The sequence below is a fragment of the Calliphora vicina genome, chromosome 1 (genome assembly GCF_958450345.1).
Source record: "Calliphora vicina chromosome 1, idCalVici1.1, whole genome shotgun sequence".
Classification (NCBI taxonomy): domain Eukaryota; kingdom Metazoa; phylum Arthropoda; class Insecta; order Diptera; family Calliphoridae; genus Calliphora; species Calliphora vicina.
In genome coordinates, this window is record NC_088780.1 from 61,468,174 (window position 1) to 61,612,352 (window position 144,179).

General features: G+C 31.1%; 2 protein-coding genes across 2 annotated transcripts; both read right to left on the minus strand.

Annotated features, from left to right (window-relative positions):
- Positions 1-44,247: 44,247 nt before the first annotated feature.
- Positions 44,248-103,311, minus strand: LOC135948947 (uncharacterized). The gene is made up of 2 exons (XM_065498401.1): positions 102,653-103,311; positions 44,248-44,374 (listed from the first exon to the last, which is right to left on the minus strand). The coding sequence occupies exons 1-2, from the start codon at positions 103,309-103,311 to the stop codon at positions 44,248-44,250; spliced, it is 786 nt and encodes a 261-aa protein (XP_065354473.1).
- A 304-nt stretch (positions 103,312-103,615) lies between these two features.
- On the minus strand, positions 103,616-105,546 carry LOC135949180 (uncharacterized). The gene is made up of 2 exons (XM_065498650.1): positions 103,887-105,546; positions 103,616-103,822 (listed from the first exon to the last, which is right to left on the minus strand). Exon 1 carries the CDS (start codon positions 105,542-105,544, stop codon positions 104,042-104,044), a length of 1,503 nt encoding a protein of 500 aa, XP_065354722.1. The 5' UTR covers positions 105,545-105,546; the 3' UTR covers positions 103,616-103,822; positions 103,887-104,041.
- Positions 105,547-144,179: the final 38,633 nt, after the last annotated feature.

A 144,179-nucleotide genomic window follows, 5' to 3' on the forward strand; every position in this document is an offset into this window, starting at 1 on the left:
CACTTTGTGATATTTGGGCATGTAGAATGTCCCGGGATTTAAATTTTCGGGAACGGGATTCCCCGTTTGGCATCTCTAATTCCCAATGAGTATCATTCTCTAACAATCTCAAGCGTTGACACGCTTCGCAATACGTTTCACACAATTCACCATTTATAGTTCGCAAATCTTGGAATGATGTTGGGGCAAAAACGTTGACCAATAGCAAACGCAAGTAGAAACACTCATCGTTACTTGGATGGACTGTGTAAATGCGACCTATAAATGCATCGCTGGAAAAAAGGGGGAAACCTGGAACTGGATTCTCTTGTTTCCGCCTTTGAAATTTCTTTAACGATTGATTCCGGCAAATTCATAATTTCGGCACATTTCAAACAATTTTGGTCAATGCTGTAGTTGGCGGTCGATCAACAGGTTGTAATACAACTCCTCAGTAAAGTATACTTTTTGACCATTTTCCAGATGTACGGCTGAATTAACAACACTTGGATGCCTTTCATGAATGACAAATAAAAAAATGCGCCAAATTGAATATTGACACTAGGTCTAAAAGTTAAGTGCTGAAAATTTTAGCCAAATCGGACAACGATTTCTGGACGCGCATCGAGGGCAAAGTTCAGATATATGCTAAATTTTACTATTTATATGAAATAATTAGGAGAAACTCGTTAACTTTCTGCATTGTTTTCTAGAAATATGTAGATTTATTTATATTAATGAACATTACATTAAAATTTTTTTTTTGGAAATTGACCCTGTATCTCCTTTGGGTCAAAAAAAACCCAAAAACTGTATTATCGCCAAAATTCGGGAAAAATGCAAATTTTTCAGTTTTTGTAAAAATTTTGCTACTAAATAAATACTTGAATGCAAAAGAATTGAAATGTGTACGTAATTATCGTTGTAATGAGATATAATTGACAAAATTTGGTTAAAAAATGGTAAAGTTATTACAAATTCGCCAGACTATTAACGTGTCTCAAGCCACTTGAACAAGAAATTTAGGAAAAAAATTAAAATAAAAGCTAATTTTTATTTAATATATATCCGTATTTACTTGTGTATGAGTTTTTGTCTTTGTAGGATACCGTTAACCTATTCGCAGGTATAACCAAAAAAAATATTTTTTTTTAACGGCTGTTTCTAATCTCCATTTTCAAATTTTTAAAAATTTTGTTAAAGCAATTTCAGAATTTTTCGATCATCACATTGGGATTTATCGAGATCATAATAGGGAATAAAAATATGAAAAAATTATGTCAATACCTGTTACAGTTTTTCCGTACCTGCGATTTTCAAGAAAAACTATTTTTTTGTCCATATTTTGGCGAATGAGTCCAATTTTGTTACTGTAATACATTTTAAGTAAAATCTATTCATAATATTATAGTCCATGTAATTCTAAATATAGTCTTAAAGTTTTACTAAAATCAGATAACGTTAACTTTTAAATCGTGAAGGTCAAGAGTCAAATTTTTCAATATTTGGAATTTCTAATGAAAAGATAGCGAAATGTTATATATTTGGGCCAATTTTAATGAAACTTGAGGAAAATATAACATAAGGTCCAGAATTTAAAATAACAGCACCAAAATTGAAATTAACCCTTAGCCGCACTTGGGCTCCAAATGACCCTCAACTTTTAAAATCTCGAAAAACACAGCCATTTTGACCCCAAGTGCTCTTAAATGTTTTAACATCCATTTTTGCACTGTTGTTGTAAATGCTAGACCCCAATGTATAGTTTCCTCTATTTTCATTAAAATCGGCCCAAATATATAACATTTCGCTATCTTTTCATTAGAAATTCCAAATATTGAAAAATTTTACCTTTGAATTTCACGATTTAAAGGTTAACGATATCCGATTTTAGTAAAACTTTCAGACTATATTTAAAATTACCTGGACTATAATATTCTGAATAGCTTTTACTTAAAAATCATAACAGTAAGGAAATTCGGTTCATTCGCCAAAATATGGACAAAAAAAATAGTTTTTCTTGAAAATCGCAAAATTTAAATCGCAGGTACGGAAAAACTGTAAGAGGTATTGATATAATTTTTTCATATTTTTATTTCCTATTATGATCTCAATAAATCCCAATGTGATGATCGAAAAATTCTGAAATTTGTTTAACAAAATTTTTAAAAATTTAAAATTGGAGATTCGACACAGCCGTTAAAAGAAATTATTTTTTGGCTATACCTGCGAATTGGTTAACGGTATCCGACGAAGTCAAAAACTCATACACAAGTGAATACGGATATATTTTAAATAAAAATTAGCATTTATTTTAATTTTTCTCGAAATATTTTAATTTTTTTTTCCTAAATTTCTTGTTCAAGTGGTCTGAGACACGTTAATAGTCTGGCGAATTTGTAATAACTTTACCATTTTTTAACCAAATTTTGTCATTTATATCTCATTACAACGATAATTACGTACACATTTCGATTATTTTGCATTCAGTTGCAAAAGTATTTATTTAGTAGCAACATTTTTACAAAAACTGAAAAATTAGCAATTCCCGAATTTTGGCGATAATACAGTTTTTGGTCAGTCATTTTGACCCAAAGGAGATACAGGGTCAATTTTTAATTTTTTTTTTTAATTTAATATTCATTAATATAAATAAATCTACATATTTCTAGAAAACAATGCAGAAAGTTAACGAGTTTCACCTATTTATTCCATATAAATAGTAAAATTTACCATATATCTGAACTTTGACCTAGATGCGCGTCCAGAAATCGTTGTCCGATTTGGCCCAAATTTTCAGCACTTAATTTTTAGGCCTAGTGTCACAATATTCCACAACAATTTTTTTCAATACAACTGATTATCACTCTAATGCCATGGTAGGCGTTCATATTGTTCAGGTTACGATTATTTTCGTCAAACAACCCGAATGTGAACAAAAGAGCGTAAAAATACACACAATTCATTCAGTATCTTGATGTTGTTGTGGATATTTTATTTTTTACCCAAAAGAGCACACAAATTAAATGCCTCTTTTTGCCTACCAATGCTCTAATGTATATACACATTCGTTAAAACTGATGTTAACAAAAGTGGTATATCAACTTTTCTTCATTTAACCCCATCGAAGAAGAAATGTCAATAGAAGAAATGAAATCTTCTATTGACATTTAACATTAGCTTATCATTGAAAATCCACCTGTAGACTGTATCACTATTGACTTGTTAGTTATTTTATATACCTATTGACTACACAGCATAATAAAAAAACCAAACTATAGACGAGATCGTCGACAATGTCACCAAAAATACAATAGAACTGTTGTCTCTAACGTATCTCTACTGACGCTTAAAGGAAAGTTTTTCGACATTTTAACTAGTGCAATTGTCTGTAAAAAAATAGCATTGACAGAGAGACATATGGTCCTAGGCTGGCTACAGGGTCCTTTCATGTTAATATATTTATATGTATACGTACGTATTCGCCTTGTGTGAAAACCTTTGACAGATAATAACAATGAGAACAATTTAATATTTCTAGTCTCTTAAATTGTAGATGTCAAAGCAATTAACTTGTTACTGCATCACATGGTAGAAACAATTATTCATTTTAGGAGTGTGTCCAAATTGTTACATGATCTTTATGTATTTCAAACATACATATAAATATTTATACGAATAAATAGCAAATTCATATTAAAAGTTTTTTCTCACAAACCATGCGAACTTACGAACAAACAATCAGATGACAAGTTAATGACATTAGTTTTTCCATTAGTTACCAAAGGGAAATAATTTAACTTTTCTTTTATCTCTACTCTCTGCCATTTGATCTATTTTGTGATTTAGGATGTCCAATGATTCAAAATAAATAGGTTGCTCTACTCTCATCATCCACATTTATTTAATCATAATATAAATTATTTATTGTAACAATTTATAAGGATATTACTTAGTCACAATTTCAACTGTAATACAAGTGTTAACTCGAACTACTTTCTTCATACATATGTATGTACATTAGGGATATAACTATTGACAATTTTTGCAAATTGGCATAGCATAGTCGAATAGAGCATTAAAAAATATAAAAAACCACGGTATTATTTTTTCTTGGTTGTTAAAAAAGTTCACGCACCAAACGCAATAATGTTTTTCAAGAAATATTTTCAATTATTTTGAAACACAATATATTTTATTTTAATAGTAACTGCGGACATACTTTAAAAGATAATTATTTTGAAATAAGGGAAGTCTCCCTTACACTTGCAAACAAAATATGAACTAATTTATATAATTTTTCGTGATGTTTTTGATTCCAAATGATCTAAAAAAAATGATTTTCATTACTTATGGTGGTATGCCAAAAGTTTCCCCCAAATTAGTTATATGCCTAATGTACATATGTATGGTCACTCAAGAGGGAAGGGAAGGAACTAGTATAAAACTAGTGACATGATTTGTTAAGGTACTAAACTTTACCCCATGTATATAGATCACAAAAATATTTTTTATAAAAATTAGTGACAATTGTTGTCAGGTCAATCTAGTTTGCTAATCTAGCTGGACAAAAGTCGTTTTTTGAGTTTCAATTTGAGTAAATATTTTTATCAAATATGAAAGAGCACTTGTTATAAAATAAGAAAATGCAAAAACTTTGCCTAATTTGTCAACAATAACAATATAACGGTACTTTAAACTTTTATTTTGGAGTGAATTGAAATCAACAAAAACACTAACATGAAATTGCTCATTTTTAAAAACGCACAGAAAAAAGTTTCAACATAAATATTATGATTCGAATTCATTGATTTCAGTTCATAACATTTATAAATAATTTCTTAAATAGTATGATTTTTTTAATATTTTATGTTTTGAAATAAAATCTAGAAGGCTTGAAAAATATAATTTCAATTTCATTTTTATTTTTATGTTGTTCAAAAATGTTTGAAATTTTTCATGGAAAATTTTTAGTTTTTTTATGATTTTCAGCTACAAAATGATATAAAAAGCGCGAAAATTATTAAATTGATTTAAGAGGATGAAATGCTTTTATATTTATGAATGTTTTATTATGTTTAATGATAATTTTTAAGTTTCAGATATTCTCCTTTTTATCTTAAAATATTGGCCAATATATGTCTATCATGCAAATATTCTTGCACTAATTCATTATATAATACAATTATAATGCAATTTATTAAAAAAATTAAGTAAAAAAAGCAAAAATTTCCGTCATATAAAATTTTATAATATTTATGAACATGTTCTTATTTTGAATGAAATAAGTTTGGGAAAAAAGTCAAGTTCGATTAATAATATTTATTACAAAATTCATTCCAATTATGAATTTTTTTTTTCTGTGCGTGTAACTTTTTATTGGAATGAAATTATTTAACGATTCTTTTTTTGTTTTGAAGCTCAACTTATTCGCCATTAATATCATCAGAATTTATTTTTAGAACATAGAAAATTTGACTTTTGACCTTCACGATTTAAGGTTACCGCTTTCCGATTTTAGTAAAAGTTTCAGAGTATATTTAGAATTATCTGGACTATAATATTCTCAATAGGTTTTACTTAAAGTTCATAAGGGTAAGGAAATAGAGCTCATTGGCCTAAAAATTGCCAAATAATTGGTTTTTCTCGAAAATTTCAAAATTTAAATCGCAGGTACGGAAAAACTATAAGAGATATTTTCATAATTTTTTCATATTTTTATTCCCTATTATATTTTTAATAAATCCCAATGTGATGATCAAAAAATTCTGAAATTTGTTTAACAAAATTTTTAAAAATTTGAAAATGGAGTTTTGAAACAGCCGTTAAAAATTTTTTATTTTTTTGTTAATACCTAAGAATAGGTTAACGGTATCCCACGTAGACAAAAACTCATATACAAGTAAATATGGACATATTTTAAGTAAAAATGAGCTTTTATTTTAATATTTCTCAAAATATGTTAATTTTGTTCCTACATTTCTTGTTCTAGTGGCCTGAGACACGTTAATGGCCTGGCGAATTTTTAATAACTTCAACATTTTTTGACCAATTTCTGTTTTTTATGTCTCAATTACGTACACATTTCGATTCTTTTAAATTAAATTACAAAAGTAATTTTTTAAAGGCAAATTTTTACAAAAACTGAAAAAAATTCATTTTTTCCCCTTGTAAATGCATCTCAAAACTTCAGAGGGCTTGCGGCACGTCTTAACCCCAACCGATTTACCTAACATTTTTTCAGGATGATTTTTTTACTAATGTTCACCAAACTGGGGGGTGAGAATGGCCAAAATCCAACTTTCGTTTATTAAGGGCCACCCTAAGGTACATATATGTATCATTGATTTGTATATTACCGGAGTTTTATCAGAGTTATTATGTTCGTCCATTTTAATATTTTAAATTAAATTCTTTGCAATATTATCTGGGAATGCATTATTCTTAAGTATTTTTAGTATTTTGTGTTTATTGTCCTTATGAAAAATTGGGTCGCTTATCGTCAGAACTCTTTTAATAAAATTGTTGGCGGTATTATTATTTATATAATTTTTCAGAGAAAAATAGGTGGGTTTGTTTTAGAAATTGGTGTTTGTGCGTGATGTTTTTGATTCCAAATGACGTAAAAAAATGATTTTCATTACTTATACAACATTGGCCATCACGTGGTGGTATGCCAAAAATTTCGACAAAATTATATGCCTAATGTACATACTGGTGGAAAACAGTACCTTAATAAAAAATCATAGTCAGAAATAAAGAATACTTTAAGAGAATTAAACTCGACTTTACTCAAGAGTGGACTTTAGGTCTATCATAGACAAGTTAAAGTATACTTCTGACGTTGAAGTCGACTTTAAATATAAAACTAGCTGAAGCTGTTATTAACTCGTTTAACAACAGCATCAACTGTTCTTCACCAAGTAAAAAAAGTTCGGCAGAAAGTAAAAAATGTTTAAGTTACAAGATATTGGTAGAGATTTTGCAATTATTGAACAGTTGTCAATAAAATTAGTACCAAAATATTCTAATTATGATATTCATCTTATATATTTGATTTTTCCACAACAAACAACTTTTTTTCTTTAGTTGTCCCGGTTACTATTATTGTTTACCTTTTTTGTTTTTTTTTTTAATTTTGTATGTCAGCTGTTCAGCGTTGCCACTTGTCTGTATTTTGTTGTATATTGTATGAAAACATGTTCTACAATTGCTGTGGCACCCAGTTAAAGTCGGTTCAATTTAAAACATACTTTAATTTTGACTATAGTTGCAAAATAATTAAAAGCAGGTTTTTATTTTAAAGTTGTTTCTAAAAAGAACCGACTTTAGTATTTGACTATGATTATGGGCCATAGTGTTTATTTTAAGTAGCCTTAAATGCAAACGGACGTAACTAAATTTTTATTGTTTTTGCAGGATACGTTATAAAATCAATAATAATAGAGTATTCTTGGCAATTGTTCAATCAATCAAAAAGTCGATTTTGAGTTTTTGTGTTGTTGTTGTTGTAGCAGCAGTGTTTGCTTAGTTGACAGCCCTTGGCCGAGTGAACTCGGGTCATTCCGGTGCATAGAACCGGCTGTCGTGGGAATGTTTTTTTGTGTAGTTATGTCCGCTTTCATTTAAGGTGACGATATGTATGTACATTAGAGTGACAATCAGTTGTATGGAAAAAATTTTTTGTTAAAATTTTGAAGAGTGCCGGGTGGAATATTGTGACACTAGGCCTAAAAGTTAAGTGCTGAAAATTTGAGCCAAATCGGTCAAGGATTTCTGGACGCGCATTGAGGTCAAAGTTCAGATATATGCAAAATTTTACTATTTATATGGAATAAATAGGTGAAACTCGTTAAATTTCTGCATTGTTTTCTAGAAATGTATAGATTTATTTATATTAATGAATATTACATTAAAAAATTTTTTTTGGAAGTTAACCCTGCATCTCCTTTGGGTCAAAATGACCCAAAAACTGTATTATTGCCAAAATTCGGAAAAAATGCTAATTTTTCAGATATTTTAAAAATTTTGCTACTAAATAAATACTTTTGCAATTGAATGCAAAAGAATCGAAATGTGTACGTAATTATCGTTGTAATGAGATATAAATGACAAAATTTGTTAAAAAAATGTTAAAGTTATTACAAATTCGCCAGACCATTAACGTGTTTCAGGACACTTCAACAAAAAATTTAGGAAAAAAAATTAACATATTTCGATAAAAATTAAAATAAAAGCTAATTTTTATTTAAAATATATCCGTATTTACTTGTGTATGAGTTTTTGTCTTCGTAGGATACAGTTAACCTATTCGCAGGTATGGCCAAAAAAAAATATTTTTTTTAACGGCTGTTTCAAATCTCCATTTTCAAATTTTTAAAAATTTTGTTAAACAAATTTCAGAATTTTTCGATCATCACATTGGGATTTATTGAGATCAAAATAGGGAATAAAAATATGAAAAAATTATGTCAATACCTCTTACAGTTTTTCCGTACCTGCGACTTAAATTTTGCGATTTTCAAGAAAAACTAATTTTTTGACCATATTTAGGCGAATGAGCCAAATTTCCTTAATGTTATAAATTTTAAGTAAAACTTATTCATAATATTATAATCCTGGTAATTTTAATTCTGGTCTGAAAGTTTTACTAAAATCGGAAAACGATAACCTTAAAATCGTGAAGGTCAAAGGTCAAATTTTTCAATATGTGGAATTTCTAATGAAAAGATAGCAAAATGTTATATATTTTTGGGCCGATTTTAATGAAACTTGAGGAAAGTATAACATAAGGTCCAGAATTTAAAATAACAGCACAAAAATGGAAATTAACCCTTAGCAGCACTTGGGGTCCAAATTACCCTCAACTTTTAAAATCACGAAAAACACAGCCATTTTGACCCCAAGTGCTCTTAAAGTATTAAATCCATTTTTGCACTGTTATTGTAAATAATATACCCCAATGTATATTTTGCTCAATTTTCATTAAAATCGGCACAAAAATATATAATATAAATATAAATATATAAATATATATATATTGAAAAATTTGACCTTTGACCTTCACGGTTTAAGGTTATCATTTTCCGATGTTAGTAAAACTTTCAGACCATATTTAAAATTATAAGGACTATAATATTATGAATAGGTTTTACTTAAAATTTATAACATTTAGGAAATTGCGCTCATTCGCCTTAATATGGACAAAAAATATTTTTTTCTTGAAAATCTCAAAATTTAAATCGCAGGTACAGAAAAACTGTAAGAGGTATTAACATAATTTTTTCATATTTTTATTCCCTATTTTGATCTCAATAAATCCCAATATGATGATCAAAAAATTCTGAAATTTATTTAACAAAATTTTTCAAAATTTGAAAATGGAGATTTGAAACAGCCGTTAAAAAAATAATTTTTTTTGGCCATACCTGCGAATAGGTTAACGGTATCCTACGAAGACAAAAACTCATACACAAGTAAATACGGATATATTTTAAATAAAAATTTGCTTTTATTTTAATTTTTCTCGAAATATGTTAATTTTTTTCCTAAATTTTTTGTTCAAGTGGCCTGAAACACGTTAATGGTCTGGCGAATTTTTAATAACTTTAAAATTTTTTAACCAAATTTTGTCATTTATATCTCATTACAACGATAATTACGTACACATTTCGATTCTTTTGCATTCAATTGCAAAAGTATTTATTTAGTAGCAAAATTTTTAAAATATCTGAAAAATTTGCATTTTTTCCGAATTTTGGCAATAATACAGTTTTTGGGTCATTTTGACCCAAAGGAGATGCAGGGTTAACTTCCAAAAAATTTTTTTTAATGTAATATTCATTAATATAAATAAATCTATACATTTCTAGAAAACAATGCAGAAATTTAACGAGTTTCACCTATTTATTCCATATAAATAGTAAAATTTTGCATATATCTGAACTTTGACCTCGATGCGCGTCCAGAAATCGTTGCCCGATTTGGCTCAAATTTTCAGCACTTAACATTTAGGCCTAGTGTCACAATATTCCATTTTTGAAATCTAAAAAAAAAAAATCGGCTGTCACTCTAATGTACATATGTGCTTTCTATTGAACGCGATTTTTAGGTCCCACAAAAGCATTTCGTTCTAAATTATAACCTCGTTTTACCCGAATTTGATTTACACGCTACTTTTTTGGGCCCAACAAACCGCGTAAATGGAGGCCTACCTGTATATTAGAGTTAATTTCAAAAATTTGATTTGCGGGTATCGTCATTTTTCTGAAGGTTTTTGCGTAAATAAAAATAATGGCGTCCATTTTTTGGAAAATTTTCACTCCTTGTGGTAGTTCAACGCACCTAAAGACGCGGATTTTGAACACATTTTTCTGTAGAGCAAAAACGGTTGAATATATTGCAAATCTGATTTCACCAATGGATTGTGCATAGAGATGATAATCGGGACTGATTTTTAAAAATCCCGGGGTTAGGGATTTGGTAAAATCTAAAATCCCGAAAATTATAAGAAAGAAAAGTACATAATTATGTCTTTACAATTGAATGTAAATTTTTTATTTAGCAATTAATTTTTATTAGACACTAAAAAGCATAAAATACTTGCATGAGTACATTATATAAGAAGAAATAACAATAAAGTATGTAAATTAGGCCAAAAAAAATATATATACTGAAATATCATTGGATAAAAGACGAAATGCGATAGGATTTGTTTTTAGACCTCTGGTTTCTTCTTAGAATTTTCCGTAGAATGCGTTTCTGCATACGATTTTTCGTGAAAAAATCGACATACTGGTGAAAAACCGTACTTTAGTATAAAAAGTGTTTATTTTAAATAGCTTCTTAAGAATACTATTGCATCTATGGTTTCATCTGCCATTCTGGAACGAATTTTGTTTCCGACATATGCTGCTGCCGAAAAACATATTTCACATTGGCAAACCCATTTGCAAATACTTATAACAAATCTGCAAGTATTTTCCTCTTGTTCCTTCATAAATAAAATTATCTATTTATTTTACAAGTTGCAAATTTACATTATAATTTGGTTTCTTTATTGTTATTTGGGTTTTTTACATTTATTAATAATATCTATTAGCCTTTTAGCAATCGAAATATTTTCATTTTGTTCGAGATCCTCATCTGAGATAAAAACAATTTCATTTGAAGAGGATTTAAATTGAGTTTTGTTAGATAACTTACAAAAAAAGGTGAAGAATTGATATTCGGGCATGTAGAATTCAAAATGCATGAAAAAGGCACACAAAAATGTCAATTTCACCTATTTATTTATTTATTTATTAAAAACGGGATTTTGTAAATCCCGAAAACCCCGGGATTTAAAATTAAAAAAACACCGACTTCGGGATTTAGGAAATCCCGAAAACCCCGGGATTTTCGGGAACGGGATTCCCCGCTTGGCATCTCTATTTTAATCTTATAAGAATTATACGGCTGAGCATTTCACGAGTTGTAAGATAATCCCTACATGAGTCTCATACGATTCTTGGCATGCTTTATTAAATACTCTTTAGATAATCTCTACACAAATCTCAAACGATTTTCTATACGATTAATGTTAGCGACTTTCGCTGTGTTGTGGAAGAATCTCAATGAAGAATCAGCTGCTGAAACAGTTATTCCCGTGCAAGAATCTTCTGTGATTACAAAATGCGCTCGCCGACGATCAAAAACGCACTCCATGAGATTCCCAGTGGACTCTGAATCAACGATTGAAAATGCTAGCTGGGAAGAATGCTATAATATTCGAATTCTAGAGCTTTTAGCAACTTTAATGTTAATGATACCTACAATCAATGCTAATAACAGCATGATATCGATATTGTTGATAAGTACTACTGATGGACATGTTAATAAACATGACGCAGTTAAATTCAAATCGCTAATGCATATTCGTAACAACACTAATAAATGTTAAGGTATCATGCTAATAACAGCGTGATATCGATATTGTTGATAAGTAATACTGATGGACATGTTAATAAACATGACGCAGTTAAATTCAAATCGCTAATGCATATTCGTAACAACAATAATAAATGTAGACTATACCTGATACATTTTTTTCTCTTGACAGTTATTTTAAAGTTTATTATAGACAAAATTTATCAGGTATAGATGCATTTAGAATTAAGAAATTGCTAACAATATTATATTAATAGGCTATACAACTACATTACATATCCCACGTTTACTCGTTTACCTCTATAATAGGGTTTAATTTTTCTAAAAGGCGGTAAATTTTGAAATAGTTGAAAAATGGTTAGATATAAAAATAAAAAAGTTGAGGTTGTAATTTCTCAAATATTTTGTGCATTATTTAATTGTGTGAATCATTTAGATGAAATTTATCCAAAAAGCTTTTTAAGATTAAAAGTACTAAATTATTTATAAGCATACTTCGCATATAAGAGTTAAACGAAAAATAAATAAAATTAAGTCGTTAAAAGCCCAGAAAAAGAAAAATGTAATATTGTTATCTCAGATTTGTATAAAGATCATTAAGGGAAATACAAACTGTCAAATAACTATAGCACTTTTATTTTATACTTTAAGGTTCTAAATTGATTGTCTGGTCACGTTATTTTCAACGGGTAAATTTCTGAAGTTTCAAATTTAAAAGAATAATATTTCATTTATTAAACTTGTACATTTTCAGAATGGTAATACTCGATTATTCCTTTTTCCATTCGACTTAAAATAGTGCAACTGTAAACAGGCATCTGTCAGTTGACACCTGTCAAAATTGGAACAAGCTGCGTCACTTAATTTGTATTCGAGCTCATTAAGCATTATTTGTTGTGAAAAAAATCCATCACTAAAATAAAGGCTCAGCTTGATAAATACTAGGGAACTCTGCACCATCAATTTCAATGGTAAAAGAGTGGTTTACTGAATTTCGTTGCGGCCGTGCAAGTCCGGAAAATGTCGAACTTTCTGTAGGCCCAGTTGAGGTCTCTACATCCCAAACGGTTGCACACATAGAATTTTTCAGTTCTAACAACAGAAAGTCAGTTGATATAGAAGAATTTCAGTTGAGGCAACCAATCTTTAGTTGCCCCTTCCAAAATATTGTAGCCACAACTGTAAAATTCGGTCACTAAGACAGAATCATTCGATTGGCAACAAATTCGGTTGCTATCACGAATCTGTTTTCTCTGTGCGGTATAACGAATCTCACTTTAACGAAAATCCGATTTAACGCACGGTCAAAATCGTAACCTTATAACGAACGTTTCAAAAATGAGAAAAAACAAACAAAATCAAACAAACGACCTAATTTTTAACATTGGCAACCTTATATAGCGAACATTTCGAAAATTGTACGCTCAATATAATGAACAGAAAGTATAAAAAACAAAAGTAGTAAAGAATGTAAAAATAAGAAAATAAGTCGTTACAGTACCGTTTTCAATGGTTACTCTCTTTAATAATTAGAATGCGAACGAAATCTTTCATTCGATATTGTGAAACAGGCTAAAATTGTGCAAGTGTTCATGTGAATTAAGTAGGGAAACTGTAGTAGAATTTCATTGAAAGAAAAAGTAAAAAATTTAGATGAATGATTGAAATATGGAATAACAACATGTATTTTGAAGAAAATAAAAACAAACATTTAATCGTGACTAAGTGTTTGCTGTAAATTATATTCACATGAATTAAGTGGAATCTTCAAAATCTATTTTTTTTAAAATGTTTGTCCCTGAGTTTAATTTTATACAGGTTGAATCATTTTCATAATCGAAATCCTTTACAATGAAAGATTTATTAATCGTGGATAATTCACCAAGCCATCCTCCAGAATACTTGGATGATTTTCATTCCTCCTAATGTCGCACAGCTCATCCAAACTAGGTATCAAAAAGCCATGCGTTTAGTTAAATTCCAATACAGAAAAAGTTGTCCAAAATTAAAAAAAAAACATCTCAATATAACGAATTTTTTCAATTTAACGAATGGGCCTGACAACATATCGTTCGTTTTACCGGGATTTGCCTGTATTTGCAAATATTGTACATCAACAGTTTTTACAGCAATGGCTGTAAACTCTAGAGAAGGGTATTTTTCAAATTGCACTGCCAGAAGAAGTATTATCGGTAATAGGCGTTTTCAAATACATATCTTCGTGGATTGGTGTAATAGACGCCATATCGTCTTTCAAGTAAAATGCAGACCTTATTCACCAGACTGGCGCATATAAATATGTTGTATGGTCTTCCTGAGTATAAGAGACCGAGTTCGCCGTGATGCAGAACTGTGTTTTCTGGGGGCCAAATCAATCACTCCTACTGACGAAGGAAAAGAACTCCCGAACTTTAAACGCTGTAGTTTTTGCCGACCTACGGGACATTCTATGGAAATGTGCTTTAAGAAGAAAAAGCTTGATGAACAATAGAGTTGTGTAGCTCATGAATGACCTAGTTCAATTGAACTATTCACTCAACTGAGCGAAGTGAATCATTCATCATACTGAGCGTTTTCAGCTCAGCACTGAGCGTTTTCAACTGAGCGGTTTCGTTTTATGCTCATGTTTCTTTCAGTACTCATGAAAGAGCTGCACAATTCTGTAACATTCTTTCGCTCACTGAAATTGAAAAGTGAGTGAGTATTGTGTCCAGCGTTGCCACAAAGAAAATATTTTTCCTACCAACATACATTCTAAAACCTACCAAATTCTGTCCTATCCTACCAAAAATTTAATTTTAAATAAATATAAGCATTTGATTACACAGGGCAACAAAATCATTTTGTTGCTATTACATGTGGGTTTGTCATAATGCAATAAATCTGAACAAATAATTGGATATTTTTATATAAAAAATATATCTTTTTTTTCAAATTTCAGTCAATCGAAATAAGAACCATTACCTACTCAGTTCTATGTATATAAAAAAAAGGAAAATTTTGTGAAAATGAGCGAATTCACTTAATTGTGAATAAATTCGAAAATAATTAATCGATTTTTATGTCGTTAAGTTGCTATTATATTAGGGTTTGTCATAAATTATGTTTTCGTTCTGCAGCAGCAGAACTATTTGGAAGTGAAAGTATATTAAAAATAAAATTACATATGTCACTATAACAGAGTTCATTGAATCCATCTTTAAGTGTGCTTACATTTTCCCGAACAAATTTATGCGAGCATTAATATCTAAAGATATATCACTTAGCCGAAGCAAATTCCATTATTTATTCAAAAACAACTTCCATCTTTCTCCTGCAACTAATCAAAAAGTTGAATCCACTCACTCCTAAATTTCCGCTTTGTTTTGCAATTTTATTCACTAGAAAAAAGTAAAATTATAGGTATTTTATTCATATTTATTTTCTATCATTGCCGTTTGATGTTTGGTTTTCTCCATCAGCATCAATTGTCAGTCTTGGAGTTTTTGAAAGACATCTAAAAATACTACATATTTTAACTATTAAATAAAATTGTAAAAAAAATAACTTTTTTGCGGCCTTTTGTTTAAGAAATACAAGTGTTTGTTTACATTTAATTTGCACTGACACTATGATTTTGATGTTTTTCATATAAATGCAAAGATGTTATACATTTAACGGCGTTAAGTTCAATAATCAGGTTTTTCCAACTATTTTATTTCACACATGTTTTTTATTTGTTATCTTTAAATTTAAAAATTATAAATTTATTGTTTTTTTAAGTATGTAATCAGAAATTATCATGTTTCTAAAAATTAAACAAACAACCTCATTTTAATTCTTATTTTTATTTTAGATCTTCTAATAAGACTTTAAATAGGTCTTCCATGGTAGACGTTCTATAAAACTTGAAAATGAACAACTTTTCATAGGCAGTCCTTTGGTGCCTTATTCTAATGCTTTTTATCTCTTTTAGGCACTTTATTAGGCCTTCTCATGTAGCCCTTCCATAAGACTTTGCAGTAGTCCTACCATTCTAAGCATTCCATATGACATTCGTCTACAGGCCTTTCATTAGATCAGTAATAACAGGTTTTTGTACAGACATAAGACTTTCCAAAGTAGACCTTCTAATAGACCTTCCAAAGTAGACCTTCTAATAGCTCTTCCCAATTAGGCCTTCTAGAAGCCCTTGCAAAGTAGGCCTACTAGTAGCCCTTCCTCAGTAAGCCTTCTCTCAGCCCTCTAACAGCAGCGAGTGTGCAAGGCCTTGGCTCGCAATGACACGCCGTGTAAAATTGAAATGATTTTGCAATGCGGCTAGAAGTCCTTGTGTCTGCAAAAGAAGGCCTTTAGGAAGGCCTCTTTACTGCATATTTTTCCCGCTGGGATGCGTGTTTGTCCAATTTGTTGTTGTAAATAAATAAGAGAAACAATCAAACAGTATTGATTTCGCTCCGTTTTAAGTGAGAGTTGTTATAGAAAACAAAGAAGAAGACTTTAGTAATTCAAAGTCACTTAAAAAAACTATATTTTGAAGGTGTTTTTTTTGTTGTTTTCTAACTCCCATATGCATAAACAATTTTTAAATTTATCACAGGTTTATAAAACAAAATTTCCATTCAAAATTTGTTTTATAAACTTTTGACAAATTTAAAAACTGTTTATGGATATTGGGGTAAATACTTCATACGAATCAATTTCTTATCACGGCATGAAGTTTAATATAAAATGGGACGGGTCGGGACAAATGGTGATCACCTCCCATACAAATTAAATAGTTATTTCTAAATATTTTGTGAACTATAATTGCAAGATTCTTCAAACTTAGTCTAAATGGCTCATTTATAATTTTGCATAGTTTCGCTGAAATTGTTCGGGATTAGAATAGTGGGCGTGGCACACCCTATACAAAGTAAATAATGAATTTCGAATATCTGTAGAACTATAATTGTAAAATGTTTAAACTTTTTACGAATTAATTTCTTATTACTGTGCGGAGTTTAGCTGAATATAGACGGAATTAGATTAGAGGGCGTAGCACCTCCCATACAGAGTAAATATTGATTTCGAATATCTGGGGAACCAAAATGGGAGGAGTCGGAAAAGTAGGTAAGTCACCTTCCATACAAAGTAATAATTGCAAGGTTATTCATACTTTGTCCGCATAGCTCTCTTACCATTTTACAGAGATTGTCTGAAAATGGTCGGGATTGCAGTAGTGGTTGTGGCACAATGTAAATAATTAATTTTGAATATCTCGAGAACAATAATTCTAAAAATATTTAAACTCTGTATCAATCAATTTATTACCATTCTACGAAGGTTAGCTAAAAACGAATTTATTCCTGATCCCTGTACGAAGTTTAGCTAAGCGCGATAGGAATGAATGGCGTAGTAGGAATGACCCCTCCCTTATAAAGGAAAGTTAAAGTAAAGCTTGATATGAGTTATTTCTTTACACAAAAGATTTAAAAATGTGTGGGATCAGATCTGTGTAGTGGTATCTCCCATACCAAATTAGTTAGTTATATTTTACATGTGTTATTTTCGTACCATTGTACGTAGTTAGGTTGTATCAGAAATCATTCATATTTTTTAATTTTACTAGGGTAGGGGTAGCGAAGTGCACCGGGTTATGCTGGTAATTTTAATTGCCCTTATCTACAAATAAAAAAATTGGGTAACACTGTCAGTGCCCAGAATATCAACGCTTCATTTAAAATCGTACAGGCACTAAAAAATAGATATCCTACAAAGTATTAGGATTATTTAATATTAACATTTTTTTAATTTTTAAAGTTTTAATTATAATTTAATATAAGTGTACGAATTGAAGTGAAATATGAATTTTGTGATGTTCTTTAATTTTCATCAATATTGTTTTAAGGATTTGAGGATTTGTTAACTTTTTTTGTTGAAATACATATTTTTTGTTCCAATTAATAAAATGACTTTTAATTTTTTATATAATCACCTATTATTATTGCCTGTATAATTTCATAATATTTAAAAAAATATATGTTGTACGATTTTGAGTGACACTCACTGTATATTGTCAAAAAAGGATATTTTTTTATGAATACATTCAAAAGCACAAAATAGAGCATTCAATCCGTTCTCTGATGCTTGTCGAGCTTCAGAACGATAGAGCAGTTTTTTCCAAACAATTGCTTGACATTGGCAACTGATTGCCATTACGACCGGCTGCATCCAATTCAAAATCCGAACTCATCCGAAAGGTGTTTCCCAACATTCCACAAAATTACAAAAATCATGATTACAGTGAGCCTCAAAAGTGAGTATACACAAAAAATTATATGATTTTTTTTAAGATAATGAAAATCCTAAAATTTATCTATCGATTAAAATTTAAAAGTTTCGGTTTGTTGGAGAATGGATTGAATTATTGATTCTGTTGCAAAAAAAAAGATTTAAGTAGGACTATAATGATTTTCATGATTTTAAAAAAATCCAAAAATTCGCTGGTGTTTACTCACTTTTGGGGCTCACTGTAGTTAAGCGAACGTGATGGAGACGTATTGAATTTAAAGATTCAAAATAAAATGGCTCTTGATTTGATAATGTACAAATCGGTGGATTCCGATACTTCCCAAGATGATGACGTCAACTATCCAACCGAGTTTTTAAACTAGCTGGAATTACCCGGATTACAGCCTTACAATCTGCAACTGAAAATCTGATCAGTAATCATAATGTTACAAAACATAAACCACGCCTTTGTAATGACACCCGACTTGCGGTAAAATAACTGATGAATAACGTCATCGAAGCAACAATATTTAAAGGAAAGTACAAAGGAGAAGACGTTTTGATACCACGGATCCCAATGGCTCCGACCGACATGCTATTCGATTTTAAACGCAGTTTCCGGTACGGCTTGCATTCGCAATGACAATTAACTAAGGTGACCATACGTCCTCTGTTTTAGAGGACAATCATATATTTTAACTGGCTGTCATCTATGAAATTTGTGTCCTCTATCTGTCATCTTTTTCCATAATCTGCCATCTTAAGTTTTAAAAGCATGATCAATATTTATTTTTATAGATTAAAATTCAAATCGTATAGAAAATGCCGTGCCGTGCTTGTTCTGTTCATACTCTTACTAAACTTTGAAAATAAGTAAATATTAGGGTATTCAATTAATCGGGTTTCTGGTTTAATCGGTTAATCGAGAAATAATTAATCGAGGTTTAGATTTATTCGGTTAATAATCGGTTAATTTAAAATTATTCGATTAACCGAATAATTTATATTTTAATTTTAAATTGAAATTTTGTGTACAAAAACATAAAAAACAGCAAATAAGGTATTTGAGATAATTTTTGTAAATATATCGCCTATTTGCTGCAACAACGTATACCTCAAAATCCGTGTTTTTTGAACTGAGTAATACAAAACATGCGCCGTCTATAGTCTTTCATATAGTTTTATCAGTTTTCAAAAAAGGGAATTATTTAGTGAGTGTGTTCTATAATCTTTCATATAGTTTTAGCAGTTTTCAAAAAAAGGAATTATTTAGTGTGTGAGAGTGTTTTTTGTTGTAAACATTAAAATTAAAATTCATGTTTTCTCGTATATTTGATAAGTAAAAATTTGGGTTAAATACAGATTAGAAAGATATCAACATCTACTATTTATATTTCTGAAATCGCATGATTTCTTTAAAATTTATTTAAGAAATAGTAAAATGTCATAAAACATTCAAAGAGGTTTTTCTTGAAACGACTTTTTTAAATTATGCGTTGTTGCAGCAAATGAGTGATGCGTGAGTTTTTTAGGGTTTTAGTGAGATCTTCTGAAATAAAAAAGAATATAATTTAAACGATTTTTTCTTTAGATTTAATAAAACTTTTCTTGGAAAAAATTCTCTCGCTGATTGTATATGTTGGAGAAATCAAAAGCATGATAAAGAATATTCCTTTTTGGATTGTTTTAGATTTTGATTAATTTAATAGTTTCGTTTAGTTATGATAAAAGATTCATTTCGAAAAAAGTTTCGTCTATACATGTAAATTAAATATGACAATTGTTATACATACTCACTTATCATGTTTATTGAATGTTCAAAAAATATCTAATTTTAATTCGAAATTTGTATTTGAATTGAAAGGGAAAAATAAATACAAAACAATTTTTTAAAGTCCAACAAAAAGGAATTTCGGTTAATCGGTTAATCGACACAAATTAATCGGTTTATTTGTTATTTGCAAATCGGCAATTTTAAATTATTCGAACAGTTAACCGTCCAAAATTAATCGGTTAACCGATTGACGGTTAATCGATTGAATACCCTAATAAATATATATGGGGCATTTCACGTCAAGTGTCGAAGATCGATCAGTCGCCATCGCTCGCATTATGAACGACCTGATCGACTTCGACTAAAACTGACAATTCATGCTGTGTAAGAACGCCCCGTTCCAAAGCGCCAACGCAAAAGAAGAAAAGAAGACACTTGTCATCGACAAACCATAAAAACAACATCAACTACAACAGTGAACAAAACCAATAATTAAAAAATCACAACAAAACCATCAAAACAATTTACAATTGTTAAAAATAAAGAAACATTTAAAATACATAAGTGATAAAAACACTAACAACAATACAAACATTTAAAGTGCAACGCACAAACAAATACAAAAACATAAGTGAACAACTGCATTATAAAACAAAACGTTTATCATCAATAAACTAAAGAGAAACATTAAAATAAAACAAATTTTAAAGTTCTTTTAAAATTAAACAACAATTAATACAAACACAAATAAATTTTAAATCTCTTTTAAAATTAAAACTACAAACTCTCTTTCATTTCTGGAAAAAGGCTCCCTTCTCCACCAAATCAAGTAAGTATATTCAATTTCTTGAATTTTGCTCATCAATATTTGCTGATATACACCGTCGCTATTGTGCCCTACATTTGTTACATTTCGTGTAACAAATTATTAATAATCTACTTTGGTCTCGCCAAATAGATACAACAAATCCAACTTACAGTTCGGAATTTGTTTATCAAGTGAACCAACTTTTGAAATCGATGTCTTCCGATCGCGATGAAATTTGCACCAATGTTAGTTCTATTGGATAGTAATTCGGACACCATTTTTCAACAAGATCGGTCAAGAACTCTCTGAGTTAAAGGAGGTCAAAATTTGACATTTTGGCCAAACAGGTGTTTTTTTTATCCATATAACTTATTACCTATTGTTCTTAGCAAAATGTGTCCCAAATAGTTTAGATAGCTATTTATGCAATCTTTCGAAAAAAAAATTAAAAAAATTTAATAAAATATTTTTGAATTTTTTTTTAAATCAAAAATATTTTTGACTTTTTTTTCAAAATGGGCCCTTTTTATTTTTTTATGAATGCTTAGGTCTTTTCCTAAGCGACCTATATGATCGCTTAGTGGGATGCGAGTGGGGTATCTATCAAAAAAATATTTTGTAACTCAAGATTTAAAATTTTTGAATTTTTTTGCAAAATCAAAAACTTTGACTTTTTTTTTAAAAAATGGACCCATTTTTTAATTTTTTTTTTCTCAAAAGAAAGCTTAGGTCTTTTCCTTTAAAACCTTTTTGGTCGCTTAGTGGGATGCGAGTGGGATATCTATCAAAAAAAATATTTTGTAACTCAAGATTTAAAATTTTTGAATTTTTTTGCAAAATCAAAAACTTTGTTGACTTTTTTTAAAAAAATGGACCCATTTTTTAATTTTTTTTTTGCTCAGAAGAAAGCTTATGTGTTTTCCTTTAACACCCTTTTTGTCGCTTAGTGGGATGCGAGTGGGATATCTATAAAAAAAAATGTTTTGTAACTCACAACAACTGACCGATAATAGCCACTGGAGGGGTGCAATATGAGGCCGACAGCTATTAATTTTCCACCCCCAAAATTTGTCTGAGTTTTGTATCTTGCGGCTTTTTTAGTCAATCCTAGAGGTAGTTTTCAGCGCACGTGATTTTCATTGTTAAAATATCAGGTGCCCCAGAAACAAATTTTTGGAATCAAGTGGAAATATTTTATGGCCCTTCTCCGAAGTACCAGTTTATTTATTATTTTATGACATTTGACTTTAAGAAGTGGGTGGAGAGGTAGAAGTTGACAGGTAGGTTATTTATATGGTGGTTTATTTTTATTATTATTTGTAACATTTGGTTAAACTAGGTACTTTAGTATGTAAGCCCTTCTTGACCCTAATAAAAGATTTTAGACTCATTCATTAAAACGTACTACCTATATGATCTTAAAAAACTATTTATTGTCATTCTGAAGACATACGGAAATCAGTTTTTTAGAAACAGCGTTAAAGTTAAGACGTGTGTTATTTACATAAATACTTACAAAATTCAAAATGTCTACGACTTCTAAAAAGGCTAAGGTTGAAAATGAAATTTATACGTCTTTTTGTTTTAATCCCTTTAACAAAATGAAGCACAGATCATCAGATATGCGAAATATTTCCGACGGCTTATTAAAAAAATTCCCTACGCTGTCAAAACGAGGAAAGAGCTCGGAAAGTTGAACGAATTACCGAATTTGAATAGTAATGAGCCTTGCGTTGAAGTTATTCCAGATGAAGACAAAAGTAATTCCGAGAATGAAGACAGATCTGTTGATGATGATGGTTATTCTAACTTTTCAAATTCAACGAATGAGTGTCGAAACCAATACCATAAGGATGCAGTAGAAGTTCTTGAACAAATAAAAGAGAAATACAAAACGTCACAGAGTGAAGCTGAAAGAATTCAACTTCTCACGCGTGCTCCAAGAACATGGAGTTCTGCAAAAACAATGACTGAGTTTGGAACGTCTCAACGAAAAGCAAGAATTGCTAAACAATTTGTTGCTGAGCATGGGATTCTCACACTCCCAAACAAAAAGAAGGGAAAAACTTTGGAGTGCGATACTAAATCTCTAATAACTCAGTTTTATCAGCGAGATGATATGAGTCGCCTGATGCCAGGGATGAAAGACTGGATGTCTGTACGAATCGATGGCAAGAAAGTTCAAATGCAGAAGAGAATGGTTCTCTGTAACCTGAATGAATTATTCGCAACATTTCAATCTGAATACGAGGATGTCAAAATTGGATTCACAAAATTTACACAACTGAGGCCAAAACATTGCGTTTTGGCAGGAAGCAGCGGAACTCACACAGTATGTGTTTGTATTTACCATGAAAATGTTATATTGATGTTGAAGGAAATCAACTTAAATTACTTAAAAGATGATTCATCAGAAGATTTACACCATTACCGCGATTGCCTTAAATTGACTATGTGCCCTAATGCTACAACTTCTTGCCACTTAGGTGAATGTTCGAATTGCCCGGAAACCACATCCATCAAAGAAAATTTAATCAACTCTTTTGATCGAGAATGTATTGAGGAGTTAAAATTTGAATCTTGGCTTCAGACTGAAAGATGCACAATGAAAACCATAATTTTAAATGTGGATGATTTTGTGGAAGAACTGTGTAGAGGATTGCTAAATTTGAGAACCCATGACTTTTTAGTCAAAGAGCAGTGGTCATTCTTCAAGGACTTGAAAACACATTTGAAGTCTGGTGAATTCATTATTTCATTTGATTTCGCAGAGAACTATAAATATGTTCTTCAGGATTCCATACAAGCACCGTTGCAGTTTATGAGTACCAGAAGATAATACTAAATTATCTAAAATCAAAATTTACAGTAGAAAAGGTATACTACGTTTCGGACGGAGCTCGTCAACATTTTAAAAACAAAAGTAGCTTCGCAAATCTTACAGCTCATGAAAAAGATTTTGGAATGCCAGCTGAATGGCATTTTCATCCTACTGCTCATGGTAAAGGAGCATGTGATGGTATTGGAGCAAACCTCAAAAGAAATGCAGCGAAGTATAGCCTTCAGTAACAATCGATGGCACTCAAATTAAAAAAGTTTTCTGCATCTACTCAATGCGATTTCTTTCCAAAGCCAAAAAAGAAGCCAGCAGCGAAATCAGTAGCTGAATCTAATAACGTCAAGAAAGGATTGACAAAAAAAGCAGCTAATAAAGGTGACAAATAAGGAGGATAAAAGTATGGATATTTGAAAATTTAAAAACTTCATAAATTAAGTGTAAAAATAGTTATTATATAAATTGATCTATTGTGATTAAGATTAAATTTTACTAAATTATTCATCTTTTTATTATTATTATTATTATATATTAAATTAATTATTATTACAAATAAATAACAAAATTAAATTATTCAACATTTCCATAGAAAAAAAGTGATTTTTATTCCTGAGGTTAACATATTATGGGTATTACAGTATCGAGGCTATGAAATTTTAGTTGGGTATGTTACATACCATCGGAAAGGCTAATGTGTCTAGTTTCTCTGCGTAAGTTTAATTTTTAAGGTTTACACACAAATATGAAAAAAATTAAAATAGTGCAAATTTAAAAACCTTTGTCTTGAGTTACAAAACATTTATTTTGATAGATATCCCACTCGCATCCCACTAAGCGACCAAAAAGGTTTTAAAGGAAAAGACCTAAGCTTTCTTTTGAGAAAAAAATTAATAAAAAAAAGAGTCCATTTTGGAAAAAAAAAAGTCAAAAATGTTTTTGATTTTTCAAAAAAAATTGTATGTCTTGAGTTACAAAACATTTTTTTTATAGATATCCCACTCGCATCCCACTAAGCGACAAAAAGGGTGTTAAAGGAAAACACATAAGCTTTCTTCTGAGCAAAAAAAATAAATTAAACAAGTAAGAGTGCTATATTCGGCTATGCCGAATCTTATATACCTTTCACCTTTGTTGTGGATGCATTATTATTTTTTATAATTAGTATATATGTATGTATGTACATTGCCCACTTTCAGCGTACAGCATCCTAAATTTATCAAGAACACAAAAAACAACAACAACGCCAAACGAAACAAAACACCAAAAGAAAAAACAAAATACGCAAGGCAATGAAACCAACACACATCCAAACATACGTTTAATTGTATAAAAAACAACAACAACGCCAAAAGAAACAAAATACGCAAAGCATGCACATTCAAACATACGCTTTGTTGATTTTTTGTCAAAAAAACCAACACACAACCAAACAAACGTTTAGTTGTATAAAAAACAACAACAACGCCAAAAGAAACAAAACACAAAAAAAACAAAATACGCAAAGCATGCACATCCAAAAACATACGTTTTGTTGCTTTTTTGTCAAAAAAACCAACACACAACCAAACAAACGTTTAGTTGTATAAAAAACAACAACAACGCCAAAAGAAACAAAAAAAAAAACCAAATACACAAAGCTTGCACACCCAAGCATACGTTTTGTTGTTTTTTTGTCAAAGCATGCAATACATTGTGTTTTTTGATGAAATTTTCAGAGGTTGTCTCGGATTTTTGCTCATATCTCCGTTATTTATGGACGGATTTTGCTGATTTTAAATAGCAAAATTCTCGAAAGTATGTCTGACAGAATTGTTGAAGATTTGGATCCCGGAGATATCTGGGGCCTTCAGAAAATTGATTTCAACAGACAGACAGACGGACAGACAGACAGACGGACATGGCTTAATCGACTCCGCTATCTATAAGGATCCAGAATATATATACTTTATAGGGTCGGAAATGAAAAATGTAGAAATTACAAACGGAATGACAAACTTATATATACCCTTCTCACGAAGCTGAAGGGTATAAAAAAGGGTCCATTTTTTTAAAAAAAGTCAACAAAGTTTTTGATTTTGCAAAAAAATTCAAAATAAAACACAAAATAAATTTTTTTTTATACCCTTCACCTTCGTGAGAAGGGTATATATAAGTTTGTCATTCCGTTTGTAATTTCTACATTTTTCATTTCCGACCCTATAAAGTATATATATTCTGGATCCTTATAGATAGCGGAGTCGATTAAGCCATGTCCGTCTGTCTGTCTGTCCGTCTGTCTGTCTGTCTGTCTGTTGAAATCAGTTTTCTGAAGACCCCAGATATCTTCGGGATCCAAATCTTCAATAATTCTGTCAGACATGCTTTCGAGAATTTTGCTATTTAAAATCAGCAAAATCGGTCCACAAATGGCTGAGATATGAGGAAAAAACCAAGACAACCTCGATTTTTGACCTATTTTTTACCTATATCTGGATTACTAAGACATTAATATAGACAATATGGATATCTAATTATAGATATTTCAAAGACATTTGCAACGACGTATATAAGACCATAGTACGTTGGACCTACAATGGGTCAAAATCGGGAAAAAAAATTTTGAACCCGAATTTTTTAAAAAAAAATTTAAAAAACAAAAAAAAATTTTTTTAAATTTAAAAAAAAAAATTTTAAAATTTAAACAAAAAAAAATTTTTAAAATTTAAAAAAAAAAAATTTTAAAATAACAATCGAAAATTTTTTTTTCCAAAAAATTCAAAAAGCAACTGGAAAAAAATTCAATTTTGTTTACATAAAAATATTTAAAATTTTGAAGTATAATTTGGTGAAGGGTATATAAGATTCGGCACAGCCGAATATAGCACTCTTACTTGTTTTTTTCATCATTTATTTATTGTATCTTCATTATTTAATGAACTAACAATAAGTGGTTCAAATCTTATATCTAATATTATTATTTAATTAGTCCAGCCAGTGCCGGACAAAAAAATTTTGTGTTCATGGTTGTTTTGGTTAAATTGGCATTCTTCCTTCTAGATTAGGTCTGCTGTGTCCCTCCTTCTTAATCGAGTGTGGCCACGGTTATCTAATATGTTGCGGGCCAGCGGGTTTGGGTGAACTTCAAGTTTTTTTAAATATTTTTGTACGTTTTTCGAGATTTCAGTTTAATTTGAATTGATTTCAATTTCATTTGAGTCAACTTTGCATCTATATGACTTTTCCATGTAAGGCGACGATCGAGATGTATTCCGAGGTATTTCACTTCCGATTGTTGAATTATTGTTTGGTTATTGATATGAATAGGGGGGCATGATTATCTACGCAATGTAAATGTAATGTGTGTACATTTTTGCTCGTTGACTTTAATTTTCCATTGTTTTAACCATTTTTCTAATTCAAATATGTGGTTTTGTAAGTAACGAGACGGTAAATTTTGACTCAATTTGTATATTAATCCAGCATGCCATACCTTATCAAACGCTTGAGAGATGTCGATGAACAGTATTTCTTTTCTTCAAACGCTTTTCTCACCATATTTACAAGTCTATGGGTTTGTTCGATAGTACTGTGTTTTCTTCTAAATCCAAATTGATGATTCGGAATACAATTGTTTTCAGTTAACATTGGGTACAACTTGTTCATAAGTATCTTCTCAAATAGCTTTGATATATTAGACAATAGGCTGATGGCTCTGTATGATTCTACTTTTGTGTGATCTTTTCCCGGCTTGGGTATCATGGTAACCAGTGAAACCTTCCATTCTGGAGGATAATATTCAAGTCGTAATATAGCATTAAAAATAAAAAGAATTATTTTTATTGCTATCCGGGGTAGCTCCATAAGCATCTTGTTGCTGATCTTATCCATACCAGGCGCTTTCTTGGGATTTAAATGCATTTTCGATCTCTCGAATCTCAAAACGTAGGGGTACGGCTGCTCCAAAATAGGGTGCAACAGGTGGCAACTCAATTGCTTCGTTTGATGTGTTCGGTGTAAATACTTTTTTTAAATGATTAACAAACAGATTCCCTTTTTCAGTATCATTTCTTGCCCAACCACCACTTGAATTTCGCAAGGGGGACTTACATATAACGGGTCTTTTAAGATTTTTTGTTGCTCGCCATAATGAGTAATCCGATTGCGGGGTTGCGTCCAGCCTTTCTAAATATTTATTCAATGATTCAATTTTTCGAAATTCCAAGAGCTTTTTAAGTCTTTTTATACAATCTTTAATCTTCGATTTTAGTTGGGGGGCTCTGTGCAATTGCCACTCTCTTCGAAATCTTCTTTTTTCATTTAAGAGCCGTTCGACATCTGCAGAATTAATTCTATTATATCTGAATTGTCGGGGTGTTTGGGTAGCATGTTGAGCAGCCATTCTGAGATTTTTATCGAAATTGATAAGAGAGTGATCGATGTTTTCTGGTGTTCTTAGCGGTATGTTTTCCGAGCAATGTGTACTGAGGTATCTTTTATATTTGAGCCAATTTATTCTTGTGCGTGCCATCGCTAAATTACCAGTCGGGGATACAATTTCTAGGGGGCTCAATAAAGTAATAATAGTGGGTGAGTGATCTGAAGATAGTTCCAGCGAGGATTCAATTTGAATCATTTCGCTAGGGATATTTTTCATCACGCTAAAATCAATAACATCCGGTATTTTTCGTGGGTCAGTAGGCCAGTAAGTAGGTTGGCCGCTCGAAAGCACATGCAAACCCATTTTAGAAATTGAGTCGAACAAAACACGACCTTTAGGGGTAATCAGTCGTGATCCCCAGAATGTGTGCTTAGCATTATAATCGCCAGCAGCCAGGAAACGGGGGCCTAGTGATTTAAAAAATCTATTATATTGACTTTCTGTAATTGAGAATCTTGGGGGTGAGTATATCGATGAAATCACTAAGTTTCGATGAAAATCTTCAAGACAGATTGTAGTAGCTTGAAGATAATCTTCGCAAAAATCACACATTAAGTAGTGTTTTATTCGAGCTTTTATTAAAATTGCCGAGCCTCCGCATGCTCTACCTCTGGGATCTTTGGTGTCATATATTACATATCCATTTATTCGAAAGGAACTTCTGGACGTCAAATGAGTTTCAGAAACCAGCATTACATCAATTTGTTGGTTTCTTAAAAAATATTCGAGTTCGTTTTTGTGTTGGCGCATTCCAAAAACATATTCTTAGGCAGTTCATGGTCTGTTAAGCACAGCCTTCAATAACATTGATTGCATCTTAAGCATTTCTTGCATCATGTTACTCATTGAGTTTGTAAAGTTATTTACCGATTGCACAAGAGTTTCTATTGTAGATTCTAGTCGGGTAAAATTGAAAATTGGCGTTTGCTCTCTTACCTCTGGGTTCATATTTTCGTTTTGGAGTTGACGGACTTGCGGCTGAGTTTGGTTGTTTCTAAGTACATTTGCATATGTTACTTTGTTGTCATATGTCTGTTGCAACGGGGGGTAGTTCAAATTGATGTTATTTAATGGCTGAGCGGGGAAAATCTTTGGTTTCTGGCTTTGTGAGTTTTTAACAATTGAGTAGACAGGACAACCCCTGTAGTTTGCTGTGTGGTTACCTCCGCAATTGCTGCATTTTTTTATTTTAGGATCATCTTTAGATTTGTTACATTGGGATGTGTTATGTAACTCCCCGCAAATGACACATACTGGTGGCAATTTGCAATATGCCTTGGTGTGTCCATATTCTTGGCAATTCATACATTGAACGGGGCCAAATCGTTTGTGTGGTTCTATTACCGTAATTTTACGATGCAATAAGTACTTCAAGTTATATATGGGATGTGTTTCATTTTTTTCAGGTTTATGTCACCGGGTCAAGTTCAACACGGAAGAGTGGTTGGGGTCTTTTGTCTTATAGCCTTTATCTTCTAAGCTTTGCTTTATTTCGAGTGGTTCAACATTACAGTCAATACCCTTTATTACAACTTGTAGACCCTTGCTTCCTTTCAGCTGATAAGTGTAAAAACTTTTCTTTTGAGTTTCAAAATATGTTACAACCTTTCTATAATCGTTTTCACTATTGACCTGTATTTTAGTTTCATGAATCAAGAAAATGATTGGGATTACGTAAAAAGAGTTCTCTCCTATTAATGAGATCAGGCTCTGAACCAGTGGATTCGAATTATTTTCTCTCAAGTAAATGGGGGGTGGTTTTGTAGAATGGATTTTATTTACTGGTTCATTAGTTTCACATTCCAGAATAGAAAAACGATTTTCATTGTTTAGTCTATGAGGTTCACTATCCTTATATATTTTGGCCAAGGGTGCCGCATTCGAGGACTTGGGACTTCGTGCCCGTTTTAATACTGTAATATACCGGTCCATTCCAACCTGTATTTGGGATTTATTATCATTATTTAATGGTTGACTAATCTTGGGTACAGCGCCGCTTAATGGGTTAATTTTATTTGTAGTTAGTGTGGTGGATTTCGTATCTGAAGCTGATATAGCTAGCATACTTTCAGGCATAGATAAAATATTTTTATTTTAAAATAAAATGGCTAGATCTTCCGGCTAGATTAAATCTAGCCATTTATTATGGCTAAATGAAAATAAAATTAGAGTTGGGTTTATTAGCTCAGTGAAGTGACCGCTCTTTTCATCTCAGCTCACTGAAATGAACTAGGTCGCTCTTTTAGCTCAGTATGTTGTATAATGACCATTTCATTTTGAGAATTGCTTGTAGTGAATTAAATCAATTATTTATGTTGTTAGTTGTAAAAACACACAGTCTTTTGACAATTAGAGATTTATGCGTGAAATAATTGATTAAAATTTTAAAAAATCAAATTGTATTTTATTTAAACTAATATTTTTGCGGAAAAAAGAGTTAATTTTTTATTATTTCTAATTTCCGATGCTAACCAAATGTTTAGACAATATTTGTTAAGTAGAACATTCACTAACTATAAGATATTCTTTTACCACAAAATAATAAAATTACCAAAAAACTCAAGATATTAACTGGAATTTGAAAAAGGAAAAATATTTTGATGATCTGATAATTGTGATCCAAAATAAAAATGTGACAATAACTAAACCAAAATGAATATTGTTACAATTTTTTGGGGGTTTTCCCATTTACATAATGTTAGTTATTATTGGAAATAAACTTTATAGTTTTTATACTTTGTGAAAATATTTAATATATATCTAGTTGTTCATAGAAATTATTGTATTCAAATATTTTCAATACTTTTTAGTTTATAATATATATTCTTTTAATAAACACAATTACAATAGGTTATGGGCCCAGAACCCAAACCTTTGAGAAAATAATTTGTGAGTAATCTGGAACAATACAGAAAGAAGATGGCAATTGTATCAGGAAGAATACCTTTGCTGAATGGAAAAAATGTTTCCACGTGGTTGCCGCAAATGGAGGCAATTTTGCACAAGAATCGCTTATTGCGAATGGTAAAAGGTGAAGAACCCAAACCGGATGTTGTAATCATCAATGGTAATGCTACAGCAGATGAAAGAAGATTGTACGATGATTATTTAAGGAAGCAACGAAACTACGATGATGTTGATCAAGATGCTCGAGCGGAGATAATAATTGCTCTAGAACCGGAAATTGTACGAATGGTCAAGAATTTGAAATCATCTAATGAAATATGGCTATATCTGAAGAACACGTACGACCGTAAGTCTACAAGAAAGAAGGCGGAATTATATCGAAAATTGCTGAATTTGAAAATGCCGGAAAATCAGAATATATCGCAATATTTGGTGGAATTTGACGTTGCAGTATCTGAACTTCGTGAAATGGTAGCTGATATAGATGAAGACTTTTTAACAGTGATGCTCTTGGATGGTTTACCAATGAAATATAATGCAGTAAAAGCAGCATTTGACACTGCCAACGAGTTTCCAACTCTTAATATTTTGCGTTCAAGACTTTTAGAAATTGGCGACAAATCTAATGAAGATGGGTTTGAAGGAAATGCTCTCAAGGTGCACAAATTTCAAAACAATACCAAGAAGAACCATGGTAACTATAACAAAATGGAGGATAAAGGTATTGATAAGAATTTGGAAATAAAGGGAATCGGTACAGCTCAAATTAATGTTAGAGTTAATGGTCACGTTAATACATATAATCTCTTAGAAACTCTATATGTACCTGATTTGAGAAACAATCTATTTTCAATAGGAAAAGCAGCAGTTGATGGCTGTAATATAGAAATATTTCCAGAGAAGAATTTGATAACTTCTCAGAAAAAAGATGGTATATACTGTATTGAATCCATTAGAAATGATACCGCTGGACATGTAATTGAAAAACCGAATAAAGAATTAGAGACATGGCACAAACGATATGGCCATTTAAACTCAGTAGATTTAGGAAAGCTTCAATCTAATGAAATGGTTCATGGTTTACCCAAATTAAAAATTAAAGATATTCAATGTGTAAGTTGCATTCGTGGTAAACAAACCAGACAAGTTTTTTCAAAGAAGAACGAAATAACATCTACTGAAACATTGCAACTGATACACACGGACTTATGTGGTCCAATGCGTGTAGAGTCCATAAGTAAGAAACTTTACTTCGCCACGTTTATTGACGATTTTACCAGAAAGGTACACGTTCGTTTTTTGAGAAAAAAGAGTGAATACTTAGAAATTTTTAAAGATTTTAAGAAACAAGTTGAGTTGGAAACAGGCAGGAAGATCAAATCTGTTAGGTCTGACAATGCAGCAGAATTAACAAGTCGTGAATTTGAAAACTTTCTTAAAGATTGTGGTATTAAACATCAACTTAGTGTAGAATACACCCCACAACAAAACGGTATAGCAGAACGTATGAACAGAACATTAGTAGAAATGGCAAGAACAATGATGATAGAAGCCAAATTGCCAGAGTTCCTATGGGCTGAATTAGTAATGGCGTCATCTTATATTAGAAATAGGTGTCCAACGAAGCTTAACAAAGATAAAACTCCTGAAGAATTGTGGTCAGGAAGAAAGCCTTGTGTTAAGCATTTGCGTCAAATAGGAAGCAAAGCATTCGTTTTGGACAAAAAACCAGGAAAATCTAAATGGCAGCCAAGAAGCTCAGAATATGTATTAGTGGGTTATTCGACAGATGCAAAAGCTTATCGATTATGGAAACGAGGTACCCGAGATATTATTAAAAGCCGTGATGTTAGATTTATAGAAGAAGATTTTGATGTTAATATAAGTGAGATAGAAGACAAAAAATTAGGATTTTACGAATTCAATTGGAATAGTCTAGAACGAGACCAAATTGTTAACACCGAAGAAAATCATAATCAATCAACTGTAGAATTAAACCAAATTGAATTAAGTCCTATAGATTTAAATCAGGAAACTCAATCAGAACAAGTAGTCGAATCAAACCAAAATGAATCCGCAGATATAAATACTGAAAATCAATTGGAACAAGTCGATTCGACGGATGATGAAGATACATCTTCTAGTAGTAGTGACAGTGTAACTCCCGAACCTTCAATTAAGGAACGACTAAGATCGTGGTCAATTTTTAAAAGTAGAGAAGAAGCTAATATAACTATTTGTGATAAAAATAGCGATCCAAAATCTTATAAAGAAATGCTTAAGTCAAAAAATGTTGATGAATGGAAACGTGCAACTGAAGATGAATATAGGTCCCTAATAAAGAATCAAACTTGGGAATTGGTAGATTTGCCTGAAGGTAGAACACCAATAGGCTGTAAATGGGTGTTTAAAACAAAATACACACCTGATGGTAAGGTTGATAAACTAAAAGCCCGTTTAGTAGCGAAGGGATATTCTCAAGAATATGGTATTGACTACAATAGTACATTTGCACCCGTTGTAAGACAAAACTCATTACGTTTAGTATATGCACTTGCTGTTGAAAAGGATCTTAAATTGCGACAGTTAGACGTGTCTACAGCTTTTCTCAATGGGAATTTAGATGAAGAAATTTTTATGACACTACCTGAAGGCTTTATAAACGATATGAACAAGAACAAAGTATGTTTATTGAAAAAATCTATTTACGGTTTGAAACAAGCCAGTCGACAGTGGTACAAGAGAATAGATGCAGTATTAAGACAATTTAATCTAAATAAATCAAAGTATGATCAATGCATTTATTCGATGCACAAAGGCTCTGATACAATAATAGTAGCACTGTATGTAGATGATGTTATTATTGCAAGTAATAATGAAAATACTACTGAAGATTTAATAAAACTTTTATCGACTAATTTTGAAATTCGAGACATGAAAAATCCAAAACATTGCATAGGCTTAGAAATAGTTCAGAAGCCAGGATCTCTAACTATTTGTCAACCAGGTTACATTGAAAATTTAATAGAAAAACATGGTCTTAAAAATGCAAAAACATGTAAGATTCCAATGCAACCAAAACTAAATTTTGAAAAAGAACCAACAATTCCTGGAGAAGGGGAAAAGATAGATACAAAGAAGTTTCAAGAAATTATTGGTTCTTTGTTACATTTAGCCATATTCAGTCGACCAGATATTTCCTGCAGTGTGAACAAGCTTTCACAGTTTTCTCAAGATCCGAGGAAACAACATTGGAACGCAGCTTTGGCTATAATTAGATACTTAAAAGAAACAAAAGATTATGTACTTATGTATAAGAAAACCTCATTGCCTTTAGATGGTTTTGTAGATGCGAATTGGGCACAGGATACTAATGATCGAAAATCTCAATCAGGATTTTGTTTTATATTCGCAGGTGCAGCTATATCCTGGGAATCAACTAAGCAAAAAGTTGTTGCAACATCCAGTGCTGAAGCTGAATACATGGCATTAACAGAGTGTGCAAAAGAAGCTATGTATCTACGATACTTATTAGAAGAACTTGGATATGCAACCGGTACTCCTACTTCCATTAAGTGCGATTCACAAAGTGCCCAACATATGGCAAATTTCGGAAGTCACCACTCTAGGACGAAACACATTCATTACCGTTATCATTTCATACGAGATGCTGTGGAGAATGGTACCGTTAAAATTGAATACTTACCAACAGATAAAATGATTGCCGATATGCTGACGAAACCAGTCCCTAAAATTAAACATCAGCTCTGTATGAAAGGAATGGGCTTAATACATAAAAACGATTGCAGTTGAGGAGGCGTATTGGAAATAAACTTTATAGTTTTTATACTTTGTGAAAATATTTAATATATATCTAGTTGTTCATAGAAATTATTGTATTCAAATATTTTCAATACTTTTTAGTTTATAATATATATTCTTTTAATAAACACAATTACAATAGTTATCAATTGGCAAAATATATATTTTTTACCTGAGTTTTACAACATATATATGATAAAAAAAAATGTCTACTAAAAATACGAAAGAAAAATAGTTTTGTGATACAATTTGTATAAAAATATCAACATTAACTTAATTATTTTATGATATAACAATATATAAATTTAATTAAGAATATCAGTACTTAATTATGTTTTTGGTAGATATAATCCCACTAATGTATTTTTGAAATAGTATTTTCTTTACTAATTACCTACTTTCAATTACAATTATTATTTTAACAATAACAATTATGTATTTCCATTTTTCATTATTATTTTATGAAATATACTTACAAACTGTAGCAATACTCTTTCTTTAATTCTACATCACCATACCACAGAATATACAGAAGTGTCAAATTTGACGTTTAAAAAACGCCAAATCAGATGTTTGGGCAGTTCTCATAAAAAGAGATAGCAATATATTTTGTACTACAATATCAGTGATGTGTTAAAGCAAAACGCTATATACAACACGAATTTGGTAGACAAAGAAATGTGAACAAAACAAACAAATAAATTTGTAAGGCAATTTTATCGTAGTCTGTGGCACAAAATTTTTTAAAATGGAAAATTATAAAAATGTATGTATTGTTTACGTGTAAATTTTAATGAAACAAAATTCTTGGTTGTTTTTTACATTTGCAAAATAAAACTCCACATGTACAATGGCAATTAAAAGTGAAATATTACAAAAATAAATGATTGCATCAAACTAAATCGGAAAGAAATTGAATTATTGCGGCAGAAAATTAAGACTAAAACAAAATGAAAAGGGCAGTTACTAAAAATGAAACAAATACAGAACTATATTACTTTCTGTCTCGTGACGCCTCTGTATACTTTGTGACCATACAATAAATAAATTCACACTCATTCAATAGCACACATATAAAAATTCATGAAAACAAAATCAATTTGAATAACTCTAATAATTCTTGAAACAGTTCATACAAATGTAGTATCATATTAAAGTAAAAATATATACGCGGCAGCATACGATCATATACATACATAACAAACCTACATTCGAATGATCGTTTTATTTTTGTAGGACATAATACTCACTCACTTTTCAATGTCAGTGAGCGAAAGAATGTTACAGAATTGACGATTAAAGTGAAACATTGAAGATGACAAATTAATGTTCTTGTGCCGCTCTTTCATGAGTACTGAAAGAAACATGAGCATAAAATAAAACCGCTCAGTTGAAAACGCTCAGTACTGAGCTGAAAACGCTCAGTATGATTCACTTCGCTCAGTTGAGTGAATAGTTCAATTGAACTAGGTCATTCATGAGCTACACAACCCTAAATAAAATCGAAAGATCTAGCCGGAAAATGGCTAAATTGGCAACCTTGTTCATAACCGTATGGTACACTTCTTTTTGTTGAGGATTCAATAAAGGTACAATCGTTCGAACCAATTGGCTTAATGCATTTGTGTCATAAACTGCCGCACATAAGGTAATACATGTCTTCTATCAATACCAAAGCCTGGTTGTGCATCTCTTCATTCATACCAAGATGGCGATTATATGAATGGACACCATTAATAGTCGTAAAAGCATTCATCATTCTTTGGATGAACTGTGTATGTACATTAGACATGCCCTTAAAAAATAGATTTGCTTTTGATGGGTCTTATTTTATTCATTAGCAGCTAAAACTAACTACTGCAAAATTTAAGTGCAATCGGATAACTAGAACACGTGCCGGAAATTGATTGAAAGTTGTAAAATTGGGTAAATAATGGTACTTTTTCCGATATCTTAAAAAAATTCTCTATTTAAATACTGTTTTTTAAACATTTGCAATAAACCTAAGCTTCTAGAGAAAATTATCTTTCTAACAAGTAAGAGTGCTATATTTGGCTATGCCGAATCTTATATACCCTTCACCTTTGTTGTGGATGCATTACTATTTTTTATAATTAGTATATATGTATGTACATTGCCCACTTTCAGCGTACAGCATCCTAAATTTATCAAGAACACAAAAAACACCAACAACGCCAAACGAAACAAAGCACCAAAAGAAAAAACAAAATACGCAAGGCAATGAAACCAACACACATCCAAACATACGTTTAATTGTATAAAAAACAACAACAACGCCAAAAGAAACAAAACACAAAAGAAAAACAAAATACGCAAAGCATGCACATCCAAACATACGTTTTGTTGCTTTTTTGTCAAAGCATGCAATACATTGTGTTTTTTGATGAAATTTTCAGAGGTTGTCTCGGATTTTTGCTCATATCTCCGTTATTTATGGACGGATTTTGCTGATTTTAAATAGTAAAATTCTCGAAAGTATGTCTGACAGAATTGTTGAAGATTTGGATCCCGGAGATATCTGGCCTTCAGAAAATTGATTTCAACAGACAGACAGACGAACATGGCTTAATCGACTCCGCTATCTATAAGGATCCAGAATATATATACTTTATAGGGTCGGAAAATTATATTGTGGAAATTACAAACAGAATGACAAACTTATATATACCCTTCTCACGAAGGTGAAAGGTATAACAAGGTTATACAAAGTTATACGAGTTTTATCTGACCAAATATTGAGCAAAAAGTGCTAGTTTACTCAAATTTTACTCGCATTTCTATTGTTGACATAATTGTTTACATAACTTTTGTATGCAAAACAGTGAGCAAATACTACAAAAATTTCGTTTTTCTTGAATATATGACGTAGGGAAATGCTAATAACTTGGTTATTTTTAACTCGATGTTCATGTTTTATACCTTGTTAGAAAGATAATTTTCTCTAGAAGCTTAGGTTTATTGAAAATGTTTAAAAACCAGTATATAAATATGACATTTTTTTAAGATATCGAAAAAGGTACCATTATTTACCCAATTTTACAGCTTTCAATCGATTTCCGGCACGTGTTCTAGTTATTTGATTTCACTTAAATTTTGCAGTAGTTAGTTTTAGCTACTAACGAACAAAATAAGACCCATCCAAAGCAAATCTATTTTTTAAGGGAATATCTAGTGTACATACGGTCAATAGCTTCAGTAGAACGCACATCCGGATGACCAGGAATTTCTTCGATGAAGCATTTCAAGTGTAATCTCCTGAGTAAAGTAACGTGCGTGCAAGCGCATCACTTTGAAAAATCGAGAAGAAATTGGTCAATGATGTCGCTGGAAGGTTTTGAGCACGTTAATCAGCTTTTGCTGCAGTGAAATAATCTCTTTGACCGTTTGTGAATGCGAATTGAAACCAACTTGATAGCGCGTGATTTTATCATTTGAGTCAGTAGCTTGAAGACCAAAACCGCCATGTCACTGCCTTTGGTGACATATTTGCAGATTTACTTGATGGACTTCACTGAATTACAATACTCCACGTTACAATGCGGAAAGAAGTGGTGAATGCGGAACAACCCAAGAGTTGTCGACCACGAAATAAATTCCCTTCACTTTGACTGTAATTGTTCTACCGCCATCATCAGATGATCGACTATCATGAAGATGTCATGGTAAAATCATTATACACAAAATGTATGTGAAAAATAGTTTTCTTCATAATTTTTTGGGAATTTTCTTCTTGTCCAGGAGGCCAGTCCGAATTGAAATCGGTCCAGGCGTTCTTGAGTTATAAGCGTAGTAACTAACATCACTTTCTTTTATATATATGGGGCATTTCATGTGAACCAACTTTTGAAATCGATGTCTTCCGATCGGGATGAAATTTGTATGAATACGCCTTGGATCGAGCTTTGAATGTCGATGCAGTATATAAAAAACCAAAAGGGTGGTATTTTCATGTTCATGTCACTTTCAAAACACATTTTATATTTGTTATAGTTATTTTTATCTTTCAAGATTAAATTCCTCTACAAAAGCATAGTCTTAGTTAAACTTTTTGACTTCGCAGTTTTGGTATGAATGGTTAAAATGATTAAATATTTTCAAGTGAAGAAAAATAAAAGAGAATAATATACAGTCAAGATAGGCAAAGTAAGCAGGGAGATGGAAAAGTAACTCCACTGTTTGAACAGTTTTGTCAATACGAGTAGTTTGTTCAACTTAATATTATTTTACTTCAATTGACATCTACTCTATGTCCTGTGTTGTATGACTTTGTGTCCTTTTTTCCTTTTTCAACTGCTATGCATATCTAAACAAAGAATATCTGATTAAAAATAACTTTGTTCCAATACTGAAATGTAGGCAAAGAACGTGTGACGGTATGAATTGTACGCAGATCTTAATTTTTTTATTCGTTCTTGGCAAGTTTTCATTTTTAAATTTACTTTTTTTGCCAAGAAAATAACTTGTACATATAAAAAGAATGTATTAAAATGAATGGATACTTACTCACGCTTATATAGAGGTGAAACTGTTTTACTTTCTATCGCCTCTTGAAAATCACTGCAGGTGACGACGACTTGGTTGATTGGACGTTCAAAAGTAGTTTTCTTTTTATCAGTATTCAGATTGAAAAACTCTGTTGAGCATCTATTGAAAACGAAATTTAAATTGGCACTTTTCATCTGAGTGTTTACATTCAATTTGTTTCTTTGAAATAGATTTTTACTCAATCATTTTATGCATGCGAATGTTCGATGATGGATAAAAACTAAATATACATGCATATAAAAAATTATTTATGTTTCGTCATTTGAAGGACTGCACAAAAATTTAAATTTTATATTAGTCCACTCAAATAAATGTTTAATATCGGGATTAAAGACAATGAACTTTAATATGGTTTCGTCTTGTCCTAAAGATATAATGAAGATCCACCTAACATCAACTGTTAAACGAAAAGATTTGAATATTTTAATATTTGATTTTATATCGTATGTACCATTGACATGATTTATATAGTTAGTTCTAACAAAACTGCAGTAATTGCAATAGTTGCTGTATCAAAATATTTAAATTTGTTAGTTGGAAATTCATATTAGAGTGATTTCGGTTTATGCAATTAATTTTTTATGTTGAACTTCATAGGATAGCTTATCAATGCTTTAACAATTTTTGGGATAAATGAATACATTTAATTTAAATCAGTAGGTTATATTTTGGAAATGTTTATTTTTGGTCTGAACCATAATATTAGGTATTGAATTACAGTAAAATTATTGGCCTTTGGTACGGTTTTCCCCAATATATTATAACTGTATTTCTAAGTTTATCCACAATTAAGCTTAAAAAACTGAACCAATTTTATTGATATTTGGAACTTAGATAGATACTTACTAGAAAGCGTCAATAGGCTACACATGTAAAATTGGTATCTTAAGTTCATATACTATTAAGTGTAAATGGCTAAACCGATTTTATTGAAATTTTGAACATGGATAGATCCTTACTTGGAAGCGTTAAATTCACAACTTGGACCAAGAAGGGATAAAAAGGTCGAAACGGAAAAAATTATTACCTTTCGAAATCTTGTTTTTTATTTCCCTTTTTGATTACACAAGTCAACATAATGACAATAAGTAATTTAATTTACAATGGGGTGTTCATTATCTTAAATATGTACCTAACATAACTTAAATCGAATGTTAGAATGATAAATGATACATATGTATATACATTTTTTGATTTTACACAGCATTCGTCTCTCCTAGAAGCGCTCAGCTAGTTCTGAAGGAGCATACCGTTTAAGTCTTCTGGTTGCCAGGATTTCGTTTGCCGGCAACTGTCTGAGTTCCATGTTGGAATGCTGTGTTAAACGAGTTGTATGTTTAATGCTGCTAATTTCTTTGACTGTTTTGACGTTTAGATATCGATGTATGACCTCATCTCCAATATACCATTCCGCGTTGACAACATGTTATAGACATGTTATATATCAATGGATAGAGGATTTTGTCTACTTTTCAAAAATGTATATAACTTTTGACAATTAAAAAATTCATGGAATACTTTTTTGAAAAATATGACAATAAATGCTTTTTATTGAATTTTGCATAGATACAAATTTTTCAAATTGAAATAAAATTTTTATTTATGAATATTTTTTAATGAAATTTCACAGTTATGTAGATTTTTCTATTTAAAATGGAAAAATAAAAACAAATTTTGAAATTTGTAATCAAAAATCAGATTTTTTCGTTTTTTGGCTATAATATCCATAATAGGCGCGGGGTTATCGAAACCCTTTACAAAATAATTAAGAACTTATTGGGCCATCTAAAATAGGTTACTATATTTTGATATCGAGTATGCGATTGGAGAATTTTTGCCCTAAAGTTGATTTTTACATAAAAAAATAGGCATTTTTTGAATGGACCTGATCCCGTCGGTATCAAAAATTATAAATGTTTTTTTCATTTAAAATATTTGGCGTAAAGTTAGCTTTTCAAAAAGTATAAATTCATTATACATCCTCTTAGAAAATTTTTAGATAACTTAAAAAGAATAAAAGTACTTTTTTCCCAAAAAAATTGCGAAAAATCGCCTTTTTTAATTTTTTTATATTCAAATGCATGTAACTTTGGACTCAGTCATGATTTTTAAACACTTCTTTCTTTATTTGATATATAGATCTATTGTTAATCCTATAAAAGAAAAATGGATAAAATCGGAGAATATTTGGAACCGCGGTCACCAAAAAACTTGTGTAGGATGGGTAAAAATGTAAAAATTAAATTTTCAAATGCGAACATCTCCTAAGCTATTGTGACGACCAAAGTCTGCAGGCATCGCTTTGTTCTCAACAGTCCTTATTTTTAATATTTGTTAGTTGTGATTTTATTCTATATTATATTTTGATATTGTTTCTTATATTGTTTTATTATGACGTATCGTTGATTTAGTGCTAGACTGAAATGTTGAGCTTTGTTTTATTATTAGTTTAAGTCTTTGTATTCTACTATTTCATATTTTCTTTTATATTATTGTATGGTTTGAATATAACGCATATTTTGTGAATAGTAACGTCACCTATTGCTAACTGGACAAGTATGATTTACATCAAAACCATCTAGTGGTGCCCTGTGCAAAACAGATGTTTGTAACAACACATGGTTGTAAGCAATGGTGGTGACGTATACAAAACACATGCTTGTAACAAGTATAAACGTGTGTATATTAAATGCATGCATGATCATGATTATATGTAAAACACATGTGCGTATATGGTTGTACACTAGTGCTCCAAGATTGTATGGACGAAAAAAATTTTCTATTTACAGGCCGTCCCCCCCTCTAGAATGGTTCTATGTATTGTAGAAACTCGTTGTGTAAAATATTAGGATGATAGGATAACGCTAACTGGTGCCTCAACGAAGCTGAAGTTTTGAGGTGCATTTACAAGGGGAAAAAATTAAATTTTTTCAGTTTTGTTAAAAATTTGGCATTAAATAATTGCTTTTGCAATTTAATTTAAAATATACACGTAATTGTAGTTCTAATAAGATATAAAAGACAAAAATTGGTTGAAAAATTTTAAAGTTATTAAAAAATCGCCAAAAAATGTAGAAACAAAATTAACATATTTTGAGAAATATTAAAATAAAAGTACATTTTTGCTTAAAATATATTCATATTTACTTGTATATGAGTTTTTGTCTTCGTAGGATACCGTTAACCTATTCGCAGGTATGACCAAAAAAATTAAATTTTTTTAAAGGCAGTTTCAAAACTCCAATTTCAAATTTTTAAAAATTTTGTTAAACAAATTTCAAAATTTTTTGATCATCACATTGATTTATTGAGAACATAATAGGGAATAAAAATATGAAAAAAGTATGAAAATACCTCCTAAAGTTTTTCCGTACCTGCGATTTAAATTTTGAGATTTTCGTGCTGCCCCTACGCTCTCCAGTCGCGAGACTAGACAAGGAACGAGCGTTGTTGAGAGGACGGTGGCTTTATCGTTCTTTCAGGAGCATTTGCTTTGCGTCTAACCACACAGTAAGAAGCACAGTATCGAACCTGTATAGTACTATAGTGTATTACGTAATAAAGTTTGCAACGTTTAGTAAAAAACCACGTGTTTTCTTAATCGACCCTGGACACCGCTGAGCCTACAGCGAAAACGTGTCGTTACACTATAAGAGATAATTGATAGCTACGACGAGGTTTTATGTAGTGCTCGACGAAGAGATTCTGTATGTGTAATTTTTTTTAAATCGGAACACAAACGAAGAAATAGGATCATTTTATAAATTGAACATACCCGAGGTGTCCTACTTTGGGAACCCCTGGTCCCGCTCCTGGTGGGGTCATGAGGTCAAAATTCAAAACTTTAACTCGGCAACACATCTTCATACCACTGTGCGTCGCACAGTGGTTTAGAACAAAAATAGAGGGAAATAAATCTGTAACTTCTAAACCCTTAGGCCAATTTAAATGAAATTTGACATATGCAAAGAAGATGTGTTGCCGAGTTAAAGTTTTGAATTTTGACCGAATGGGGCCACGTAGTGATATTTTTTATCTTCATGACAAAAGCTATCGAAAAATCGATGGCACAATATCGATTGCTAAATCGACCCACCCTAATATACATAATTACAATCATATGTATGTATGTAAAAGAATTAAAAGTAATAAATTAAAATTAAATATTAAAAACATTGCCACTTTATTTCGTTTTTGAGCTTACGGATTTGCCAATTCCAAACCTTTAGAGATCTGTAAACTATTTTGAAAATATACAAGATTCCTCTAAATTTATTTGTATTAATTTTTTAGCTCTAATCAGGTCCAATGACAATCGGTTTTTTTTTTCTTTAGTATAGAGATTGTTTAAAATAGAAAAAATTGTTTCACATAAACATACAACTTTTCTAAAATTCTCGAATTTATTCCTTTCACCTTTGGTAAACAAAAAAAAAACCATATCCTTTGACAAATATAATCGATACAAAGTTTATCTTTATATATTTCTTCAGATATTTCAAGCTTTTGTAAATCTTCCCATGAAAATAGGACATTTTATAAGTTTAAATATGCAATTTTTTAAAAAATAGGAGCCATCACCAAAGTCGTATCGATTTTCTAAATAGCTAACCGCTGTTTTTAAAAAGTCTTATAATTTCGTCTTAAGAATTTTATGTTCATTAGGCGAAATTTTTTTTTTCAAAATAGTGTTAACTTTGGTGCCAAAAAATGTCTAATGTATTCTACATTTAAGGCTATTCATAACTACGGTCATTCTTGAGTCATTCTCAAGAGCTGTAAATTCCTGCATTATGTTTTGCATAAAATATAAATATTCTTCTGATAATCCTTCATGTTTACATTCTTCTTCATTGACATCATAATCATAAATTCCATATGACACGTTAAATTATAACTGTGTACTAATTAGAGTAAGTAAATTTTCATTTATGGATATTATTGTCGAAAATTTATATTTAACTGGACAAATTCAATTTAGCTTGAAACTGGACAGGCATCAAAAAAGCTGGACAATCCAACCAAGTCCAGCCCAGCTTGCAACCCCAGGCATCTGTCATCTCCCAGGCTTGAACATCGATTTGACTAGAAAATGTGAAACCAATATTAGAATTACATATTACACAAAATTTAAGAATATAACCATGATATTATGTACTCACCTCAAAAAATTATATTGGACCGCAATTGCACCAAGTTTTAAAATTTAAATAAAATAATGTGTTCCAAGCAATTAACACCAGCATCGATTTGACTAGAAAATGTGAAACGAATATTGGAATTACATGCTAGTAATATATCACATTGAGTATTATAACCAAAGTATAACAAGTAGTCCAACTCTTTGACAGCAGTACCTAACTCTATACATGTGTTAGTGAAAAAGTACCTAAGTATAAATATGTGTTAGTAACAAAAATGTACATGTGTTGGTTCTTTTTTAATTTTCACCAGACACACAGAGTTCTATAAAAACGTTTAAATTTTAATTTATTTAAATTTTGTTCTATTTTCAATACCAAAAATTTAAACTCTGTTCTATATTTTAAGCCATTTTGGTTCATTGTTTATCCGACAGGCTAAACTTAGTTGTTGTGGATTCGTGTTCACACATATGTATCATCAGCGCAAACATTCTTAGCATAGTAATGATTTAAAAAGCCTAAGCCAAGCTCTTCAAACTAAACAGTATAGTAATATAATATAATAAACAGCCTTTGCACAATTAGATGGAGTTGTAGATATACAAATTGTAAGTCAGTAATTAAAAGTGATCTTGAAGATTTCAACATTAGGTAAAAGCTAAAATCTGGATTTGCCGGATTCTATTCCTTCAGTTGATTATTGGAAGTTAAATATATATAATCCAGTAATAGATAGCATAATTTTTAATATCGAATACCGAACATTCCATTACCTAATGCTGTTAACAATTTCTTTAAATTAGATTTGGATGGCGCCGATGAATTCATTATTAATTACATGTTTTGCATGATAATTGATATGATAAAATCCAAAATTGACAAGAATATCTCTCCAAGCATTTACATACTTTTACAAGTGGCAATAAGCCTTACTATCAGTTCTGCTAGTTGCTAAAGAAATTTCTCAGCTATGCGTAGAATAAAACAATGGTTACGTAGTGTAATGCTTCAGGAACGATTTTCAAATTTAGCAGTTTTTTTTTCAACTCAATTCTTTATTTATAATAATATTTGTACAAAGGCGTATATATATATATGTATACAATATTACATTTTTAAATATAGAGAGTTTAGATATAAATCTTTTCAACTCAAAAATAGTATTTTGTCTAACTAATATAATAAGGAGCAAATAACAGTTTAGATCAAGAGGAAAACTAAAAAAAATCCCATTTAAATATAATAAAAAATTATAAAAATATTTTATAAAATAAATTAGCAGTTTTAAATATGGAAAATGAAGTAGTTATGTTAGCAAACTCAATTTTTGTGATATTTTAGTCATAGAGAATAGACATAGAGCGAAAACTCTCCTGTCAAAGACCTAACTCAGTTGTCAGAAACCTAAGTGGTGAGAATGTATTAGTAGAAAAAACTATGTGAAAACAAAAACAACACTCGTATGTGTGATTATTTTTAGTAATTTTTTTTGTTTGATTTTTTTTTTGGTTTTCGCTCTATGTTTCTCTATGATTTTAGTTTTATTTTTACTATTTGGGAAGTGCACTTGCCCACCCCAGAGTAATAGTCTAGCTACACTTATGCATATGATGATTATTTCACCCCATAAACATATTTTTGCCCTTTTTATACCCTTCAGCTTCGTGAGAAGGGTATATATAAGTTTGTCATTCCGTTTGTAATTTCTACATTTTTCATTTCCGACCCTATAAAGTATATATATTCTGGATCCTTATAGATAGCGGAGTCGATTAAGCCATGTCCGTCTGTCTGTCTGTCTGTCTGTCCGTCTGTCTGTCTGTCTGTCTGTCTGTCTGTCTGTCTGTCTGTCTGTCTGTCTGTCTGTCTGTCTGTCTGTTGAAATCAATTTTCTGAAGGCCCCAGATATCTCCGGGATCCAAATCTTCAACAATTCTGTCAGACATACTTTCGAGAATTTTGCTATTTAAAATCAGCAAAATCCGTCCATAAATAACGGAGATATGAGCAAAAATCCGAGACAACCTCTGAAAATTTCATCAAAAAACACAATGTATTGCATGCTTTGACAAAAAAACAACAAAACGTATGGTTGGATGTGCAAGCTATGCGTATTTTGTTTCTTTTTGTGTTTTGTTTCTTTTGGCGTTGTTGTTGTTTTTTATACAACTAACCGTTTGTTTGGTTGTGTGGATGTGCAAGCTTTGCGTATTTTGTTTTGTTTTGTGTTTTGTTTCTTTTGGCGTTGTTGTTGTTTTTTATACAATTAAACGTATGTTTGGTTGTGTGTTGGATTTTTTGACAAAAAATCAACAAATAGTATGTTTGAATGTGCATGCTTTGCGTATTTTGTTTTTCTTTTGTGTTTTGTTTCTTTTGGCGTTGTTGTTGTTTTTTATACAATTAAACGTATGTTTGGATGTGTGTTGGTTTCATTGCCTTGCGTATTTTGTTTTTGTTTTTTCTTTTGGTGTTCTGTTTCGTTTGGCGTTGTTGTTGTTTTTTGTGTTCTTGATAAATTTAGGATGCTGTACGCTGAAAGTGGGCAAAGTACATACATATATACTAATTATAAAAAATAATAATGCATCCACAACAAAGGTGAAGGGTATATAAGATTCGGCATAGCCGAATATAGCATTCTTACTTGTTTATTCCAAAATTGTTTTTGTCGAAATTTCAGCATTTATTTTATTTTGTATTTTTCAAAAACTGTCAAATTTTTATTTTGTTTATTTCTTCAACAAATATTTATGTATACATATTGTTACGAAATTGTACTTGAATTCAAATATAACGATTTTAAGGGCTGATTTAAAAGTAGCATAATGCTTTCAAATAACAGTGCTGTAATAGCAAACTGTAACATATCTGTGGACATTATTAAATAAAAGCTTTCAGTTGACCATTGATCGTAAGTTGGCAACGCTTTATTCGAATTCGAATATTCAGTTAAAGAACGTTGTAGAAATAGAGCTTTCTAGATGGTTATGCAGTGTTATAAATAGTGGCAAAGGTTGCAGTCGAGAGAGAGTTTATCAGAGACGCTTTTCGAGTAAACATCAACTGAGTGCCTTAATGTGTGTTGTGTTTTTCAAGTAAATTCGTGTACATTATAAATTGTATCTGTATTTCTGAGAATTTATAAACGTGTATAAAAACATTGAGTGGCTATTTAATTCTGTGGTTGTTGTACATTTTGAATAAATAAAGAGTTGTTACAATTTTTAAACTATTAAACGGCTTTTATTTGCAATCAAAAGTATCCGGTTTATTTAAAGGAAATAAACTAACGTTTTGAAAAGGTTAAAACGTAACAATATGTATATTTAATTACAAAAAGTATTGAACCAATTTTTATTCTATTAAAATTTGAAATTAATAAAATGTTTTATTAAATAAAAAGTATCAATAATTTTTTCTGTGTATAGAAGATTTGTTGTTCACTACAAAAAACATCTTCGTAGCAATCAATTAATTTTTATAACTTAAGAGATATTCGCATTTGAAAATTAAATTTTCAAAATTTTTACCCACTCTACTCCAGTTTTTTGATAAAAGCGGATCCAACTATTTCCCGATTTTCTATTTTGTTAGACTAACAACAAAAGCATATGTCAAACAAAAAAAGAACTGTTTAAAAAACGAGACTGATTCCAAAGTTATATGTATTTGAATTTTAAAATAGATAGTTTTTGGAAAAAAGTACTTTTTTTCTTTTTAAGTTATGTAACAAAATTCTAAGAAGATGTATTATGAATTTATACAGCCTAACTACGAAAGCCTTAAGGTCGATTTTAAGTCCATAAAGTTGACTATTATTTTAAATTTCGTACCATAAAACAAATTTGAAATATAAAAAAAATATAATAAAATAAAAAAAAAAGCTGTTTGTTTTGAACTTTTATGAATATTTTGTTTTTTTATTTTTTGAAATTTCTTTCTATTTTAAAATGAAGTCGACTTTAACAAAAATTAACTTTAAAATTTCTTTCATAGTTAGGGTGATACATTTTTAAAAGCTATCTTTACATTAAATATTTTAAATGAAAACAAATTTGAAAATTGTTGATACCGAGGAGGGCAAGTCTATCCAAAAAAAGCGTATTTTATATGCAAAATTCAAATTTAAGATAGCAAAAAAAATCATTGGGGGCTTCAGGATAAGCTTCCAGGACTAAAAATTTAATTTGGTAACGGATAAACCAGGACACGTAGGAGCTTAATATTAATATCAGTCAATATTGATACCAACCATATGATATACTTAACTCATCATTAAAACTTGTAGCGAAAGAGTTAAAGTAGCAAACAATCGAACAAAACATGTTATGTTTTTGTTATACAGGACGAAATTTTATTTAACTTAAATCTATTATAAGATTTAGACATTTATTGCATAAATTTACAATTTGGGAAAAATACAGTGTTAAGATAGATGAGGTATAATTTATTATCTATTGTTTAGCTAAAGTTTTAAAAATCCCGCCATTTTTCACTTATTTTTTAAGTTGTTCCGCTTTTTGGAAATATAAAACGTTTGTATGAAAGTTATTTCTGTTGAATTGTATGTGTTTACCAAAATTTTTAAGAGATTTATGCTCGTTAAAGTGATTTTCGAAAGCGGGCCTTATATGGGTGCTATGACTAATTATGGACCGACTATCATAAAATTAAGCGACATGAATATATATAAAACGTATTGTAAGCGAAATTTGTGTAGATACCTATATAAATAAAACATTTATGACCGATAAAGTCCAATTTCGGGAGCACATTTGTATGGGGGCTAGGTGAAATAATGAACCGATTTCCTTCCCACTTGTTGGTGTAGGGTATAATAAAACAAAACTAAAAAGTAAGAAAGTATGGTGAAGAAAGTATATTCGTGAGTGACCAATTATGGACCGACCACAATGAAATTAAGTCGTGTAATTTATGTCTATATGAAAGTTATTTATGTTGAATTTTATGTGTATAACAACATTTTCAAGAGATTTATGGACATTAAAGTGATTTTTGGAAGCGGCTCTTATATGGGAGCTATGACTAATTATAGACCGATCATAATAAAATTTGGTGACATGAATTCCCTATATATAAAACTTATTTGTGAAGATACCTATATAAATTAAACATTTATGACCGATAAAGCCCAATTTCGGGAGGACATTTGTATGGGGACTAAGTGAAATAACGGACGGATTTCTGCGAGTTTCAACAGGCTCCGTGCTTTGGCCGAAAAACTTTATGTACCAAATTTTATTCTAATTCATTTGAATTAATTCAAAATCAATTCAATTCAAATGAATTGTAATTGAATTGCTAATTATTTTTTTCTAATTCATTTAAATTAATTCAAAATCAATTCAAATGTATTGGAAATTAATTGCAATTCACTTTGACAAATTCATTTAAATTATAAACGAATTCTACAAATTCATTTGAATTGGAAACTCATTTTTACTAAATTCATTTGAATTGACTCAAATTTCATTCAATTATTTCTTTTGTGTGAATGATTTGCGAATTAATTAAAAAATTAATGATTCATTTACAGCTCTGATAATAATATAAGACTAATATTGGAAGAACTGGTAAAATATAACTGAGTGGAAATACAGAGACTCGTCAGCAAAAGCACTTTTATTAATAAATTCGTTAAGTATATTCTAAATGAAATGTGTATTGTATATGGTTTGTGACAGTCTTACATTAACAGAGCCTTTAAATGTAATTTTGCAAAACAGCAATTTGGACTTGTATAAAGCATCAAATATAATTAAATCACTTAAGTTAACATTGCAAAATAAAAGAGATGAAGCCGAGATGCATTTTAATATTGTAGTATTGTAATATTGTACACCCAAGCTTCTTCAAAAAAATATAATAAAACTTTCATATAATGAGATACAAAATGTCGCTGATCAAATTATTGAAGAATTTGGAAAATTTTACAAGCTAAATTTCTATATGAAATTTTTCATTGGCACCAAAAATGGAAAAATGCAGAAATATTCCACGTGAAAGTTAAAAGGCATTTTTAGAATGTGACAATGACATTTACTCCAACCTCCATAAAATATTAAAAATATTTATTTCAATGCCAGTAAGTAATGCTACAGTTGAAAGCTCATTCTTAACTCTACACCGAATGAAGACATATCTATGGTCAACAATGTCCGAGGATAATCTGAATGGTCTAGCGATGCTGCGTATTTAACACGAAAATGAAATATGTCTTTACAAAGTTCTGGAAAAATTTTATCCAAAGGAAGTCATAAAATCATTTTATAAAACACCTTACTTTACTTTCTATTTAAATATTGTGTAAGTTATTACACAAATACAGTACACAATGTAAATATACTTTATATATAAATTTAAAAATATAATTATAATTAGATGGCCTATTTTATGTAGAATATAGTTTTATTTCATAATTCTAAACATAAGTCGAAAAGGGTTCCTCCTAGAGATGAGTGATATTTCCATACCTGTGATTTAATCACTGTTAACAACAGTTACTCAATATTGAAAGTAACAGGTACATTTAAGTCGTTCTTTCACATTTTTCAACATACTGTTAAATGTCGTTCTTTTATATCTTTCAACATTCATTGGTAACGTTTTTAAAAAATCACTTGTAATGCATTAAACACATTGAAGACAGCAGGCTTCACGAACACACGAATTTAAATGTTGCTGGCTGAAGTTGCAGTCGTGCGGCAGCTGCTGAATTCTTTTAAAGACGACAGTTTCAAAGTAAACAGCTGATTTATTATTCAGTGGTGTCACTTTATTTTTTTACTATAATAAAAAATAACCGTACAAAATTCCAATGTAATTAAGATTTAAACAATTATTTTGAGTAAAAATATATATGTGGTAATAATTTATGTGCCTGTTATTAAATTATTTTGATATGGTTATCAGAAACTTCTTTTAATTAAGTAAACAAAATATATATTTTTTAAGCACTAATTTTATTTACATTTTTTATTATATCAGCAACACTATTTCTGTTTTGAAGTTGACAAAAATAGAAATTAGCCTAATTGGACAGCAGCAGCAAAAGAAGTCGTGCCGTGAAGTTGTGCTGTCGTGAAAAGAATCGTCTTCATATAAACGTGTGTATTTAATTTTTGACAGATTGAAGTCGGAAGCCTCCTGTCTTCAATGTGTTTAATGCATAACAAAACAAGAAAGTAACAGGTACTATTAATGTCGTTCTTTTACGTATTTCAACAAACTGTTAAATGTCGTTCTTTTATATTTTGCAACATTCACTGGTAACAACAGTTAGTTACTGCCTATTTATAGGCGCATAATTTTATTGATTTCCAACACAGTGTATAAAATAAAATGTTAAGTATCATGTCCCATGGTAGGCGTTCATATTGTTCAGGTTACGATGATTTTCGTCAAACAACCCGAATGTGAACAAAAGAGCGTAATAGAGCGTAAAAATACACACAATTCATTCAGTTTCTTGATGTTGTTGTGGATATTTTATTTTTTACCCAAAAGAGCACACAAATTAAATGCCTCTTTTTGCCTACCAATGATCATATCAGTTAATTCTCTCTTTTTTTTAAAGAGAAGTAACACTCAAGCAATTAATATGCCTATATATCAGGGATTGCCAAAACTAAAACTGTCATTGTATTGGTGAGAGAGCTACCCAGCAAACATAATGTCAAACACTTAAAATAAGAACAACATAAAGAATGTTTAGATTTAAAATTTTTGCCAGATATAACCAATTTATTAAATGAATGTAATTTAAATTTTAAGGAAATAAAAGAATATACATTATACGGCCGAAATTCTCTCAAATTTTATATTTATTTCTGACTTTTCTTAACTCTGTTATTTTCCTATTTTTTTATCAGCAAATATTAGTTTTTGGTTAACATACGAGCAGATTTAAGAATGCAAATAATACATAATATATTCTTCTTAACATAGTTATTATTTTGCTTAAAATAGACAAAACGTGATCACGGTCACTGTTTAATAAAACAGTGATTTATAAATCACGTTCACTGAGAACGACGTTCTTCAAAAATCACGGGATCGCTCATCTCTAGTTCCTCCTAATTTTATCACGCTTATCACAACTTTGCAAACATTTTACTAGGTTGCGTAAGTTTCCGAGATTTTTACACCTTTATGTTTTCACTAAAAGTCTTGATTTTTAACAGATTTACTTTAAGTAGTTTTTAAAATATTCAATTTTAATACCAAATACTTGTAAAAAGTTGTCTAGTTTCTGTACTTACAGCTTTTACTTAAACTCCACTCATTATATGTAAAACTGGTAAAAAAAACAAGTAAGACTACTATATTCGGCCGTGCCGAATCTTAAATACCCTCCACCTAAATATGATGGTATAACAACTGAAATAATATACTTACCAATTGTTAGAAAGACTAGTTTACGCAGAAAATATTTTATTTCAAAAGTACATAAAAATTGTATCTAATTCAGCAATTTATAATTGAAATTCATTTTGGAAGGTATGAAATTTAACAATTTATATATTTAAGAACACTATACAACAAAATCAAATTTTTTCAAAAATTACAATGTCTGACCAAGAAATTTTGATAGAGGAGACAAAAAAAAAGACACGTGTATCGGCGTTTTGAAAGTTTACATCTGAATTTCATTTGAGGGTGGGTTAAAGTTTTCCAACTCTGGCACATTCTTATTGTTAATCTTCATAAGAAACCATATGATCCTTACATTTTAGGTATAAATTGTGTTCAGCAAAGTTATGTAAAATGTTACGGACAATATTTTTGTACAATATGTTAACCCTCTAAATCCTCAAAGCATGGGTCTTTTTTGTCCTTCTTTTCAAAATGAGCAAAAAACACCATTACAACCGTGACTTAAGGGGTTAAAATGTTCCGCAAAAATATTATACGTGAAATTTTACTATAAGCCCCTGAATACACCAAAACGGAAAATTCAACCAGAAAGTCAGAATTAAGACACAAAAAACACGTGTATTTTTTTTTTCTCCTCTATCAAAATTTATTGGTCGGACCTCGTAATTTTTTTTGGTGTTGTACAGTGTAATTAGTTAATACAATCAAGTGAAGAAACAGAGTATAAAAAAGGGTATTCAAATATATTTAGACAAATTTAAAAATATTGGGTTGTGGGATTTATATGGGAGCTATGATTATATATTATGATTCGTTTGTCATAAAATATTTTAACGTGATTTTTATGTATTTATATGGGAGCTGTTGCCAATTATGGACCGATATTCACAAAATTCAGTAGTATGATTTGATCTGTGTACTATTTTGGTTCAATATATGGAAGCTATGGTCTATTATGGGCCTAAGTATTTGAGGGCTATTTTTGTAGAATTTCATATAAACAACGCTATTAACATGAGTGGACCTTCTATGGGAGCTATGCCGAATTATGGATCAATATTTAAAAAATCTTGTAGTACGATTCTTGGATACAAATTACTGATCGGTGTAAAATTTTGGTTCAGTACAGATTATTTTGGATATTTGTGCAGGTTAATGTGTTTTCCGGAAATGGTTCTTATATGGAGGCTCTGGCCAATTATGGACGTATCATCGTAAAATTTGGTACATCGATTTTTGTATATATTGAACAAATTTGTTTGGAATTTCAACCTAATAACTAAATTTGTAAGAAATTTTTGAGGATTTTAGTGATTTTCGGGAGTGGACCTTATATGGGAGCTATTAAATATGGACCGATATTCACAAATTTGTGTAAAATTTTGTATTGATATTGATATTTTTTAGATATTTATTTATGTTAATGTGTTTTTCGGAAGTGGTCCTTATATGGGAGCTATAACCAATTATTGACCGATCTTCATAGAATTATGTATAGCGGTTTTGGTATATATGGGGACTATTTATGACGAATTTAAACTTAATAGCGACATTTATAAGACATTTATGCTTATTTAACTGATTTTCGGAAGTGAACTTTATATGGGGGCTATGGTCAAATATGGACCGATCCACAAAAAATTTTGTGTTATGATTTTTTTAAGCACGGAACTTAGTTTTCCTGAATTTGGTGTGGATACTGGAATTTGGTAGGCATAGAACCAATAAATTTTCGGGAAGAAATTTGTATGGGGCTAAGTGAAATCATGGACCGATTCTTATTAGTTTTACCAGAGTTAGGCCTTTTAACATAAAAATAACGTGTGTAAAATTTTATGGTATTATCTGCAATATATTTGCACAAATAACAAAAACTGTTTTAAAATTATAAAGTTTTTTTATTAGGTTGTCTCACATTTTGGTTCGTAACTCTGGTTCCACTGAACCGATTTTGCTGATTTTCAATACCAAACTGCTTAGGAGAACAATAAACATTTTTCTTGCAGGTTTTCCAATTTTGTTAGTCTAATTTGGACGTGAACGTGTTTTACAGAGACAGACAGACGGACATAGCTCAATCGACTTAGAATTTCATAAGGATCAATAATATACTTTGTTGGGTCTTAGATGAATATCACCACTTATGGTGGTGGAGCGTATAAAAACATGGCTTCTAGTGAAAGTGCAAACAGTTATCTCGAAAACTGATTGTAATACTTTAAAATATTTGTTATCAGCGTGATATAATTGTATGATAAAAATGTTTTTTTTGAATGAAATACATGTAAACATAAAATATATGAATGAATAAATATGAAATAAAATCGAATACAAATTTAATTTCAATAAACTTTATTGTGATCTTATCATTAGTTTAATTAACTTGAAATATAAAATAATTATTTGGCTGGCCTGTGTTATGTCTGTGTTATAGTGGTTCTCGGAAGTGATAAGGTTAAGAGGCTGTGGTCAAAAATTTTGTTGGATATTTATGTATGTTGTGTTTTTCGGAAATTGTTCTTATATGGGAGCTATTTCCAAATGTAAACCGATCTTCATAAGATTCGGTACAGCAATTTTAATAAAAAACAGTATTAGTTATGTTGAATTTCAACCTGATATACATAGATATTTATAACCTGATATAAATATTTATAAGTGATTTTCGTAAGTGGATATTATATGAGGGCTATTGATCTGTGAACAATTTTTGTTTAATATCGATATATTTAAAATGTTTATAGAGCTTAATGTGTTTTTCTGAAGAGGAGATTTGTATATATCTGAAGGTTATTTATAGCGCCATATTTCGGTAAGAAATTTGTATGGGGGCTAGGAGAAATAATGGACCGATTCATAAACACAAAAAACTAAATTATCTGAGCGCAATGTTTAGAAATACTAAAACTGTATGCTACTAGGCGCATTTACTATGTCCCTTTAAAGTTGTTTTTAAATATCGAAGATCTGAACGCGTATTTTGTTGTTTACAACGCTACGTTCAGCTCGTTATAGACTAAGCAAACGTTTTTCTGAACACAACATGTTAAAAACCAATCCTTTTCACTAGCGATCTGAACGTTTTGTTCACATTTGTAGAATCAATTAACTAATTCATCGCTGAACACTCATTTAGCATAAATGATTGCAAAATTCACTAAATTTATTAGATCTTGAAGAAAACTATATATTCATTCAGGACAATGATCGGAAACATTCTGCGAAAATATTAAAAGAATGGGAGCTCCACAATGTTAAACGTAAGCTTGTGCATCTCCGGATACAAATGTTTATGTCATATTTTAAAGCGTAACCTCAAAAAAACGTCATATTACGCCTGAGTAATACCAGAGTAGGGTAAAAATACTTCTGAAACGGCAAAAAAATTGGACTTAAAAAAAGCCTTAAAAGCCAAAGGAGGCCATACAAAATATTAGGTTTAAGAATTTAATAAATATTATTTATAGAGTATTTAAACTTTTGTTACACAGAAAAAACTGAAATGTGAATTCAATTACGAAAATAACATTTTCAATTACTTTTTTTATTAAAGTTCAACCAATGAACAAAATTGTATATTCAATAGACTAAGCAAACTAGAGTTGTTTGAAATTTTAGAAAAATATTCAATAATAAGCGTAATCAAATAGATTACTCTAGTAATTGATTATAGCCAAAAAAATATTAATATTTTAATCAAAATTTTAAAAACGAAATTGATAGTTGTCAAAAATCAACCACGATATTGCATTCTAATAAAATAGATTTTTATTAATTAAAATAAGATTTATATTAAATATGAAGTGATTCTCATCTATGTATATAATTTATTTATCATGTAAAATGCATTATCTGAAATAGGTGAATTTTAAATTATTTTCTATATTGCCTTGGATTCGAAAAGACATTCAGGGTTATTCCTGTTCTCACTTTCACCATTCACCTTATTTTTGAAAGCACAATTACAACAATAGTATCTAATTTGCTCAGAATTTCTTATTAGAAATGTTTACACGTAATTTGTTTAACCTTAATTATATAATTTTCGAAATTTTATTTTATATTATATTGTTTTAATTATGCTTTCAAAAATAGGGTGAATGATGAAAGTGAGATCAGGAATAGCCATGATTATCTTCGACAGAACTTTAGCGGAAAGTAAAATTTCAGCAATAGCACATACCAATACTTTACCAAGGCCATTTTGACTTCCGATAAATTACAATATACATACATAAATGAATAATATAAATTAAAAATAATTTTCATATTTTTAATTTCAAAAATTTTTTTATTGTTTTATTTTACATTCACAGCAAAAACATTCAATTTCGTATTTGAGTAAAATATTTATTGATTGAATTATCAAAGTAATTAAAACCAATATTAATTTTTTTATAAATCGATTAATTGAAATCTTGCTTGCTTCTCCGCACCCAACTAGGGAGAGTTGTTTATAATGAGTTCTCATATGAGCACAAACACACAACAACAACATTCTACACAGTGTTGCCATTTTAGAAATGAAGAAAAGCGCCATGTTTATGTAAAAACGGGTAAAAAGGGAAAATATTTACGAAAAAAGGGTAAAAAGCGCCAAGAGAAAAAAAATAAAATTTTTACAAAAATTTTTAAAACGTATTCTTTCGCTTTGCAAATAACACATTAAAAAACGGTAAATATGACATAAAAAAGCAAAAAAAAACTTGAAATATAAAAAGCAAGTTAAAATTTAGGAGTAAATCATTGCAGAACCAACAAAGTAGAATTATTAGAAAGTATGTTCTCAATTATGCATTTCCTATAAGGTCAAACAAAAGAAAATGTAAAAAATATAAAAAAGGAAATGTCTAAAAAAATAATTGAATTTAAATTTTCATTACAAAAAATTCAATTCAATATATTTTTAAATAAGTGTATACTAATTTCAATTAAAACGTTAAACATTTATAAAATATCGCGACAACAAATTAAAAAAATGTAAGTGATTAATTACATAGTTTGACATTTTAGCGTAAACACTGGAAACTCTAATAATTGTACATGGTAACTGATTGTACCATGAGAGTAAACAAAAACTTAAACTAAAAATTTTATAAAAAATAAAATAAGGATAACTTTTTAGAGAAAAACAAATTCATTTTCAAATACATCTGTTTCATAATCATCAGCATCATCGGGCCACAAAACATTTTTAATGAAATACTCATTTTTAAAAGTTTGCTTTGTTTCAAAATCACATGGTTGTAAAAAAAAGCACCAAAAGCTCCACAAAATATGAAAAAAAAACGTCAAAAAATACCCTTTTAAAAAAGGGTATTTAGTGAAAATAAAAGGGTAACGACACAAAAAAAGCGTCATAAAATACCCGAAAAGCGTCAAAATGGCAAAACTGATTAAGCTACGTATACACGGTTGTCATATTCTTACAATATTGTCAGAACATGCTCATAAAATGGTTAACACAACCATGAGAACTTATGTTGAAACATATGGGTGTTAACCATTTATTGAACATTTTCTGACAATATTGTAAGAATATGACAACCGTGTATACGTAGCTTTATATCAATGATGTTCATTTCATTGTGCTTTCGCGCTGAGTAACAACACACATATTCTTATTCTCTTTAAAAGAGCATAAAAAATGTCTAATTTTTTCAGAAATTCATTAAGCATTGTTGTTGGTTGGTTTTTGGACGAAGCATAGCAAACACACGCGTTTCAATTACAATTGAACACAAAACAACAAAGTCAGAAATAAATAAAAAATTTGAAAGAATTTCGGCCGTATAATGTATATTCTTTTATTTCCTTAAAATTTAAATTACATTAATTTAATAAATTGGTTATATATGGCAAAAATTCTAAATCTAAACATTCTTTATTTTGTTCTTATTTTAAGTGTTTGACATTATGTTTGCTGGGTAGCTCTCTCACCAATACATCTTTATTTTTGAACATCACTGCTTTATATATTGTAGATTCTACAATGTTGAATGAGATGAAATGAGAATTACAAATCAAACACACACATGCATGCATAATATGTACATTAGAGTGCTCCAAAAAAATAAAATTGCGAATTTTGACCGTCCCCCCCTCTAGAATTGTTCTATGTATTGTAGAAACACATTGTATAAAATATTAGGATGATAGGATAACGTTAACTGGTGGCGCAACGACGCTGAAGTTTTGAGGTGCATTTACAAGGGGAAAATATGCAATTTTTTCAGTTTTTGTAAAAATTTTGCCATTAAATACTGACTTTTACAATTTAATTTAAAAGAATCGAAATGTGTACGTAATTGTCGTTATAATAAGATATAAAAGACAAAAATTGGTGAAAAAATGTTAAAGTTATTAAAAAATCGCCAAGCCATTAACGTGTCTCAGGATACTAGAACAAGAAATTTATGAACAAAATTAACATATTTTGAGAAATATTAAAATAAAAGCTAATTTTTACTTAAAATATATCCATATTTACTTGTATATGAGTTTTTATCCTCGTAGGATACCGTTAACCTATTCGCAGGTATGACCAAAAAAATTAAATTTTTTTAACGGCAGTTTCAAAACTCCAATTTCAAATTTTTTAAAATTTTGTTAAACAAATTTCAGAATTTTTTGATCATCACATGGGGATTTATTGACAACATAATAGGGAATAAAAATGTGAAAAAAGTATGTCAATACCTCCTATAGTTTTTCCGTACCTGCGATATAAATTTTGCGATTTTCGAGAAAAAATAATTTTTTGGCCATATTTTGGGGAATGACCAGAATTTCTTTACTGTAATGATTTTTAAGTAAAAGCTATTCAGAATAATATAGTACAGGTAATTTTAAATATAGTCTGAAAGTTTTACTAAAATCGGAAAACTTTAACCCTTAAATCGTGAAGGTCAAAGGTCAATTTTTTCAATATTTGGAATTTCTCATGGAAAGATAGCGAAATATTATATATTTTTGGGCCGATTTTGATGAAACTTAAGAAAAATATAAAATGAAGTCTAGTATTCACAATAACAGTACAAAAATGGAAATTAACCCTTAATAGCACTTGGGGTCCAAATGACCCTCAACTTTTAAAATCACGAAAAACACATTCATTTTGACCCCAAGTACTCTTAAGGGTTAATTTCCATTTTTGTACTGTTATTGTGAATACTAGACTTCATTTTATATTTTTCTTAAGTTTCATCAAAATCGGCCCAAAAATATATAATATTTCGCTATCTTTCCATGAGAAATTCCAAATATTGAAAAAATTGACCTTTGACCTTCACGATTTAAGGGGTAAAGTTTTACGATTTTAGTAAATCTTTCAGACTATATTTAAAATTACCTGGACTATATTATTCTGAATAGCTTTTACTTAAAAATCATTACAGTAAGGAAATTCTGGTCATTCCCCAAAATATGGCCAAAAAATTATTTTTTCTCGAAAATCGCAAAATTTATATCGCAGGTACGGAAAAACTATAGGAGATATTGACATACTTTTTTCACATTTTTATTCCCTATTATGTTGTCAATAAATCCCCATGTGATGGTCAAAAAATTCTGAAATTTGTTTAACAAAATTTTTAAAAATTTGAAATTGTAGTTTTGAAACTGCCGTTAAAAAATTTAATTTGTTTGGTCATACCTGCGAATAGGTTAACGGTATCCTACGTGGACAAAAACTCATATACAAGTAAATATGGATATATTTTAAGTAAAAATGAGCTTTTATTTTAATATTTCTCAAAATATGTTAATTTTGTTCATAAATTTCTTGTTATAGTGGCCTGAGACACGTTAATGGCCTGACGATTTTTTAATAACTTTAACATTTTTTCACCAATTTTTGTCTTTTATATCTTATTATAACGACAATTACGTACACATTTCGATTCTTTTAAATTAAATTGTAAAAGTCATTATTTAATGGCAAAATTTTTACAAAAACTGAAAAAATTGCATATTTTCCCCTTGTAAATGCACCTCAAAACTTCAGCGTCGTTGCGCCACCATTTAACGTTATCCTATCATCCTTATATTTTACACAACGTGTTTCTACAATACATAGAACAATTCTAGAGGGGGGGACGGCCTGTACCTAGAAAGTTTTTTTCGTCCATACAATCTTGGAGCAGTCTAATGTACATACTATGTATTTGAGTGCGTTTCGTTTATTTTTATTATTTTTGTTGTTGTTATTTTTTTCAACATAAAATTGTGCAGGGCACACTTTTAAGTGTGCCCTGCAATTGTACAAAACTTGTTTTGTTTATTTGGTTAGTTTTCACTGAGCAGTCGTAGTGTAAATCAGTAATGCGCAGCCCATAACACAATCAGTGTTGCCACTCATAAAATATTTTTCCTACCAAATTTCTAATTAAAAACTACCAAAGCCTACCAAAACCTACCAAATTTAAAATATTTGAGAAATGCTATATGGATTCGTTTCAAAATTAATAGTTAACTATATAATTATATTATTGCTGTTATAAAATTACACAGAGGAAGAAAGTAAATAACACTATAATCATAAATATGTTAAAATCGTTCAGTTTTCGAGATTTTATTTTTGAGTCGATTTAACGATGTCCTTCCGTACGTCTGTCTGGCTGGTTGTCCATGTATTTCACATAGCCCCCATATAAATGTCATCCAGAAATAAGACATTATCCGTCATAAATGCTTGATTTATATAGATATTAAATAACATTTTTACAAATAAATTACACCAAAAAATTCAATTCATAATTGATCATAGCTTTCATATAAGGCCCTCTTCCGAAAATTACTTAAACGAGCATAAAACTCCTAAAAGTGTTGGTATCCCGAAAAAGTTCAACACAAATAAGTTTCATATAGAAATAAATTACGTGTCCTAATTTCCATAATTGGACATTTAAAGTGTCAGATGAAACAGAAATATTGAAGCAGAGTTTAACACATATTATTAGAAAATAAAAGTTATGAGAGCCGTTTGGTATTTTTTGAACTTAACACTACTAAATAAATACACATTTACCTGACTAAACTAAATATTTAAGAAAATGCTATCTTCATATTTTGCAAATATGTAGTTTTATTATTTTGGCTTAACATAAGTAGTTTTTTCGTTATTATTTTAATTATTTTGTTCTTAAAAATACTTATGTATTCAGAAATATCGTAGCCTACCAAAATACGACAAATATCGGAACAAACCAACCAAACTACCAAAAGTCAATTTGTTAACTTCAAACTACCAATTTTGGTCCAATTGGACCAAAGCGGCAACGCTGCATATGATTGTCCGGTTTTATGATTTTCTTCTTGTTGTTGGTATATGAAGTGTTTGCATGAGTAAAGTCGTATATACATATTTATAAATACATGATTTCAGCCAGTTTCAATAGGCTTGGTCCTTGTGCCGAAAAAATAATATGTACCAAATTTGATCGAAATATCTTCAAAATTGCGACCTGTACTCTGCGCACAAGGTTTACATGGACAGACAGCCGACCAGACGGACGGACGGACATCGCTTAATCGACTCAGAAAGTGATTCTAAGTCGATCGGTATACTTTAAGGTGGGTGTTAGACTAATATTTTTGGGCGTTACAAACAGCTGCACAAACGCATAATACCCTCCCCACTATAGGGTATAATTACTCAAAACGAGTGCACATACGAGTGTTGTTTTTGTTTCCACATAGTTTTTTCAACAAATACAGGTCTTTGACAGGAGAGTTTCCGCTCTATGTCTATTCTCTATGTAAATTACTGAAATAAAACGGGAAAATTCTAAAGCAACTTTTTCTATTTTGACAAAATTTATTCAGAATATAATGACATTGACATTGAAGCCGCCAATCTTGAATTTATGCTTTAATCTCAGGCGTTATTACCTTCCGAATGGACCACCTACAACGTGGTGCTATATTTTAATGAAATTATCTTTAAAAAGTAATGTCAGAGATTGTTCTTTCAATAATAAAGATTTAGACCATAGAGAAACATAGAGCGGAAACTAGAAAAAACTCAAACAAAACAAAATATTCGAAATAATCACACATACGAGTGTTGTTTTTGTTTTCACATAGTTTTTTTACTAAACCATTCTCACCACTTAGGTATCTGACAACTGAGTTAGGTCTTTGACAGGAGAGTTTCCGCTCTATGTCTATTCGCTATGATTTAGACATTAAATTATATTTTATGTGTTTTATTTAAAATTAAAAAAAAACTTCTGAATGAAACCTTATATTATAATTAAATTGAGCTTTAGTTTTTCATTTTAGTGATCCATTATTTATAAACTTCAATTTTAAGAAATATTTTTTGATATATGTTTTCGTTCACTTTTTTAATAGAAATTTAAAATTCCTGTTAGCAATCTTGACCCTTTTAATTTTCCGATTTTTAAAATTCGAAATGACGATTTTTTTCTTTTTTATCGGGATATTGACGATTTTTTCCCAAATTCATCTGGCAGCCTTGTATTTAGTATTTATATTAAGGTATACTTTGGTGAAGGGTATATAAGATTCGGCACAGCCGAATATAGCTCTGTTACTTGTTTAAATTTATCGTTATATCTTTGGCATTTACAGTCGGATTTTAAAGTATGATTTTTGTTTCGAGAAGACCAATATTTCGGTGGTACGTTAGGGTAGTAGGAACAAATATCTAGTGTATAAATGCTAGAACCGATTACTTAATATCAATGGCCCTTAACGTATGATATATCAAACATAGATATTTCACACTTTAAGATCCGACTGTTAATGCCAAAGATATAACGAAAAATTTAAAAAGGCGACGCACGTTGGGTTGAATCATGGTCAAAGTGGCGCTTAATTGATTTTTTAGAATTAATATTTATTTATTAAATTTGGTACCGGCTAAAAGTAGACAAAATTCTACATCACTAATAGCTAAAATTTTTATTCTAGGGTGCATACTTTTTCTGCAGTATACTGTCAAAGTGGATAAATTTTTCGTATTTTTAGCAGAGTTGGGGGTAGTGCACTAAATGTTGAGTGCAATCAACATTTCACTAGCACTAAATATTATTTTAAAAAATATAGTTTTAACTAATTTTCATCAGCTTTAGTGGTAGTGAAGCTTATATTTTTATCACTAATATTTTTTAGTGATTGTGATATTTTTTTAACTATAAATCAATTGAGTGGTAGTGTAGAAATAAGCACTAAACTCAAATAGTTAAAAAATTTAACAATAACTAAAAAAAAGCTTCAATAATTTTCTTTGCACTAATATATGGGGCATTTCACGTCAAGTGAACCAACTTTTGAAATCGATGTCTTCCGATCGCGATGAAATTTGCACCAATGTTAGTTCTATTGGATAGTAATTCGAACACTCTGAGTTATAGGAGGTCAAAATTTGACATTTTGGCCAAACAGGTGTTTTTTTTTATCCATATAACTTATTACCTATTGTTCTTAGCAAAATGTGTCCCAAATAGTTTAGATAGCTATTTATGCAATCTTTCGAAAAAAAAATTAAAAAAATTTAATAAAATATTTTTGATTTTTTTTTTTAAATCAAAAATATTTTTGACTTTTTTTTTTCAAAATGGGCCCTTTTTATTTTTTTTAAGAAAGCTTAGTTAGGTCTTTTTCTAAGCGACCTATATGGTCGCTTAGTGGGATGCGAGTGGGATATCTATAAAAATAAATGTTTTGTAACTCAAGACAAATGTTTTTAAATTGATTTTTTTCATATTTGTATGTAAGTGTTTCTAAAACCTTAAAAATAAAAACCACAACAACTGACCGATAATAGCCACTGGAGGGGTGCAATATGAGGCCGACCGCTATTAATTTTCCACCCCCAAAATTTGTCTGAGTTTTGTATCTTGCGGCTTTTTTAGTCAATCCTAGAGGTAGTTTTCAGCGCACGTGATTTTCATTGTTAAAATATCAGGTGCCCCAGAAACAAATTTTTGGAATCAAGTGGAAATATTATATGGCCCTTCTCCGAAGTACCAGTTTATTTATTATTTTATGACATTTGACTTTAAGAAGTGGGTGGAGAGGTAGAAGTTGACAGGTAGGTTATTTATATGGTGGTTTATTTTTATTATTATTTGTAACATTTGGTTAAACTAGGTACTTTAGTATGTAAGCCCTTCTTGACCCTAATAAAAGATTTTAGACTCATTCATTAAAACGTACTACCTATATGATCTTAAAAAACCATTTATTGTCATTCTGAAGACATACGGAAATCAGTTTTTTAGAAACAGCGTTAAAGTTAAGACGTGTGTTATTTACATAAATACTTACAAAATTCAAAATGTCTACGACTTCTAAAAAGGCTAAGGTTGAAAATGAATTTATTCGTCTTTTTGTTTTAATCCCTTTAACAAAATGAAGCACAGATCATCAGATATGCGAAATATTTCCGACGGCTTATTAAAAAAATTCCCTACGCTGTCAAAACGATTGAAAATTTGTGGATCATGCAGGAAAGAGCTCGGAAAGTTGAACGAATTACCGAATTTGAATAGTAATGAGCCTTGCGTTGAAGTTATTCCAGATGAAGACAAAAGTAATTCCGAGAATGAAGACAGAACTGTTGATGATGATGGTTATTCTAACTTTTCAAATTCAACGAATGAGTGTCGAAACCAATACCATAAGGATGCAGTAGAAGTTCTTGAACAAATAAAAGAGAAATACAAAACGTCACAGAGTGAAGCTGAAAGAATTCAACTTCTCACGCTTGCTCCAAGAACATGGAGTTCTGAAAAAACAATGACTGAGTTTGGAACATCTCAACGAAAAGCAAGAATTGCTAAACAATTGGTTGCTGAGCATGGGATTCTCACACTCCCAAACAAAAAGAAGGGAAAAACTTTGGAGTGCGATACTAAATCTCTAATAACTCAGTTTTATCAGCGAGATGATATGAGTCGCCTGATGCCAGGGATGAAAGACTGGATGTCTGTACGAATCGATGGCAAGAAAGTTCAAATGCAGAAGAGAATGGTTCTCTGTAACCTGAATGAATTATTCGCAACATTTCAATCTGAATACGAGTATGTCAAAATTGGATTCACAAAATTTACACAACTGAGGCCAAAACATTGCGTTTTGGCAGGAAGCAGCGGAACTCACACAGTATGTGTTTGTATTTACCATGAAAATGTTAAATTGATGTTGAAGGAAATCAACTTAAATTACTTAAAAGATGATTCATCAGAAGATTTACACCATTACCGCGATTGCCTTAAATTGACTATGTGCCCTAATGCTACAACTTCTTGCCACTTAGGTGAATGTTCGAATTGCCCGGAAACCACATCCATCAAAGAAAATTTAATCAACTCTTTTGATCGAGAATGTATTGAGGAGTTAAAATTTGAATCTTGGCTTCAGACTGAAAGATGCACACTGAAAACCATAATTTTAAATGTGGATGATTTTGTGGAAGAACTGTCTTTTTCATGAGCTGTGAGATTTGCGAAGCTACTTTTGTTTTTAAAATGTTGACGAGCTCCGTCCGAAACGTAGTATACCTTTTCTACTGTAAATTTTGATTTTAGATAATTTAGTATTATCTTCTGGTACTCATAAACTGCAACGGTGTCATGTTTTAAATCGTCGGATATGATTGCCATACTTTTGTGTTCCAGGTAAAAAAGCCGCAAGATACAAAACTCAGACAAATTTTGGGGGTGGAAAATTAATAGCGGTCGGCCTCATATTGCACCCCTCCAGTGGCTATTATCGGTCAGTTGTTGTGGTTTTTATTTTTAAGGTTTTAGAAACACTTACACACAAATATGAAAAAAATCAATTTAAAAACATTTGTCTTGAGTTACAAAACATTTATTTTGATAGATATCCCACTCGCATCCCACTAAGCGACCAAAAAGGTTTTAAAGGAAAAGACCTAAGCTTTCTTTTGAGAAAAAAAATTAATAAAAAAAGAGTCCATTTTGGAAAAAAAAAGTCAAAAAGGTTTTTGATTTTTCAAAAAATTGTATGTCTTGAGTTACAAAACATTTTTTTTATAGATATCCCACTCGCATCCCACTAAGCGACAAAAAGATTGTTAAAGGAAAACACATAAGCTTTCTTCTGAGCAAAAAAAATTAAAAAATGGGTCCATTTTTTTAAAAAAAGTCAACAAAGTTTTTGATTTTGCAAAAAAATTCAAAAATTTTAAATCTTGAGTTACAAAATATTTTTTTTGATAGATATCCCACTCGCATCCCACTAAGCGACCATATAGGTCGCTTAGAAAAAGACCTAAGCTTTCTTAAAAAAATAAAAAAAAAAATAAAAAGGGCCCATTTTGAAAAAAAAGTCAAAAATATTTTTGATTTAAAAAAAAAAAATCAAAAATATTTTATTAAATTTTTTAAATTTTTTTTTCAAAAGATTGCATAAATAGCTATCTAAACTATTTGGGACACATTTCGCTAAGAACAATAGGTAATAAGTTATATGGATAAAAAAAACACCTGTTTGGCCAAAATGTCAAATTTTGACCTCCTATAACTCAGAGAGTTCTTGACCGATCTTGTTGAAAAATGGTGTCCGAATTACTATCCAATTGGTGCAACATTGGTGCAAATTTCATTGCGATCGGAAGACATCGATTTCAAAAGTTGGTTCACTTGACGTGAAATGCCCCATATGTTTTCGTTCACTTTTTAAATAGAAATTTAAAATTCCTGTTAGAAATCTTGATCCTTTTAATTTTCCGATTTTTAAAATTCGAAATGACGATTTTTTTCTTTTTTATCGGGATATTGACGATTTTTTCCCAAATTCATCTGGCAGCCCTGACTGTAGGTCTTGTATTTAGTATTTATATTAAGGTATACTTTGGTGAAGGGTATATAAGATTCGGCACAGCCGAATATAGCTCTGGCATTTACAGTCGGATTTTAAAGTATGATTTTTGTTTCGAGAAGACCAATATTTCGGTGGTACGTTAATGTAGTAGGAACAGATATCTAGTGTATAAATGCTAGAACCGGATACTTAATATCAATGGCCCTTAACGTATGATATATCAAACATAGATATTTCACACTTTAAGATCCGACTGTTAATGCCAAAGATATAACGAAAAATTTAAAAAGGCGACGCACGTTGGGTTGAATCACGGTCAAAGTGGCGCTTAACCGGGTAAAAGTAGACAAAATTCTACATCACTAATAGCTAAAATTTTTATTCTAGGTTGCATACTTTTTCTGCAGTATACTGTCAAAGTGGATAAATTTTTCGTATTTTTAGATAAAGTAATAAAAATTGAAATTAAACACAATTAAAATAATTTATTTTTGTTAAAAACATTTAAAAGATAAATTTTTATGATGGAACCATCAACTTCAGATATTTGAGTATATGAATAAAAATCTTTTATTTAGATTTTTTGTTGGAAAATTATTTTTATTTCTTTTATTTTAAATATTTCATATTTAGAGTATTTTTAATTCTTGATGGATAATAACTAAATATGTTTGTAGTTGTTTGTTTTTAAGCTACATAATAAAAAATGTACAACAATTAGGCTTTTATTTTAACAAAAAAAAATGTTGCGCATGTTTGCACGCCTTTCTTTAAATTAAGATTTTATTAAAAGACTCGAGCTGCACTGTGGCGGAAATGAAAAACTGAAAATAAATGAAAAAAATGGAAATAAATCTGTAAATTCTAAACGTATTGTCCGATTTTAATAAAATTACCCGTTGGTATAGAGGAGGTGTAGCTGAGTTTAGGTTTTGAATTTGAAGTTAAATTACTAATACGCGCCGGAGCATCAAGGCCTCAAAATGAGGTAACTCGGGATGAGAAAAACCACCTGTTTGGTCAAAGTGTCAAATTTGGAATCCCTCTAACTCAGAGAGTTCTTGACCGATCTTGTTGAAAAATTGTGCCTAAATTACTATCGGACTATCTTTGTTGCAAATTTCGTCCCGATCGGAAGACATCAGTTTTAAAATTTTTTTCAATGGTCTTGAAAATTTTTTCATTTGTGAAAATTTTTTTTTATAAAATTTATTATTTCAAATATTTTCTATTATTTTTACTTAATAAGGCATAATCTTTAAAAAAATATATATAGAAAAAATCTATCATTATTGCCTGAGTTAAGCGTCACTTTGGATGCGATTCAACCCACTGTGCGACGCACTGTGGGAAAAATTACCAATCTAGCTTATAAAAAATATATATATTTTTTTTAATTTATAAACTTATAGCATATGATCAATGAAATCCTATCTTGCGCATTTCGACTTTTAGTCAATGATATTTCAGTATATATGTATATTTTTTTTAATAGGTTTTTTTTTTTGATAGAATTCGAAATGCGCAAGATTGGTTTTGATTTTAGACCTATGGTTTCTTGGGGAAAATTTCTTAGAATTTTTCGTAGAATGCGATTTTTATGAAAAAAATCGACCCACTCTAATAAATAGGCTTAAACAAATATAACTTGTGGGCGATATTCAAGTAAAATAAAAATTTTCGTTCCGGAATTTATATTGAAACAACAATAAAAAACTAAAATTTGTCTCTAACTCAGAGAGTTCTTGACCGATCTTGTTGAAAAATTGTGCCTAAATTACTATCCAATAGGACTATCTTTGTTGCAAATTTCGTCCCGATCGGAAGACATCAGTTTTAAAATTTTTTTCAATGGTCTTGAAAATTTTTTCATTTGTGAAAATTTTTTTTTATAAAATTTTTTATTTCAAATATTTTCTATTATTATACCCTTCAGCTTCGTGAGAAGGGTATATATAAGTTTGTCATTCCGTTTGTAATTTCTACATTTTTCATTTCCGACCCTATAAAGTATATATATTCTGGATCCTTATAGATAGCGGAGTCGATTAAGCCATGTCCGTCTGTCTGTCTGTCTGTCTGTCCGTCTGTCTGTTGAAATCAATTTTCTGAAGGCCCCAGATATCTCCGGGATCCAAATCTTCAACAATTCTGTCAGACATACTTTCGAGAATTTTGCTATTTAAAATCAGCAAAATCCGTCCATAAATAACGGAGATATGAGCAAAAATCCGAGACAACCTCTGAAAATTTCATCAAAAAACACAATGTATTGCATGCTTTGACAAAAAAACAACAAAACGTATGCTTGGGTGTGCAAGCTTTGTGTATTTGGTTTTTTTTTTTGTTTCTTTTGGCGTTGTTGTTGTTTTTTATACAACTAAACGTTTGTTTGGTTGTGTGTTGGTTTTTTTGACAAAAAAGCAACAAAACGTATGTTTTTGGATGTGCATGCTTTGCGTATTTTGTTTTTTTTGTGTTTTGTTTCTTTTGGCGTTGTTGTTGTTTTTTATACAACTAAACGTTTGTTTGGTTGTGTGTTGGTTTTTTTGACAAAAAATCAACAAATCGTATGTTTGAATGTGCATGCTTTGCGTATTTTGTTTCTTTTGGCGTTGTTGTTGTTTTTTATACAATTAAACGTATGTTTGGATGTGTGTTGGTTTCATTGCCTTGCGTATTTTGTTTTTTCTTTTGGTGTTTTGTTTCGTTTGGCGTTGTTGTTGTTTTTTGTGTTCTTGATAAATTTAGGATGCTGTACGCTGAAAGTGGGCAATGTACATACATACATATATACTAATTATAAAAAATAATAATGCATCCACAACAAAGGTGAAGGGTATATAAGATTCGGCATAGCCGAATATAGCACTCTTACTTGTTTTTACTTAATAAGGCATAATCTTTAAAAAAAATATATATAGAAAAAATCTATCATTATTGCCTGAGTTAAGCGTCACTTTGGATGCGATTCAACCCACTGTGCGACGCACTGTGGGAAAAATTACCAATCTAGCTTATAAAAAATATATATATTTTTTTTAATTTATAAACTTATAGCATATGATCAATGAAATCCTATCTTGCGCATTTCGACTTTTAGTCAATGATATTTCAGTATATATGTATATTTTTTTTAATAGGTTTTTTTTTTTGATAGAATTCGAAATGCGCAAGATTGGTTTTGATTTTAGACCTATGGTTTCTTGGGGAAAATTTCTTAGAATTTTTCGTAGAATGCGATTTTTATGAAAAAAATCGACCCACCCTATTAAATAGGCTTAAACAAATATAACTTGTGGGCGATATTCAAGTAAAATAAAAATTTTCGTTCCGGAATTTATATTGAAACAACAATAAAAAACTAAAATTTGTTTTTGTTTTCAATATATGTAAATTCCCAAATGGAAATTTTTATTTTCTAAAACAGGCAGTGAAATTATTGTGCATCTGATTTTTAAGCAATTAAGGGTTTTCTAACATTTTATGGTTTTTTACTGTATAAAAGGGCTGTTTGTTTCTTACAGATAACATAACGCGAGAAACCCCATCATAAACAAGAGGTTTTTTTTCAAAATTTTTCAATGAAAATTCATATTTTTAAATAATTCTTCTAGGTAACAAAACGCGCGAAACCCCATCATAAACAAGATGTTTTTTTCAACATTTTTCAATGAAAATTCATTTTTTAAATAATTTTTATTGCAAAAAGGCTATTGATATGATTTAATTAACATATAAAAAGATTTTTTGTTGAGTTTTATGTAACAAAAAATTCTGATTTATTTTGTTGAACTTTAATATGAAGAAAATTTTAATTTCCACTAAAACCTTCCTTTTGGTGCCCCCTGTAATGAAACAGGGTATCTACAAATACAATATATTTAAAGACCACTCTATTAGCTACAATCGCTTCATACATTTCTTACTCCTCAGATCAATAGTTTAAATGATACGATTTTTTATAAGCTAGATTGGTGATTTTTCCGACTGTGCGACGCCTACATTCGGCAAAAAAAAAAATCGTAACTTCTTGCAGAAACACTTTGTACGGGGATTTTTTTTTTACGGTCTAGTGTGTATATAAGTAAAACTAATTATGTATATTTCCTTTCTAATGACATGCACTCATATTGTACTAGAATTGCGAATTAAATAGTTATGTGTACACTCAGGTCTCGTTTTATGCGGATTCAAATTTATGCGATTTTTAAATTAAAGATTTTTTTAGAATTTTAACAGATTTTGAAATTTTAGATGTTTTTTTAAGCTTTTTTACTGTTTTTAAATTAAACCAAGTTTGCATCACTGATATAATCGTTATAGTTTGTTTTATTTTACAAAATAAAATTCTTAATATGGATCAGAGAACGGATTGAATGCTATATTTTGTGCTTTTGAATGCATTCACAAAAAATGAGCCCTTTGTTGACAATATACATTAATTCTGTAAAGCAATGCATGACATTATTCATAAAAGGGAGTGTAACGAAAAATGATGCCATTCATACCAATGGTTTTAATGCTGATAGAATGAATTTACTTAAATGTTAAAAGTTTTACTTTACAAAAGTTTATGTTAAGTTAAGTTGGTGTTGCATTGTGGTATAGAAAAAAAATAGAGGGAAATAAATCTGTAACTTCTAGACTTAGTCCGATTTCAATAAAATTTGACGTGCGAGTTTAAGTTTTGAGTTTCGACCCCATGGGCCCACCAGATGTGCGACCAGGGGTCCCCAAAGTAGGACACCTCGGGTATGTTACATTTTTAAAGCGATCCTATTTCATCATTTGGGTTCCGATTTCCAAAAAATAACACATAAAGAATCTCCTTGTCGAGTACTATAAAAAACATCGTAGCTAGCAATTGTCTCTTATAGCTTAGATGATATTTGCATTTTAAAATTAAATTTTAAAATTTTTTTCAATTTTATATGTATTTTAATTTAAAAAATTTAAAATACTAATTCCGTAAGATTCTGTATGTTCACAAACTACATACATATGTATACACACAAATGTCAATGAATACTTAACGAATGGTGTAAATGTTTTTAGTTTGTTTCATATGGCAATCAGAAAAACAAATGACTTTACGCATAGCTCGGCATATTTTTGTTATTGTCGATTAAAGGCAATGCAATAGCAATGAATTTATGAATGGGCAGAAAACGTGAATGTTTTCAATCCGTTCTCTGATATGGATCCAGATATGGAAAGAGTAATGAAGATTCAACGCAGACTGACTGATCTGTTTTCTGGATATCAAGAGTTGCATAAGCAACTTAAAAATTAAAAATCGCAAAGTTTGATAACAAATTATTTTGCAAGAAAAGAAACAATTGAAGCCCCTAAATATTCGTTGATCTCGTACCCTATTCACGAGATAAATTCTAGTGATGAAAATGATATTTTACCATATGATGACAATATGATTATATCATCTATTGATGAAAGTGACGTTGAACCAATTCCACAATGTTGAAGACAATTATTCAGTGATTGAGATTAATCATCATTAATCAGAATTTTCTTTAAAAATGTTTTAGCTTATTTTTTGGATTATGTATTTTCTGTTTTTCTGTAATTAATGAATTAATATTACATTTTTGTTTATTTTTTTAAACGTGTTTTGTTTTTATTGTTTTAATAAATAAAATATATATTAGAGTTCGTTTGTGACCAGGTCACGTCGTTTGTTTTTCGAGTATCATCATTTTTCTGAAGGTTTTTGCGCAAATATAAATAATTTTGCGTAAATAAAAATAATGACGCCATTATTTTTATTTACGCAAAAACCTTCAGAAAACTAATGATACCCGCAAATCAAATATTTGAAATTAACTCTAATTTATATGTTTGTTGATTATTTTATGAGATTTTGTATTGATTTTTGAATTAAAATCTGAATTTATGCGGTTTTTCGGAGTTTTGGAACGAATCATTAGTTTTTATATAAAGCTAGAGTATCGTTTTATGCGAATTCAATTTATGCGACTTTTTTTTGGAACGCATCTATCGCATAAAATGAGACCTGAGTGTATATGAATATAGGTATCTGTGTATATGAATGAAAATTATTGTCAAATGAACGATACATTCGATGTCAAATTTATTCTAATGCTTTTAGTACGAGCATCAGCATAATTTGCAATCCATTTATTTGGAGTATATGCAACATTTGCCAAAGTGCAGATAGATACTAAACATTATGAATATCCTTTAATTTTAAAATGTGTGTGAGAGTATATGTAGTTCCAATAACTGTTTTTTAGATCTTTAATGCATCTAATTTTCTTTTCCAGTAACTATACAGTAGGGTGGGTCACCCGTGTATGAAGAAATTTTTTTTTAAAGTTTTGTTATGGGCACGGTGACAAAAATGTGCCAAATTATAAATATTTTCATGTCACCAAGTTTGGCTGCAATCGGAAATTATTTTCTGCCTCCGGTTTCATGTTTTAAAAAATCTAATTAAAAAAGGCAATAGAGCATGATATGCAAGTTTATTCCAGATAGCTGTATTTATTTGTAAAAATAGAAATCAATTGTGATTACATATAACATATTAAATATTTAGAGAAAAAAAAGTACTACAAAAATGTTTACAGAAGTGAAAGAAGGGATAATCAAAATAATAATGAAGTGTTCATATAGCGACAAAACTAGTTTTGCTATCAAATTTTTGTATTGCTTTTCTTGATTCTATATGAGCTTTGATGAATCTTTCTCTTGTTGTTTTGTTTCACAAAGTTGATGTTGCTTTACTCTGCTTCGACTGCTTGCTTTACCGCTTGAGTATGACAGGGGCTGAAATAGCTCAATTCCTACGTTTTTTCCTTCTTCAATAAACAGAAGAAGATTTTTTTCATCTTCGGATTTTAATATAGGTGATTCAGTAATACACTCAGGTCTCGTTTTATGCGATAGATGCGTTCCAAAAAAAATCGCATAAACTGAATTCGCATAAAACGATACTCTAGCTTCATATAAAAATTAATGATTCGTTCCAAAATACTGTAAAACCGCATAAATTCAGATTTGGGCCGACAAACCTTTAAAGTTGTTGGTAAATATCTTGTAAGTTTGATTAGTTCAAAAAGGTGTTGAGGTCCGTCTTTACAGCTGGGAAGAGTTTTTATAGAAAACCACACAGGAGCGTAAACCTTTACAAAATATATTGCAAGAGTTGTTAGATTTGTTATCAACTGAAATATATAGATTAAGGTCTGCACTTATATCTTCTACGCAAAGCTCTGGTAAGTTCGTGGGAATTGGTTGAAGCTTCACTATTGGCCTTTTTTAAAGTTTTCAAGTTTTTTACAAATTTCTCCTAAAAATGTTTGTGGTCTTGATGTTCCACCATCAATATGTTGAAACAGGTATCTGAATGGCAGTTCATTCATATGCAACATAAAAATATTTTTTCTAATAAACGAATATACAATTAAAAAATTTAGTAATATGCAAGAAATAGATTTTAATGGTAGTAATTGTAATTGATCTGTTTCTTCACAATCTGACTGATCATATTCATGTTCAGATGCACTGCTCAATATAAGTATCTGGCTACTTACAGTCATTTGTGTAATGCAAGTACATTTCAGAAAATCTTTGCACTTACATGCCGAAATATAAAACAAAGTCTTGCTTTCACAAATGATCTATTCCAACTTTTCTTTAAGAATTTTCGGGTGAGACTTTAAAAGATTTTTACATTTTAAATGATATGTTCGTATCATAACCTTCATTCGTCTAACAGATACTGAAGCAATTGATTTCTCCCATATTTATATCAGTTTTCCAATAACGATGGCTTCTATTTCTTTATATGTTGGCTCTTTTTTAGTTTCCCTCTCATATTTAATGCTAAGTATGGTCCAATCATAAAATTTCATAAGATCTGCATAGGTTGGCAATATATTATTTTTTAAATCACACAAAACAAAAAAATAAGGGATACTTCCAACTATTCCACTTTTCAGATTATGAAAACCAAATAAATAATAGCACTTTTCCCCTAATCTATCGAAATATGTAGAAAACTCGATTTTTAGGGTATTTCTATAAAAAAATGTAATATGTAAATATGTATTATGCTGAAATGTAACCGTAAGAATCCGGATTTGAATGGTAAAAGTTTATATTGGTTCAGTAGTTAATATTATTTCGCATAAAAATGTATTATTAATGTGGTGTAAAAAATTTACTTTTTCCAAAAATTCAATCGCAAATCCGGAGGCAGTAAAACTTAAAACAATGCAATAAAATTTTAGATACATATTATCTACACCATTTGGCACATTTTTATCTCTGAGCCTTTCAAAAATTTTAGAAAAAAATTTTTGACCCACCTTACTATACAGTATAGCCTATACTTCTACTGATCGGTACACATATAATTTTTCTTTTAATTTTACAAATGAAAAATACCTACATATATACATATACATATCGCACTCGTTCAAAAATACTGTATTAACTCAAAATTTTTAAAAATTCACTTTTTGCTAGAAATCAACTAACAACATCAAAATCTATCGACTGTAAAAATTTCAACGTATTCTGATTACACTTTCATCTCGAAAACCACATTTGAGACCATTTCGAGATAATTAGTGACTACCTTGTATCAACAAAAAGGTGTTATTTTGAGTTAATACAAAAATTTAAATAGAAATCATCGTATATTTTCATAAAAAATGTATTATTTTGAATTGGGCCTTTATTCAAGTTAAAAATAATCAAATTGTTTTATTTAAATTTGGTTGCATTTTGAGTTGATACTGTTTTGTTGATAAAATAACACAAAAAAAATATCGAGAAGTTTCAAAAAAAATGGTATTAACACAAAAAATAGATTTATTTTGCAATAATTGCAAAAATTTTAAAGAAAACCAAAGTAAATATATTTTCAAATGGAATTTGCTTAATATGATGTATTCGGATTTTCAAATTCTCTTAAAATGTAATCACAAACAGTTTTTGCCCTCTACTGAACATACATATATGTGTATGTGTAATGTAACCATACTTGCAGTCAGTCATCAAATCTGTAAGTTTTTTTAAATAAGAATAATTTACCATTTGGATTTTTCTTACTTTTTTAGTGATAGCTGAATCTCACGTAGAAGGAATGATTTGGCTAGTGCAAAGTTGACAATTGCTATCTTGAAAACTGCAGGGTTTTTTATGCACACATATTCGTATTGGAATGTAGGTATGTATGTATAGGTATAGTATTGGAATTTTATCCATTCATATCTATCTATCCAATAATTTGAACAATACTTGTATTATTTCATCACTTCGGCATTAGACATCAACCACTACCGAATGAACAATATTGGTTTTGCGGCTACTGGCACAAAGTTTTAGTGTATTTTAGCAAAATAATTCTCAGCAAAATGGCCAATTCGCATGTGCTTATATGTATGTACGAGTACATATATAATACACGTACAGATTTAACTATACAATATTATGGATAAAAGCAAACCGTGTCTTGATAGAAATCCCAGCAAACATATTAGGTCTTTCATAAAATTAAATAATTAGTTTAGAAAATTGCCTACCGAATGTGAATTTAATAAATTATTATTTTAATGGTTTATCTTCCGATTTGTAAATAATGTAAAATTTACATTAATGAGAAGACACATTTTTCATTTGGCATTACATTTTTAAACAGATTTGCTAAACTTTAGTAAATATAATGAAAATTCATCGTTAATTTTCAGAAGACTATAGCGTCGCGACTTTGAGAGACGCGTCGTGTGCTATTTATTTATTGATTAATACACATTTGAAAATTAAAATTTTGACTATACCAGTGTCCAATTTTTGATAATATCGGGCACAATCTATGCCGATTTCAATGTTTTTCCAAAATTAAAAATTATTCAGAGATCTAAAAGTGAGTTGAAATTAATTTGCTTAACCCATTACAAACAGGAGAAGTAAACTTATTTTATATTTCACGATGTGGAAAATTTGTTCAATCAGTTTAATGCTATCTATGTAGTTCCGTGTGTTGGGATATAGGAACATACACATCTATGTCAAAATACGCCATAACTCGCTTACTATATGTGGCACATACACTGTGGCGCAAAAGTGAGGCATTGTTTTTTATAAAGCTTTTAGAAAATTTTCGGAGCATTTTAGAAATTTAAAACTATTTTCAGTTTTATATATAATTTAGTGTGTTCTCTCACATTACGGTCATTGCCTCACGTTCAGCGTTGTCAACTATTTTGAAGGAAAACGCGCCATCGACAGTCTCAAAACCTGCTAAAAACCGCTAAACTACATTAAAATACAAATGACTAAATATTAATGAATAACAAAACCACCACTTAAATATTACTACATTATTTATTAGGTATTTGTTACTTTAAGTTTAAGTTATACAAGAGGGTATTACTAAATAAATCAACTAACAACATCAGTATCTACATACTGTAAAAATTTTAACGTATTCCGATTACTCTTTCATCTCGAAACCCACATTTGAGACCATTATCGTGATAATGTAGTGACTACACTTATATCAACAAAAAGGTATTATTTTGAGTTAATACAAAAGTTGAAATAGAAATACATACATCGTATATTTTCATAAAAAATGTATTATTTTGATTTGAGCTTCAAGTTAAAACAAGAAAGAAAGTATTGTCGGTCAAGCCCGACAATATAATACCCTACACTAAGCAAACACTTTTTTCTTTTATAATTTCAATAAATTATATTTTTGAGTGATTTTCGGAAGTGGGCCTTATATCTGAGCTATGACCGATTATGGACCGATCACCATGAAATTAGGTCGTGTTATTTATGTCTATATTAAAGTTTACTATGTTGAATTTTGTGTGTATACCAACATTTTTAAGCGATTTATGCACGTTAAAGTGATTTTCAGAAGCGGGCATATATGGGAGCTATGACTAATTATGGACCGATCGTAACAAAATTTGGTGACATGAATTTTGTGTATATAAAACTTATTTGAAGCGGAATTTGTGGAGATACATATATAAATTAAATATTTATGACCGATAAAGTCCAATTTCGAGAGGACATTTGTATGGGGGCTAGGTGAAATAATGGACCGATTTCAGCCAGTTTCAATAGGCTTGGTCCTTGCGCCGAAAAAATTATATGTACCAAATTTGATCGAAATATCTTCAAAATTGCGAGCTGTAATCTGCGCACAAGGTTTATATGGACAGACAGCCAACCAGCCAGACGGACGGACATTTGCACACATATCAATATTTTTGGGCGTTACAAACATCTGCTCAAACGCATTATACCCTCCGCACTATGGTGGTGTAGGATATAAATAACAGTTTATTTTTTGAGATCTGTGAACTTTTGACAAAACAACTTAAGTGTAATTTTGAAATTTTTCGAAAAAAACGTTTTTTCGGTTTTTTTTTTTAACAGTTTTATACAAAATGACGGGTTTCGAGTTATTCGACATACCGGGTTTTTTGTTTCGAATTATTGGACAAAATCGAATATTTTATTTATTTACTAACTGACCGACGGACGTTGTTCTGTCAATATAAAAAATATATTTGTGTTCGATTTGTGAGAAGCTGTTTGAAATCAATAAAAAAAGTCAAAAAGAGAAAACATAAACATATTTCTGAATGATAATTTTTATTCATATAGGTTTGGGTTATGTTTGATTTACATTTGATTTGAAAATATACATGTATAGTGAATCTTATGGTCATAGAAAAAAATATGCATAGAAGCGTTACTGGGAGTTTTTTTTTCTATGCTTATGGTGTTCAATTTACATTTTGATTGAAAGATCGATATGCGGTAACAAATAAATATAAAGAAACACTTTTTACGATTGCTTTGTTGTGATATCATAATTTCGTTCAAATAATGCTGATCGTGTTCCGATACAGGAACAGGCGACATACAATTGATCTTGCCAGAAGCATGTATTTTCAAGATTAATTCCAGAAACACGCAATGACTGCCCTTGAGATTTGTACATTGTCATTGTGAATGTAAACCGAAACTGCAAGCATTTAAAATCGAATAGCATGTCGTTCGTGGTATCAAAACGTCTTCTCCTTTGTACTTTCCTTTAAGTATTGTAGCTTCGATGACGTTATTCATCAGATTTTTTATAGCAAGTCGGGTGCCATTGTGAGGCGGTAATCCGTGTAATTCCAGCGTGTTAAAAACTCGGTTGGATTGCTGACGACATAATCTTGGGAAGTAACGGAACCGATTTTTATGTCATCAATTCGACAGCAATTTCACATTGAATCTGAAAATTCAATTCGTCGTCATCAATGTTTTTCGCTGCCAAGATAGCACGTTCGCAACCAATCATAATTTTTGTAATTTGGTGCAATGATTTGGTGAACAGACAGAAAGCAACGGGAAATTGAATGCAGCCGGTCGAAATGTCAACAGGGATTTTCCAACTTTGACCATCGCCAAAGTTTTGCTTTGGAAATGTTTCATGTTGGATTTTAATTGATTTGCATATTCAATGTCAACTTGAGTGCTGAATGAGCAGTTCAGTCGGTTTGGATGGGAAGCATGTTGAGATAATTACCGAAAACAATGTTCGTATTTGATGACCATTTGACGAAAGCACATGAAATCTTGGAATGATGTTGGACCACGAACGTTGACTAATATCACATGCAAATAGAAACACTCATCGTTTCTTGGATGGACGTGAAAATGCGAAATAATGTCCCGGTGGAAAATAAATGGGGAAACCTTGTTTCCGCCGTTGAAATTTCATTGACGATTGATTCCAATATCTATCTTGGTATTTCGGAGTATAGCAGCGTTCGGGCAAATCCATCATTGTAATACATTCTCCACAGTAAAGTACACTCTTTGATAATTTTCCAGATATACGACTAAATGAACAACAGTTGGATATCTTTCATGAATGGCAAATGAAAAACTGCGCCAAAATGCTAAAAAAGCGGACCATTTGAAATTGAGTGACATATTTGCAGATGTATTTGATAAGTATTAGTGGTCGTGAAAAATTTTTCTTTCTGTAAAAAACTGTTGCGGACTATTGCGATCATTTAAAAAAAATTTGCCAAATCGGTCCAGGCGTTCTGCAATTTTTGATATATCGAAAAAATGGGCGTAAAAGTGGGTGTTTTCTATTTTTTTCTTTTCAGAAAAAACTTAATTTGGATTACTACGAACATTTTAAATTTGCCAAATCGTTGCACTCGTTTTCCGATTTTAGATAAATCGAAAAAAGTGGGCATAAAAGCATTCGTGGTAAATTTTTCTTTCAGTAAAAAGTTAAATTGCATTACTACGAACATTTAAGAAAAAAATTAGCCATATCGGTGCAGCCGTTTTCCGATTTTAGGTAAATCGAAAAAGTCGACTTGGTAAATTTTTATTTCTTTTCTACATTTGACGCTGAGGCCGTGCCCCATAACTGTATGCCATAACACCATATCGGTTTTATGATCATGTTATAAAGTAGAAGTTTACAATCTAAACTAAGCGTGGAGTTTCTGCCAATAAGCCAATTAATTTGAATTGATTTCAATTTCATTTGAGTCAACTTTGCATCTATATGACTTTTCCATGTAAGGCGACGATCGAGATGTATTCCGAGGTATTTCACTTCCGATTGTTGAATTATTGTTTGGTTATTGATATGAATAGGGGGGCATGATTCTCTACGCAATGTAAATGTAATGTGTGTACATTTTTGCTCGTTGACTTTAATTTTCCATTGTTTTAACCATTTTTCTAATTGAAATATGTGGTTTTGTAAGTGACGAGACGCTTCTTGAGGGTTTTCATGAATGCTTAGAATAGCAGTATCATCAGCAAATGTTGATGTATGAGTGCGATTGTTAGTTGGCATATCAGACGAATACATCAAATATAAAAAAGGTCCCAGGATACTGCCTTGGGGGACTCCAGCTTCAATGGGTTGTGCAGTACTTAAAAAGTTTCCCTCTTTAACCTTAAATGTTCGACCAGTTAAATAGCTTTCCAATAGCTTATGTGTGTTTGCCGGTAAATTTTGACTCAATTTGTATATTAATCCAGCATGCCATACCTTATCAAACGCTTGAGAGATGTCGATGAAGAGTGCAGAACAGTATTTCTTTTCTTCAAACGCTTTTCTCACCATATTTACAAGTCTATGGGTTTGTTCGATAGTACTGTGTTTTCTTCTAAATCCAAATTGATGATTCGGAATACAATTGTTTTCAGTTAACATCGGGTACAACTTGTTCATAAGTATCTTCTCAAATAGCTTTGATATATTAAACAATAGGCTGATGGGTCTGTATGATTCTAATTTTGTGTGATCTTTTCCCGGCTTGGGTATCATGGTAACCAGTGAAACCTTCCATTCTGGAGGATAATATTCAAGTCGTAATATAGCATTAAAAATAAAAAGAATTATTTTTATTGCTATCCGGGGTAGCTCCATAAGCATCTTGTTGCTGATCTTATCCATACCAGGCGCTTTCTTGGGATTTAAATCAGCAATAGCATTTTCGATCTCTCGAATATCAAAACGTAGGGGTACGGCTGCTGCAAAATAGGGTGCAACAGGTGGCAACTCAATTGCTTCGTTTGCTGTGTTCGGTGTAAATACTTTTTTTAAATGATTAACAAACAGATTCCCTTTTTCAGTATCATTTCTTGCCCAACCACCACTTGAATTTCGCAAGGGGGACTTACATATAACGGGTCTTTTAAGATTTTTTGTTGCTCGCCATAATGAGTAATCCGATTGTGGGGTTGCGTCCAGGCTTTCTAAATATTTATTCAATGATTCCATTTTTCGAAATTCCAAGAGCTTTTTAAGTCTTTTTATACAATCTTTAAGCTTCGATTTTAGTTGGGGGGATCTGTGCAATTGCCACTCTCTTCGAAATCTTCTTTTTTCATTTAAGAGCCGTTCGACATCTGCAGAATTAATTCTATTATATCTGAATTTTCGGGGTGTTTGGGTAGCATGTTGAGCAGCCATTCTGAGATTTTTATCGAAATTGATAAGAGAGTGATCGATGTTTTCTGGTGTTCTTAGCGGTATGTTTTCCGAGCAATGTGTACTGAGGTATTTTTTATATTTGAGCCAATTTATTCTTGTGCCTGCCATCGCTAAATTACCAGTCGGGGATACAATTTCTAGGGGGCTCAATAAAGTAATAATAGTGGGTGAGTGATCTGAAGATAGTTCCAGCGAGGATTCAATTTGAATCATTTCTCTAGGGATATTTTTCATCACGCTAAAATCAATAACATCCGGTATTTTTCGTGGGTCAGTAGGCCAGTAAGTAGGTTGGCCGCTCGAAAGCACATGCAAACCCATTTTAGAAATTGAGTCGAACAAAACACGACCTTTAGGGGTAATCAGTCGTGATCCCCAGAATGTGTGCTTAGCATTATAATCGCCAGCAGCCAGGAAACGGGGGCCTAGTGATTTAAAAAATCTATTATATTGACTTTCTGTAATTGAGAATCTTGGGGGTGAGTATATCGATGAAATCACTAAGTTTCGATGAAAATCTTCAAGACAGATTGTAGTAGCTTGAAGATAATCTTCGCAAAAATCACACATTAAGTAGTGTTTTATTCGAGCTTTTATTAAAATTGCCGAGCCTCCGCATGCTCTACCTCTGGGATCTTTGGTGTCATATATTACATATCCATTTATTCGAAAGGAACTTCTGGACGTCAAATGAGTTTCAGAAACCAGCATTACATCGATTTGTTGGTTTCTTAAAAAATATTCGAGTTCGTTTTTGTGTTGGCGTATGCCGTTTGCATTCCAAAAACATATTCTTAGGCAGTTCATGGTCTGTTAAGCACAGCCTGCAATAACATTGATTGCATCTTAAGCATTTCTTGCATCATGTTACTCATTGAGTTTGTAAAGTTATTTACCGATTGCACAAGAGTTTCTATTGTAGATTCTAGTCGGGTAAAATTGAAAATTGGCGTTTGCTCTCTTACCTCTGGGTTCATATTTTCGTTTTGGAGTTGACGGACTTGCGGGTGAGTTTGGTTGTTTCTAAGTACATTTGCATATGTTACTTTGTTGTCATATGTCTGTTGCAACGGGGGGTAGTTCAAATTGATGTTATTTAATGGCTGAGCGGGGAAAATCTTTGGTTTCTGGCTTTGTGATTTTTTAACAATTGAGTAGACAGGACAACCCCTGTAGTTTGCTGTGTGGTTACCTCCGCAATTGCTGCATTTTTTTATTTTAGGATCATCTTTAGATTTGTAACATTGGGATGTGTTATGCAACTCCCCGCAAATGACACATACTGGTGGCAATTTGCAATATGCCTTGGTGTGTCCATATTCTTGGCAATTCATACATTGAACGGGGCCAAATCGTTTGTGTGGTTCTTCTACCGTAATTTTACGATGCAATAAGTACTTCAAGTTATATATGGGATGTGTTTCATTTTTTTTCAGGTTTATGTCACCGGGTTCAAGTTCAACACGGAAGAGTGGTTGGGGTATTTTTTCGCGATTTCTAATATTTATCACATTTTTTGTCTTATAGCCTTTATCTTCTAAGCTTTGCTTTATTTCGAGTGGTTCAACATTACAGTCAATACCCTTTATTACAACTTGTAGACCCTTGCTTCCTTTCAGCTGATAAGTGTAAAAACTTTTCTTTTGAGTTTCAAAATATGTTACAACCTTTCTATAATCGTTTTCACTATTGACCTGTATTTTAGTTTCATGAATCGTGCCTTTCTTGATTGGGATTACGTAAAAAGAGTTCTCTCCTATTAATGAGATCAGGCTCTGAACCAGTGGATTCGAATTATTTTCTCTCAAGTAAATGGGGGGTGGTTTTGTAGAATGGATTTTATTTACTGGTTCATTAGTTTCACATTCCAGAATAGAAAAACGATTTTCATTGTTTAGTCTATGAGGTTCACTATCCTTATATAATTTGGCCAAGGGTGCCGCTTTCGAAGACTTGGGACTTCGTGCCCGTTTTAAAACTGTAATATACCGGTCCATTCCAACCTGTATTTGGGATTTATTTTCATTATTTAATGGTTGACTAATCTTGGGTACAGCGCCGCTTAATGGGTTAATTTTATTTGTAGTTAGTGTGGTGGAATTCGTATCTGAAGCTGATATAGCTAGCATACTTTCAGGCATAGATAAAATATTTTTATTTTCTGATTGAGTTGAATTTTCTTTTGTTTGACAATCATTAGTTGTTGTCAATGCGGGGGAACAAGAACGAGCGCGGTTAACAGGTTTGGCTGTTAAAAACAAGTTGTCATCCATTCTTCTGTTTGTTTTGTTTATATTTTTTTCGTCTACATTAACTGTAACGTATGCATTTCTGCCGTTTACACTTAACCTTCGCTCACTGTTTTTGTTGAAGAGACTCATTTAAGAGTATTTGTAATTACTTTCGTTAACACTCTTGATCTTTATTTAATAGTCAATGCACAAAAAAGGTTCAAAAAAAGAAAAAAAAAATATAAAGAATTTTTTTTTTACTTATTTGTCTTTTAGTTGTTGTTTTGATTTTTTTATTTAATAATATTATTAAAAAAAAAGCGTCCTTTCGCGTAAATAATAAACAGGTGATATTTATATTTATTTTCCGATAGATACATTAAAATAACGAGTTAACTCGGAGTAAAAATAAACACGTCCGAACTGAACTAGAACTGAGTGATATATGAAGTTAATATCTGAGAGAATTCTTATTGTCAGGGTTGTATTGTGTAATTTTATGGGGATCACTTTTGTGGAAGATCTTAACTCTATATCTCCTCTCTTAGGGGTCAATTTGACCGTTTTTTTCGAGAAAATCAAAATAACTCCTTTCAAAAATGACATTTAAGGATTAAAACATTCTACGAAAATTTTAGACGGAAAATTTTAGTGGGGGCCACCAAAGATACGAATGTTGTAAATAAAGCCCTTTACGCTTAATTAGAAAAATTACACGCCATCTCGGGTCTCACATTTTTTAAAAATATCTCAAAAAATTCAAGCATGATCCGAATGAGCTGAAATTTAAAATGTAAATGGTCCTTAATAGTGCATTTACACCATAAACTTGTTATAAGTTGTTTATGGTGATAAACTAGTTTGAGAAACTTGCTTATCCATACAAAACAAAAACAGGTTTGTTTGAGATAAACTAGTTACAAACAACGAGTTTTTGCTAATGCAACTCTGTTTTTCTGGTAACATTTGACATTTGCTTAAAAATAAAATAAAACAGTTTTCTTTTAAAAAATAGCCAAACTGTAAGAAAAAGTTTAAAAAATTTATTAAAAAGTGTTTTTTATATAATATGGACAACGAAAATAAAAGGTATGTTTATATGTACATATATAGGTACGTGCAGCAACGTTTTTTCGTAACAACGTCCATATTTTTATTATTTTTTTTTTTATATTGAAGTCAGCTGTTTTATGACTTGTCAAAAATAAACCACTTAACTGTCTAAAATGCTGATGTAAACGATATAGTTTATGAAAGTAGCTTATGATCATAAACTAGTTTGAAAATTACAAGTGTAAATGCACTATAAGGATATCTACAAAAAAACATGCATACTAGAGTGACAATCAGTTGTATAGACAAAATTTTTTGTTAAAATTTTGAAGAGTGCCGGGTGGAATATTGTGACACTGGGCCTAAATGTTAAGTGCTGAAAATTTGAGCCAAATCGGTCAACGATTTCTGGACGCGCATCGAGGTCAAAGTTCAGATATTTGCAAAATTATACTATTTATATGGATTAAATAGGTGAAACTCGTTAAATTTCTGCATTGTTTTCTAGAAATGTATAGATTTATTTATATTAATGAATATAACATCAACATTTTTTTTTTGGAAGTTAACCCTGCATCTCCTTTAGTCAAAATGACCCAAAAACTGTATTATCGCCAAAATTCGGAAAAAATTCAAATTTTTCAGATATTTTAAAAATTTTGCTACTAAATAAATACTTTTGCAATTGTATGTAAAAGAATCGAAAAGAGTACGTAATTATCGTTGTAATGAGATATAAATGACAAAATTTGGTTAAAAAATGTTGAAGTTATTACAAATTTGCCAGACCATTAACGTGTTTCAGGCCACTTGAACAAAAAATTTAGGAAAAAAAATTAACATATTTCGAGAAAAATTAAAATAAAAGCTAATTTTTACTTAAAATATATCCGTATTTACTTGTGTATGAGTTTTTGTCTTCGTAGGATACCGTTAACCTATTCGCAGGTATGGCCAAAAAAAAAAATTTTTTTTAACGGCTGCTTCAAATCTCCATTTTCAAATTTTTAAAAATTTTGTTAAACTAATTTCAGAATTTTTTGATCATTACATTGGGATTTATTGAGATCAAAATAGGGAATAAAAATATGAAAAAATTATGTCAATACCTCTTACAGTTTTTCCGTACCCGCGATTTAAATTTTGCGATTTTCAAGAAAAACTAATGATATATATTTTTGGGCCGATTTTAATGAAACTTGAGCAAAATATACATTGGGGTCTAACATTTACAACAACAGTGCAAAAATGGATTTAGTCCTTTAAGAGCACTTGGGGTCAAAATGGCTGTGTTTTTCGTGATTTTAAATGTTGAGGGTAATTTGGACCCCAAGTGCTGCTCAGAGTTAATTTCCATTTTTGTGCTGTTATTTTAAATTCTGGACCTTATGTTATACTTTCCTCAAGTCTCATTAAAATCGGCCCAAAAATATATAACATTGCGCTATCTTTTCTTTAGAAATTCCAAATATTGAAAAATTTAACCTTTGACCTTCACGATTTAACGTTATCGTTTTCCGATTTTAGTAAAACTTTCAGACCATATTTCAAATTATAATGACTATAATATTATGAATAGGTTTTACTTAAAATTTATAACAGTAAAGAAATTGGGCTCATTCGCTTAAATATGGACAAAAAATTAGTTTTTCTTGAAAATCGCAAAATTTAAATCGCGGGTACGGAAAAACTGTAAGAGGTATTGACATAATTTTTTCATATTTTTATTCCCTATTTTGATCTCAATAAATCCCAATGTAATGATCAAAAAATTCTGAAATTTGTTTAACAAAATTTTTAAAAATTTGAAAATGGAGATTTGAAGCAGCCGTTAAAAAAATATTTTTTTTGGCCATACCTGCGAATTGGTTAACGGTATCCTACGAAGACAAAAACTCATACACAAGTAAATACGGATATATTTTAAGTAAAAATTAGCTTTTATTTTAATTTTTCTCGAAATATGTTAATTTTTTTTCCTAAATTTTTTGTTCAAGTGGCCTGAAACACGTTAATGGTCTGGCAAATTTGTAATAACTTCAACATTTTTTAACCAAATTTTGTCATTTATATCTCATTACAACGATAATTACGTACACATTTCGATTCTTTTGCATTCAATTGCAAAAGTATTTATTTAGTAGTAAAAATTTTAAAATATCTGAAAAATTTGCATTTTTTCCGAATTTTGGCGATAATACAGTTTTTGGGTCATTTTGACCCATAGGAGATGCAGGGTTAACTTCCAAAAAAAAAATTTTGATGTAATATTCATTAATATAAATAAATCTATACATTTCTAGAAAACAATGCAGAAATTTAACGAGTTTCACCTATTTATTCCATATAAATAGTATAATTTTGCATATATCTGAACTTTGACCTCGATGCGCGTCCAGAAATCAAGGCCCGATTTGGCTCAAATTTTCAGCACTTAACATTTAGGTTTAGTGTCACAATATTCCACCCGGCACTCTTTGAAATCTAAAAAAAAAAAAATCGGCTGTCACTCTAATGCATACATATGTAAGTTATCTCTTTTATTTCAAGAGATATTTAGGTTTATTTTTTTTAATTCTGCTCGATCTTTTCTTTTGATTTTTTAGATATGGGGGACCTAAAATATCATCTATATTTGCGATAAATACAATAAAAATAACTTGTTAATATTTATCTCATCCCTATAAAAAGTTACACGCATCCAAATTTGGAACATGAAAAAATGGCCGTATTTTTATTTAAAATTTGTATGTATATGCTGCGAAAAGCCTAATGCTAAAAAAGGCTAAAAACCGTTTATTCGAACCGGATTTTGCTACAGAAAACCGAAACCCGATTTTTCGAATAATTCGAAAACTGGTTTTTTGTAAATGTCGAATATTTGATAACTCTAGTCCTGGTAAATAAAATACTTAGCATTGACTTATTTACAAAAAATATCAAATTTTAAAACTTATATCGCTAATTTGAGTCTTTAGAATTTCTTATTTCTCAAACAGAAATTATGTTCATCACAAATTTTTCTTATTTTTCTAAATTAAAATTCTTCAAAATTTAGATTACATTTAACAAACAATTAATATTTTATTGATAATAAAATATTGTTACGAAATTGTACTTGAATTCAAATATAACGAAAAGTAGCATAATGCAAATAAACATCAACTGAGTGCCTTAAAGTGTGCTGTATTTTTCAAGTGAATTCTTGTACATTATAAAGTGTGTCTGTATTTCTGCGAATTTATGAACGTGTATAAAAAACATTGAGTGACTATTTAATTCTGTTGTTGTACATTTTAAATAAATAAAGAGTTGTTACAATTTTTAAACTACTAAACGGCTTTTATTTGCAATCAAAAGTATCCGGTTTATTTAAAGGAAATAAACCAACGTTTTGAAAAGGTTAAAACGTAACAATATCTTTATACATATTTAGATAAAGAGAGTAAAATATGTTATGACTAGGGGGCGGATTTATATGCAAATGCATGTTTTTTCTCGAACGTCCAAATACAATGTAGACCAATTATCTATCTGAATCGCACATTTTGCTGCAAAATGGCATCGATTTGTTAGTGCATATTTTTGCATATTTTATTGATAATGCATATTTTGTTATATTTTACTTCAAAATGCATATTTATATGCATATTATGCCAATTTTTAATAAAAATATAATTTTTTGTCATTAATGGGCAATACATTATTTCGACATTTTTTTTTGTCGAATTTATTATAGAAATAGCAGTAGATAACATTTACTAACTAACTTCTTTCGACATCGAGAAACTGGCATTAAGTTCTTCATTTCTTTAACAGTAATTGAAAATTATCATTTCAAAACACTTTTCTTCAAAAAAGTTTAGTTTTTTTAAGTATCAAAAAATCATTAAATGTATCGAAAAACATTCATATTTGTTTTAATTGCAAATTCGATTTATAAGAGATTTCGTTATCGAAAGATTCACATACACTGTTACCGCTCCTGACAGTAATTTCTACGAGACTGTCGTAAACTAGTGATTTTGGATAACTTAGATACACTATAGATTACATAGAGACACTTAAGTGATAATTGTCTTTATGCTAGATTCCATGGGATGTATAAAGTAACCAATTGACTTCTCTCTGCATTACAAATAGCACGTCAAATGACCCAAAATATATAAATTGGAGTCAGCCAAGTGATCAGATATTATTTCCCTCTATAAGGGATACATTTACTAATTGCTTAATTGCTTGGTTATTACGAGATAAATATTAAGGTTGGATGCTACTTTACAGCACGATCAAAATAGAGAAGCTTTAAAGATTATGGATTTAAACAAGTATTCATACCAAGATATTACAATTAATATATCGTCCATCGTTTTTTCAGAAGAAAAATTAGTTTAAAAATAGTTTTAGAACTTTATTTGTTTAATTCCTGGTATAATTTAAAGAGTTCTAACTGCTGGCAACAGTGTTGTGTATTTTTTGGACATTTCGAATTCCATACTTAATTATTTTATGTTTCTGCACAAAAATATAAGTGCATATTTTTTAAATTTTGAGGTCATATTTTGATTTTTTTGAAGCATATTTTAGGCGCATATTTTCCAATAATAAATGCATGAAAATCCGCCCCCTAGTTATGACGTATGAAACTATTGACATTTTCAAAAACCATTATTACCATTACCTCACTTTTGCACCACAGTGTACATGTATGTGGATTTCATATAGCACAGTCGTACAGGTAAATGTGTTTATGTATACCAACGCATTTCTAATAAGCATTCTGGCCTAATGAAAATTTATTACATGAAATTTCCGGCTGCATGTCCCTTTGGATTAGCCATACGCCACCATTAAATGCATGCTTCATCACATTTACAAATGAATGAAGAGTTGGACAAAAACGAATACGAACGCCCATACCCACAGCCTCATAGTCGTGCTTATATGTATTATGTGTGTGTCAGAGGTCATGTTATTCGTGCATTTAACAATTGGCGGTTGCATTCGCCTGTTTTTTATTCAAAGTACTCGTATAATAGAAATTTTCATGTTAAACTATTTCGTTTATAGGTGGGTAAGTTAGTATTTTGTATGTTTGTTTGCATATGTGGGTATTAATCAAACTTCCGGATATATAACATACACCATACATACGTGTACAAATGAATGAAAATGGTTGAAGGCTGCCTACACATTAAACAAACTCGCTTGTGATGTGGTTTAAAAACGTCAACAGACACCGTTTTTAATACACACACACTCCCCCAAACATACTACCCTGCAGCCCACGTAACTATTCCCGCGTTCACACCTTAAAGTACCGATCAACTTTGAATCACTTTCTGAGTAGATTAAACAATGTCCGTATGGGTGGCTGGTTGACCATGGAAACCTTGTGCGCAAAGTAATGCATTAAACACATTGAAGACAGCAGGCTTCACGAACACACGAATTCAAATGCTGCTGGCTGAAGTTGCAGTCGTGCGGCAGCTGCTGAATTCTTTTAAAGACGTCAGCTTCAAAGTAAACAGCTGATTTCTTATTCATTGGTGTCACTTTAATTTTTTACTTTAATAAAAAATAACCGTACAAAATTCCAAAGTACAATTATTTTGAGTAAAAATATACATATATGTGGTAATAATTTATGTACCTGCTATTAATTTATTTTAATATGGTTATCAGAAACTTCTCTTAATTAAGTAAAAAAAATATATCCGCAAGGAAAATATCTAAGCTTTATTTTAAGAATAAAATCAAAAAAGTTTTTGATTTCGGAAAAAAAATATTAAAAATTTTTTATTTTTTTTTTAATATATTATTTCGAAAGATTGAAGAAATAGCTATGTAAACTATTTGGGTCACATTTTGCTAAGAACAATAGGTAATAAGTTACATGGATGAGAAAAATCAGATGTTTGGGCAAAATGTCAAATTTTGGCCCCCTCTAACTCCGAGAGTTCTTGACCGATCTTGTGTCTGAATTACTATCCAACAGGTCAAACCTTGGTACAAATTTCATCTCGATCGGAAGACATCAATTTTAAAAGTTTGTTCACTTGACGTGAAATCCCCCATATATAAAACAAAAAAAAATGTTTCAACCTATGTCCTTTATAGACTCTGAAACCATCCAACCGATGAGCTCAAACCCGGTTTCATTAGAAAGGCAATTTTGTGAAGATGGTTTTAGATACTTCAAAGACTGCATTAGATCTATTCGGTCCATTCGTGAAGCTGATTTTCGAACTTTCCCACACAAACATTTTTCCCAACTTTGTATGTATGTCTTGAAATTTTGTATGTAGACACCTCTCCAGATGTGTAGATCCTAGGGTATTCAATTAATCTGTTCTGCGCCGTTCTGAATGCTGTTATATTGTAGTTCGTTTTTTCGTAAGATCGTATCAGCTGTTTTTAAAATAATAACCAAAAAAACAACATGATGATTTTGTTACTATTTTTAGTGTTTTTTGTATTTAGACCGTCAACATATTATTGTGAACATTTTTATAAATACATACATATATTGTTTGTTAATGATTTTATTTAAACTATTTTTTTTTACATACATTAGAAGAAATTTATATTTATTTCATTAAATTTCAATGTTTTTTGAAAATATTATATTTTTTATTCTTTTGTTAATAATAAATATTTCCCTTTCAAAAATGTTGGCACCTTTCATATTGTTAACATTTTTGTGTGTATTTAGCTGTTTTAGCTGTCACTTAACGTTGCGGACAAAATTCTGTTTTCAACAGATTCATCCGCAACAGAACGGCAACGTTACAGAAATACTAACGACATACACAACTTTCCCTAAGCTAAAAACAAAACAGCTGATTCGTTACGGAACGGAACGTACAAACTAATTAGGCCTTTAATCGGTTAACCGAGCAAATAATTAATCGGGGTTTAGATTTATTCGGTTAATAATCGGTTAATTTAAAATTATTCGATTAACCGAATAATGTATATTTTAATTTTAAATTGAAAATACAACCACGAATTTTGTGTACAAAAACATAAAAAAACAAAAAAATCAAAACATAATTCAACCTAAAAATAATTATAATATGGTATTTGAGATCCTTTTTGTATACACATTTGAGTTTTTTTTTGATTTTAGTGAGATCTTCTGAAATAATCTTTAAACAAAGAATATAATTTAATTTTTTCCTTTTAAACGATTTTTTTCTTTAGATTTAATAAAACTTGACTTGGAAAAAACTCTCTCGCTGATTGTAGATGTTGGAGAAATCGATAGCATAATAAAGAATATCCAATATCTTATTTTTTTTAGTTTTTTCTAAGCATATCAAATCTTTCGTTTTACCATTGGTGTCCCTTTTGGATTGTTTTAAGGCCCAACTATAATATGCATACACTAGCTTAAGTCAGCTTAAGCAACTGTGCGAATACATATAAAAGTATGTGACAAACTATAATGTACTTAAGAGAGTTTCGTCAAGTTTCGTCAACTTTTATTTGCTTAAGCAAAGAGCGAAGCTGGTCGCACATTCCGTACGGAATGAGCTGTTTGTTTGTTTTATACAAACAAACAGCAGAAAAGGATGAAGAAAATTAATTTATTTTCATAAAATAATAAGAAATACGTATCTTTTTAATTACGTGTTGCACATAAATGTGCAAATGGGGCTAAATTGTTTTGAATGCACGTAAGTACATTATGGCCACCTAAAAGTTTCTTCGGATTTTCTTAAGCATTTGACAGACTTTTCGTTCGGTTTTGACATTAACTTAAGCTAGCTTATGCATATAATAGTTGGGCCTTTAAATATTGAATACTTTTGATAGTTTCGTTTAATTTATTAAGTTCTGTACATGTAAATGCAAAGTTTCAAATACATGTACATTAAATATGTCAGTTGTTATTTTAATTTGAAATTTGTATTTGAATTGAATTGGAAAAATAAATTAAAAAAAAAATATGTTAAAGTCCAAAAAAAAGGAGTTTAGGTTAATCGACACAAATTAATCGTTTATTTGTTATTTGAAAATCGGCAATTTTTAATTATTCGAACAGTTAACCGTCCAAAATTAATCGGTTAACCGATTAACGGTTTATCGATTGAATACGCTAGTAGATCCACTAAGAAGGGATTTTTTGATTATGCATATACAAATATTTGAGAAATGTCCGTCTGTTAGTTGAAATGAGTTTGATAGTGTTTATAAATCGGATAACCGAAAATCCAGGTAATTTTTTTCCAATTTTTAAAAAAATTATAAATATTAAACTAAAAATTATATTTGCCAATTATTACACAATTCTAAAATCATATTGAAAAACTGGTTAAAATCGGACCATTACTTATTTTGTATTTTTTATTTCACTTAGCATATTTTCTTATTATATTTTATCTTTATTTTTATCGTTTAACTCTGTTATTAGCACAAATATTAGCGAAAAAAAATAAAGTTAAGGTTTCTACTAAAAGGAAACGATTCCAATCCAATTTATAACCTTCGCTACCTTCTTCACCGAAAAATTACTGTAGAAGAACCAAAGATCAACCTCAAAGCTTCCAGCAGTATGTGTAATCTATGGTGACCAGCATAAAACCAAGGAACAAAAAATGTAGCATCTGTGGTGATAACCACATAGCAAATTACAAGGGATGTCCAGTCTTTATACACATAACGCTTCTAATAAACACGCTTATCGGCGTTTCCTGTCAAACTTCCCATATTTATCACACAATAATAATAAATCCACTTAACTTAGGCCCTCTGATGAAACTAATAACAACTACGCCAACCCCTCCCTAATCCTTATACAGTAGTTTTGACTTACCTGCCTTTCACTTCAGAGCATTTTATATGCCCAAAACTAGTGTTTTGTATATTTATTTACCAAACTTCAAATAAATTCGTTAATTCGCTCATTTAAGATTAGTGCATAATACTTTTGGAAACTAAAACTGGTTTTCATGAAAAAATTTCATTTACCTGCCCAATACAAAATAAAATCAAAACAAAATAAGAAAAATACAATTTTGAATAAAAAAATTGTGTTGTAAACTTCTTTATAATGTTAAAAGTAGCTAAAATAGCAAATTTGAAGTTATTTTTAGATAGAAAAATCAGAAAGCATCATGTAAATTATTTGCCGTAGCTACTTTTTTGGGAAGTAAACTTAAATGCACTTACCAGCATCAATGAGCAGGTAAGTGCATTAACTGCATTTTTAACTTACCTGCACAAAATATCATGCGAATCGCCCTTAGGAAGCTTCTGATACAAACTATGAACAATTTCCATCAAATATGCAAGTCATGATGCAGGAACTGTTAAGAAACCATGGTATGCTATTTCAATAATTCTGCGAATTTATAAACGTGTATAAAAAAACATTGAGTGACTATTTAATTCTGTGGTTGTTGTACATTTTAAATAAATAAAGAGTTGTTACAATTTGCAAACTACTAAACGGTTTTTATTTGCAATCAAAAGTATCCGGTTTATTTAAAGGAAATAAACCAACGTTTTGAAAAGGTTAAACGTAACAACATGTTACTGGAATGCAAACGGCTGAAGCGAACACAAGAAAGAAGTAAAAAGTTTTCTAAAGTCGTATACCCTAATTTTGTAAGACGTAACGAAACTTTTTTTCAAAACGTATTTTTTGTTTCTGTATATAAAATTTAATTTTATAAAAGAGAATAAAATGTTCCCAAGCGCTGGAAACATTAAAAGCAAACGTTGAGAATTTTTATTCGTTTCAAGATACAAAATAAGGCCATTAGTCTATTGATATGTTACTGGTTTCTGAAACTCATTTTACTTTAAAAAACTGTTTTCGAATTAAAGCTTTATCTATATACGACACAAAACATCCAAGTGGTAAAGTGTGTGGTGGTGCAGCTATAATGATTAGTAATCAAATTAGCCATTTCCCTTTCGGTCACAAACATCGCCATATCTTATTTATACCGTCATACATATGATAATTTCATAACTTTTTACAAAACTCTAGGCAATAAATTTATAACGGCAGGATATTACAACGATAATCACTCGTTCTTGGTCTGACAAGGGCCCAAAGGGCAGACAGCTATTAAAAGCTATCTAATCTCTTAAACTTGACATTATATCTGGTGGACAGCCCAGATCTACAAAGTCAACCAAACCAATGTCAATGAAACCTTCATAGTGCAGTTTTGGAGCACAAACAGTCAACTCTAAAGGGATATTTAGAAGGTCTATATCCAACAAAATCCACGGATTATAGTCTTTGGAAAGCCACCAAAGAACTTAAAAACCGAACTAGAATCTGTTTTTCGTTATATCGATGGTAATTGGAATATGTCCCATAAAGATAAAACCGAAGTTTTTGCCTATCACCTCAAAAGAGTGTTTACGCCTAATATATCTAGCTCAGACATAACTTTACCAGCTATTGAAGACCTTGTTGTTCCCCAATGAAAATTCGATTCCCGTCCTTAACTTCAGCAATCAAAAAAGCCCATGCCAAGGACAAAATTTCAGGAAAAATGATTAGTGGCTATAAACATCTGCACTTAAACTACTTTTATTAAATTTCAATTCCATCTTACGAACTGGTTTCTACACTAAATCATGGAAAATGTCTAAATCATAGAAATAATTATGATACCTAAGCCACGTAATGCCGCTAGCCAAGGTCATCTTTTCGACCGATAAGCCAACTTTAAAATTGTATCAAAGCTCTTTGAGAAAGAGTACGATTTTCCTTGTCACTTTTACGAAGTTGCTATTAGATCCAATTTTATTATACCCTTCACCTTCGTGAGAACGGTATATATAAGTTTGTCATTCCGTTTGTAATTTCTACATTTTTCATTTCCGACCCTATAGATATTCTGCGTCCTTATACATAGCGGAGTCGATTAAGCCACGTCCGTCTGTCTGTCTGTTGAAATCAATTTTCTGAAGACCCCAGATATCTTCGGGATCCAAATCTTCAATAATTCTGTCAGACATGCTTTCGAGAAGTTTGCTATTTAAAATCAGCAAAATCGGTCCACAAATGGCTAAGATATTAGGAAAAAAACCAGGACAACCTCGACTTTTTACCTATTTTTGACCTATATCTGGATTACTAAATCATTAATATAGACAAAATGGATATCTAATGATAGATATTTCAATGACGTATACAAAACCATAGTAAGTTGGACCTACAATGGGTCAAAATCTAAGTAGATATTTAGTCTGCTGTAGCGGGTACTGCGATACATGTACAATAGACCAGAGTTCCCATTTCAGTTTTAACCGAAACCGCAGTTTTTCAAGGCCTAAAATCGAAACCGATAATTATTCTTTTCTTACTTTTAGGGCCATTATTACAACTTGCCGTTATAGTTAAAGGTAACTTTAAGCAATAGAAAAAAGGTACCCTTAAAGGTAACTTTAACTATAACAGCAAGTTGTAATAATGGCCCTTAATCTATTTTCAGTAGAAAAAAATCCAATATCTCTAAAAACAGTTCGGTAAAAATATCTTAAGATTTCTTTAAATTTTTTAAATTGTATTACTTTCCAGGATATGCACAGTAGGGTGGCCCTTAATAAACGAAAGTTGTATTTTGGCCATTCTCACCCTCCAGTTTGGTGAACATTAGTAAAAAAATCATCCTGAAAAAATTTTAGGTAAATCGGTTGGGTATAAGACGTGCCGCAGCCCTCTGAAGTTTTGTGATGTGTGTATTGTGTATTGCCATATGTGTGAAAAGAGAGTAATTTTTTACTCTTTCCTTCCGATCTATGCGTTTATTCTATGATATAACTGTACTTTAAACTTGAATATTTTTGAGTGAATTAAAAACATCAATTCAATTATTCAATCAATTATTTTGAAGCCCAACTTATTCGCTGTTAATATCATGAGAATTTATTTTTAGAACCTGGAAAATTCTTTCAGTACTATTTCATTTAAAAAATTACTCTTTCGTTAAGTTAGGAAAAAAAAATAAATTCTATAATCGATACATTTTTTTTCCTCATAACGCTACATATAAGGAGTGAGATCGAAAAATTCTTAACACACGTTTTTCATTACATTTTTTAACCCAAGTATTATTTGAATTTTTTTTTGATCAAGTTACCTTTGAAAAACATGTCAGTTATTATGTGTAATGTCAATTATATTAATTTTTTTGTTAATCTGATTAAAATGAGTGACCAGAAAAAAGTGCGTACTGAAATTATTAAATATTTTCAACAAAACCCAACTTGGTCTTACAAAAAGTTGGCCAATCATACAAAGGTCTGCCGTCAAACTGTTTCCAATGTTATTAAACAGTACCGGGAGAACTTGTCAGTTGATAGAAAACCTGGTTCAGGTAGAAGGAATGGTCCACATGATGTTTCTAAAGCCAAAAAAATAGAACGCATTTTCAAAAGAGCTCCCAACACATCCGGTAGGAAAGCAGCCCGGTTAGCTCAGTGCTCGGACTATTTGGTACGAAAAGTTAAAGCTAATGCAGGTTTAAAAACATACAAGGCTCAAAAAGTTCCTGACAGGAACGCTACTAAAAATTTAGAGGCCAAAAACAGAGCACGGAAATTGAAGTCAAGTTTTATAAAAAAATATTCTTGCTGCATAATGGATGACGAAACGTATGTTCTGGCAGATTTTTCGCAACTTCCAGGTCAAAAATTTTATGTTGCTGATGCTCGAGGGAATGTTGAAGAAAAGTTTAGGACCCAAAAGCAGACAAAATTTCCCAGAAAGTTCTTGGTATGGCAAGCAATATGCAGTTGCGGCAAAAGAAGCCACTCATTTGTTACAACGGGCTCTATAAATACCGAAATTTACATCAAGGAATGTTTACAAAAAAGGCTGCTTCCATTCATAAGACTTCATAATGTGTCCACTTATTTTTGGCCTGACTTGGCATCCTGTCACTATGGCAAACAAGCCCTTGAGTGGTACAAGAACAATAATGTGGTATTTGTACCAAGAGAGGCAAATCCTCCAAACTGCCCGGAGCTAAGGCCAGTGGAGAGATATTGGGCTCTTGTTAAAAGAGAATTGAAGAGTACAAAAAAGGTGTCCAAAAGTGTGGTAGATTTTAAACGGAGATGGACTACATGTTCGAGCAAAGTGACAGAAAGCACTATAAAAACGTTAATGGAAGGGTTTCCGAAAAAGGTTCAAAATTTCATCACTAGTGATTAAAACTATAAAAATAATTTTTTTTGTAAATTGTAATAATAATTTCAATCAAATAAAAAAAAATTAAAGCTGTAAGTTTAGTGGTTTCTTTTTTATAAACATATATGTATGTTAAGAATTTTTCGATCTCACTCCTTAACACCAAATTAGCTTTAATCGAACGTCTGAAGTACCTACTTTAAGGCACATATAAAATTATCTGCCGATTAAAAAAAAAAAAACAAATAATGAGTGATACCACAACTTTTTTATATTAAAACACCCGAAAATTTAAGGCTTGACCAGCAGTAGTAGTTCTAATTCTGATATTGATTACGAGAAATTAAAATTTTTTGTTAAAAAATGTGTATATTAGATTTAAGCTAAGGTGGAAAGCTGTAAAACGTACAAACCGTAATTTCCGAGTTATAGACATTTCAAAATGGAAATTTAAAAATTTTGCCATACCTTAGTCTGCTTTTTTTAAAAATATATTTCGTACTTTTGGACCCAACGGGCTCGAATTTTTTTGTTCGATAGACAAGTAAATTATCAATAACATACAGAGTAATATCAATTATAGATCAAAAAATAAACGATTTTCAATTTAAGGATTCAAAAAATAGTAGATTTTTGCTATTTTTTGTACGAAAAGGTGACTTAACTCTTTTTTTATTAAAAAAAAAACTGTCGTAAGCATATATAACAATTTCATGTTTTTCTGTAAGGTATCTTTACGGAGAACATCATGTCTTATTTTTCGAATATGTTGCCCCTACGTCCTTCGGAATTTGACCTATTTATACCCTACACCACCATAGTGGGGAGGGTATTATGCGTTTGTGCAGATGAGTGTCACGCCCAAAAATATTGGTCTAACACCCACCTTAAAGTATACCGATCGACTTAGAATCACTTTTTGAGTCGATTAAACGATGTCCGTCCGTCCGTCTTGCTGGCTGTCCATGTAAACCTTGTGCGCAGAATACAGGTCGCAATTTTGGAGATATGTCGATAAAATTTGGTACATATAATTTTTTCGGTCCATTATTTCACCTAGCCCCCATACAAATGTCCTCTCGAAATTGGACTTTATCGGTCATAAATGTTTAATTTATACATGTAGCTACACAAATTTCGCTCCAAATAGGTTAGGTTACGTGGGTTGCTCGCAAGTTAGCGAGTTCACTCGGAGGCCTTGCGGCCCATTGTGGTACCCTTAGAAGTACTATTCCCTTATGCTGAAAATGTCACACATAAAGTGAGAATAGTTTCCCTCCCTAGTTTCGTCTATTATGTGATTTCTGTGGTCCCTATGGGAACCAGCCGGTACTTCTAATAAACCCAATCATATTCACTAGTGACACATCCCTGAGACAGTCCAGATCATGGAAAAGAGCTCTACCAAGATGTAGTAGTCTATGCTCTTGTAAGGCTGGGCATTCACATAGAAGGTGCTGTACCGATTCCTCCTCCTCTTCATCTAAACAACTTCTACAATAGCCATAACGTGGGTAACCCATACGTTCCGACATATGTCCAATCATGCAGTGCCCAGTAATTATACCCGTGAGAAGTCTAATCGAATTCCTACTAAGAGACAAAAGAGTCTTAGTTCTATCCTCTGTCAGATTGGGCCAGAGCATTCTGGATATTCTACAAGTGATGATATTTGACCACCTGAGTTCCGTCTCGCTCAAAGCCCATTCATCTATCAATTTTGATACTGTCACCAAGGGAGTGTGAATATCCCTTTGCGCAAGAGATACGTCCAGGGACGACCCGTTGGTTGCGCACTCATCAGATACTTCATTTCCCCGGATGCCCGCATGTCCTGGAACCCATATCAACTCCACGTGATGTTGTGTCAGTTGTGCCAGTGATTTGATACAATTGAGAAGACATTTCGACCTAATCACGTTGGAGTTAAGAGCCTTGATTGATGCCAGGCTGTCCAAGTAGATATGTATGGTCGAATTTTCGAGATTCAGTTCCCGGATTCTTCTCGCGGCTGTATCAATAGCATAAATCTCTGCCTGGAAAACCGTGCAGGTATCGGGTAATCGAAGAGACATCAAAAGGTCCAGCTCATCTGAGAAGATTCCCGAGCCCGTGCCTCTTTCTGTCTTTGAACCATCAGTATAGATTGAGATCACGTCATCTCTTAGGACAGAGTTCGCGGCCCAATCATCCCTTGTCGGTATTCTGATCCTAAATGTTCTATCAAAATTCGGTGTGGGTATTATATAATCCGTTTCCCTCCCTATGATTGGCCTGCCTATCTTTTGTAGGATGGTGCCATGACCAATACGATCGTGCTTCAGTCCGCTCGACTGTTTGAGTCGTAGAGCAGACTTAGCAGAAATGCATTTGATATATATATCAAGGGGAGTTATATTTAGCATCGTCTCTAGACTGGCCTGAGGTGTGGAATTCATAGAGCCAGTAATTGCAAGACATGCTAATCTTTGTACCTTGTTTAGAATAGAGAGGTGAGTCTTAGTGTCCACCACTCTCCACCAAACAAGAGCCCCATAGGTCAAAATAGGTCTTATGACCGCGGTGTACATCCAGTGTACAATGTATGGTTTAAGACCCCATCTCTTCCCAAAGGTTTTCTTGCATATATAGAAGGCACATAATGCCTTCTTCATTCGACTCTTAGCATTACGTTTCCACGAGAGCTTAGAGTCCAAAATTACGCCAAGATATTTGGCTTCGCTTGAAAACTTCAGAAAAGTACCATCCAGTCGTGGAGGTTTAAATTCTGGAGTTTTATATCTCCTGGTGAAAAGAACCAGTTCGGTTTTGGCAGGGTTAACACCCAAACCTTTTTCCTTGGCCCATGATAGCAGAACGCTGAGCGCTGATTCCATGAGTTCACTTATTGTGGGAAGAAACTTCCCTTGAATAAGAAGCACAACGTCGTCAGCATATGCGACTACTTTGGTACCTATCCTACTGAGCCTGAAAAGGATTTTATTTACGACAAGATTCCACAGAAGTGGAGAGATGACCCCACCTTGTGGTGTGCCTCTTGTCACAACTTTCCTTGTCCTACCAATACCCATATTAGAGTTAATGGCCCTGCTCCTAAGCATATTTTCTGTCCAATTCCTTATCCGCTGATCAACACATAAGTCACCCAGTGCATCAACTATTGCGGATATGTTCACATTATTAAACGCACCCTCTATATCCAAGAAAGATGCCATAACATATTCCTTCTTGTCAAGTGTCCCCTCTATAGTTCCGACAACGTCATGCAAGGCTGTCTCCACCGACCTGCCTTTAAGGTATGCGTGCTGTGCCCTACAGAAATTATCAGGGGAGAGGATGTTCCTGACGTGGATATCGACCAATCTTTCCAGTGTTTTCAATAAAAACGATGACAGACTGATCGGTCTATAGTCCTTTGCGGTACTGTGGTTTACCTTTCCCGCTTTGGGGATAAATACCACTGTAACCTCTCTCCATTCTTTAGGGATATATCCTGTTTCCAGGCTGTACCTAAATATCATTATAAGCCATGGCATGATGGTTGAAATCGATTTTTGGAGTAACGCTGGGAATATGCCATCTGGCCCTGGTGATTTATAGGGCTTAAAAGATGACACCGCCCACGAGATTTTCTCCACGCTAACAATGGATCTAACTAATTCACTTATGTGGATTTGAGAAGCTGCAAGATGCTCCGAAGCGGATACCTCATTTTCATCATCCCTGCAACCCGGATAGTGTGTCTCCATTAGCAGTTCCAAAGTTTCGATACTACTTTCAGTAAAGTTACCATCCGGTTTCATCAGGAATCCAGGCGTACCAGGATCCTTGGATAGTACCTTTCGTAGACGCGATGCCTCCGTGGTATTCTCCAGTTCCCCACAGAAACGCTCCCAAGATTCCCTCTTTGCCCGTCTGGTTTCCCTCTTGAAAGTGTTGAAGCTTTGACGATAATCGTCCCAGCTTAACAAGTCTTGGTCCCTCTTCGCCTTATTAAAAAGTTTTCTACATTCCTTTCTTAGCTGCATTAGTCTAGGATTCCACCATGGTTGCCGGAATTTCCTAGGTCCCTGCCGCTCCCTACACGAAGCATAGTAGGCTTCCCTTAATGACCTGGATAGAAAATCCACCGAGTCGTCCAAGTCCCGTGTACCATTTAATCTATCCATTGCTGGATGTGGTATGGTGTCACTAAGATTACAGAATTTGACCCAGTCGGTTTTCCTAGGATTTCTAAAGGGTTTTTCCCTATCCAGTGTAAGCTGTATCGTAAACACTATCCTGTGGTGATCGGAGAATGAGCACTCGAGTGAAACTCTCCAATCAAGAATTCTAACTGAGTCAGTGTTCCCTACCAAAGTAATATCAATGACCTGCTCCCTGATCCTATTGAAGAACGTTGGTATATTACCCCGATTGCAAACACTTAGGTTAGTAGATAGAAGGTATTGAAGTAAACACTCACCTCTGTCATTTATATCCGAGCTCCCCCACAGAGTATGATGGGCATTAGCATCACATCCTATGATGAGATCATGGCCCCTTGTGTTACACCAGTCTACAAGTGTGCGTACGGCACGTGAGGGCGGATTAGCTTCGTCTTATGGTAGGTACGCAGATGATATGATTAGGGTTGGTAACCCTTGTCGCTCTAGTGCAACTACCGTTAAATCACCAGAACTGTAATTAGATAGAAGGAAAACCTTAATGTCTTTCCTGACCAAAATACAGCTCCTTACTTTACCTTCAGGGTTCGGAGAAAGGAGCACATAGTTTCGTGACCGGACGCCTCGAACTTTACTGGCTACAAGCCAGGGTTCTTGGATTAAGGCCACGTGGATAGCTTCCTTCTCCATGAAGCGCAGCAAATCGTCCGATGCTGCTTCGGAGTGGTGCAGATTAATCTGTACCACTCTCAGGCCGCTTGGGTTCATCATTGCGCTTCACCGCGGGCAAGATCAACCGGAGTTGGTTTAGCCCGTATTTGATGACGCCTTGCGAAGAACGCAGGAGTCGGAGGGATTCTGAACCAATTTTGATCCAGAGATCCTTGCCTTCTCCTTTGTCCCTAGAGCGCCCTCGTTCAATCGTCCAGTCCTCTGTACCAAGTTCCTTATTCTGACGCTTTATAAGTATTAGCGTGGCTTCGTCCTCCAAAAGGGGAGGAGGGACCCACACTCTCACCGTCGTACGAAAAGGTACTTGATCCAGTGGGACGATTTCGATTCTTGCGTTGGGCCAGAGTTCGCCAACTCCTCGGATACAGTTACTGAGAAAGCCTAGGGCCTTCTCGTTACCGCACCCGATGATCTTGACACCCTTTAACCATTTGGCGCCATCGAATGCAGTGAAGGAATCATCCTCACTGCATGCGAGTTCGTCCACTAGTGCCCGCAAGATCTTCTCCTCCAGAAGCAGCCATCTGTCCGTAGTCATTTTCCCATCAGGTTGACTACGATCTATGATGGCTACTTGTAGCTCAGGTGCTGATGTTAAGCTAGTTGATGGTTTCAGCCGCTTACCCTCAGACACCTGCGTTTCACCTGACCTTTGCCGCTTAATACTAGGCCTGCTTGCTGTACCTTTGGAAGCCATCGCGGTTCCTCGAGTAGAGGAGATTGCGGACAGCACCTTGGGTGTTGTGCTAGCAGACTTCGTCGTGCCGCATTGGTCATCACCTCTCTTTGGCCCCGACGTGGCCCTCTTTGATGTAGATGGGCGTACGTCAAGATCCTCCGAGACGATGATCGTGTTCGGTCCAGTGCTGGCATGGGGCACATGTTTAGATGTGATCACCTGCCTGCTCTGGTTTGGTTCGGTCTTAGTCTTGGCTGGCCTTACCTCCACAACAGTAGTATTTAGCATGGCCTCATACTTCTGTATGTGGTAGGTATGTTTACGCCGCAAACGCTTTTCCCTGGTGGTCAAAGACGCGGGATCTCGCGAGTCCAACGTCCTGACATACCGGAGAGAGCGTTTGTAGCCCGCCAACCTTTTCCGTTCGTCCTGTTCTGAGTCCTGTTTCCTGTTTTTCTGTTCTGTGTCTCCCTTTGCAGGGTCATGGGCCTCCGGATGTACGTCTTCATTCGCTTTTAGCGGCTCGGAGGACACCATGAGTAAGTCCTCCTCATCAGTCTCATAAAGGTTTAACCCTTTCAGACCTGAGAGGTTGTCGTCGCTGTCGTCCATGGTCACTCTTTCCTGTCTAGTCAAAAAACTATTCGTTTTGTTTACCCCAGTAGCATCACCGACTACCAGACCCGGGGTATTCGTCTGATTCGTCGCAGTCACAGTAGCTCCAGTGGCACTCAGACCTGTGGCTTCCGCCTGAGTACTCACGTTACCCTTGGAGATTTTAGCACCCTCGACCAAGGACATAGGGCCGTCGTTAGAAACTGACATTTCATGGGGGGGGGGTTTGGCAGTTTATACCTCTACCATAGGTAAGAAAAAGACACTGCCGCTCCACTGGAGTCAGACGCAGACCAGGATGCCGCTCAATGTGAGACAGACGCATCCTGGATTTGAGTTTTCACCAAAAACATTCGGACTGACAGAACCAGATTGTAATTTCCAGCCGCCCTTAACATAGGGAACAGACGCTAGAAGGTACGGTTATGTTGCCTAGGTAACCCAAACCACAGTCCCGGACCGACATCAGAAAATGCAGACAGAGGAAATTGGTAGCCGCCCTAACTAAGGGAACAGGCGCTACCAAGTTGAGGTCGTGATCGCTAGGCGACCGAAGATGGTCATTTACCCCACAGCCGCTCTTAACATAGAGGACAGACGCTGTGAGGTGTGGGGAGGGTAGTTCTTAGATCACATCCTTAGGATGCTTAAGCCCCTGCACCGTGCCCGAAGACTCAAGGTGACTACCCGCAGCAGGGGAAGTTTTATATATACAAAATTCATGTCACCAAATTTTGTTACGATCGGTCCATAATTAGTCATAGCTCCCATATAGACCCGCTTCCGAAAATCACTTTAACGTGCTTAAATCACTTAAAAATGCTGGTATATACACAAAATTCAACATAAATAACTTTCATATAGACATAAATGACACGACCTAATTTTATGGTGATCGGTCCATAATTGGTCATAGCTCCCATATAAGGCCCACTTCCGAAAATCACTCACGAATATAAATTATTGATATTTTAAAAGAAAAATATTTGTACTCATTTACTTGGTGTAGGGTATTATATGGTCGGGCTTGACCGATCATACTTTCTTACTTGTTTTTATCTAAATTTCTAATTTGGGTTACATGTTCTAAAATCCCAAAGCTGGGATCAGAAAACCGATCGCTGTTTTGGAAATCCTGATTTGTTCCCTATTTATCCCCAGAGTATTTTCCCAGCCCCGATGGAAATGTGGACCCTATAACCAAAATTGTAAAAATAGCATTTTTGGGATTTTCGCTCCAATTATTAGGAATTACCTTTGAGCTTTTGACAAGTTTTGTTTTACATTTTCTTATTTAGAATGACAAATGTAAATAACGTTGAAAATTTCATTAAGTTTTGTAAATAAATAAAGATTTTATTACATATTACATATTTTTTGAATTTCTAAATCTAAAATTTGTATAAACATTTTAATATGATTGCAATTATTAAAAACAATTTGATTCACCTTTATTCCGAACTAAATTTTTGGATAGATAATAGGGTATTCATTCGACTAATGATCGTTCGATTAATCGAATAATTTCTTACGAATAATTATTCGAACAATTTAAAAATGGCCATTTTCGAATAACGAATAATTCGAACAATTTTAAGTAGAATAATCGAATAAAACGAATAAATGTTCATATATATTTAAATTTATTAAATTGCTTAAAATTTTTCATAATTCCAAATTCAAATAAGTAATAATGACTCACAAAAATTGTATTGTTTCTGAAATTCGGCAAATAACTAAAGACAAAGGGACTTTCGATCACCGTAGATGAGTGTTCCGATAGCTCCTTCTATAAATATATAAATATTACTGCAAGAAGTTACAATGAAAATAAAAGTTACGGAATAAAATATTTGTTATTTAGCTGGCGAAATATTAGAAGAATCGCAATTAATAATCAAAATTTTAACTTAGATTAAAGTGGAATTGAATGTGATGGAGAATGTGATTTTGAAACGGTCGTCGAAAGTGATATTGAGGATGACATTTATAATGATTACATTGAAATAGATGAAGGCCATGATCTTAAAATAAATGTATATAAGTGATGTTATTAACCGCGTACGTAAGTGTTGCAAAATATTTAATAAATCGAATGATAAACACAAATATTGCAAACTATCGTTTTGTTGCAAGAAAAGCATGGAGTTCTTCTTATACATGATTTTGAACATCGTTGAACATCTTTGTCTAACATGGTAATAAACTTTTTGCGTATTTGTAAATGCGTCAATCATGCACTGCCTGACTTCAAATTAGTCATGTTCACTGACAATGATATCAAGCTTTGGACAGATTTGTGTAATTCCCTAAGACAACTTGATTAAGCAAAGATTCGGAACCCTGATAGAACTTGAGGGTATAATACAATTTGTTATAAATAATTTAGATAAAGTGAATAATTCATTTACTAAAGAATTAGTTACTCATTTTAAAACCCGAATTAATGAACGCCATACAAAAGTTCTTAATACGTTTATATTGTACTTGAATTCAGAATCATGTCCAACTAGCTCAAATTTTTTAAAGCATAGCTCCGAAACGGAAACTATAGGTTTAGTCAATTGTTTTGTAGATTGTTCGGTTGTTAATCTGATCAGAATATTTCTGATGCAAATTTAATGATGGACTTTGTTTTAGAATGTTTTTTAACATTATCAATACTTGAATTATTAACATTAACGTTATTTTTTGTTTTTCTTTAACAATAAAATATTAAAAAACCGACATCAAAACTTCATTCTTTACTTTTTTAAAAAAATTTAAATTATTCGAATAATTCGATTAATTTTAAACGTGTGATCGAATTATTCGAACAAGTTAAAATCTCTTATTCGAATTATTCGTTTTATTCGAACAAGATAAATATCGAATAATTCGAATACCCTAATAGATAAGTTAATTTTTGGTCTTACAAAAAAATTTCAAGTAAATATATCAATTATATTCAAAAATACTCCACTTTAAAACTACGTCCATTAAAAATATTGCATTTTTTCATACTAAACAAGTAAGAAAGTACAGTCGGTCAAGCCCGACCATATGAAACCCTACACCAATCTGAAATCTGTATATATGAAACCTATTTGTGTTCAATTTTATTTGAATACCAACATTTTTAAGAAATCTATACTCATTAAAATCATTTTCGTAAGTGGGCATTATATGGGATCTATGACAAATTATGAACCGATTTTTATAAAATTTAGTGACATAACTCTTGTATATACACATCTGCTCAAAATAATAGATACACCTAATTGGAAAAAATTTAAATGGCGGTAACATTGAAAATTTCCTCGCAAGCGTTAAGAATACATCATATTATTAAAATTTCTATCTGGCAATGTCATGTCAGTCAAAAATCTGGCAACTATTTGCTTTCATGTTGATTTTTAAAAACGAATTTATTTGAATTACAAAAAATTATTTGCTCATAAAAATAGATACACATCAGTAATTTGTAATTTGTTTATATACAATTTTTTTTTGTGCAATTTTTTGTTCCTATTTACGTGAAACAGTAAGTATAATTTAAATTTTAGCAACAATTTTATAAAAAATAGGACTCTTTTGAAGAAAATGGGACGAAATCATTGACCGATTTCAGTAATTTTCCTGGGGCCGAAAAAAATGTATGTACCAAATTTCATCGCAATATCTTCAAAATTGCGACTTGTAATACCTGAGAAAAAAATTAATAACACATCAGGTATAAACGGTACAGTGACAAATCATACCAGTTCTTAAAGACTATTATCCTACCAACATAACAAAAAAATAATTTACTTCTGATCAAATTTACAAAAAATCACATCTTCTATATATATAAAAATAGAAGGCCTGACTCACTCACTCACTGACTCATCAACACCCAGCCGAAACCGCTTAAGCTATAAACTTGAAATTCGGGTAATAGGTTGCTTCTACATAATTTAGATCCACTAAGAAGGGATTTTTGGAAATTCGATCGCTAAGGGGGATAAAACGGGAAAAAACCGGATAAAACCTGTACCTCTGTATCTCCAATACCAATAAGCATAGACATAAAATTTTAAATGTATCCACCTTTAATCAAAAGAAGAGCCGACAGGTGTCTGGTACTTTTTGGAAATTCGATATTCAAGGTGTCCAAAACGAATAAAAATAGAAAAAGTAGGAGCCTTTGTTAAACTTTATATCTCCTAAATTGATAAACACAGAAATACAATTTTTAATTCACCGGACCCGGAACAATAATGAGTAGAAATAGTTTTGGTACTTTTTTAAAATTCGAATTTTCAAGAGGGAAAAATGGTATCCTTTTTTGGTACTTTTTTATTAAAATTTATTTTTTCAATAAAATTATCAAGAATTATTATTTTCTAATTGCAATTTTAACAGATAATTAATATGAAAATTTTCGAAAATTATTTCCACAAGGGAAAAAAGGACCCAAAAACGGGGTAAAACAGGACATTTGAAATTATTTATTCAAATTAAAAATTGAAAAAGATAAAATATCCTTTCAACAACACAAAAAAACCCACAAGATGATATTCAGAACTCAAGTACTAAGGTAAACTGATCCTGGGTAAAGTAAAAACTTACAAGGTGACTCTTTGACCCTAGATTATTCTAGAAACCTGAAAGTTATAATAGTAGTATAAAATGTTTAGCTTGCTTAACCCTCCGTTACTCGCAACTGATCTAGTTGATACAGGCAAACATTTTTTATATTAAATTTTTTTAAACACCCTAAATTTTAAGCTATTTTTTGATAAAGTAATATTTTTACTGCATTTTTTTTTGTATTACTCTTTTAGATACATTGCATTTAATATTGTTTTTATGTTTTCGAAATAAAAAGTGAACAGATTATTTTCAAACTTTCTTTTGTTGATATCAATTTGATACATTGCGATTAGTCTCGATTGAATATGATTGCGACTAACGGAGGGTTAATGATTGATGATCCTGCGACGTGAAAGTTATATCAAAGGTTTCAGGATGTGGCATTTAAATAAATTAATGAACATATCGTACTGGTTCCTCTAAAGAGCGTCAACTCAAAATTTTAAAATATTCAGTAGAAGCAAAAACCAATTTTTTTTTCAATACATTACAATGAAATAACTGTACGGATACAACTGTATTTTTTGGCGAAAGAGTAGAGAAAATGATAGCAGATTTTTACACTGGGTAGATATGACCAGTCCACATCGATTTCTTGCAAAAAGTTAAAATTGAAAAATTTTGAGTTGACGCTCTTTAGAGAAACCATATGCGATATGCAAATAATATAAGACACACATATCTACTTGAGTTTAGTAATAAACCAGAGGATTTAATAATATTTCTTCGCATTTAACATTTTTAATTTACTTCTTGAGTATATTGAGATTTCATCTGACTTTCAGAAGTGTCTGCAAAAGCAATGTGGACGTTTTTTTTTTCAATAATATTTTTTTTGATTTGATGATACTCGACTTTCTTCTTATGGAAAACAAAATTTTCTATATACATACATTTATACAAATCATTTTCTGCAGAAAATACGTTTAATACACAATTTTCTAATGAAAATACGGTTATACACAAAATCTTAAATGGAAAATATTTTTCTTCAAATCATACTGCAAAATTGAATACACTGAAATTATACACCATCTTTGAACAATCAATGGGTTCAGATTTTTTGCAATGAGTAGTTCAGCGTTTGCATACATTAGTCCACAAATTTTAAAGTATTAGGTATTTTTTTACAATAAATTTAACTTAATTATTCTATTTTTGTCACGCAAATCATAAAAGTTCATGGACAATTCGGGATAGTAAATTCAATATGAATGTTCTTACTTGCTTTAAACTTTGGTTGAATTGCTCCGCTAACGAAGTAGCGGGTTAAAAGCTAGTTTTTTTATAAAATGACATAAAATATTTGACCTTAACAGCATGCCACGCACACAATTGACAATATTTTTATCTAATTTTTTGGCTACCTTAGTTTCAATGTGTTTACTATTGAATGGCATTACAATACAAAAAAAAATCGGAGTTAACAAAAAGTTGGACTTTTGGCCGATGAATTTGAGATATGAGCCACCGTGCGACGTCTATCATTGTGAACGCCAATAGGATTGATTTTTATGATCGATATCTTATTTTGTTGCTATAGTATGTGGCTTTGCCGTTTAAGTTGAGATTTTGAGCTCATGAGTTTTTTAAAACAAAAAAAAATAGCTATTTTCACGTAAAAAATATATTTTTTGCTTCAAGTTGTTATTATAACTCCGAAACTACTGAGCAATATATAAACGGATTAAAGGCCATGTAAATATCAACTTTTCTAAGTTTATTTTAATAACATCGGACTAACCCTTTTTGAGTAATCATTAATTATGTGGAGAAATATCTAACAAAATTTATAATTTTACTTAAAAAAATTTTTAAAACAAAATCTATCCATAGAATTGAAAACTTTTACCATTTTTGTACTTGGTAATTTGCTATGATGCTTCAAATCTATATAATGGTTAGTCAAGTTTTTTTGTTGATCTGTGTTATTTAATCAATAATTTAGAAGGTTTAAAATAATTTTTTATTTAAATAAACATGACTTACTCACCTTTACTGTAGATTCATTACGTTGCAATTTTTTTTTTGCTCTCCCAATTATTCACTTTATTTACAGAATTTAAAAAATTAGACCTTTCTCAAAAGAAAATTAAATAAGTAAATTCTGATAACAGAGAATAAAAATGCAAAAGAAGAGATATATCATGTGGTACAGCGGCATTTTTTGCTCCCAACTGTATATAAAAATGAGTGTATGTCTGTTTATTTGTCTATGACTTATAGGAGCCTAAACCACTGGACAGATCCTTATGAAATTCCATAGATGTGACATATTATACATGTATATGTATGTAGGGGAAGCTATAGCAGCTATCAATATTAATATTTAGTATAGAAATTCTTCAACAAGATCGGTCGAGAATTCTCTGAGTTAGAGGGGGTCATTTGACATTTTGGCCAAACAGGTTTTTTCTAATCCATGTAACTTATTATATAATATTTCCTCAATCTTTCGAAAAAACTTTTTTTTTTACATTTTTTCCGAAATCAAAACTTTTTTTTTCCAAATTTTGACTTTTTTTGCAAAATCAAAAACTTTGTAGACTTTTTTTCAAAGCTTAGGTCTTTTCCTTGAAGACCTTTTTGGTCACTTATTTTGATATAGTATATCCAACCTTTTAAATGAATGGACCTAAGCTTTCTTTTGAGCTAAGCTTTCTTTTGAGAAAAAATATTTAAAAAATCACGTGAGAAAGGCTGGACCCATTTTGGAAAAAAAGTTCGATATTTAAAAAAAGTCAAAAATTGTATTTTTGAGTTACAAAACATTTATTTTGATAGACATGCAACTAGCATCCCACTAAGCGACCTAATAGGTCTTTAAGGAAAATATCTAAGCTTTCTTTTGAGAATAAAGTGTCCATTTAAAAAAAAATTGTCAAAAAAGTTGCTAAGAACAATAGGTAATAAGTTACATGGGTGACCCCCTCTAACTCAGATAGTACTCGACCGATCTTGTTGAAAAATTGTGTCTGAATTACTATCCAATAGAACTAACCTTGGTACAAGATAACTTGGTATTTTAAGATAACTTCATGCCAGTTAAACAAACATTTATTCTCTTTATCTCTCGCAAGACCGTGAAATTTTCGATATATAAAAAAAAAAATTTTTGAAAAAGAATAATGAAGTCAATCCGCATAGAAAATCAGCAATGCAGATGCAAACAAAACTTGTGACGAAGCCTAGCCCCCATACAAATGTCCTCCCGAAATAGGACTTTATCGGTAATAAATAAATGTTTAATTTTGCTCCAAATAAGTTTTATATGTACGGAAGTCATGTCACAGAATTTTATGATGATAGATTCATAATTAGTCGTATCTCCTATATAAAGCCCACTTCCGAAAATCACTTTAACGAGCATACATTTCTTAAAAAATTTGGTATCCACATAGAATTCAACAGAAATAAGTTTAATATAAACATAAATCACTCGACCTAATTTCGTGGCGATCGGTCTATAATTGGTCATAGCTCATATAAGGACCACTTCCAAATATCACTTTAACAAAAATAAAACATAAAGCTAAACTAATAAATTTATTATTATAACTTTCTTTATATCTTAACCGAAAAATAGATCAAATGGAAATTTCAGTAACGTAGTAATCATGGAAAATAAATTCATATTACTCCAAATCCTACTAAAAAGGTTTTATACAAAAATTCTTGCCCAATTCGCAGAGTTATTCTATTATCTAATACAAGTCAAGCCGCTCTTCTGTTTTTGGTAACGTCACGCCATCGCATATTTTTTCTAAGATCCTCAAATCCTTACCCCCATTTTCTCAATTTCTGGTTATCGGTTTTCGTAACGATAAACCTCCAATTAGCATTTTTTTGTATGAGAACTGTCAGTTTATCGTCATGATAAATAATAACCAGATATTGAGAAAATGGGGGTTAGTGTCTATAGTTGTAATAATTTTACTGAAAATAGTGGTACTTAATTACTTTATCATTAATTTTTTTAACATTTTGTCGTACTAATGTATCGTTACGTCATAATAGAAATGCCCATATCTGTGATGTTTGGAAGTTGAAACTTTATTTTACTAAAACGAATTGATCTAGAAGAACTATGAGTATTTTCGTATTCTATGGACTCCAACAAAATAGAATTGAAACATGAGAATTCCTGGATATTTTTTGTGTTAACTTTTGTATCATTGATGTGTGGATGACATCAATACTAAACACTAGTACTAAGAATATTTGACGTATAAGCAGGAATATGACGTAAAAGTTGGCACACCTCTGTAGTTCATTTTATGAGCACAAGTTGTTATACATCTGTAGTTCATTTTATGAGCACAAGTTGTTATACATCATGTTGTATGAGGAATGTGGGCTTTATAAGTAATATGAGTATTAAGTATACGTAGTTGGGTACTGGTATTATTTCTAATAAATATAATTGAAAAATACATGATCAGCAAAATCTTATTTGGAGAAAATAATGTTTTATGTTTGCTTTCTTAAGAATAGCCGTATGCTCTACCTTATATATAGGCAGTAAATTTTTGCTATCAGCTAAATAGGTTCATAAATAACTGAATTTAGCAGAAATATTCTCTAAAATATAAAATAAATCAGTAATATTGGTTCAATGGCCTAGATATAAGCGAAATCACGTAATCATTTCTGATGGATTAACTAAGGTGAACATCGATGTCCTTTTATAGTCATAATGATCTGTCCTCAACCATGTCAAATCTGTTCGGCTGAAACACATTCACATTGAAATTAAAAATTCCAAAATACATTTCTTACCCTCTTAACAAAACTTATAGTTATATTGTAACTATAAGTTTTGTTAAGAGGATAAGAAATGTTTGTTGCATGACAGTTTTCATGCAACAAACATTTTAACTAAACATCGTGATAACGGGGATTAGATTTTATTTAAAATGGATTCAGATTTTAGTAGTACTTCCTATAGCTACAAAATGATCATTTAAAATGTGCTTTGGTAGTTTTTGGCAAATTATATAGTTCAAAGTGTGCATTTTTAAGAGCATTAAAAGTAGTTTTTATGGACAATTAAATGTCGTTTTATTTTTTTATTCTAGAAAATTTTTTTCAAGTATGATTCTGTATAAATTTTCTGCTTTTGTGTCTTAATTTTTAACAGTTTTCGCCTTAGACTGATTATATATAGAAATGAAATGCAATTTTAAAGAACACACGAACTCCGCAAATAACTTTGCAATACTACAATACAAAATACAATTTTTGAGAAGGGCTTCTCATACAAAAAATGTTTTTATAACTTTGGAATGCTGATCACAAATATTGCAAACATTTTAAAATCGTACGGTCAGTTTTCGAGATATTTTCCATTTTAAGTTTTAAATAAATACCATATTCCGTAGATTTTGAATGCATACAAAGTTCTTAAAACTTTCAGTAAAATTCCAAGTTCTTGAGATAGTAATGCTTAAAATCCGGGTGAGAACATAAAAGTGCAAATATCTCGAAAACTGATAGTACAATTTTTATAGTTGTTATCAGCTTGATTGTATTTTGTCACATTTATATAAACAAGATCTTTTACAAAAGGAGCCCTTTTTGGCTGTGCCTAGGGTATTCAATCGATTAACCGTTAATCGGTTAACCGATTAATTTTGGACGGTTAACTGTTCGAATAATTTAAAATTGCCGATTTTCAAATAACAAATAAACCGATTAATTTGTGTCGATTAACCGATTAACCGAAATTCCTTTTTTTGCACTTTAACATACATTTTTTTTGGTATTTATTTTTCCATTTCAATTCAAATACAAATTTCAAATTAAAATTATATATTTTTTCAAACATCCAAGAAAAATGTTTAGTGAGAATAACAAGTGACATATTTAATTTACATGTATTTGAAACTTTGTTTGCATTTACATGTTTATTTTTTATTTTATTTTAATTTTATTCAGTAATAAAAAGCCAATTTGGCCAAAATAATATTACATAGTAATACAATAAACCTAAGTATAAAAACAAGGTTTAAATATTCAATAAATTTCATGTTACAATACTTTCAAATGGGCAGAACTTAACGAAACTATCAAAAGTATTCAATATTTAAAACAATCCGATGATATAACGAAATATTTGATATGCTTAGAAAAAACTAAAAAACTGAGATATTGGATATTCTTATCATGCTTTCGATTTCTCCAACATCTACAATCATCGATAGAGTTTTTTCCAAGTCAAGTTTTATTAAATCTAAAGAAAAAAATCGTTTAAGAGGAAAAAAATTAAATTATATTCTTTTTTTTAAAACATTATTTCAGAAGATCTCACTAAAATCCTAAAAAAAATTAGTTTTTTGTATACAAAAAGGCTATATTTGCTATTATTTTTTGGTTGAATTGTTATGTTTTGTTTGTTTTTTATGTTTTTGTACACAAAATTCGTGGTTGTATTTTCAATGTAAAATTAAAATAGACATTATTCGGTTAATCGAATAATTTTAAGTTAACCGATTATTAACTGAATAAATCCAAAACCCCGATTAATTATTTGCTCGGTTAACCGATTAAACTAGAAACCCGATTAATTGAATACCCTAGCTGTGCCCCACTTTTATACAGAAATTCATAAAAACTAAAATTTTTTCCATATACATACATATGTATTTGTTGTGATGTAAAAATATCATGAATGTCATGAATCATGAATACATCTCGATCGTCGCCTTACATGGAAAAGTCATATAGATGCAAAGTTGACTCAAATGAAATTGAAATCAATTCAAATTAATTGGCTTATTGGCAGAAACTCCACGCTTAGTTTAGATTGTAAACATCTACTTTATAACATGATCATAAAACCGATATGGTGTTATGGCATACAGTTATGGGGCACGGCCTCAGCGTCAAATGTAGAAAAGATCCAAAGACGCCAAAACAAGTTTCTAAGAATGATCACAGTTGCCCCCTGGTATATCAAAAACGCGAATATACACAAAGATCTAAACGTGCCCATTGTAAAAACTGAAATCTCGAAAAACGTACAAAAATATTTAAAAAAACTTGAAGTTCACCTAAACCCGCTGGCCCGCAACATATTAGATAACCGTGGCCACACTCGATTAAGAAGGAGGGACACAGCAGACCTAATCTAGAAGGAAGAATACCAATTTAACCAAAACAAAAACAACCATGAACACAAAATTTTTTCGTCCGGCACTGGCTGGACTAATTAAATAATAATATTAGATATAAGATTTGAACCACTTATTGTTAGTTCATTAAATTATGAAGATACAATAAATATAAAAAAAAAAAATGAATGTGCTCCGCTAAGTGTTATTTTAAAAAGTTTCACGTTTTTAAGGTGCTCCTACTTTGTTCGCACTTCGGGTACATTTCCATCCAAAAAATGTAATCCTGGCAAAAATCCATATGCTTTTTATATTTCAAAGTATTGAAGAACGAGGGAAAACAAAACATTGATATATCCAGTGTTGCCAAAACGGCGGTTTTTCAGCTAGATCTGGAGGTATTTTTTCTTCGTTAGCGGGTATTTTTCGGAAAAACTGGCTAAGTGGTTTTTCTAGCTGCAAAATATTTTCAGTTGGTGGTTTTCAGATCTTTTTTATATCTTGTATTTACTTAAGCGAAACTAAAATAATAAAATTTTACAAATATTTTTTAAGTCTATGCCGATTTTTCTTTGTGTTGTTTTTATGGTTTATCGATAAATGCTGTTTTGCATATATCTAAAAAAAATCTAGGCACCTTAATGACTTAACAGAAAGACAGTTCCAAATCGAATGTTTTGAAAATTACATTTAGCCTAATAGTTATTTAGGTTATCAGTTTGAAACAGAAATACGAAAATACAAATGCAATGCAAATATGTCTAAAAAGGAATCAAAAATAAGACAACGATGTGTTGTACATTTTTGTATATCGTTGTTGAAGCAATTGATTCTAAGGTAATTTTATTTACTTTTTGCAAAAAATATATAGTTTTTCAATAAATAATGTATTTCAATATAAAAGATGTCATTCCGTATTTGGAACAATTTGGATGTTGTCCAGACAATTTTCAGTAACATCTACATTATTAGGTGGATAAATCATTCAAATACGCAGAAAATAATATTTTCAAAGAACTAGCTGATTATACCCAACACCACCATAGTGTGGAGGGTATTATGCGTTTGTGCAGATGTGTGTAACGCCCAAAAATATTGGTCCAACGCCCACCTTAAAGTATACCGATCGACTTAGAATCACTTTCTGAGTCGATTAAACGATGTCCGTCCGTCTGGCTGGCTGTCCATGTAAACCTTGTGCGCAGAGTACAGGGGGGTTACTCTCTATTGCGATGCGAAAGAAAAATGGTACAATTGGAACCCTTTATTGCGTTTTCGCATTGCACAAAAAATTAGTTTAAAATGTTTTTATTTACAAGTTTTGACATTTCATTTTGTCATTCTTCACTATTGTTTATTTTGTGGTGCCTGTGTTGCTTCTTTATGCGAAAGCGTTTGCGTAGACGACACAGAGTATCAACTTGTATTCTTATCGCATTTACCTTTCGTATCGAAATTGCTTTCGCATCGCAATAGAGAGTAACCCCCCAGGTCGCAATTTTGAAGATATTTCGATAAAATTTGGTACATATAATTTTTTCGGCCCAAGGACCGAACTGGCTGAAATCGCTCCATTATTTCACTTAGCCCCCATACAAATGTCCTCTCGAAATTGGACTTTATCGGTCATAAATGTTTAATTTATATATGTATCTACATAAATTTCGCTCCAAATAAGTTCTATGTATACAAAATTCATGTCACCAAATTTTGTTACGATCGGTCCATAATTAGTCATAGCTCCCATATACCCGCTTCCGAAAATAACATTAACCTGCTTAAATCACTTAAAAATGTTGGTATATACACAAAATTCAACATAAATAACTTTCATAAAGACATAAATGACACGACCTAATTTTATGGTGATCGGTCCATAATTGGTCATAGCTCCCATATAAGGCCCACTTCCGAAAATCACTCACGAATATAAATTATTGATATTTTAAAAGGAAAATACTTTTACTCATTTACTTGGTGTCATTTACAGAAAGTATGTTCGGTCAACATTGACCATGGTATACAAAAAATTATTTGTATACCATGGTCAAATGCGTTAGCTTAATATTGTAAAATCAAACTTAAGAACTCGTTTGCAATCTCAGATGGTTAATGGAATTTTGACAGTAAAGTATATGTATTTTAATTTAAGCAAATTAATTTTTATTAAAAATTGCCTTCGTCGCCATGAAAAGTGCTGCTATGATTATGAAGTCTCATGAAAGTTTTTAAATTTGGTTGGTACCTCAGAAATATACTCAAAATGATAATTTCTAATGGATTGATCTTAATTAATTTTAGTATATAACGTTTTTGGCAGACATTTTAATTTAAAATTTAATTAAAACCGCTAAATAAAAATTTAGCGGTTTTAATCAGTGGTTTTATTTAAAGATTAAGTGGTTTCTGGCGTTATTTTAAGTGCAATATGTTCTTAGTGGGATATGGTCTTAAAGTTTTGGCAACACTGCATGTATCATACTTTAAGGGCCATTGACCTTAATTATCCGGTTCTAGTATATATCCACTAGACATCTGTTCCTACTACTAACGTACCACCGAACTTCAGAAAATTAAAGCTCGCAGGAAATAATTAATTCTCTCCTAACCTTACAACAAAATATTTGTCTTAAGTCGAGACAAAAATATTGGTGTATCATACTTTAAGATCCGTCTGTAAATGTTAAAGATATAACGAGAAATGTAAAAAGGCGACCCCTACATTCGGCAATAAAATAAATTTTGTAACTGCCTTGCAGAAATACTTTACATTAGGTGGTACGCTCAAGTGGGCATAGTACTGTAAAGAAGTAATATCAATTCGTCTCAATCTATTTTTGTTTGAAATTGCAACATTAACTGGTCATAACTTTTTAACGCAACCACTTTTTGAATCCTTGTGATCAAATGCAATACTGTAAATAATTTGATAAAATTCACTAGTTTATGAAATATTTGCTAGTTAAGGTCAGTCTCATTGATATAGTAGACATTAGGGTATTCATAAGACTAATGATCGTTTGATTAATCGAATAATTTCTTACGAATAATTATTCGAACAATTTAGAAATGGCCATTTTCGAATAACGAATAATTCGAAGAATTTTATGTAGAATAATAGAATAAAACGAATAAATGTTCATATATATTTAAATTTATTAAATTGCTTAAAACTTTTCATAATTTCAAATTTAAATAAGTTATAATGACTCACAAAAATTGTATTGTTTCTGAAATTCGACAAATAACTAAAGACAAAGGGACTTTCGATCACTGTAGATGAGTGTTCCTATAGCCCTTCTATAAATATATAAATATTACTGCAAGAAGTTACAATTCTAAAACAAATCTTTAAAAATGTTTAACTTAGGACTTGTACCAATGAAAATAAAAGGTACGGAATAAAATATTTGTTATTTAGCTGGCGAAATATTAGAAGAATCACAATTAATAATCAAAATTATAACATAGATTAAAGTGGAATTGAATGTGATGGAGAATGTGTTTTTGAAACGGTCGTCGAAAGTGATATTGAGGATGACATTTATAATAATTACATTGAAATAGATGAAGGCCATGATCTTAAAATATATGTATATAAATGATGTTATTAACCGCGTACGTAAGTGTTGCAAAATGTTTAATAAATCGAATGATAAACACAAATATTGCAAACTAACGTTTTATTGCAAGAAAAGCATGGAGTTCGTCTTATACATGATTTTGAACATCGTTGAACATCTTTGTCTAACATGGTGATACACTTTTTGCGTATTTATAAATACGTCAATCATGCACTGCCTGATCTCAAATTAGCCACGTTCACTGACAATGATATCAGACTTTAGACAGATTCCCTTTATTGTGTAATTCCCCAAGACCACTTTATTAAGAAGAGATTCGGCAACGTTGATAGAGCTTGAGGTTATAATACAAATTGTTATAAATAATTTAGAAATAGTGAATAATTAATTTACTAAAGAATTAGTTACTCAATTTGAAACCCGAATTAATGAACGACATAAAAAAGTTCTTAATACTTATATATTGTATTTGAATTCAGGATCATGTCCAACTAGCTCAAATTTTGTAAAGCATAGCTTCAAAACGGAAACTAAAGTGTTTGCTAAACAATTGTTTTGTAGATTGGTCGGGATTTAATCTGATCAGAATATTTCTGTTGAAAATTTAATGATGGACTTTGTTTTCGAATGTTTTTAACATTATCAATACTTGAATTGTTAACTTTAACGTAATTTTTTGTTTATCTTTAACAATAAAATATTAAAAAACCGACATCAAAACTTCATCCTTTATTTTTAAAAAAATTTTAATTATTCGAATAATTCGATTAATTTGAAACGTGTGATCGAATTATTCGAACAAGTTAAAATCTCTTATTCGAATTATTATCGAATAATTCGAATACCCTAGTAGACATGTTATGTAATTTAAACATATACGATTCGGTATAGTTGAATATTGACGGTTCTATCAATTGTTAGGCTGAGATTTAGTGCCCGAACTAATGTTCATACCTGAAGTCAAATTTCAAATGCTTTGACCACTTATGTCACATACTAAAATTCGACAACAGAATGATACAAAATCGTTTTAAGTGTAAATATATCTAGTGAAAATTTCTATTTTTATAACTACAGGGTAATAAATAGAAACATACACACTCATTAAAACAACATTATTAGACTGGTTCAAAAAAATCCTCGTTTTCAGAGTATCATTGGCTATCGTTTACCAACAAATATTGTAATAAATGGTTCAAGTATTTTGAAACTAGAAACCAGCCTAATATCGGAACCTTTTTCCAATCCAAATTAGTTGTTCGACATTATCCCCTAATGAAAGTTGTTAAAATATACATATGTATGTATATACATACATACGAAAAAATCTCATCAAATTTACCTGATACAAGTATTTGAGGATTAACTAGCATAAGTTTTATAGATATAAAAATGGATCGACAATATTTAAGCATGCAAAGCAAAAGCAAAAACACCAACAACTTGAACAATAAATATTTGTCCTATTTTGTGCTGTGTATGTGTATGTGTTGGTTTTTGAATTTGTGTTGTTGTGTGGTGCTAAAAATTATCGTAACAAAAACGGGAACAATATTCGAATTATTGTAGCAGTGAGTCAGTCAGTCAGTTAGTCAACTTATTGTGCTTTTGTGCGTAATTCATGGTCTGATATAATCACACAGAGATTTTTAATCGCACAATTAACTAGAGTTTAAAATGATTGCGATAAAATGGTGATTACGGCAAATGTCCTGTTCTCACTCCGTTTGGTTGTTCGTTATTTGCGTATCTCATTGTCTGGATGCCAGTTTGTCGGCCTGTCCGTTCGCTCACATGTTCGATAGACTAGACCAACCACATATAAAATGTAACAGTAGTTGACTTTTACATTGTCAGCTAACTGCTACTCCAACATATACTTATGTACATACATACATATGAACACACTGGCAAAAAAGGAATAAATATTTTTTTTTATATTTACATATGAACATGTGAGGAGATAACCAACCACATATCTACATGCAAACATATTTATTGCATCTAAACGAGTGTTTTCGTATGTATGTCAGTATTTGCTCTGTTTAAATATTTTTGCAATGTGCTCATTTTTATAAAACACATTTGTTGTAGTATTTTGCATGTAGTTTTGTAGTTGAGACGATGCGATGTTAATGGTGATGGAGTGTGGTGGATTTCCGCAAAAGTTTCTCTTATACGTTTTCATAAATTTTGTGTCATATGTTGCAAGGCGAATACAATTACATAGTTCAACATACTTTTATATTGCTGCCAGATATGAAATTCAATGGCTGATTGTAGCCAAACTACAAACATTTAATATTTCATGTCGTACTTAGTAGACAGTAAATACAAATTCGCATTAAGAATACAACTCAATCCTTTTATTTTGCAAGTGTGTATGTCGATTTTTAAAGCATAATATTGAGTGTGGATGTTGACACTGCCGTTGTGGGCAAAATTATGCTAATTTGGATTACTTAATGGTTCAGAAAATTTATGTATATGCAGGCATGTCACAGAATTTCATTATGAGCGGAAGTAAAACTAACAGTCTGTTTTTATAAAATTGGCGAATTTCTAAACGAAGGATTCTTCAACAAACAAATGTGTCATAGGGCCCATACACAACACCACAAAGTATATACTTTGTGACAACAGCATCATTATTGAGCAATCAGGTGATTGTGCAATTAAGCTTGAAGCACACGTTAGCATGCTGGTACAAAATTCTTGTTTTACCAAAAATTGTGTGGAAAAGTTTGTAATGAACAAGGCAAGGATTTTCATGCACTAAAAAATTAAAAATATGCGCACTATAAAGAGAGAAAATATGCACTACAAATGACAAAAATATGCAAAAAAAAACAAGTTTTTTATTTGAAATATGAACTCAGGTCTCGTTTTATGCGGATTCAAATTCATGCGATTTTTAAATTAAAGATTTTTTTAGAATTTTAACAGATTTTTAAATTTTAGATGTTTTTTTTAAATGAAAATGATATTTTACCATATGATGACAATATGATTATATCATCTAGTGATGAAAGTGACGTTGAACCAATTCCAAAACGATGCAGACAATTATTCAGTGATTCAGATTAATCATACATATTTACAGAATTTCCTTATTTTTTTATCATTTTCAGTTTTTTCCTGTAATTAATGAATCAATATTATATTTTTGTTTATTTTTTTGACGTATTTTGTTTTTATAGTTTAAGTAAATAAAATAAATATATTTTTGTTGATTTTTTTTATGCGATTTTGTTTGAATTTTTTAATTAAAATTTGAATTTATGCGTTTTTTCAGAATTTTAGAACGAATCATTAGTTTTTATATGCGAATTCAATTTATGACATTTTTTTTTTGGAACGCATCTATCGCATAAAACGAGACCTGAGTGTATTTATGTATTAATAAACGAAAAATATAAATTTCACTAATCGTAAATTACTTATATGGGGGCTAGGAGACATAATGGACCGGTTCTAACCAAATTCAATAGACTTCGTCCTTGGAGCAATAGATATATCATATTTTAAGAAAAAAAAAATGTTCGTTACTGTCTTGCAGAAATACATTATATTAGGGGGTTTACGGGGATTTTTTGGAGCTACGGTCTAATGTACAGTGTACACTGATATAAAAATATATCCAAAGAAAATTAAATATGCAATAAAATGAAAAATATGCTTAATATATTAAAAGAAAAATATGCAAAATATGCATTTATAACAAAATATGCAACAACAAATCGATGCCATTTTGTTTCAAATTCTTCGATTCGGAAAGATAAATTGTCAAAAGTAATTTTGAGTTACTACAAACATGCATTTGCATAGAAATCCTTGCCCTGGTAATGAATAATGATAAACATAAACAAAAAATTATCAAATACAACGTGTTTGCATGAAGAAATGGCTAGAAAACAAAGGAGAACTAGGACACACTAAACTTCTAAAAGAAGATGGTACATTTTTTTCTCTCGAACATTCCTGATCTTCCAAAAACGAAGTTTATCGTAATACCACAACGAAGACTCCAAAAAAACTCTTGCAGTATTCGAAAAACGTTGACTTTTTTTACCATTCTTGCCTTGGCCCACCTCTTTCAATTGTTTTATAAACTTCGAAAAATTCTCCCCAAAATATTTTTTCTTTGGCATTCATATTTAATTTGTTTTATTTTTTGATGTTTATGTCTTGACGATTTAAATTTTATGATCTAATTTTACAACACACGATTCAATCATACTGGTTTTTATATTTTTTATGTCAAAATTTCAAATGTTCAAAGAATTTCGTTTGAAAATTATAAAAATCGTTTATAAAAACGAAAACAAAATTTTGTTCGTTACTGTGAAGAATTGAATGGATAAAAGTTTATGAAAACATATGTATAGTAAGTTTGGGTTCGCATTCGTGATAGGATGAGCTTTTGTATCGAATACAATTTCCATACCTTTCAAAGTTCGATTGCTGTTGAATTGTAATATAACTGAAAAGTAAACGATTTTTTTTAGTTTTGTAATAAAACTAACCGTATTGTTATGTTTTTACCTTAAAAATGGTGGTTTATTTCCTCTAAATAAACCGGATACTTTTGAATGCATATAAAAGCAGTTCAGTAGTTTAAAAATTGTAACAACTCTTTATTTAAATTTACACAACAATTTAAACAGACACTCTATCTTAATACACGCACTTTAAAAACACACTTTATAATGTTCAAGTATACGCTGGAAAGAGGAAATAAATCTGTATTTTCAAAAGAAGAATTGTTCTCGAGCTCACCAGGGGTCCCAAAGTAGGACACCTCGGGTATGTTCAATTTTTAAAACGATCGTATTTCTTCGTCTGTGTTCCGATTTCCCAAAAATTACATATTTAGAATCTCCTCGTCGCACAGTGTTATTGATCGCAAATCTAACTGGACAAAATTAATAAATCACATTAAATTCACTTCTCACTTATGAATTATATAAAAAATGAGTTCAAATATATATATATATATATAGTTCCTTTTATTTATACATATAAATGAATTGATATTATACATATCGGATAAATGTATAAAAGTTCATGTTGAACATAGGGCGTCCGTAAATTCTCTCCATTTGGAACGATCATTGGCTAGAGCTTTGACTTGGATCCACGACTTGTTGCAGCTTTCGACTTCTCTTCTTACCATCCTCACCCAAGTGTTTCGTGGGCGTCCAGGCAGGCGGTGACCTTGCGGATTCCAATCGAGTGCCTCTCTGCTAATTTCATTGCATGGTCTTCGTAGAATATGGCCAATCCAAGACCATTTTCGACGTTTAATTTCTAGCTCGATCGGTACACATTTGGCCATGTACAAAAGTTGTTGGTTAGTCACCCAATGTGGCCAGAATATGCGGAGAATTTGTCTAAGGCAACGATTCACAAATGTTTGCAACTTTTGGAGTGTGGTTTGCGTTGTGCTCCATGTAGTGCAGCTGTAGAGTAATACGGATTTTACACTGCAATTAAATATCCTAATTTTTGTAGGAATAGATATATTGTTCGCTCGCCAAACTTTGTTTAGCGAATGAAATGCGACTCTGGCTTTGTTGATGCGGTCCGTTATGTCCATACCAGAACCGCCATCCTTCGAAATGCGACTACCCAAATAGCAAAAAGAGTCAACATCCTCAATTGTAGTTCCATGTAGTGAAAGAGGAGTTGAGTTGATGGTGCCAATCCGCATGAGTTTCGTCTTGTTTACGTTTATCTTAAGACCAACTTTCCTTGCGTTCTTATCAAGGCATAAAAGTTTTTGTTGTATATCCTCGAATCTGTGGGTAAACAAACATATATCATCCGCATAGTCTATATCGTTTAGACGTTCGCTTAGATTCCAGCGTATACCATGAGGAGCATCGATGTTTGTTTGTTCCATTACCCCATCTAGGAGGATTAGGAATAATGTGGGAGACAAAACGCAACCTTGTCTAACACCTGCGGTGTGTTGAAATGAGCGACTTTCGTTTCCATCGAACCTCACTTTAGATTCAGCCCCATTATAAAGCTCGCGGATCAGGACAACAATCTTTTCTGGTATACCTTGGCTCCTAAGGGCCGCCCATATGGCAGGTCTGTATACGGTATCAAAGGCGCGTTCAAAGTCAACAAATAGCATATACAAGTGACTATTGTACTCTTGAGACTGCTCGATTATGATGCGGATGGTGTTAATGTGGTCTGCACATGATCTTCTGGGTCTAAAACCGGCTTGCTCCCGGCGTAATAGTGGTTCTATAATTGGCGTGATCCTTTGTAATAGGAGCAGAGCAAATATTTTGTTGATGACATTTAGTAAAGTTATTCCGCGCCAATTTTTGCAATAGCTGAGATCGCCTTTCTTAGGAATAGTTACAATCACTCCAGCCTTCCAGCTCTCTGATATTTGATTGTTCAGCCATGCATATTGTAGAAGCGGTGTAAGTGCTTCGGCAACAGGTGCAGCCCCATATTTTAGCAGTTCAGCTTGCACAGCATCGGGGCCTGCGGCTTTAGAGTCCTTTAATTTCAGCAATATCGACTGTATTTCGTGGTATGCTGGGGGAGATGTTGATATATCTCTCCGCGGATTGCGGCGACGAGAAAGCCAAGGGCAATTATTGACATTAAAATCTGTATCATTCGGAGTAGGGGCAGAACTGAAAAATTCCTGCCAACGTTGTAGTTTTTCCTCGGGTGATGTCAGATCGATGTTATTCTCGTCCTTAAGCATTGTGGTGTTTTTTATGTTCTTGCCGCCAAGATGTTTTATTGCCGTGTAAACACCGCGCATGTTGCCAATGTTTGCTGCTTGTTCTGCTTCCTCAGCTATACTATTATAGTGTCGCTCACGGTCAGCACGTACCAGGGCCTTTACGGTTTTTGCTGATTGTCGATAGTTTCCCTTGGCCACCATTTTTGCGTCCGCTGTTCTCGTTCGAGTTGCGATATTGTTAAGGCGCTTTCGATTTGCGATTTCAGCCCAAGACTCTTCGCTAATCCATGGTTTATGGTTTCCCTTTCTAACTCCAAGAATCGCTTTAGCAGTCTGAAAACAGCTGTTTGTAATCGTAGACCACGAGTGCCTCTCACTACTTCGGAGTGAACCACTGATGGCAGAACAGTAACGTGCGGCCACTTCCGGGTTACGAAGACGTGACGAATTATATTTAATGGGACCCTTTTGCAGATTTACTGATGCTGGGCGTAGTCTGAAAGTTCCTACCAGTAGTTTGTGATCGCTGGCTATATCTGCACCGCGCATAGTTCTCACATCTAATAGGCACCCCAGGAACAGTTTGCTGACCACTATGTGGTCAATTTGGTTGAACGTAAAGCCATCAGGGGATTCCCAGGTATATTTGTGAATATTTTTGTGGATGAATTTCGTACCGCCTATAAACAAACGATGTCTAGCACACAAGTCCACTAATCTTTCGCCATTTTCATTTCTGATATCGCCCAGTCCTTGGGACCCCATAACAGACTGGAGATTTTCGTTGTCACAGCCTACCTTAGCATTAAAGTCTCCGAGCAAGATCTTGATATCGCCACTTGGGATCGCTTGAATAACCGCTTCAAGTTGACTATAAAAGACATCTTTAGCGTCATCATCGCCTACCTCCGTTGGCGCGTAGCACTGTATCACAGATATTTTGCGAAACTTTGAGTGGAAACGTGCAGAGATGATACGGTCACATACTGCTGTATAGTGTATGAGTGCCTTGCTCGCCATTGTGGAGAGTATTAGACCAACGCCGTTTATACGTTTATCGCTGTGGCCAGAAAATATGAAGGTACTGCCATTTTCTGTGCGCGTGGAACCGTTGTTCAACCATCTAACTTCACTTAGTCCGAGAATATCGATGTTGTAGTTGCACATTTCTCTGCAAACTTGTTCAAGCCTTGATGGATCCGTAAGAGTTTGAACGTTCCATGTTCCAATCTTTATCCGTTGTTTAAAGCCAAATTTCGTCATCGTGGTGGGGGATCGTGTTGAATTTATTGTAGACGTTTCAGTAATAAGAGTTTTTTTTCCGGGAGAGGGATATTAACCCGCAGCCCAACCTGCTTGAAGGCGAGGGACCTGGAATAAGTATTCCTTGGCATTGGTTATTAAATGGCGCCAATATTTCGCCATGACGATTGGAGCCTCTACGGCACTCAGAACTTAAAGTTACACGTTGCCAGGCGTGTCCATCTGAGACCCTCTTCTCCAATCCGCTGATTTGTCCGCCACTGCTTATTTAATTCGCAGTTACCCTCCATACTACATGGTAGGGTTCTCCGCTATCCGCAACCTGCGGAGGCGTCCCTTAGCACATCAGCTATGCTTTCCGAAATGATTCTTTTATATTTATATCTACGTAGGAAAAAAAAAAATCCCGACGAAGGAGAAATATAAAAAAATCCCGGGGGAATTTTATAAAAAACAAATTTTTTGCGATGTACTTTGGGAGTATTTATCCATTCTTAAAAAATTTTCTTTCGTGAAAGAGTGGAGGTAGAGTGGTCAAACCGGTTTTCGAATTATTCGAAAAACCGGTTATTTTCCAATTTTCCGGTTTTTACAAAAGGACGGTTTTCGAGTTATTCGACAAACCGTTTTTTTTGTCTCGAATTATTCGAATTATGCGATTACTTTTAATAATTAGCGATTACTTTAAACAACACTTTTTATCTAAATGTGTGTTATGATTTCATGTTGAAAGCCATTAACAAGTTATACGTCAAGGACTAGGCGCAGTCGAGCGTCATTGTCATTATTTCTGGCCTATTTTTGTGTTTTACCTTCGAAAATTTTGCGTCTCGTTCTGGCGCGTGTTTGATTTAGCTTCGTATAACGGTTCCTGTCCTACGTAGGTTATACCAACCGCGTGTCTTTTAAATTGGTGGATATCATAAAAAGTCATTGATACTGCCATTGTCACTACTGATTTTAATAACAAGGTTTAATCGTTCCAGCTGCCTATACATAGATATAGGTTTAGAATATATTGAATGTGACTCAGAAAATTTAGAAGCTCAGCTCAGTTTAACAATAAAAGAACTTCGAAATCCACACAAAAAAACTAGTATTGCAACAACTAGCGATTTAAAGCCAGATTTTGATTACTTGGACAAATTTTAAAAAGTTAAAATAAAGTAAATCTTTTATAGGTACAATGCTGTTACTTTTTTAATCAAAAATAAATTGAGGAATCGTGTGTCCTCAAATTATTTAAATTGTATTCTCTTCTTGAAATATTATTTAAAAAAATACAACTAACTATTAGTATGTGTTAATATATATTATATATATTAATATACATATATCATTTCTTTTGATTTAAAATATTAAACAAATTTAAAGTTGTGTTAAATAAATTAAATTTAAGTTAAATAAATTTTTAAAAGACTGAATGATTTTTTAATTAGTTTTAATAAAAAAATATTTAAGCTTAATTTATACCACAATTCATAAATTGACAAAAAATTTAAAAACCGGTTATTCGAACCGGTTTCTGATTGAAAAAACCGAAAACCGGTTTTTAAAAATTACGCTTTTTCGAATTATTCGAAAACCGGTTTTTGGAATATGTCGAATATTTGATCACTCTAAGTGGAGGTCATACTGGAAAAGTGAAAAAAATTTATGGCGGTCTCAAATTATTTTTAATTTTGATTTACCTTGAAGTGAACACTTGATAGATTAACGCAAATATAGTTTTACACCGGAACTATTCCGAATAAACAGCTTTAACTCTACTTAAAAAAATAAATATTTTAATTAAATGAAAATTGTAGTATATTTCATTGAAATAGAGCTTAATCATAAACCAAAGTCACACAAACCACACTGCTATCAATTATCTACAATTTTTCCCACCCTACTCCAGATTTTCGTACAAGGTAAATTCTCTGCGAGTTATTAAGTATTCCCCAATTAATTTACCAAGTAAAAAACACAATGTAGACGTGTTATATGGATAGGGGATTTGTCTGTTTTTCAAAAATATATATATATAACTTATATATATATATAACTTATAGGATCGCCTGGTAGTCAAAATTCGACCACTAATAACGAAATTATACAGTTACTTTGAGTATACGCAAAAATATTTTTTCACGTTTGTGTACAAATACACGTGTATTTAGATAATTGGGGTATTCACACGGTCTACTATATCGCCATAATGTCCTAATATATTATGATAGTTTTAACAACTTTTTGTTGTGTTTCAAACAAAAAAGTTCTAAACTAATAACACTATTTGAACTATGTTTATAGTTTTGTCATAAAATAATACCTTTTTTGTTTAAAACACAACACCAACTATTATAATAAATTAGCACATTATGACAATATGACTAATAGCAGACCATGTGAATACTCCAATTGTTGTTGTTTTTCAAGCAAATTTAGAACGCTTTTTAACACTTTTATGGAAATAATTTTTTAAAAAAATTATATTGTGCACATCTAGAGAAAATAATCTTTTAAACCATATATGTTTCATCAATATTGGTGGACAATAACATACTTAAAAGTGTACCACAGAAAAACGTGTGGCCTATTTATATATAAGATTCTTTTGAAAAATATCACAAAAAATGCTTTTTATTGATTTTTTGCAAAGATAAAAATGTTTCAAATTGAAATTAAATTTTTATTTATGAATATTTTTTACTGACATTTTACAGTTATATACATAGATTTTTCTATTAAAAATGGAAATATAGAAACAAATTTTGAAATTTGTAATCAGGAATCCCGAAATTTCCCAAAAAGTGTTGAAAAATCACAAACATTTGATTTTTTAGTTTTTTTTGGCTATTATATCCATACCAGGGACGGGGCTATCGGAGTCCTTTACAAAATAATTAAAAACATATTTGGCCATATAAAATGGGTTACTATATTTTGATAACGATTATGCGATTTGAGAATTTTTGTCCTTAATTTGACATTTACATAAAAAATAGGCGTTTTTTACAATTCCAATAAATGAAAAATGGAGAAAATTGTGAAATATTTGGTCCCTCTGATATCAAGTACCTGGAGTAGGATGGGTAAAAATTTTGAAAATTTAATTTTCAAATGTGAATCTCCCCTAAGGTATAAGAGATAACTGATGCTCTACGAGGAAATTCTATATATGTAATTCTTTTGAAATCGGAACAGACGAAGAAATACGGTCGTTTTAAAAATTTGGTGACCACTGGCTCATGTGGCCAGAATTCAAAACTTAAACTCGACGACACTCTTCTTTGAATGTCAAATTTCATTCAAATCGGACTAAGGGTTTAGAAGTTACAGATTTATATCTCTCTTTTTTTGTTCTATACTACTATGCAGCGTCTACTATAAACTGACGAACGACTGCAACCTCTTTTTAATTTTCACCAGACACACAGAGTTCTATAAAAATGTTTAAATTTTAATTTATTTAAATTTTGATCTATTTTCGATACCAAAAATTAAAACTCTAAATTCTACCACAAATAAAATTGTATGTCAAAAATTAATAAAAAAATATTTTTTCATTTGAGCAAAATTAGCGTGTTTCAGAAATAAAAGTGTCCTGTAAAGAATTTAAAAAATTCCCCAAATATTGTGTAGAAGTGTAATAAAGTTCGGTATATACATAATTAGTCGGAATATCAAAGTAAAATTTCTAGTATTTTGAAGTGTTTAATTCTCTCAAGGGTGTTGAATTCATACGTTACCCGTATATGCGAGAGAGTAATATTGAAAAATACAGAGTCGGACTCCTTGGTATACTTTGTTATACTTTGTTTATAAAACGTTTTATTTTGTAGTTTGTTTTTTAACTATATTTTTATTAATTATTAACTTAACGGAAAACTTTTTGAATAAACTACAATCAGTTAATGTAAAATTGTTTTGAGTGTATCTTTTCATGAGAAACTCTAAATATTGCAATATTTTTACTTTGACCTTCATGATTTAAGGATTAACGTTGTCCGATTTTAGTAAAAATTTCAGACCATATTTAAAATTAGCAGGACTATAATATTGTGAATAGGTTTTACAATTTATAACAGTAAGGAAATTGGGTTCATTCGCCAAAATATGGACAAACAATTAGTTTTTCTTGAAAATCGCAAAATTTAATTTACGGAAAAACTGTAAGAGGTATTGACATAATTTTTTCATATTTTTATTCCTTATTATAATCTCAATAAATCGAATGTGATTTTTTTTGAAAATTTTAAAGTTAAAAAATTTAATTTTGTTGGTCATACCTGCGAAGAGGTTAGCGGTATCCTACGAAGACAAAAACAAATACACCAGTAAATTCGGAAATATGTTAAGTAAAAATTACCTTTTATTTAAATTTTTCTCTAAATATTGTTACGAAATTGTACTTGAATTCAAATATAACGATTTTAACGGCTGATTTAAAAGTAGTGCTGTAATAGCAAACTGTAACATAGCTGTGGGCATTATTAACATTGAATAAAAGCTTTCAGTTGACCATTGATCGATGTTTACTGCGACCGTATATTTGAATTCGAATATTCAGTTAAAGAACATTGTGGAAAGTACACCACAGATGGCGTATGTATTAGAAACCTCTAGACAATTAAAGAGAAATCTAGAGTGCAGATGGCAGTGTTAATAGTGGCAGAGGTTGCAGACTAAAAAATTCTTGTTGTACTGCAAACAAAAAAGTGTTATTTTATGACAAACCAATAAACATAAAAGTCTTATTAGTTTATAACTTTTTTGTTTGAAACCCAACAAAAATTTATTTAAACTAAACAAATATTTTATGACATTATGACAATACGACCTAATAGGAGGCAGTTTGAATCCCCCAAGTATTTTTTATTTGTTTAATTTATCAAAAAGGAAAAAAATATTTATCCCCATTTCCTCAATCTCTGGTTATTTTTTATCATGACGATATACTGACAGTTCTCATACAAAAATTCTATTAATTGGAAGTATATCGTTACGAAAAACGATAACCGGAGATTGAAAAAGTGGGGGTTAATCTGCTAAACCCCATTAACACGAAGTTGGTAAAAATTATTTTTGAAAACTGTCAGTATAACTATTAGTTAATACATAACCAGAATTCGTGGTAATGGGGGCAAGAAATGTAATATTTATGAATTTGTATTCAGTTATTTTTGGGTTTTAGCCATTTCTAGTCATTTTTAATTCAAAATCTAGCCATTTTCTGAGCTGAATAGTTGGCAACCTTGGTTGTAGTAGTTAGTGAGTTTATCAGAGACGCTTTTCGAATAAACATCAACTGAGTGCCTTAAAGTGTGTTGTATTTTTCAAGTGAATTCGTGTACATTATAAAGTGTCTGTATTTCTGAGAATTTATAAACGTGTATAAAAAACATTGAGTGACTATTTAATTCTGTGGTTGTTATACATTTTAAATAAATAAAGAGTTGTTACAATTTTCAAACTACTAAACGGCTTTTATATGCAATCAAAAGTATCCGGCTTATTTAAGGGAAATAAACAAACGTTTTGAAAAGGTTAAAACGTAACAATATGTTAATTTTGTTCCTACATTTCTTGTTCTAGTGGTCTGAGACACATTATGGTCAGGGGAATTTTTAATAACTTTAAAAATGTTTAACCAATTTTTCGATTCTTTCACATTCAATTGCAAAATTAATTATTTAATAGGAACATTTTTATAACAACTTAAAAATGTGATTTTTTTCCGAATTTAACAGTTTTGGGTCATTTTGACAAATTTATTTCATATAAATATTAAAATTTTGCATATAACTGACTCTGACCATGATGCGCGTCCCGAAATCGTTGTCCGATTTACTTCAAATTTTCAACACTTAACTTCTAGACCTAGTTTCACAATATTCCACTCGGCACTCTTTGAAATTCGAACAAACATTTTTGTCCATATTACTGATTGTCACTCTAATATACATATATCGATCTATAGGGAATTTTTTGAAAATTCGAACGTTTAAGTGGTAAAAATTAGGCGGTAAAACTAGTACCCATTATACCCTCTGGTAATAAGGGTAGTTTTTTAAGCCATATGGAACTAGGGTAAGTGGTAACTGTGCTCACTTTTTGACATTTATGATCAGTATATTCTGGCAAATCATCATGAATAGATTGACGCTTGAACAACGGTACCAAATTATACAAATTTATTTTGAAAATTAGTCATCGTTTTATGTGTTAAGTGCAAAGGTTAATTTTTTGGCTTAACGGGTAAAACGGATAAAATTGTCGCATATGCAATGAGACGAATCCAAAGAAAACTTCATTACATCAATAAAGGTGAGCCGTTCGGTACGGTGGCATCATCGTACCTTATATTTTCAAAAATGAAGCCGGAGCTTGCGCTACTGTTAATGCATATCGTTAAAGCAACATGATACGACGACCGCAACCATAGATTTACTAAGAAATGGACCTGTCAAATGACCTCTACCCCCCGTTGCCACATGTAAGTAATTACTTGTAAGTAATGAATACGTATTATCATCAAAAAACACCGAAAAACCAGTATTACCAGTGATGTCAATATTATAAAATTACTGAAAAAAATATTTTCCTTAAATTTTTTTTTTAAATTAATGAAATTTATTTTTAAAAATATAATTAATATGTGTTGTTGTGTATTTGTAGTTTATTTTATTTTTTTAAATACATAGAAAATCTTCAATTTTCTTTTACTAAATTCTAGTAAATTGATATAAAACTCATTCTTGGTATCACTGTTTCTTTACTTGTCATTTTGCTTGCGACAAGTGACAAAAAATTTACTTACAAGCAAATTCTCTTATAAGCTGAGAAAGATTTGATTGTGTTAGTAAAAAACTGTGAGTGTATTGAGTTTTTCGAACTTGCACTTACATGTGGCAATGGGGGGTAAAGTCGTGCGATTTGACATCTCTCGATTATTTCCTGTGGGCCACGCGAAGTCACTGGTTTATGCTGATAAACCAGCAACAACTGACGCCTTGGCGGCCAATATTGTTCGGTGGCATTATGTCCTTAATCATTTTCAAATGTTAATACCACACAGAGAAAACAGATTTGTGATAGCAACCGAATTTGTTTCCAATCGAATGACTCTACGTTAGTGACCGAATTTTACAGTTGTGGCTACAAAATTTTAAAAGGGATAATAAAAGTATGGTTACTTTAACCGAAATTCTTTGTTTTCAACTGACTTTCTGTTGATAGAACCGAAAAATTCTATGTGTGAATTAATTCAAATGAATTAGAAAAAAGAATTAGCAATTCATTTGAATTGAATTCATTTCCAATTCATTTGAATTGAATTCATTTCCAACTCATTTGAATTGATTGAAATTTTAATTGATTTTGTAAGCATCACTGTCGTTTTGTCATTCAACTAATTTTTTATGTAAGACAGCAAGCATAACAATGTATGTATATTTTTTCTGATTTTTGATTATTTGTGGAAGATAGTTTTATTTTTTTGAAATAAATATAAGATAAATATTAGCAAAAAGTTTGTCGTTAGGTGGTCGTGGCTCACAAAATTTCAAAAATTATTAATTGCTTCTTGAATATTAAATGTGTATTGTCGTTCAGCGTATTTCAAAATAAAAATCAGTTCTTGACGAAACAAACTCCAAACACCATGTTTTCATTGATCAGGCGCGGATACAGGACAAGGCTTTTCAATTTTTGTACTGGATATTTTAATTTTGGTAGGAGCAATTTTTCATTCCCCCTAGAGATTTGCTCTTGAATTTGATTGATTGCAACTCATTTTTGATTCATTCATTTGAATTGGCAATTCTTTTTTCTAATTCAATTCAAATGAATTGGAAATGAATTGCAAATTATTTCTGCCTAATTCGATTGAATCGATTCAAATTTCATTCAATTAATTTTTTCAATTCAATGAATTAATTCAAAATTTAGCTAATTCATAGTGAATTAAAATCAAAAAAGAATGATTCATATATGTTAACCATTCCATTTCTAATTCATAATATGTTCTTTTGAGACCTTATGTCATAGAGAATTATACATAGAGACGAGACACTCCGATTTGTCAAACAAAAATACAACAAATAATATTTCTGATACAACAACAAAATACATTGACTAGCATGTATTTTGTTGTTGCAAGAGATAGGTTTTTGACAACAGACTTAGGTTTTTGACAATTCCGTCTCGTCTCTATGTTACCCTATGCCTTATGTAGTAAGTACATATTGCACACCCAGTTCAAAAGTGACACAACTCAAAATTTTAATTTTTCAGAAATCGAAAATAAATATATGTATACCAATTGAAACATAATGAAAGACATTATTGTTTTTGTAGCCACAGTTAACAACAACAGAATACACTGATATCGTTTGTATAAATAAACAAGTGTATTGTGCATAGTTTTTCGGGTTTATATGACCGAAGTTTACTTTCCGATGGCCCCATATAAAATAGACCCAAATGTGGTATCAATAAATCAGATATTCATTTGAATATTTTAGAAAAATTTGTGAATATATTTCAAATATTAAGTAAAAAAAAGCCGGCATATAAAAAGTCAGATTGTGATTTCGCAAGTGGGCCTTATATGGGAGCTATGGTTAATTATGGATAAATGTGATTGATTTCTTTTTATATAAAACATATTTGTTCAGGAATTTATGTAGGTACATGTATAAATCAGAAGTTTATCGATATCAACCAGTTTCAAAACAAATAAGGTTCATATAAAAGAATTCACTCAACCTAATTTCATAGCGATCGGTTTATGGTTGGTCATACAATGCCCACTTCCAAAAATCACAAAAATTCTGAAAAAAATATTTGTTTCAAAATAAAATTTAACAGATCGGCCCATAATTGAACATAGACCCCATATAAGGCTCACTCGCGAAAATAAATTATTGACATTTAAAAAGGAAGAACTTTTTGTTCATTTATGGTGTTTTCTTTTCTGACACAAAATATTGCCTATATATTTTGTACCATTTATTAAATGTTACCAATACCCTCATAATGTGTTGCATTTTTAACGATCACAATAGAACAAAAATCATTACCATTTATGCACTTTTCTTTTATATAGCTTCTAAATGTTATAAAACTATACTTTTTGCTTACATAAAAAGTGGTGCATTTCTAACCCTTTGTTAAAATTGATGGTGAAACATGTTGCATATATTCAGGGATTTATGGTAACATTATTAGAAAAGAACACGACCAAACTACATTTTCTTCAGAAAAGAACACAAAGAAGGGTAAAAGGCAGAATAAATGCATCATTTATGCCAGAAAAGAAAACACCATTAGTCTGTGTTGGTTATTATTATTACTTGTTATACCCTTCACCATAGTGAGAAGGGTGACACTAGGCCTAAAAGTTAAGTGATGCAAATTTGAGCCAAATCGGTCAACGATTTCTGGACGCACATCGAGGTCAAAGTTCAGATATATGCAAAATTTTACTATTTATATGGAATAAATAGGTGAAACTCGTTAAATTTCTGCATTGTTTTCTAGAAATGTATAGATTTATTTATATTAATGAATATTACATTTAAAATATTTTTTTGGAAGTTAACCCTGCATCTCCTTTGTGTCAAAATGACCCAAAAACTGTATTATCGCCAAAATTCGGAAAAAATGAAAATTTTTCAGATATTTTACAAATTTTGCTACTAAATAAATACTTTTGCAATTGAATGCAAAAGAATCGAAATGTGTACGTAATTATCGTTGTATTACAAATTCGCCAGACCATTAACGTGTTTCAGGCCACTTGAACAAAAAATTTAGGAAAAAAATTAACATATTTCGAGAAAAATTAAAATAAAAGCTAATTTTTATTTAAAATATATCCGTATTTACTTGTGTATGAGTTTTTGTCTTCGTAGGATACCGTTAACCTATTCGCAGGTATGGCCAAAAAAAATATTTTTTTTAACGGCTGTTTCAAATCTCCATTTTCAAATTTTTAAAAATTTTGTTAAACAAATTTCAGAATTTTTTTATCATCACATTGGGATTTATTGAGATCAAAATAGGGAATAAAAATATGAAAAAACTATGTCAATACCTGTTACAGTTTTTCCGTACCTGCGATTTAAATTTTGCGATTTTCAAGAAAAACCAATTTTTTGTCCATATTTAGGCGAATGAGCCCAATTTCCTTATTGTTATAAATTTTAAGTAAAACCTATTCATAATATTATAGTCCTTGTAATTTTAAATATGGTCTGAAAGTTTTACTAAAATCGGAAAACGTTAACCTTAAATCGTGAAGGTCCAAGGTCAAATTTTTCAATATTCTAAAGAAAAGATAGCGAAATGTTATATATTTTTGGGCCTATTTTAATAAAACTTGAGCAAAATATACAATGGGGTCTAACATTTACAACAACAGTGCAAAAATGGATTTAATCCTTTAAAAGCATTTGGGATCAAAATGGCTGTGTTTTTCGTGATTTTAAAAGTTGAGGGTAATTTGGACCCCAAGTGCTGCTAAGAGTTAATTTCCATTTTTGTGCTGTTATTTTAAATTCTGGACTTTATGTTATACTTTCCTCAAGTTTCATTAACATCGGCCCAAAAATATATAACATTTCGCTATTTTTTCATTAGAAATTCAAAATATTGAAAAATTTGACCTTTGACCTTTGACCTTCACGATTTAAGGTTATCGTTTTCCGATTTTAGTAAAACTTTCAGACCATATTTAGAATTACAAGGACTATTATATTATGAATAGGTTTTACTTAAAATTTATAACATTAAGGAAATTGGGCTCATTCGCCTAAATATGGACAAAAAATTAGTTTTTCTTGAAAATCGCAAAATTTAAATCGCAGGTACGGAAAAACTGTAAGAGGTATTGACATAATTTTTTCATATTTTTATTCCCTATTTTGATCTCAATAAATCCCAATGTGATGATAAAAAAATTCTGCAATTTGTTTAACAAAATTTTTAAAAATTTGAAAATGGAGATTTGAAACAGCCGTTAAAAAAAATATTTTTTTTTTGCCATACCTGCGAATAGGTTAACGGTATCCTTCGAAGACAAAAACTCATACACAAGTAAATACGGATATATTTTAAATAAAAATTGGCTTTTATTTTAATTTTTCTCGAAATATGTTAATTTTTTTTTCCTAAATTTTTTGTTCAAGTGGCCTGAAACACGTTAATGGTCTGGCGAATTTGTAATAACTTTAACATTTTTGAACCAAATTTTGTCATTAATATCTCATTACAACGATAATTACGTACACATTTCGATTCTTTTGCATTCAATTGCAAAAGTATTATTTAGTAGCAAAATTTTTAAAATATCTGAAAAATTTGCATTTTTTCCGAATTTTGGCGATAATACAGTTTTTGGGTCATTTTGACACAAAGGAGATGCAGGGTTAACTTCCAAAAAAATTTTTTAATGTAATATGCATTAATATAAATAAATATAATTTTGCATATATCTTAACATTGACCTCGATGCGCGTCCAGAAATCGTTGCCCGATTTGGCTCAAATTTTCAGCACTTAACATTTAGGCCTAGTGTCACAATATTCCACCCAGCACTCTTTGAAATCTAAAAAAAAAAATCGGCTGTCACTCTAATATACATATATTCTGGATCCTTATAGATAGCGGAGTCGATTAAGCCATGTCCGTCTGCTTGTTGAAATCAATTTTCAGAAGACCCCAGATATCTTCGGGATCCAAAGACATGGTTTCGAGAAGTTTGCTATTTAAATCAGCAAAATCCGTCCATAAATAAAGGTGATATGAGGAAAAAACCAGGATTTTTGACCTATATCTGGATTACTAAGTCATTAATATAGACAATATGGATATCTAATGATAGATATTTCAAAGACCTTTGCAACGACGTATATAAGACAATAGTAAGTTGGACCTACAATGGGTCAAAATCGGAAAAATTATTTTTTAACCCGAATTTTTTGATTCACCAAAAAAAAAATTAAAAAACCCAAAATTAATTTTTAAAATTTAAAAAAAAAATTAAAACAATTCGAAAAATTTTTTTTTCCAAAAAAAAAAAACAACTTTGGAAAAAAAATGTTGTTTACCTAAAAATATTTAAAATTTGTATTTTGAAGTATAATTTGATGAAGGGTATATAAGATTCGGCAGATGTCTTACGATCGGGTTGAATTCCTATTGGATAGTAATTTGGACACAATTTTACAACAAGATCGGTCCGGAATTCTCTGAGTTAGAGGGGGTCAACATTTGACATTTTGGCCAAACGGGTGTTTTTTTTTATCCATGTGACTTATTACCTATTGTTCTTAGAAAAATTTCTTCAAAACCTACATAGAAAAAAAAATCATAATTGGAATGAATTTTGTAATAAATACTGTTTTCCCCAAACTATTTTCATTCAGAATAAGAACATGTTCATAAATATTATAAAATTATACATGACGGAAATTTTTGCTATTTTATAATAAATGGCATTATAATTGTATTATCTAATGAATTATTTCAAAAATGTTTTCATAATAACCATATATTGGCCAATATTTTAAGATGAATTATTAATATCTGAAACATAAAAAATATCATTAATCATAATAAAATATGCATAAACTAAAAGCATTTCATCCTTATAAAATTTTTTTTTTGAATTTCGCGCATATTTTCTCATTTTGAAGCTGAAAATCATAAAAAAAAATCGAAGAAAAATTTCTAACATTTTTGAACAACATAAAAATATAAATGAAATTGAAATAATATTTTTCAAGCCTTCTAGATTTTTTTTGAAAACAAAAACATGAAAAAATCATACTATTTAAGAAATTATTTATAAATGTTATGAATTGAAATCAATGAAATCAAATCATAATATTTATGTTGAAACTTTTTTCTGTGTAAGCTAAAAAAGTAAAAAAAATTAAATTTTTTTTAATTTTTCCCAAAAGATTGAAGTAATAGCCAACTAAACTATTTGGGACAAATTTTTCTAAGAACAATAGGTAATAAGTTACATGGATGAGAAAAAACACCCGTTTGGCCAAAATGTCAAATTTTGATCACCTACATATGTATATCTCTGAGAGTTATGGCCCAATCTTGTTGAAAAATTTTATTATTTGGCAAAAGGCATTATTTTGGAACAAGCCGATATATATGTATATATTTTTAATTTTTTAAGAAAAAAACAAACACATAACAAAATATGCCAATTTTCTAAATAACTTAAAGATTTTTAACACACAAGCGGCAACGCACAATTAGGTTATGAAATTAGGACAAAATGATTCTTCGGCGATCTAGCGTGTACTTTTAGAAAATAGTTCACAAGACTCGTCAGTTATTAAAACAACTTACCTATTTACAATGCTCGAAATTTGGATTTATTGAATTATGACATTGTTGCAGCAAATGAGCAATATGAAAATTTTATAAAGTTTGTTAAATGGTATGGATTTATTATACAATTGCGATTGTGACGGACCCTCATTTGGCAACCGTTGCAACGCGTTGCCTTATGCATTAAACACATTGAAGACAGCAGGCTTCACGAACACAAATCCTGTTGGCTGCAGTTGCAGTCGTGCGGCAGATTCTGAATTCTTTTAAAGACGACAGCTTCAAAGTAAACTGTTGATTTATAATTCAGTGGTGTCAGTTTAATTTTTTACTTTAATAAAAATAACCGTACAAAATTCCAAAGTAATTAACAATTATATTGAGTAAAAATAAAAAATAGTGCCGGACTTAAATATTCACACACCATATAGATTTATCTTTAATCATCCATATTTTTTAAACGAAGGCCCCAACATTCGTACGGATTTCAACAAAAATATTTATTTACATATAACTTATGGAAATATATGGAAAAACTAAACATAAAGTGGCACATTTCAGAAAAATAATTATCTAATGTTTCGAAGTTCGATTTTAAGAGGGACAAAAATATTCACACAGTTTCTAATTTTTAATAGGAAAATAGTTTTTTTTAAGAGTTTAATATTTTGTGGAGTAGCCTATCTTTTTAATGACTTCTTTTAATCTTCTTGGCATTGAATCGACCAATTTTTGGTGACGTCAGCTCCAATATTTTGCCATTTTTGTAACAGGACTTCTTTAAGTTGAGTCTTACTAATACTATGGTGCTTTCCTACACGTTCGGCCAATTTATCCCACAAATGTTCTATGGAATTCATGTCAGGTGATTGCGGAGGAGTCGGGAGAATGTGGGGAACATGATGCACTATTCATATTCGGACATCATGGGCAGTGTGTTTGGGGTCATTGTACTGTTGAAAATAGAAACGTTCCCAAGCTTTAACTTTAGAGCGCATTGTAGTAGGTTTTCTTTTAAAATATTAAGGTACACTGTTTTGTCCATTGAACCGTCGATGAAAACTAAGTTTTCTACACCAGATGCAGCCATACAACCCCACAACATGACCCCTTATCCACCATGTTTGACAGTGTTTACTACATTGTTATTTTCCAATTCAGTGTTTGGCCTTCTCCAAACTCTTACTATGTCATCCGATTAAAAAATATTATTGCAAAATATTATCTAAGAATAGTATTACGTTCCAGAAATCTTCAGATTTATTTTTGTAAGTATTTTTCAATCGGACGACAGAGTAAGAGTTTGGAGAAGGCCAAACACTGAATTGGAAAAGTACAATGTAGTAAACACTGTCAAACATGGTGGATAAGGGGTCATGTTGTGGGGTTGTATGGCTGCATCTGGTGTAGGAAACTTAGTTTTCATCGACGGTTCAATGGACAAAACAGTGTACCTTAATATTTTAAAAGAAACCCTACTACAATGCGCTCTAAAGTTAAAGCTTGGGAACGTTTCTATTTTCAACAGTACAATGACCCCAAACACACTGCCCATGATGTCCGAATATGAATAGAGCATCATGTTCCCCACATTCTCCCGACTCCTCCGCAATCACCTGACATGAATTCCATAGAACATTTGTGGGATAAATTGGCCGAACGTGTAGGAAAGCACCATAGTATTAGTAAGACTCAACTTAAAGAAGTCCCGTTACAAAAATGGCAAAATATTGGAGCTGACGTCACCAAAAATTGGTCGATTCAATGCCAAGACGATTAAAAGAAGTCATTAAAAAGATAGGCTTCTCCACAAAATATTAAACTATTAAAAAAAAACTATTTTCCTATTAAAAATTAGAAACTGTGTGAATATTTTTGTCCCCTTAAAATCGAACTTCGAAACATTAGTTAAATTTTTTTTCTGAAATGTGCTAACTTATGTTTAGTTTTTCCATTTATTTCAATAAGTTATACGTAAATAAATATTTTTTGAAACCCTTACGAAAGTTGTGGCCTTCGTTTAAAAAATATGGAAGATTAAAAATAAATCTGTATGATGTGTGAATATTTAAGTCCGGCACTGTATGTGGTAATAATTTATGTACCAGTTATTAATTTATTTCAATATGGTTATCAGAAATTTCTCTTAATTAAGTAAAAAAAATATATACATATTTTTTAAGCACTAATTTAGATATACATTTTTA

What these genes read in the sequence shown, in the direction of transcription:
- LOC135948947 (XM_065498401.1), bottom strand. Translation starts at nt 103,311, where the DNA reads ATGGATAGATTAAATGGTACACGGGACTTGGACGACTCGGTGGATTTT. An exon ending in TGGCTTATAATGATATTTAG is followed by an intron (nt 44,375 to 102,652) that starts GTACAGCCTGGA and finishes CACATTTTCTAG; the next exon opens with TCAAATCGATGTTCAAGCCT.
- LOC135949180 (XM_065498650.1), bottom strand. Translation starts at nt 105,544, where the DNA reads ATGTCAGTTTCTAACGACGGCCCTATGTCCTTGGTCGAGGGTGCTAAA.